The following is a 102,693-nucleotide window of genomic DNA, read 5'->3' on the forward strand; positions in this document are numbered from 1 at the left end:
GAAAACCTGATCACACCATGATATGCTGGAACATCCAGAACCCAGGACTTACTGCTTTCAAGCTCTAGCAATGTCTGACTTGCTTCCTATCTTCCAAGAAACATTTTCCAAAACATGAAGTAATTATTTTCCACTGGTCAATCAAAGTGGTTTTAATAATTACTCATTTTTTCTTCACTATCTAAACTGAGGATTTCCATGTCAACATTCTCTAAGCTGAGGGTTTTACCAACGAACTGATGATGATAATAACAACAATAAACATAGAACATACAAGTGGTAAAAATTTCTGTTGAAGTGAGCTGAATTGCTCATCTCCAGATATATTCAAATTATGTGGTCAAAATTACAAGACTGCAAACGCTGTCTACTTTATATACGATCATAGAATCGTTTTGGTTGGAAAAAGACATCCAACATCCTTGAGTCCAACTGTCACAACAAACACCACCGTGGCCATTAAACTATGTCCCAAAGCAGCATGTCCACATATTTCTTGAACACCTTCAGGGACGGTGATTCCCCTTGGGCAGCCTGTTCCAAGGCCTGATCACTCCTTCAGTAAAGAATCTTTTCCTAATACCCAATCTAAACCTCGCTGGCACAATTCAGGTAATTTCCTCTAGTTCTATCACCTGATACCAGGGAAAAGAGACCAACACCCACTTCACTACAATCTCCTTTCAGGGAGTTCTAGAGAGTAACGAGGTCTCTCAACTCTGCCTTCTCTTCTCCAGACTGAACAATCCCAGTTCCCTCAGCCACCCCTAAGACTTTGTTCTAGAGACTCTTCACCAGCTTTGATGCCCTTCTCTGGAAAAGCTCTGGAGCTCACACTGACACAGTCAAGGATATATATATACACTCCAGCGTATCAAGGATAAGAAAGTCATTGGGAGCAGTCAGCATGGTTTTAACAAGGGCAAGTCACGTTCAACCAACTTCATAGCCTTTAATGAGGGCATAACCAGGTGGATAGATGATGGTAGTGCAGCAGATGTGGTTTATCTTGATCACAGGAAGGCATCTGACACCATCTCCCACAGAATCCTCACAGATTTACTGAAGGAGTGTGGTCTGGATGATTGGGTGGTGAGGTGGATTGGGAACTGGTTGAAGGGAAGAAGTCAGAGAGTTGTGGTCAATGAGACAGAATCTAGTTGGAGGCCTGTATGTAGTGGAGTCCCTCAGGGATCAGTACTGGGATCAGTACTATTCAATATATTCATCAACAACCTGTATAAGGGCACCAAGTGCACTGTCAGCAAGTTTGCTGAGGACACCAAACTGGGTGGAGTGGCTGACACACCTGAAGGCTGTGCTGCCATTCAGTGAGACCTGGACAGGCTGCAGACCTGGGCTGGGAGAAATGTAATGAAATACAACAAGGACAAGTACAGAGTCTTGCATCTGGGAAAGAACAACCCCATGGACTGATCTGTTGGAGACTACCTCTGAGGAAAGGACCTGGGAGTCCTGGTAGACAACAGGATGACCATGAGCCAGCAGAGTACCCTTGTGGCCAAGAAGGCCAATGGTATCCTGGGGTGTATTTATAAGGAATGTGATTAGTAGGTGGAGAGAGGTTCTCCTCCCCCTCTAATCTGCCCAGATGAGGCTGCATCTGGAATATTGTGTCCAGTTCTGGACCCCTCAGTTCAAGGACAGACAGCTGCTTGAAGGAGTCCAACGCAGAGCCACAAAGATTCAGAGGTGGAACATCTCCCTTACAGAGGAAATGCTGAGGAAGCTGGGTCTCCTTAGCCTGGAGAAGACTGAGGGATTACCTCATTTATGTGAAATACATGAAGGGCGATTGTCAAGAGGACACAGCCAGGGTCATCTCAGTGATGTTCAATGATAGGACAAGGGGCAGCAGGTGCAAGCTGGAGTGTAGAAGGTTCCACATAAACATAAAGAAAAACTTTTTCACTGTGAAGGTGACAGAGCCCTGGAACAGCTACGCAGAGAGGTTGTGAAGCCTCCTTTTCTGGACACGTTCAAAACCCACCTGGGTGCATTACTGTGTGACCTGCTCTAGATGATCCTGCTCTAGCAGGGAGGTTGGACTAGATGATCTTTGAAGGTCCCTTCCAACCCCTAGTGTTCTGTGATTCTATGATCTCAATGTCCTTCTTGTAGAGAGGGGCCCAAAACTGAACACAGTATTTGAGGTGCAGCCTCACCAATGCCAAGTACAGAGGCAAGACTTGTTTTTTTCCCCAATTTTGCAAAAAGAACTAAGGTAGTTGGACACTCATATTCCTCTAACCACGTGCTTCTACATACACAAAATCAAAGCCAGATGGCATTTTTAGACAAGTCACCTGGCTTTTATGTGCTGTAATTTCTTTGTTGGCAAGACAGAAATAATATTTGTCTACTCTGCTGCTAAAGAGTCTTCATAACATAGTCTGAAGTTGCCAGCTGCGCAGGGGTAAGAATAATTTTCTAAAGAGTGGAGGGGAAGGAAATCATCCAACTGCACCTATGTACAGCCAAAGTACAATAAGGTTCTGTATGTGGGGGACATGCTGCTTGCATACAGAGGTTCTCTGGCAAACGCTGCATTTCTATACCTGGAACACTTTCAAGTGTCAGAGCACACCAAACTCATTCATAATGTTCTTAAGGTGATGGTCCAATATGTCTCTGCATGTGATTACACAAAAAGCACCATTAAAGAATAATGCATTCCATCAGCCAAGTTAGACAGCACATCTCAGATGGAGATAAGCAAATTTCCCTTTGGGAATTTACTCCTTGATGTACACAGCAGGCACGTGTCACCTGTGTACAATCAAGACCCCAGAATGTGTTAGATTTCATTTGAAACACTCTCATCTGATGACAATGAAAACTGTTTTCCAATGATTAGCAGACCTTTTAAGCCAAAGTGCTGTCACAGAAAGACAAACTGTATTTTTCAGAGTGAATTTATCAAGAGCAGGTTGAAAGCAGCCCTGAAGGAAAAGACTTGGGAGTGTTGATTGATGAGAAGTTCAACCTAAGCCAGCAGTGTGCTCATGCAGCCTAAAAGGCAAATCATATCCTGGGCTGCATCAAGAAGAGTATGGTCCTGATTCTTTCCCTTTATTCTGCTCTTGTGAGACTCCACCTCAAATAATGTGTCCAGTTCTGGTGTTCCCCTCTTAAGAAGGGCACAGAACTGTTGGAGCAGGTCCACAGGAAGGCCACACATGATCCAAGGGCTGGAGCACCTCTGCTATGAGGAGAGGCTGAAGCAGCTGGGGATTTTCAACCTGGAGAAGACTTCAGAGAGACTTTATAGCGGTCTTCCAATACCTGAAGGGAACCTACAGGAAGGCTGGAGAGGGACTTTACATAAGGGTACCTAGTGGTAGGACAAGGGGAAATGGTTTTAAGCTGAGGGAAAATAGGTTTAGGCTGTTTCTTAGGAAGAAGTTCTTCAGTATGAGGGTGGTGCAACCCTGGAATAGGGTGCCTAGGGAGGTTGTGGATGCCCTCTCTCCCTGGAGGTGTTCAAGCCCAGGTTGGATGAGGCCTTCAGCAATCAAGTCTGTTTGAGAGGTATCCCTACCCATGGCAGGGAGGTAGGAGTTGATAATCTTTAAGGTCCCTTCCAGCCTAAGCCATTCTATGATTTCAGAACATTTCTTCCTTTACCTTAGCTTCCATCACAGTTATGTGCCCAGATTTACATCACACACAACTATTTCCAGTGCACTGCTTCTGTATGGCTGAAACACAGGGTCTAACACAAATACACTCCAATCTGATTCCACTAAAACTTACTACATTTCTTTTCCTTGCTACATTTCCATTTATGAGCCATAATGACTCACAATTTTTTTTTCTGAGTAGTATATCCAATAAAACTAATGCAATCTATACAACTGTCTAGAAGCAACAGACTACTAAAAGCTGGGTAAGCTTTCTAGGAGAAAATTAATAACTTTTGGGTTCCTGAGGCTAAAATCCAGCTTGTAGATCAATATTTTATTCCACTGGAAGGAGTATTTTATTTTTTTTGATTTATTGTTCCTGAGAAAACCTATTTTGAAATTGTTTGAGACGGATCACGTGTCTACAGTTCTGGTGTTCAACAGTCACATATCTCATCCCTTTCCCAGGATGATGTGTCCATACCTAATTGGCCAGCATACATTCCCAAAGTATCTATCTTCCAGCTACCAAATTATTCTTACTGTATTTTAGCAAACTGGCAGAAAGAAGGGTACATGAGTGGGAAAGTTGGTGGCTTTGCAAGTATCAAAGCAGCAAGCCGGACTCTGTAACACTTGAAAAGCCAGACAAAAAAAGAGAGAGGTCCCATGGCACTGGTGAAGAGAGACAACTTAACAGTCAGTCACTGAGCATCCAAGAAGACAGTATGATAATAAAAAGCAGATAATGTGAATTTGTTACAAACAAATTTCTCTTAGGAACAAATCTTTTTCTGACACAGAGAGCAAGGGAGAAGCCACAGACGTGACAAACTTGGCATTGATTGGGCTTTTAATCTAAGTCACCTGAGAGTCTGACCAGCTGAGTGGGGAATTACAGCCTAAATTGAAGAGCATTTATGACTACTATGTGAAGAAGTAACTAGGAACACCGGTCTTGAAAACCGGGAGCCGAAAGAGGTTCCACAATGATCTTCCATGCACCCAGCTTTACTTAATATTTCCTTTATTACACTGACAATGAAACTGTGTTATGTAGTATTTATTGTAAATAAAAGTTTTCCAGAGTATTCCAGAATGCCAGAGGGCTGGACAGTACCCAAAGGGTTGGACAAGACATTACAAAAATATTTTTATCCCATCCCATTCCCCTGTAAATCTCTGTATAATCTGAAGTTGCAGCTTGTTCTTTCTCTTTTTTCCCCCTTTTGCTCTTTTTTGCTTTCTCACTACTCCCTTAACTACTGTTTGGGTTCTGCAGAGTGGGAGATAAGACTTGGTGTGGTGGGGACAGAGAGAGATAATATTTGTCAGCTGTGCAACAGCCTTCGAGCTTGAGCTTTTGTCCAGGGGGGTCTAGGCTGTTGTCAGGTTATATATATACATATATATACATATATGCACATGTTTATTACCCTTTGTATTTAGGCTGTATTACCTTTTGTAAATATCATTTTTCATTTAACTTTCAAATTCTGTAAAAGAGTTATTTACTCCTTTTGGGGTAAATTCCAAATTCTGTTTGGTGCAAAACCACTACAAATTGAGAAAGCACTTTCAGAATCTGGGCTGATAACTAAGGTGGGAAAACCTGCAAGCAGTTCAGTAAACAGAAGCATAACTCAAATATCTGAAAATTCTATGGAGAGAGTGTTATGGTAGGGCCATAATATGGCCCAGTACAAATCCAGACAGGCCTTAAGATATCTTGACAGAGTCCCTTTCTCTCCCCTCCTTCCTGCAGGAAAACAGGGCAATGTGGGAAAAGGAACAAAGGGGACAGGACTCCCACCTGTCTGGTAAACAAGATGTTTATCTGGGGTGAGAGCACATAAGCTGACCACTGCTCCCCCAGATACAAGGTCCTTGCTTCTGCCTTTTATGGTTATATATAGCCTGGCAGAACGCCTTTCCATGGGGCAGCTACAGGTTAGCTTCAGTGCCCCGTTGGACCAACTGACCTCTGGCATTTTGTATATATACAAGTGGCTAGGTAGTCCAGCCTTGCCTTGCTCAAATCTGCTGAAGCCTTGCCTTGCTTCAAGCCTCGCCGCCTCGAGTTGCCCTGCCCTGCCTCCAGTGCCTGGTCCAGAGCCTGGGATAAAGCCACGAGCCATACACGTGCAAGCCGGAGAAGCCACAAGCCTAAAAGCGGAGGTCACCGAGCCTGCTTCCCCTTGCCACCAGAACTGTGCTGTGCCTCAGTTTACCCAGGAACCAAGCAAGCGCCCGTCACCATGAGCATCGTTAACTGCCCGCCATCCACTGAAGCCAGACCAGCCTGGGACCACACGGTAAACCTTTCCTGCCGGCAATTCGCTGTGCTGTGCTTACGAGAGCACCCCAAAGCTAATGCAGCAGCAGCATCCCTTCTATGGGTGAAACTAGCTGTGAGTAACTAATTCACTGCCTTTTGGGTTTAATGGTTCTCATCGAGCCTTCTCCCTGCTGTAACTGAGCGCTACCTGCTCTTGGGGACCTTCTCTTTCCAAGTTGTTGCCTCCTAATTTGCATAGAATAGCGTGTATTTGCCCTGAGACTGCATAATTCCCTTTGTAAATATATCTTCCGACCGTACAATGATCCTTTCAACGAGTTTTGGCATATTTCATTAACAAACGGTTACGATTTTTATTAATACCTGTTTGCCATCCCGTTTATTAATTATCGCTGTGAGGGTAATTAATAAATACTCCTCCCCTCGACCGCAACAGAGAGATGCAAAGCACTATAATGATGAAAATAAATTCAAATACAAAGGGAAAAAAAATAGCCAGACAGCAACACAGGAAAAAAAAAAGTCTGAAAGTTACAGTGGGTTGCAGGGTAAGAGTGAGACTACAATGAGAAATAGCTTGGGGGGGGGGGGGAAGGAAAAAAAAAGCCAATTAGGAAGATCTAAGACACAAGAAACAAATATTTTGCTCTGTTCAGTAGCAGTGAAACACACAGCAGTTGACAATGTACAGATTAAACACTACATTTAGAGAAAACTGCAGAGTAGAAAAAAATCTAAACTTTAAAAACACACGATCAGCAGGAAAATACTAATAAAACAGAATTTTAGTGTAGAGCAATGTGAAAAGAGGAAAAGGCCGAGTTATAATCTTCAAGTTCTTCTGCAAGTAAAAGACAACAGTGGAATATCTTTATACCTAGACCTAGGACAGAACAAGTACTCACTGGCATCATTTGCAACACAGAATATACAGAAAAACTTCAGTGAAAAATTATCATGTAATGAAAGTAGATCAACAGATCATGCAGGATTTTCAAAACAAATAAATTCACCACCACACATTTTGTTAGAGGTTGCGTTAAGATCTGACATCGCTTTAAGAATCAGTTAACTTGGAGTCACCTCAGAAATAACGGGAGGTTAGAAATGCATCACACTCATAACAACAGTCAACCACAACCAAGGTCTTTTACCTAAGTGACATCTGTGTGAACTCACAAAGCAGGACTTCTGCCAATGCAAACGAATTGAACATCAGAGCCAAAAATTACAATTTTGCCTCTACCCTCTGTACGTGAAATCTAGCAGTGGCATTCCTACTTAAGTGGCAAATGCTGATCTTGAGTTTGTGTTCTGAAAGCAAGAAGCAACCAAAGTAGCTACACAAGCTAGAGGAGACGAATCCGAGCTGCTTGAGGCAGGTATTTAAAGCTGCAAATACTAGCAGGTGCAGTGGCCATATTCTTACACATATTCTGCATATGGTTTGAGTTCAGAACGCTAATCAGTGTTACTGGCTTTTAATGAGCTTTGCAGCACTGGCTTTTGCATACCATCTTGGCAAAGGGGTCCCAGTCGGTTGTGTTATGAGTGCAAACTGCTCTTCTTTAGTACTCTTGCAACAACGTCTTGTCACCTCCTTGAATTACCAAACAGAAGATCCAAGCAAGCATAAAGATTGTGGCACCTGAAACGTATTCCTTTTTTGCAAATTCACCAGCTGCCTTCCCAATCAGTCTCTCAGGAGTTTCTGAACTAGCCTGTTCCTAATTCAGGGCGGATCAGACGCGAAAATCGCATTTCCAGTTGGGTATCAATGGGGCGTGATGACAATTTATGATCCACGGCTCACTGCGCCCCACAAGATCCCTCAGAAAGGAGCAAAAGGAAGGGCCAGGGCACATCTCAAGAGTGCAAACCTCTCCGGAGCCCGCCGGGCCGAACTGGCAGGCAGCACACACCGGCAGCAAGTCCCCGTCCCGCCCGGCTCACACACTGGGGAGCACAACGCCTAAGGGGAAGCACGCAGGGCCCCTCCCGCCGTTATTCCGACAGCTCCACATCACCTGCCTCGGGGCTGAGCTTCGCCTCGACAGCCGCCCCTGCAGAAGGCGAGCTGCACGATCTCCCCACCCGCCACAAACCCGGTCCCCCACGCCTCGCCGGCGCTCACCATGGCGATAGCGACAGGAACCAAAGAGCCTCACCCTACCGACGCGATGCGACGTGACGTGACGTGACGTGTCGCCGCGCGAACTCGCACCCTGGCAACCGAAGCCGCATCCCCGCGCACGGCCTTGGGATTGATTGGGCGAAAGGAGGTGATGTCACTCGCGAATGCTCTGCCCCCCTGCAGGAAGCGGAAGTTGGGGAGGACGCTGCTGTGGTGGGGGCAGAGTCTGTCGTAACGGTGCTGCTGCGCGCTCCGGTAACCTCCGCGGGGCGGCCCTCCACCGGGATCGGGGCAAGGGAGTTGAGGTGACAGCGTGACGGTAGGGACAGAGTGAGAGAGTGGCCGGGGCTGGCTCCCTGGGGCTCTGAGGCGGGCGGGGGAGGACTAGGCCCGTGTTGGGAGATGCTGCTGCGCGGTGAGAAACGTCTTTTCCAGAGCGGTGGGCAGCGCCCAGCTCTCACTGGCAGACTGCAGGGCTGCGGTGAGGGCCATCTCCTCCCTGGTAACGCAGGCGCGACGGGGCTGGGTGGCAGGGATTGTGTGAGTGGTGGTTTTCCGAGGCCGTTGTTGGGTCGTGATTCAGCCGCGCTAATACAGGATTCAGACAGTGAAGGGGGTTTTGCCTATAGAGATGTAATAAGAGGGGGAGAGGAGGGGCTGTGCAAGAGGCTTACACTGAGGCTTTGAAAGTAACAGGACGGTAAGAACAGTATTATGACATGAGTACTGAAGGAACAGGACCATCAGCGAGTGGTCTCAGATGAAACAGACAAGACGAAATGCTCGTAATAATTCTTTTTATTGAGTATTCTTGCCTCTTTCTGACCAGCTACACTTTCATCCTCCTTGTTCTTCTCAAATGAATAGTGACCCTCAACCACAAATTAAGCAGTAGTAGTGGTGATTAACACTTCTTGATATTAAGTGAAGGAAAAAACAACAACTCTGTGATCTTATGAACTCCAGATGTAGAAGCAACAGATAGTAAGATGTTCCCATATTTATACTTTGAGAAAGCTCAAGAAGGTTTCTTTTGTCTTGTGGCATTGACAAAGAATAAACCTACCTTCCATTAAACAAATAATGTTGAATCTAGAAAGCTGGCAGTAGTGTGCTCACTGCTACCATTATCTCTTCAGGGCAGAGAGCTGTAGCAATGGAAATTAAAAAAAAATTGTAGTGAAGCCTTCTCAGTGGTATAATGAAAGGAAGCACCAACTCTATTCCCTTGAATAATGGGAAGAACTAAGAAAAACCAAACAACCACCACCACAAAGTAGGGCTATACTGATCTAAAATTAATGTAGTTAGTGGCAGATTCTAGAAAAGGGGGATGAGGCACCTGGAGAACTGAGAGTGGATGGAACTGCACATAAAGGAGGCATGATGAGTATCATTGGTGGGTAAGAGAGAAAATGGCCAGGCTGGTGGTTTGAGCCAAGCTGGGGGTGAAGTTTTACTGTTAGATTAAACTGAGCATGTGCAGCCACTTGGGGCCCTGACTCCTCCTTTGGTTAGCAAATAGCTCTGTCAAAGAAGTTGTATTACCAATCAACACTGAAGCTACTGTGCAACTGTACAGCTGCTGTCATTTCCTCAACACTTCTTGCTCTGCATTAAGCACAGTGTGAGGTTTCCCTTTCTTGTGGTTCTGTGACTATCTCTACATGGTTATGCATGTTAGAGAGTAATGCTCTAAGTAAGATGAGTGCTCACTGAAAAAAGGAAGGGACCTGGAAAATTAAATCTGAGGAAGGAAAGCTGGAACTACATGAGGAGCAAGATATAGGAGTTGGAAATTCATGTATTGGTGAAAAAAAGAAACAACTGCCGTCAGTCTCATAGGCCTTCTCTTTGTAACTGGATCCTGGTGTGGTTTTTATAATTTGAGGTTTTTTTCCTTTGTTTTGGTGTGGGTTTTGGGTTTGTTTTTTTTTGTCCACTGGAGTTTACAGGCTATACTAGAAAATAGGGTAATCCAAGAGTAACTGTCACTGCTACCTTGCTAAAGACTTTTTATTTTTCCCTTCCACATTTCCTCGTCAGACTTCTGTAGTTGGGCAAAGCTGACTACCAAAGAGAAAATGACATCTGTAGAAAAAGGTAAATGATTCACATTGTGTCTAAGCAGACTGGATTAAAAGTACTTTAACTCGAATACTCTATTAATTTAAATTTATTCTTTTTTATGTAGCTATTAGGAAGTAGTTATTTGACTTCATTATTGCAGTGAAAACCAGAGTGGCCTGGATGGAAAACTGAATGAACTTTTCTAATGCAGCTTTGTATTGAAAAACCCAAATTTGTCACAGGTGCTGTCATCAATATAGTACTAGTACTGCACTTGTCTGTCAGTCCTCCTCTAGTATTTAGAACCACTTGGTGCTGGTTGGTACATCTTGAAAGTAGAGCAATATAATGGTGTTACTACAGCATTTTTTTTTTTTTGATAGAGGGTGCAGACTCACCTTACCGACTGCAGTATGAGAAAAAAAACAGCATGTGTAGTTGTGTTTCTTGCTTTCACTCATTGTGAGGAAACTTTACTACAATAATACTTGATTCAACTGAAAACTTAGTGAACTTGAATAAAATTAACTTCAGTAAACATAAATAAAATTAATTTCAGAATGCAGTATTACTGGGAATACAGAGGGGTATTGATTAAAATGAAGCAAAACTGGCTTGGGTTTTTTTAAACTTTGACTTGGACAACTAAATTGTGTGGTAGATAGTATTTAAGTCTGCTAAACTTCTTAAGGTGTTAGAAGCTGCATTCCCTTTAATTCTTGCTTTTAAAATTAGACTGCTTAATTCTCTCGGCTCCCAAAACCTGATTTTACTTTTAGCCTATGAGTAATATTGCCACTCATTTTCTTTGTGCTAGTTCTTTCTCATGCCTGTACTTCAGCTTGTATGGCAGCAGGAAATCAAGATTAATACATTTGAGATCAATGTTAGTGTCTTGTACTATTAATGCTAATGAGTAATACATACTTGAGCAAGGACTTTTCTAACTTGTGCTTGGTAATTGCTGCTGCAGAGAGCTGTTTTATACATGCAGTGGGCAGTTAAAATCTGTAACTTTGAAGTAGGGAGATGAAGAGTTGCAAAGAGACTGTAACAAAGTAAAAGGTCATAAACTTTCCCTCTGCTATTTCCAAACTTCAGTGGAGGATGCCTCATCACCCATTCGTGGACCTGGAGATGGCATGGAAACAGAACAGACAGCTGAAGCAGCAGAAGTGATCACTGGAGCCAATGCTACAAACCATCACATCCACCATAGCCCACTTAAGAAGACAGTCTCCTCCCTGAGTCCTGGAGTTCTGCAGCTGGGAAAAATCCATGCTGATAAATCAGTGGAGATTGAAGCTATTCGTATCATAGTCCCCAAAGCAGCTATCACCCATGTTGTTCCATCTAAAAATGCTAAGGTAGCTAAATCAGTGGGACATAAAGGAGATGCGTTCCATCAGTCAGATGGAGCCATAGATCCCAAGAAGGAACAGACAGAGCTGAAAAATGCAGTTGAGAAGCTGAAAAATTCAGAAAAGCGTCTGTTACAGGATAAAGAAGGTCTCTCTAATCAGCTGCGTATACAGACAGAGGTAAGAAATGAAAGGTCTTTTCTCTCAAACAGTTGAGCTGCTTCAGTTTATGTGAGCAGTTTGTGAATGTGATTGAAGAGAACTGCCCTGACCCTCTAACCTTAAAAGAAATAGTTTCCCTTTTGAACTTATCAGCTGGGATACAGTGTGCAAGTACCTCTGAGTAGTGCAGTACTGCTTCTCTGACAACACATGAAAGAATTCAAAGGCTTGAAGCTAGGAGAAACACATTAGAGGGCTGCAGGGAAATATGTCTTTAATGAAGAAAGATTTTGCTCCTCAACCATTAAGTGAAAAATGTTATGCCATAGGATTGACTAATTTTTTGCTTAATACAACCTAATGATGTATGTCTTGTCTAATCTAAACATGAGAAGGAACTTTGAGGGTGACAGAGCACTGGAAAAGGCTGCCCATGGAGATGGTGTATTCTTCATCTCTGGAGACTTTCAAGGCCTGCCTGGACGTGTTCCTGTGTGATCTGCTTTAGGTGATGCTGCTCTGGCAACAGGGGTTGGACTCAATCTCCAAAGGTCCCTTCCAATCCCTACCATTCTGTGATTCTGTAATCCTTTATCTTGCTGATTCAGGACTTGACTACTACTGAAACTAACTTTGTCTCTTGTAGCAGGCCTTCACTCTCCCTCTTGGGCCTCTGCTAGAATTTAAAGAATGTTTTAAACGTGTTGATCTCAAATGTTTATGCTCACTAGAGCATAATGAAAGCACTATGAGGCTTAATCATAGGATCACAAAATGGAAAGGGTTGGAAGGAACCTCTGGAATCAAGTTCAAACCCCCTGCTGAAGCAGGATCACCTACGGCAGGTATTAATATACTCTGCATACAGTATGCAGGAGAAAGGTAATTTGTTGCTAGCATTTGTATTAACTTGCACTGCCTCCTGGAGGTATGAGGTGCTTCCTTCTCTATTGATAACTACAAGACTGTCTGGTCTGTTTCTAGGTGAATCGGGAGCTGAAGAAATTACTTGTTGCTTCTGTTGGGGATGATCTGCAGTACCACTTTGAACGGATGGCTCGTGAGAAAAATCAGCTCATCCTAGAAAATGAGGTTCTGGGCCGGAATTTGTCCCAGTTATCAGAGCAGTTGGAGCGCATGTCCATACAGTGTGATGTGTGGAGAAGCAAATTCCTGGCAAGCAGGTATGTTCCCTCCTACAGAGCTGAAACAACAGCTTTTTCCTTCAGTCTTTTATCGAGTGCACCAACTGCGCTGCCTGGCAATGTGCCTACATGTGCAGAGGACAGCCACAACAACTACACTGACGCCTAGTATGAAAGCTGAGCATAGAGAAAAGGTTACAAAGAAAGTAAGCTCCTTCTAAATCTAACTAGCTCTGCTTTTCAGAGGTAATACAATGAGTCCTAAACCTCCTAAAATGCTAACTACAGTTCTTGTCAACATAACAAGAGAAGTTCTTAATTCTGATAGATATTGCGCAGTTTAGAGTTTAAAAATGTCTTCCAGGACAGCTGTTTTGACTTGTCTTAAAGGCAGGTAGCTTGTCTTAATTAGCCCAGTCTTTAGTATGGTAAAATCATCAGTTAAAGAAGTTATTTGGTTAAGAACTGTGCTTATTCTTGTAGAGCTTGTAGAGGTTGTTCAGAGATTTAGGAAGAGCAGCTCAGTGTGGAAGAAAGAGTAGTGGGACCTCTTCATTAAACATCGGTTGTGTTACTGCTAAGAACCCACCTGGTATTTCTGTAACCATAAAGCTGGTCTGTGTCAAAATCTAATTTGAACAATGGATTAGACTTTTAACTTGTTCAGTGTAGTTGCCTTACCAGATCTGCAAATAGTGTTCCAGGATTTTTAATCTTCTCTTGTGCTCAGATATAACTGACTACATTTTAATTATGACACCTAATGCATATTACAAAAGGCCTTACTGCCTGAAGGAAAGGGTCATAGAATACAGTCTCCTCCCTTTAATTTGCTGGTTTTAAGAAGTTTCAGCATGTTGAGAGAATGGTAAATGCTTGTGATAGTTCTAGCTAGGGAAGAGTTACTATCCTAACTTAACTTGTTTCTTTAGCGTTAATAGAAGTGTTAAAATGGGGATGAGAGTCCCTGATGATGCGCTTAGAGTAACACCTTTGGATATTGTCCTATTCTGGTTCATTGAGAGCTCAGATTTCTAAATGGTTTAAATGTCATTCTGGTCCCTGCATTTGCAGTATTGCAGGCATTTGGAAAACCTGCTTGAGGGATCAGTGCCAAGCCTCATGGCATGAAAAAATGTGACAACAGTTGTCTCATTTACAGCTCTTAAATGCTTGTATCTGATGCATGTAGTCCCTGAGAAAGGCAGAGGTGAGTGAATGCAGTGTATAGCCATAGCTGTCACCTTTAGAGATGAGTATGAGAAGATGTGATTACAGCACACTTGTGAGAATCATGTGAGTAAACCAAAATATATTTAGCTATTTTATCTCTCAGGATCCCTGTCAACCATGTTCACATATCCAAAGTCTTTCAAAATGTCTGTTACTAGGCTTCTGTTAAATGACATAAGGTCATTTAAACTCAATAGGTCAAAAGATAATCTTGCACTTGTGCTGACTGTAGTTGAACAGAAATGATCCTTAATATGCATCCTTTTTAATTAGGTTGATAAAGGTTCTGTATGGGGAGGGCAGAGTGAGAACAGCAGCTTAATTCTTAATTTGAGCTGACAAATTACCCTCTGTAGTAGAATAAAAGTGACTTTCATACTGCTCACTTCCACTAATGATTGAAATTTTCTTTTGCAGGGTTATGGCTGATGAACTAACCAATACCAGAGCAATTCTTCAGCGTCAGACTAGGGATGCACAAAGTGCTATCCAGGACTTGCTGAGTGAACGTGATCAGTTCCGTCGAGAGATGATTGATACACACAGGTATGATTTTTCTAATCCGGACTACCTTTTACAAATTTAATTTCTGTTGGTTTATTCTAGGCCAGAGAAGAGTCAAATAACTTTCCCCAGTTTGAGTGATACTCAACAAAAATCAATTACATTGATGGATAGTACAGTCACACTTGGGTCCAAGAGCTGAAAGGGTCAAAGTAGCTTTAATTCTTCATTGCCTGGAGGTGTGAGGTCTTGGGGTTAATATGCTGTAGAACTGACATCCCTTATATCCTCAGGCTGTCTTTATTTAATCACTTACTGTCTTGACTTCAAGTCTCCTCCCACAGCAACGATTCTTCTACCTGCATTGGCCTTTTTAGTGCTTATGCTGCCAGATGTCAAATAAGTTTTACTAGTATTAAAATACTGTTAGTGACGCCTTGCCTTGGAGAATAGCCTGTTTGCATCCTTGGTTTTAACACTTTGTTTTTTCCCCTTTTTTTTCTTTTGTTAACATTTAGCTTGTTCAGTAAATCTTGAGAAGGGGAGATTCCTCTCAAGTGCACTGTGTGCTGATAGTAAAGATTACAAAACCCACTAACTGTGTTTTTTTTCCTTTCTGCATAGGCTCCTGGAAGAGCTGATGGTTTCTCTTCAATGGGGCAGGCAACAGACATACTATCCTAGTGCCCAACCTTACACTACAACAGAGCTAGCAGCTGTGAATTGTAAGCTAGCCAAAGCTGTAAGTTCACATCTTCTTGGAAATGTTGGCACTAACAGTCCAAAAAAGACTTCAGCAGCTGTGGAGTTTTGCAATACCCCTGCTGAAAAAATGGCTGAAATGGTAAGAACTGTTCATACATCTCAATCCGTCAGCATAGTCTTCTTTTCAGAAAGAAAGCTACTTAACAGTTTGCCCTTTGTAAAAACTATATGCAGGGAAAACATGATGAATAGAGCTGTTTTCCCTCATTTAAAATAATGATTTTTAAAAGCAAACAAAACTAACAAAAAACCCCATCCAACCGGCCAATTAAAAAAAAAACCCAGACAAAAAAGAACACCCTCAAAAAAACCCCAAGCCACACTTAAATTAACATGGAAGAATAATTAACCTTGGAAGAATAAGCAGGACAACAAGAAATAATATATATAACAAATAATACAACAATGCATACTGTTTCCTTCTGTCCATAGCACCACGAATGACTGGGTCAAAATTTGTTGAGAATTAGGCAGGAGGAAGCCAACTGAAAATACGCAGTTGAGTTTCAAATTTTAAGTGGGAGGAAAAAAATCAGGTAGAAATAAATCATAACACTTCAATAGTAGTTTATGTTGCTCTAAAAATCAGTTTCAAAAGTGGGTGGAAACACAGAGAGAAGCTGTATGATTATCTTTCAAGATAAGGTTCCATTGCAGGAAGCTTGATGTTTAAATAGCAAGCTAGACTCAACTGTTTAGTCTGGAAGCAATTGAGTAAACAGTTCAGCAGCAAGACTCTCACAATGCATAGTGATCTGTGTTGTTCATGCCTGGGTTTGCTCAACTGTGCTAAAGATATTTTGAAACATTTAAAAAATCTTAATAAAACCCTGCCTTGGATTTCTGTTGGGCATACTAATTTATAAACAGTACTTAGTATCTCTATATTGAAGGTCTGCATAGTTGGATATTAAGTTTTCAGTGCTGAAAAAAATTGAAAACTTGCTTTTGAGCAGAAAACCTTCCTAGCTGTTAGAGAAAGATAAAACCCCTTAATAAATACATTTTCAGTCTTAATTTTTTTCCATCTTTAGGTGCTACATGTACTGGATCCAGCAGCACATACAGAAACCTCAACTGAAGTTTCCTTTTCTGAGACCTCTCCTTCCTCCTTTCTTTCCACAAAGAAGAGTATTGGAAGGTTTCACCCATATACAAGATATGAAGATGTAACTTTTAACTGTTGCAATCATTGTCAAGGAGAGCTGATAGCCCTTTAAAAACACAGCTAGTGCAAGTGCATGTGCACTGTTTCTGGAGAACTACACTCTCTGATGTTCAGCAGACTTCCTGTTTTCCTATTTCTTTCCATGATGGACGTGTTTAACATTGGAAATTATGTAGTTGCTGCTTCTCTACCCCTTGTGAAGTTTAGGGACTGACAGGACCTTCTTAGCCTCTGGGATACTTCTGCTGCTTTCCATTATGGAAAGCTACTTATTTTCTTCTGCAGAGGCAAGACCAAAAACATTATGCTGGTCCATTTTGTAGAGCATAGAGGTGCCCTTGACTATGTAAAGTTTACAGTTTTAATTAGCAAATCTCAATTAATTTCTTCTTAGAGGGAGACGAAAGTGTAACTACACCGAAGTCAATGAAGTGTTGATAGGTTGCTTTACAAAAAAAAAGGGGGGGGGGCAATGGAAAATGGCCAGCTCCATGCTTTTGGTTTTTTGTTTTTTTTCTTTTTTAATCTTAGCAACGGTTATGAACCGTTCCCAAGTCTGTTCAGCCTTTTAAATTTAGTAATTAAAATGAATATGTGCAATGATTCTTCATAGCTCTAAATAAGCATGAGTATAAGCAGTGTGGCAGCCATCCTGGCAGGAAGGGGAAAGAGCTTCAATGAACTCCAGATGTAGTAGATAAATAGTAACTGGTCTTCATGGACTCTGAAAACTGTGTGGGGTGAGGTTATTCTTGTGTTGACATAAAGCTAAAATCTCCTTTTCCATCTATTTCAGCTTCTAGAGTGAAGCTGTTGCATAGCTGATCATCAGCAAAAAGAGACTGATATACCTCCTTTAGTACCTAGTATTGAAATCTGATGTAACATTAGAACTCAGTCCTTGCCCAAGGTCTTCCTGGGTGTTGTGGGGAGCTGAAGCACTGTTTGCACAGGTACTAGTAAAAAATATATTTTTTTACTTGTATGGTTTTGTAATCCTGATGTGATTTTGAAAAGAACTTTTAGCAGATAATCTGCTACATCCAAAGAAGCCTATTTAAGTTACGCATATAAAGAGGAAAGGTAGGAGGAAGCAAATACACATTCTAATTTCTTAGTTTCACTCCTAAAGTTATAATATGTAGCTGTGTAGTTTAGAGAAAGGGTTTGTATAATGGTTGCTTTTTCCCAGTTTTCCTTTGAATCTCATACCATGAACAGAATAGGTTAAGTTTGAAGTTCTTGCTGTTGCTAGCTTTGGTTTGCATGAAGGAACCTACAATAAACTTTCTTTGCTTCCTTTCAAGTTGCAGTTTTAGAGTTAATACACCTGTATTTGTGACCTTGTTTTCTCTGCAGCATAAAAGGAACTGACATTGAAATGTAAAAGCCTTTACTGGTCTGACGTAAGGAATCAAGGCTTACTACAAGGGAGGAAGCTATAAAGGAAGATTGCTTAAAGAGAGATAGTCTGCACCTTTGCAGACTTCCCCTGCATTTGCTTGTCAGACACAAAAAGCATTTCTTGCCCTTGTGAGGGGAAGGCTACAGGAAGGAGGAAGGCACCTGTTACGTGTTTCTGATTAGGAGGTGAATTTTTCATTTCATACCCATTTCCTTTATCTATGCTGTCAAAAGGTGCAACGGCACCTTCCTCTCATACACCAGTACTCTTTCTATGCCTACAATTAACTCCAAAATGTTAAGAGAAAAGTACTAAGGGCAAGTTGGCTTTGCATCTGCCACACTTCAGTCTGTTACAGTACTTACAGAAAACACTTTGAAAGTGGAAAAACAAAAGCACAATGCCAGATCATAAACTCTGTTGGACAGAATTGCCCTCATCTTCCATTAACTTTGATTTCATGAGTGATGTCAGCATACTCTCAGACAAGAATTCACAAAATATTTAGCTGGGTATGGTGATACAGTTTATTACAATGAACTTAGCAAACAAGAACATGTATACAAGGAATCCAGCTTCCTTGATATTCATAAGGGTCTTAAATCACTCAACCTTTTAATTACATGGAAAACTACTGAATATTACTCACAGAAATCAGTTTCAAAAACTCTAGCACATTCACATACACATTAGCCTTCAAAAACCACTTTCGAACTAAAATCAAATAATCCTCTGGTCTAGCCAGAATCAACAGCTGGTTGACACAGTTCAAAGTGATACTAGAAACAGCATTTTCCAACAATGTAACACCTTCATCACAAGCAGCAGCAAACAGCAATATTAATCCAGCAAAAAGTCAACATTTTACATCCTAGCCTGCATCCAGGAATTCATGGTGGAGTTGAATATAAAGTGCCTTCTAAAGACAGGAATGTGTATTTGCCACCTTCATATATAGATCTTGCACACATTTTGATTTGGTCAAACTAATAAGATCCCTGAGTTATACATAAAAGCAGGCTTCTCAACAGAATTGCAAATAAATAGATAGTGAAATCAATGTCAGTGAAAGTAATTGTTAAAGTTGCTTAAAAGCTTTAAAAACACCACAAAAAGTCAGTTGCTGTAAAAGGAGCAAAAGCTCAAGCCATGATAATGAAGAGGGTTGTTACAAAGAGCTTTGTGCTTACATCAAACTTTCAACTGTAATGGTCTGTGAAGCGAAAGGATTTTGGCTCTGAATTAATACAGTGGATGTTCTGCAACTGTTTTGCTCTTCTGGCTTCTAACCTAAGCTGCCTTGCTCTCTCTTTAGCAGCTAGTTCTTCTGCTCGTTTTTCTTCTCTCTTTCTTTTTAGCCATCTGTGGAAAGAGAAAGAGGACTGTTAGTCGTGATGGAAAGTTCTTTTGTCATCCATTCATTCATGCCCCCATTTAACTAGAGTCACCTGCCCTGTAGAACTGAGCCAGTTTAAAAGCCTGACACTCCTAAACATAGGAAGCACTATTTTTCCATCCCTGTTCTCCTGATTCTGCACCCACTTTTACCTCCTCACCTCTTTGTTAGACTGACTCAACTCATGGACTCAACAACCATCATTTTACTGGATTAACTTTCTGCTTAATGAACTGGATAAACCCAAGCCTGCTCCCCAGGCAAAAAGGGACAGGGGAGAAGGATCTCCTTTTGTCAGTAGAAGTAATTCACTATTTCAGCTCAAGTTTTGACAAATACTTTCATAATAGTGAACAAACAACATCAAGGAATCAATGTGGGTTTGCTAGGATGTAAGTTTTGGCATATTCATGCAGGAAAAAGAAAATAAACCATTAAGGACGTAAGCAGTAAAGATGCACCATAAACTACATACAGGGAATCATAGAATCATTGAAGTTGGAAAAGACCTCTAAGATCAAGTCCAACTTTCTACCCAACACCTCCATGACCACTAGACCATGTCCTGATCTGCCCCATCTACTAATTTTTTCAACACCGCCAACCACTCCTCCACCATAACAACAGTCTTAAACTGACAAGACTACAAAATTTCCAAATACTCCCTAGGAATGACCCTACTCACTCTTTAAAGGCTCTGTTGCATTCCTCTGTTCTTGGGAAAAGTGTGATTCCCTCAGCTTGGCGTCTCAACATTTCTATCTGTTTTTCTTTCATGTGTTCTTGGTGCTTTTTTTTAAGCCATAGCTTGAACGCTTCTTCTGGGTTCCTGTTCTTATCCTATGTTAAAAAAAATTTAAAAGAGATGTGTATGTAAGGCTTATAATTAAATGCATTTTATATTAATCACATCGTAATAATTCTTGGAACTCTGCTGGCATCTCCTATGCACAAAACAGAATGTATAGGCAAACTAGAGCATATGCTAATCATGGAATATATGCATGATCAAGCATTCAGAGCAGTATGTTTTAAATCCCACTGAATTTAGTTATAGTTGCCTCACTGCAGGGCAGAGGAACTTCAAAGCATCTGAATCTTCTGGGTTCAATCAGGACATGCATTAATTGCTTGACAAGTTCTTCGAAGGGTTTTCTGACTATTTGCTGCAAGGTTCAATCAAGTCATTCTGATGAAAAGGAGCATCCCTCTATCTCTGATTTTATAGCTGTGAAGTTCACACATGCAGCTTCTACAACACAAGCCACCCTGCCAAGCAGAACAATCCCAGAGATGCTAGTCAGTCACTGAAAACGGTGTGACAAAAATGTTTCCTATCCCTGTTAATTTTCATATGCTTAGCTCTGAACCCAGGCTTAAAATCTGGTTTTCCTGTTTAACAAGAGTACTACAGATTCCAGTCCTGCATTAGGACAGATCTTACTTTGCTGTTCAAGTCTTCTAGCTCCTTTGCACGACGACTTCGCTTTTCTTCTTGCACTTGCTCTTTTTTCTTCTGTAACCAAGCTTTAAAAACCATCTCATTCTCTTTTCTTTTCTGCTCTTCCTGTTCCCGTTTCCTTTCTTCTTCCTTAAATAGAATGAAAAGTGAATAAATTTAGTTTTTAAGAGAAGCATCTTAATTTGAAGGGGCTTTCATAGACAGTCATTTGAATTCCATGGGACACAAAATAAAATACTGAGGAAGCAGGAACACTCAACAACTGCATCATAGTTGGTATTTATAAGGAAGAAATGAGTTTGAGCACTTCTGCCATTCATGTTACATTCAGATGCTTTCAGTCTAGCCCTTTGTGATTGCCTCCATTTGCATGATACATCTCAACTCAGACATTTCAATAGCATTAAGTGAAGACTTTTAGAATTAGGCCTGCCCAGTATCTCTGATTGGCTTAAAATCAGTTAAAACATGCATTTTAAAAATTAATGCAGTTCTCAGGCTTGATGCACCACTAAATCCTAAAGGACATTTAACTACCTATGGACTGCAGTCACTACCTTATAAGTAAGGATTTTTTTTTTCTGTCTGTGAATCATGGAATTGTTTTGGTTGGAAAAGACCTCTAAGATCATCAAGTCCAACCACCAGTCTAACACAACTCACAGCCATTAAAGCACGCCCTTAAATGCCACATCCACGTTTCTTGAACACCTCCAGGGACAGTGACTCCATCGCCTCTCTGGGCAGCCTGTTCCAATGCCTGACCACTCTTCCCATAAAGAAATGTTTCCTAATCTAGATCTCCCATGGTGCAACTGAGGCTATTTCCTCTCATCCTGTCACCTGATACTAGAGAGAAGAGACTGATCCCCACCTCACTGCAACTTCCCTTCAGGTAGTTGTAGAGAGCAATGAGGTTTCCCCTCAGCCTCCTCCAGACTAAACAATCCCAGTTCCCTCAACCACTTCTCATAAGACTGGTTCTCTAAACCTTTCACCAGCTTTGCTGCCCTTCTCTGGACATGCTCCAGCAACTCAACAACCTTCTCATAGCAAGGGACCCAAAAATAAAGCCAGTGTTTGAGGTGTGGCCTCACTTGAGGTGTGCCAATCACTTCCGTACTCCTGCTGGCCCCACTATTCCTGGTGTGCCACATTATTCCAGCTAGGGTGCTGGCCACCTGAGCACACTGCTGCCTCATGTTCAGCCAGCTGTAAACCAGCAGCCCCAGGTCCTTTTCTGCTTGGCAGCTTTCCAGCCACTCTGCCCCAAGCCTGTAATGTAGCATGGGCCTGTTGTGACCCAAGTGTAGGACACAGCACTTAGCCTTGTTAAACCTCATACATGTTATACCTCATAGGTGAAGCTATAATGTATTTACTCAAGGAGTATTAATAGCTTAACAATTTTTTCAAGTTTTCAAAAACAAATGTTTGCAAAACAAAATTTAACTTGAAGGCTTCCTCTGGACTTTTATGAGAAAAGGGTTTTTTTCAATTACTAACTGCATTTTATCTAACAAGTATCTACAAGGAGGAGAAAGGTTTTCAAACATCACTTTAGAAAGCTGACTAGGACATTTTACCACATTTTTACTCTCTTTGACAGAAAAGCTACATTTCCCACTCATTTTAGCAGTCAGAGAAATCTATTCTTGCAGACAGATGATGCTCCACCCCCACACACAACTTTTACACTATCCTCCAAATTTACTGAAGTGAAAGAAACCACACCAAAATGAAGCAAATGGATTCCAGTAATGTCAAGAAATGTTTCATGCCTGTGAAATCAATCACAGAATAGAAATGCATTCATGAATGAATAAGGTCATACACAGCCAACAGAGGAAGAGATTGAGCACACATTGTTACGAAAATAACTTTCATTACCTCCACTAAGCTTTTACTTTAAATATGCAGAATATGGTGTGAAGAGATGTAGTCTTGTGTGTACAAAGAAAACACATCAGTAACTTCACATTTCATACCCCATGGTACTGAGCTGAGCCTCAGCAAACTTCAAATAAAGTAGACTAGACCTATTTCCACGATAGAAAGCAAGCTTTGAACCTACTTAGCCAGCTTACTTAGACCATCATGGCACAGAAAAATGATAGATGTCTTGTGTTGTTTTTATAGAGCAACACAGATAGTAAGTTACCTTTTGTATCATAATGCAAAACAAAGAAAAGCATCTAAACTTTGAAAATATTTGTCAAAGATTTCTGAAGTTCATGTCAAAGGCTCATCCTCTACTAAATATTATTTTTTATGAATAATGAGCTGAGAAAGAGTTAAAGTTTGGTTTGCTGGGTTTTTTTCCCCACTAATACATATGATAGTGATTTAATTTGCTAAAATAAAATTATTATTTTTCTTCTTTTAAATTGCTGCCCTTTACAGGTTCAAGAAGAATATCCTCAGTACTGGGAATATTTTCTTCCTCTTCAACTCTGTGTAGCACCCAGGTAAAACCAAATAAGAAAGAAAAGTAATACCAACTAGTAGGAGGAAAAAAACCCAACTGCTGTGCAACAAACAATGAGAAAACTTAGTACAACACTCACCCATGCAAAACCTTTACAGGGAAAATGTATCCAGCTATATACTGTCAGCATGCCACATGCATCTTATGCAAATAACTACGCATGCCACTTTTGAAGGTATGCATTGTTGCATGTTACATGTTAAGAACACCCCTCAAAATCAGAGAAAGCTAGGGGTACCTCCGGAGATCACCAAATCCAACCCCCCTGTCAAAGCAGGATCACCTACAGCAGGCCACACAGGAATGCATCCAGATGGCTCCTGAAAGTCTCCAGAGAAGGAGACTCTACAACCTCCCTGGGCAGCCTGTTCCATGGCTCCAGCACCCACACAGTAAATTTTTTCCTCATATTGAGGTGGAACTTCCTGTTGCCCCTCATCCTACCACAAGGCACCAGTGAAAAGACTGGCCCCTTCTTCTTCACACCGTCCCTTCAGATGTAAACGTTGATCAGATCCACCCTCAGCCTTCTCTTCTCCAGGCTAAACAGCCCCAGGTCTCTCAGCTTTTCTTCATAAAACAAATGTTCCTGTCCTTTAATCATCCTCAGATCCCTTAATTTGACTCTCTCTTGTATATTCCTGTCCCTCTTGAACTGGGGAGCCCAGAACTGGGCACAATACTCCAGATGAAGTCTCACTAAGGCAGGGTACACAGGGAGGAACACCTCTTTTTACTTGCTGGACACATTCTTAATTCTTAGTGCTCTCACAGTCATCTTCCTGCATAAATCTTATTTTAAGACTGAACACTCTCCCATAAAACTGCCTATTATATACTTCCTGAGCACACAAATGTGCACCTGCATTACTGTGGTTAATGTTAACTTCCTGCACTGCAGTGCAATCTGTGGAAATGCGATACCATGTCCTAGGTCTCAGTAAACAGTGGGCCTGTAAATGAACCTAGGTAGAGAGTTAAGCACAAGCAGTAAGCACAATATAGCAGAAGAAGGGCTATCTATGAATCACAGAATCCTAGAATTGGTCTGATTGCAAAAGACCTCTAAAAGAAGTCTAACCATCAACCTAAAAGACCTCTAAAAGAAGTCTAACCATCAACCTAACTCCTAACCTAACTCCTGACCATGAAACCATGCCATTGTGCCATGTCCACGTTTCTTGAACACCTCCAGGGCGATGACTCCACCACCTCCCTGGCAATGCACAACCACTCTTTCAGTAACATCCAACTCTTTTCCTAATACCCAACCTAAACCTCCCCTGGTGCAACTTGAGGCCATTTCCTCTCATCCTATCACTGACCCGCATCTTACTGCAACCTCCTTTCAGGTAGTTGTAGAGAGTATTGAGGTCTCCCCTCAGCCTCCTTCTCCAGAATAAACAATCCCCAGTTCCCTCAACTATTTTTCACAAGACTTGTTCTCTAGACCCTTCACCGGCTTTGTTGCCCTTCTGTGGACATGCTCCAGCAACTCCAACATCCTTCTTGTAGGGAGGGGTCCAAAATTAAACACAGTTATAATTAAAAAAATACTAAATTTCTCTTGTGAGCAAGTCATGATCCTATAGCATGTTGGTTTAACCTTTTGTGCTTTTTTTTTCTTTTAAGGAAAGGAGTTTCGGAGATTCTATACAAACTCCAGAGAACTGTTATTACTGCTTCTTTTATCATGGAAAACTGGAGTAAATTGTCTGAACAGTCACTGTGATCTACTTGTTGCCTTTTTATCTATCTTTACCTCCTTCCTCAGTTTTTCCTTCCTTAGTTCTAACTGCTTGCGCAATTCTTTTTGTCTGGGAGAAAGGCAGTAAGTGGAGCTTCTCACAGCCACATTTGCAGACTGTGCCCTTGGTGGAGTCTTCCGTTTTCCCAGACCTCTTGCAGCACCAGCAGCAGAATTTGGGCGACGCTTGGGGTTAGATGGAGGCTTAGGGAAATACAAACACTCTTCTCCACCTGCACCTTGAGAACAATGTGCTCCTAGTTTTACTGGAGGTATTTCCTTCATTCGAGAGGTAGGGCCAAAAGGACCATACTGTGAAGATTTTGGAGATTTATGTTGAGTTTCAATATCAGTAAAAGAAACACTTATTGGGGGCAAAAATCCTTGGCTTTCAATATCACGTAAACTTAAGAGTTCAAACTTCCCATCTTTTTCCACTAGGATTTTACCATCCTTCTTTTCCTCATCCTTGCCAGCACGTGGTGAAAGTGATGTGCTTTCCTGTCCCATTTCGTTAGAAATATGCAACCGAGATAGCCTGTTTGAAACATCATCTCCTCTTGCAAGCTCAGTTTTACAAACTTCAGTATCTTCTAGAGGAGGGACTTCAAGATCCACCAACTTATCCTTAAATTTTAATTTCCGTTCTCTTTTCTGATCCACAGGAGCCTGATTCTCCAGCAGTTTGTTGGCTTCTTCAATCTTTTCCAGGATATAACGCTTTATTTCTTCATCCTCTTCTTCATCCAATTCCTGCTGGTTTTCCATCTTGGATTCCTGGATAGAGCTTTCACTATCAGTATCAGATACACAGTCACCCTGTTTAATATCAGACCTGGATTCCAAACTTTCTTCATTGGAGGGTCTCACTTGTGCATCTACATCTGCCTCTGAAGGCTGATCTGGATTTTCTTCCATTTCCTCGTTGTTTTCCTCCAAGTTGTCCACAACTTTAACAATTTGTGCTTCCTTATCGTCTCCATTTTTTTCAGGATTCTAAAAAAGAATTAAAATAAACTAGTCTACTTTCCCAAGAAAGAACAGTTACCAGAAAAAGATAAAAGAAACAGCAAGAAGGAAGAGCAATACTAGCATAACATGACAGCATAAAACCAGAACAATGTGAATCATAGAATCATAAAGTCATAGAATCGTTTTGGTTAGAAGATATCTTTAAGATCATCAAGTCCAACCTTCAGCTTAAGACCACCATGGCCATTAAACCATGTTCCAAAGTGCCATGTCCACACATTTCTTAAATACCTTCAGGTACACTGACTCCACCACATCCCTGGGTAACCTATTCCAATGCCTGAACAATTCTAATGAAAGGAATACAGAAGTACTTTTGAAACAAACTTATTATTTTCAATGAACACTGGATTTTCTGCTTTAAGGCAATTATTACTAAACTAACCCATCCACTAAATTGTTTTTCATTATAATTCCATATAACCTTCCTTGTCAAAATTCAGTGAATGCACCTACACATTTCAAATCATACTGAATTTTGTGTTTATGATTTCAAATATTACGGAGGTTTGTTATCTTAATAAGACAACTAGCATTTAATTTAAAAAATACCTCTCTTTCACCAACATTTTCTTCTTCATTAGTTAGACATTCATGGTCTTCTTCAAAATCATCCTCATATTCTCCACTTTCTACTAAATCACCCATGTCTGCTGGATCTCCTTGGTCTTCCTTTTTATCACTCATTTTGGTGATGTTTTAGAGTAATGCTACAAAAGGGAGAGGGGGAAAAACTAGTAAGACACAAATATAGAACATCAAACTTGTAAGCAGTATCAATGCAAATATGGCAGATAGCACTACAGCACCTGAGGATTAAGGAACACCAATGGTTTATAAACATGAATGATTTGGGCCTTTCCAGCTCTAATTATTAGGGGGAAATGTGAGTAAAAGCAAACAAAGCCAAAGTGACAGACTGGATACAGTCATATTCACAATAAAACTGAAGATGAGCCACTGTAAGGACTGAATCTTTTAAACAATCTTTGGACTGCATAGTACACAGGTGTCAACAGCTCCTTAAATGGCAGTGCTTGAGTTCCAGGCTGACTGCCTGTCACCCCTCACTCGACAGAAAGACCTGCCTCCATCTAAAGACACAAAAGGGTTAAAGATGTGTGGAGAAACACATCAGCCTAGAGAGCTAATTCCACTCTTTTTACAGCTTTAGCTACCGATCATTCTTTATCTACTTTTATCTACTTTATCATTCTTTATCTACTTTGTTTATGAAAACAACATAAAAGAAGGAAAGGTTGATTATTCAGACGTTCCTATTCTGTGTCCTCTGCTGTAGACTAGAAGGTGTCACTTCTGAGTGTCTCTAGTAGCACAAATCTGTCATTTACAGCATGCTACAAGACCATGTAGCATATGGCAACACAATGTGGGATGTAAGAATTAGCTCTGCCCCTGGATAGCCCTGAGTGAGACCATCTTGCCCTTCCAAACAAGAAGGGTTGCACCTGGACTTCCCAGTCTGTCCAACCACTCTGTAATGCAAAAGCCCTCCGGAAAATGTTGCTTAAATTTCTTCAAGCTCTTGTTTTAAGTTCTGATGAGCATATTTGAGTTCTCAGTTATTTATTCTCAGGAACACCAGCTCCACTTCTTCAAACACTGCATTTCATGCTGGACAAGAGTGCTGCTTTTTTAGACCTTAACGTTTAGTCAACATTTAAGAGGTGTGCTGTTTTGGCTGGGATTAGTTAATTTTCTTCACAGTAGCTAGTTATTAGGCTGTATTTTGGATTTATGCTGGAAACAGTGTTGGTAATTCCCAGCATGGTAGGGGTTGAAAGTGACCTCCAAAGATCATCTATTCCAACCACTCTGCTAAAGCAGGTTTATCCAGAGTGGGTAGCACAGGTCTACATCTGAGTGGGTTTTTAATTTCTCCAGAGGAGACTTCACAATAATTCAGGGAGGTTTTAGTTACAGCTGAGCAGTGCCCACATAGAGTCCATGGCCTTTTCTGCTCCTCATATACCACCAGCAAGTGGGCTGAGGGTGCACAAGAAGTTGGGAGGGGACACAGCTGGGCACAGATGACCTCAACCGACCAAAGGGCTGTCCCATACCATATGATGTCATGTTCAGCATATAAAGCTGTGGGAAGAAGGAAAAGGGGACAGAGTTATGGCATTTGTCTTCCTAAGTCATTGTTGGAGCCCTGCTTTCCTGGAGATGGCTGGACACTTGCCTACTGAAGGAAGGTGATGAATTAATTCCTTGTTTTGCTTTGCTTGCATACATTGCTTTTCCTTTACCTATTAAGCTGTCTTTATCTCAACCCACAAGTTTTCTCACTTTTACTTCTCTGATTCTCAACCCCATCCCACCAGGAGGGTGGAGTAAGCAGCAAGCAATGTGTGAGTCTTAGCTGCTGCTTGGGGTTAAATCACAAGAGGAAAGAATGGTAATAAAGCCATGCACTTCTGCTGCAAACTTGTTTGTATAGAAACTTTATAAATAAAGCTCTTTTTATCTGATCCATAATTTGTTTGGGAAGATCTGGAAACTGTTTACTCCCAATTCACTTCTTTTTAGCCATCACTTGACAGGAGAATCACCCATTCACACTATGTTTCTTCAAGTTTATATTTTCAAGGCTTCTTCAGACTGTTTCTTTGGCTTTCCACACCATGTCTATTTCCATCATGTTTTTTCAGCACCTCTCCTCATAAGATATGCAATAATTTTTGCTGTGAAATGCCCCTTCATTCACAAGTATCCTTGGTTTGAGTGGTGACATATACCTGGGTTCTTAACGGAGGTGAGTTTGCTTCTAGTACATACTCAGCAGGAAGGAATCATTTCTCCTTAATTTCATCATTATGCTAAGCGGACATAAAAGCTACAAAGCTGAACTGTGCCATTAGCAAAACACGTTCAGGTCTATCTGTGACATTCAACACAAATACTGAAAGATGTTCCATATGTTTAGGATACATATAATAAAGAGCAGCAGCATAAAAATCAGCCTCTTCTGTTAGAATACAAAGTAGTCATGGCTGAAGAGATCATTTCAATATAACGACTTTTTTTCAGAAAATCCTAAATCAGGTTGTATTCCAGTTGAGGTCTTATGAAGTGCAGATTAAAACGCTGCAGTTTTAATAGGGACCCAAAACATTCAGAAAATTTCAAGTCTTCATTTCCACCTGTTTCTATTTTAATCTGGGATGGTGGGATATGCTGTGACTGAATCGTTCTGCAAAGCTTAATACTCTACGTGGTTATATTCCGGCACCGTTACCACACAAAGAGGGGTACGGTGATGGACTGTTGTTCCTTTGTGTCAAAATACAGAAATATAAAGATACATAAACTCGAACCCAACAACGCTGCGGTGGAGGTTCCCTCAGCCCGGCCCTGCTTAAGGGACCGGCAGCACCGACCTCCACGTTTCAACGCGGTCAGCGCCTGCTGATGGGGACCGGCAAACGGCACTCCCCTACTTTCGGCAGCGCCTCACCGCGATTATTACCGACAGCGGGGAGCGGGCGAGACAGCTGGGTCAGAATGCGTGGAGGCCAGCCGTGTGCAGGCCGGCGTACCCAGCGGGCAGGTGCAGACGCCATTCGCCTCACCTGCACCCCGCAGGAGCCGGCCCCGCCGGCCTACTTCACCCCACCCTGCCCTCTCACCGCGGCCCCGCCAGGTCCCGCCACTGTCCTCGGACCAGGAGACGAAGTCCTCCCACGGTGCGGCCGGCGGCGTTGCCATGGCAACGGCCGATCCCGGATCCCGCCCCCCGCCCCCGAGGTCACTGCCGACGGTGGCCCCTGAGGAACAAACTCCACCCGGCCCTGCGCGTACCTTTATCCTGCCGCCGGCACCGGGGTAACAACTGGCACAGGCGCGTTGGCAAGGCGGCACCGCCCCGTTGCTATGGAGAGGGGCGCCGCCCCCCCTCCTCTTTGTCCTCCGTTTTGAGGTGTGAAGGCCCGTTAGAAGGAATCGTTTCGGTCCATCATTAAGTCCAACCCTTAACCCAACACCACCATGGTCACTAAATCATGTCTCTACAACCAGTTGTCTCTACAACTACATGAAATCAGGTTGTAGTGAAGTGGGAGTTGGTCTCTTCTCCCTACTATCAGATAATAGAACAAGAGGAAATGGCCTGAAACTGTACCACGGGGGATTGAGTTTGGATATTAGGAAAATTTTCTTCACTGAAAGAGTGGTCAGGTATTGGAACAGGCTGCCCAGGGAGGTGTCCAGGAGTCACCATCCCTGGAAAGGTGTTCAAGAAACATGTGGACATGGTTTAATGGCCAGGGTGGTGTTATGTTGATGGTTGGGTTCAATGATCTTAGCAATATTTGCCAACTGAAACAATTCTATGACTCTCTGTCCCAAAGTGCCGTGTCCACATTTTTTTAAACACCTCCAAGGAAGGTGACTCCGCCACCTTCCTGGGCAGCCTTTCAGTAAAGAATTTTTCACTAATATCCAATCTAAACCTCCCCTGGTGCATCCTGAGGCTGTTTCCACAAATCCTATCATTTGCATTACACAATTGCATTTAATGCTCAGAAATTAAGGTGAAGTAGAACAGGGGGTGGGAGGAGTGTACAGGCAGATGTGCAGCCATGAGCTCCTGGGAGAGTGGCAGCAGTGTTGTAGGCAGCTTTCTCTGCCTAGCCTAAAGCCTTTCAGTGCTGTTAAATTATGCACTTGATTGGGAAGTGCCTGAGTGAAGGCAGTTTTTGTGTGTGTTGTATTATTCATGCTCTGACTGCTGCTGAGCAATTCGATCAGACCAAAAGCAAGCAGTGTCAAAATCTGAGCTTTCATTAATATAGAGCTGCACCTCCAAAAGAGGCACCTCTCTGTATTAACCACACATCACTCCTAGATCTTTGAAATGCTACCAAAAAAAAAAAAAAAGGAGGGAAAAAAAAAAAAGGAGAGAAAACCACAACCAACTACAGCCTCAAAAACACCCTAAATTAATTCCCTTCTGAAAAAAAGCCACCAGAAATCACCCTGAGTTATCCCCTGGGTTGGGGATAGCTGGTAGAAGGATCAGGCTCCTCAGCCAAGCTGTTGGGAGGAGATGGCACTTCATAGCCTCCTGTATTGAGAACCTAACAGCCCCACAGACTGTGGGTGCTGTGCCCCAGTGATGAGCATGCCCCACAGCCAGCCATGTGATCTCTAGACATGCCATGGAGTGCAGAGAAGGTTTGCTACAGGGCAGAGGCTCTCCTGCAAAACGCTGGCTGTGGTGGCACCAGGCAGAGGCTGTCACTGCTGCAGCCTATCAAGGCCTTGTGGAGGGCAGGGCTGTGCTGCCCAGCCTCAGGGAAACAGATGTGGCATTTGAACAGCTAAGCACACTGATATCTTCTGAAAGGCTCCCAATAAACAGGGTTGTTGGTGTTGCCACCAGTTACCACAGAAAGCCACTAGCTTGACCCTGGTAAACGTAGTTCAAGAGGAAGCAGATATGCTCTCTTGTTAGAAAAACCCAAACTATTTCCAGATGTCAGCTCATGTCACAGACTCAATTCCCACCCACAGCACCATCACCACACAATGTATAAGCTTCCCAGTGCACAACATGCTTCTGTGGTTCCCTTGGCCCAGTGAGGGCAGCTCCCAGCAAGGGAAAGCAGCCAACACTACTGGCAGCCCTCTGAGGTGACCAAGGCTTGTCCAGTGCCATGTGGTGCTTCCCAGCACCATGTTTGAGGGGCTGGCCCTCCTGCCAACACGTAGGCCTGAGCTGTACTGCATGGCACCCCAGGGTGGAGGGTATGGGAGGAGGGAAGGAGTTGTCCTTGCTGACAGCATGGATGTAGCACCCATCACACCATCCCCCACACAGCCATGGCCCCAGGTCGAATACACTGGCCCAGCAAAGTGAAGGATGACAGTCTACAAAAGCACCAGAAGGCCACACACACCTCAGAGGGCAACACAGTTCCTGGACTAAATGGTTAATATTAATGAAAAAATGTAGGCTGAAAACAGCCATGAATAAGTTAGCAAGGGCATTGATAATTCAGAGTGATGTGGATAGAGTTACCCTTTTACTCAAAGTAACGTCGGGTGGAAAAGCTAAACCCCTTCAAGGTGGGATTCAGGTCTCTGAAGATATCTGCCATTAAAGGCCACACAAGGAGATTGGACTCAATGGCCTCAGGATTTCTCCTCCTCTGACACCATACAGTGGGAAACAGAAATGGGGTTTGGCATTGTTTTCAGTAGATAGGAAGGACTCCCTGATATTTACTTGAGATAACACTCAGGTACCTGAGTGTTAGCAATAGTTCCTGCTGTACTTTCAGAAACTTCAACCACTGACCTCACCCAGAGTCATACAGTTATCCTGCTCTTGAAGACAATATGCCAAACTTCTGACTGTCCACATTACAGACAGGTAGCTTTGATAAGTTCAAATAGAGAGAACTGGGCACAATATCAAAACTGTTTGTTCCGCTTTTATCATAATCTATGCATCTTACAAGCCAGTGCTACTCCTTGCATTCACAAGAGATGTTTTACTTGACTAATTACAAATCAGCATAATTGCAAGACAAGGATTAGACCCCATTGTAGGAGGATCAGGCTGTGATGCTTGTTAATAATTTAATATCTTAAGGCCCAGCTTAAGAATCAAGCATACATTCATTAACCTAGCTGTTGTTAATTTAGGTTTTCAGATGTTCCCATCCATGAGGGAGCTACAGAGCATCATTATGAAGAAATGCAATGGAAACAACAGCTAAGCAATGCAAGTCTCTGAGGACAAACAAAGCAATGCAGAGTTTTAACAACAAGCCCTGACATGTTGGTTGCTCTTTTCCATGTCACTAATGCATTGTGTTTAGGGAATACTGATTCATGCAGAGCCAGGGTGTTTGACAGAGAAAGACCACATAGCACCTCCAGAGCAATAGTAAACAAGCACCTTAACAATGCTTGTATGTTGTGTAGGAAACGCACTGTTATCAGGCACTGGGAGCAGGGTCCACTGCTCCTGGTCTCCTGCCCCTTCCATAATCAAAGTCCCCCCCTTTCCTTTCCAGTACTTAGCTACAATCATATTGACAGAGAAGAAAATGTAATCACTTCATGCAGAGCCTCTCCCTTTACCTGCAAGCACTGCCAGAGCAGTCAGCTGTTTCACATGCACACAGCCAGTTCAGTATAACCTTGCTATGCCTTGGTGGGCTGCCACAGCCAGTGCTAGCCCACGGGGACAGCAGTGGGTGCTACACCCTCTGGCAGCTTTTACTATTCCTCGCTTTTTGGATAGAACAAGCTCAGCACCCAACCTCTTCCCTTAACTGATCCTAAAGCCCAGAAACTATACTATACCTTACCAGCACCATAGCAAGCCCAGCGTAAGAGACAGATTCAGTCGTAACACTCACCTGCAGCAGCCCCCAGCATCAACTGGAACAAAGAAACAGCTTCAGCATCCCAGGACAACACACCAGCCATGTCTAGTATTTATCTCATCTCCCTCAGACTGCACTGTGTGCTGTATCATTAATGTAGGAATTCAGCTTCTTGACATCAATGGGGGGGTCTGTCCCTTTTCAGATCTCTCAGCTATACATGGTATGGCAGGATGTGATGGGAGGAGCAAGGAGGATTAACACAGTTCACATGGACCTGCTTCAATTGCAGCCAAGAGCAGCCTCATAGTTCTTCTCACAGCCCTTTTCACCAGCACCAGAGATGTCAAACACCTCAATCCACCTTAAAAGGTAATGCTATACCTATATGAGCTACTAGATACCTTCCTGTCATATGCAAGCAGATGTTTTAATCCCATATGCCGTCAAGAAGCTCATCCTCACACAGCTGACTCCTGCATTCACCCAGGGAAAGCAGAGCAATGAAATTCGGGGCAAGCCTGACATGGTGACAGTTCTATGCCTCCTGCATCAGCAATAAGGCTTTCAAGGAAATGTGTAAGAAAAGCCCCGCTTCCTCCCCAGACCACTCCTTTTGTTTTTGGTGTTGTGCAGAGAGCTTGTTAGACCCACACTAAACACCATCAAACTGGTAGCAGATATTTGAAGCCCACTTTCCCCTTTAGCCCAACGTGTACTACCAAGTACAGGCCATTTCTTCTAGAAGCACAAGACAAGGTGAGCCTTCCAAGGCACTGAAGTGTGGGTGTGTCAGGCTGGGGAGTTTACAGCATTTCTCCTTAAGGCCTCAATTTTGTAATTAGGTCAATGTAAACAGAAAGGTTCTCCTGCATGGTAAACCTGCACCTGCTTTTCCTTAGGCACCCTCAGTGAGATTGAGACATCCTGACCACTGTTATTCTCTGTATCAAGTGAGTGATCTTCTCCCACACTGGACCAATCTGCACAGGAACTACAGTGGTATTTCTGAACTGCTCAGCAATTAAGGATCCTCAATGCAACACACCTGCACAGAGCTCTGCAAACCTACACAAACCAGCCAACAACTATCAGCTCTTGAGGACTTCTTTCTTTCTGCATGTTTTGTCATTTAGGATCTTTCTTCCTCTCCCACCTTTCCCCCCCCCCCCCCCCCCCACTTCTAACAAAGATGCTCAAAATAACCTGCAGCAGCAGTGCTGCTGATTAGCAAGGTATCAAAATACAAACCCACACTGGCCACACAGAATATTTCAGAGTATTTTTATTTAACAAAAATACCTATTCAATTAGAAACCAACAGCACATTTACAGAATTTCACAGGCATCAGTAACTCTGCATACAGCTCCAGAGAGGCTCTACAGTCACCTCATCACCACAGCAACAGCATAGGAACCTGAACATTCCAGGTGTGTTTCCATACATTATTAGGTCTGAAGACATACATACCTCTCTATTGCAGCTGCCAGTCTCATTACTTTGGTAGAAAAATTGTTATTACTGTAATTCTTTAGTTAGATTTTTTTACCTGCTTTTAAATAATTGGTTTATTTCCCATCAAAGATTTGTCCTGTATGAAAAATGTGATTAAAATTGAGCTGTGCCTTTCAGTCACATGAGATGAGTACTCCCTGTGCCTTGCTGCAACTGCCATCAGACAGGATATGCACAATCTCTTTCCCAGAACAGCTCATCAGCTAGCATTTCATGGCTTCAGATTTTATTGTAAAAAAAAAAAAAACCCAAAACAGAAAAACCAAAACCAACCAAACATACCCAAAAAATGGTAAAGAAAGGAATATATACACAAGTAGCTTCAAGTTTACATTTTAGGATAAGGCAGTTAAGTTTACGTGTGTACATGCCAGTACAACTGAAGCTGTTTTCAGAATATAGGCTGCAAACACAGAGAAGCTTTGGGGAGTGGGTTCCCCTGAGCAGCCAGCCTGAAAGGGCTCCCCAGACCCTAGGCAGCACATCTCAGACATTATTTATTCACCTTGTGTGGTAAAGGCTGAGGCTTGCCTAGGTGATGAGAAAGGCCATACCTGTCCCAGCAAGGAAAGAAATGCCTTCCAAACCTTGATAGTGTGAAATCTCCATGGCACTAGAAGCAAGAAATGAACCCAAGCTGCTGCTTCAGGCTCTGACTGGAAGAAGCTCTAAGCAGCACATACAGAGAAGGCACAGAGGGAAGCATGCTGCATTGTATCTTCTCCATTGCCAGTTTTGTACACTTAAACTCACCACAACATACACAGCAACAGGAAGAGTCCATAGGTTGCTTTGCTGGTCATGGTGTCTGAGTATCCAGGTGCCCAAGCCCAGAAAAACTCTGTGCAACTCCTCATTGCTGAAGCCATTTGGAAAAACTAAATTTCAAAAAATCAGGTATAAGGCAAGTGCCAAATTGCTTAGATTCAACAAAATAAAAGACCCACTCCAAACATTCATTTTTCTGCTTCAGTGGGAAGAAGAGGTAGAACTACTGGAAAGAGACCCACCAGAAGCATAAAGGCATTTTAAAATACCGGGGGAAACTGAGAGACCAGAAATCAGCATTTTTCCAAAGCCTCAGGCAGTCCTTGTGCTAGTTACCATCACTGAAGGTGTCTATTTAGTAACCAGACTTGTGACTCTCCAAGGTCACAAAGAGCAGCTTAACATCCTGTAAATCACCTTCCTTCTCAGTGCTATACTAACATCCACCATCTCAGCCCCTAGGGTTGGAAGGCAGTAACTCCAGGAATCTGCAGTCCTAATGGACAAAGGCAAAGATGTCCAGTTGTCCCCTGAATTGGCATTCTGCCAACTTAAACTCCCTTTAAGCTTCCCCTTCAGCTTTACAATCCCTTGAACACAGACTTTCATGGCACAAATGGTGCTGCTGATAGTCAATTCATCAGTGTCACAAGTTGCCCTATGACACCGTTCGTGTTTTGGGAATCAAAAACGTTGTTTTACCATGATCAGCTATCACAGCAGCTGGGATGATAGACAGGAACAGCAGAAACAGTACAAGCAACTCAAGGAAACGTTGTGTATGCATAAACAAAAGTGTAGTAAGTCTTCAAGCATTCAGCATCACAGGGCAACCACAGCGAGAGCCATACTGCAGAATATGGGTCTGAGGCCACTTCCTGCCCCAGGCATGGGGCTCTCCACAGAGAGGTCTATTGTCTGCCCTGCAGGAGCACCTCAGTGACAGAGTAGCAGTTGACTAGACAATCATCAGGCTGCCTTTTCAACGTCAGCCTCCAGATGCACAGCCTTAGACTGAAACCTCCCAAGGCTTTCATTCTTTGAAAGAACTTACAGTTCTTTGCTGCACATCCCATATATGCAACAGAAGAGCAAAAGGCATTTTAGAAAGAAGATATTTGTTCTTACTTATGTAAGAGCTAGTACATTTACCTTCTAAAAAGTGCTACTAATTTAGTATAAATATGGATCAAATACCATGAAGGTGACTGCCTTGGGAAGAAAAGGCAGAGATTAAAAAACAGACCTATATCTTCATATGTAGGCTCCAAGAGTCTCAACCTGGTCCACTACTGGCTTTCAGGAGATCTGCTTTGCATCTGCTCTTGTCTTTTGTAAGCTCTCATAATACTGTATATGCCACTGCCCAAGAACACCAGCGAGATGGCCGCAAAGTAAGAGGCATAAATCATGAACTGCAAAGAAAAGGAAAGAAAATAAAAAGTAGTAGTGATTAAACCAAACAGTTATCAAATCTGTAAGAAAATTAATACAGGAGTTCCCTTCCTCTTCTAAAACATCAGGAATTGGTGATAATTTCTCTGTGAAACCCTGTACCCAGAAACAGGTGGCTGACAAGCTTCACAACTTGGTTTACCTTTCTCCCTCCCATCAGTAAAGCTAAGAGTGTCTATCATACCTGGGTAAAGATGTCCAACCCAAGTCCACTGGCATCCACAACAATCAAAGTGAGCAGAGTCTGAAGTGCTAAGGCAATGAAAGTATTGACCCCAAACACCAGGGCGTACCGTTCTACACTAAGATTTGAAGCAATCTGGAACCTGGAAAGAAAGGGATGACCAGAAACATAAGGACAGGGGGGGAGAAAGGGGAAATGCAAGAACATGAAGAGCATCTCTGTGCAATTAGATGATGCAACCTGAAGACTTAAGCAGACTGGTCCAGCATTTTCTACAGATAAATTACCTTGCACTGAGTGTGTTTTTCTAAATAGGATCATGAGAGACTAGCATAGAAGTTATAAGAAATGCAGGCATAAGCTTAGAAACCCCAAAACAAAACACTGGGAGTTCTGTGGGTTTCAATCTTACCGAAGCAGTCCTGTCCAATGCTGCTAAACAGTCTTGTGTCACAAAGCAGATACATGCTCAGGTCACAGACAGCTGTTGGCAATCTCACAGTGTCAGCTAACTACAGTGTGGTCCATAACTCCCTGCATCCTTCTAACCAGAACTCCTTTTGCTTACCAGTTTCAGCATCACCCCTCATATTGGGCCTGAGCCATCTTGCAGCAATTATGCACTCGTGGTTCAACAACAGCTGTGTTTTCCTTCCCAAAGTGACAAATAGCATTAAAAAAGTTTTCTTCCTTAGAAGTTGGGGAAGGCTGACACTTCCACACAGGCAAAGCATTTCTCCTCGTCTGTTACCCCTTCACTCCAGCCACATTTATGAAAAACATTCCCCTGGCAAGCAGCACAATCTAATATTTAGAAGTAGTCACTTTACTGTCGTAAGACTTTTAAGCTTGATCAGCCTGCCAGTCAAATGCATCTCTGTGCCTCAGTTTCCAACCTGAATCACAACACAAACCCTTTCAACAAATTCCTGGCAGGCAAGACTCTAGTTACACAAATTATACTAGCATTCACACCTTGAGAGCAATTCACCTTAAAGATACTCACGTTGCTATTGTGATGAGCAGCATGTAGATAATTCTGAAGACAACGTAGGATGTGTAGCACACCCAGATGTTCCGAACAGTGTCCATGATATACACAGCAGCAGCAATAAGAAAGGAGAACAGGGCAAGTGCCACTTCACCCCACATTGCCCAGGATGTTTTTATGTGACCTACAACAAACACTGCAACAGCTCCTGCAAGGGAATGGAAGGAAAGTGTAACTGTTAGCAACTGTAATTAGAGCAGCTTGGAGACCAGATTAGGAGCTGTACAGCCCCTAATAGCTGAATGTGACTGAAGTGGAGGACACTGATATGCACACCTCAGTAGCTCTCCTTCCTGACCTTTCCCTCGTCTGAAACGCTGCTGTAAATTCCCATTTATTCACTTTTACAGGAACAGGGAAAAAAATTAAGACAAAGAAAAGTCAATGCTGAATGCCTCTAGCTTCAGAATCACAACCACCCCAAGACTAAGACTACTGCTGCCCAATCCTCTGCATCTGACTGTAGCAGTGTTGTCAACTGGCTACAGTGAAATGCAAACTCTAGTTCTCAAAAGCACTCAGCTAGTTATTTTGTAGTCCTTTAGGGGTAACAGGAGGGAAGAAGACACTGCTCACTTCATTACACAGCTGTGTATCTCCCATGAGGTGGAAAAAAATATCTTTGCTGTCATCTTCATGCTGAGCTGTAAGAGTAAGCAAGAGCAGGCATTCAAATCCATATGTTCCAGCAAGCAGCCTAATTGCAAGCTACAATCATACACCACTGGTAGTGCAACAATCCTTTACAAATAGAACAAGTTTCTAGCTCCTGCTGGATTTTACAAAGGAGGGAGATGAGGGAAGACAGCTCACAAAATGGAAAGCATGTGATACTTCATGCAACTCAATGAGCAGACAAGGTATTTCATGCACTATCACAGATGTAACTACTGAAGCCTAAACATATTACAAGAAAATTCCCCTTTGAAGTAGGCGTTGCTCTGCAAACAAGCCAAATAGCAACCAAGAGCACGATGACACTGCATTACACAGCAAGCTACATAAACAGCATAGTGACAAAAGGAGGCTTACTGGAGATCTCTGAAGAACAGGATTGTATTCAGCATTTGACCACTGTAAAGAAATACTACAGTAGTCCTTGGCTGGCCTGCTATCTTAGAAATCCTTCAAGCACACAGACTCCTTAGGTACCATTGGTATGTACAAGCCTGCAACCCCATCAGATTTCCTATCAATCTTGAATATTAGTGAAGAAGGTAGCTATGCCAAGGGAAGGGGATTTACTCACCCCCACTAAACTCATCTTTCCAGTGCCTGCTTTGAAACAGCTCAACTGACATTTTGCTTTTTGAAAGTCAGGCTTTCCCAGTAGAAAAATCCCAAGATTCAAAACAAGCTAAGTCCAAAAGCCTTCTTTCTGCTGTCTCAGCAGTTCCAAAATCTGGGAACAGACATCACTCTGGGAATCTCATGGCAAATCATGAAGCTGTACTCCCTGTATGACTCATAATTAGGTGTCAGGCTGATAAAATCTTGACAAGATCTACAAACTGTGTCCTGTGATTAGACAGCTACAGCTGATCCAGTGGTTTCACAGCCCAACTTGATAAAGGATTGCCACATCCCAAGAAAGTACAGGGATGCAGCTTAACAGTCAAGTTGATCTCACTACAAGAAATATTATTTATGTTGCCTAGGATATGAAGCTGACAGCCACAGGAGTCACCATGCGCAACTTAAACCCTTCTGCAGGGCAGCACGGGTACAGGCAAGGACAGCAACAGCATCTTATACAAAGGCTGCCAAACACCACTCATAATCCAGCACAGAAGACTAAGAGCCATGAGGCAGCAAATCAGATCTGGGATGCACCAGGAAAGGTATGTCTAATAAAAAGAGAGAAGAGTGAACAGTATGTTTTTCTACAAGCCTGAGGCCTCACTGAATAAAACTGAGTGGAGCTCTGGCCATCCTCCTTCAAAAAGAATGCACCTCAAATCAAGTTTGGTGCACAGGGACTAATAAGACAGCAGAGGGATCAAAAAAACATAACTTCAAAGTACAATGAGAAAACCTGGACTGAGAGCAAAGATTTTGTGCTAAAGTATAACCTAGGCATGACATCAAAACCAAACTGCTCATTATTAAGTTCAAAATAGAAACCAGAAGAAGTTACATGATTTGTACTAGTGCCTAGGAAGTTAGGTCACTAGATGCTTGTTCTTAATACATCCCTTCCAGTCCTGTTATAATCTTTAAACTGAGATGATTACTTCATTAAATTTCACTTGTTCAATGAATCTGTGTCAACAGAAGGATTTCTTGGTTCTTCTTTTTGAGCAGTTCAGGGACAAAGGCTAATTTGCTTTCACAAAACATCACACAAAGTGATTAAACCATTTATAAAAGTTATACTTGGCGGGGGGGGGGGAATAAATCAAAACTAGGAACTAGTTTTTTTAACATAAGTTTAGTGCAAACCACCTTCTCTTCCATTGGTTCATTGCTCACAGGCCTTTAAAAGGACCCTGATATCAAAAAATACTGATACTAAGGTTTGAAGAATACTCCTTTTTTAGCAGTCTTTTCTTTCCCATGATATAGCAATTCTTCTCCTTCATGGAATCAAGACAGAGTGGTAAAGGAAGCCAAATCAAATGAGAAGTAAGAGCCACAGCATCATATCAGAGTGGAGGAACATCATATGACTACACTTTATTAAAGTGCAGGTTTAGCACACCAAAGATGATTCAACAGTCAAAGCCCTCAGAATCAAAATGTCAACAGTTTCCAACCCAACTAATGATGGGTGGTAGACCAGCTTTTAGAACTATGAAAGAGCCACAGCTTCCCACTGAACTCCAAGAAGGGGCTAAGCATGCCCAAGAATGTACTACGCCTTGCTTGTCTGTGTATCACTGGTTTCTTTTGCCCCCGAGTAGGCGATGTCCACAACAGAAGGTGGAACAATGACTCCATTAAGAAAAGGAACACACTGCAGCAACACCTAGAAAGTCTCCGTAAGGGTATGTTAGCGATCCTAAAAAGGTATTGTCCTACTTCTGGTAATGGAAAAGTATTAAACAACTTAATAAACTACTGTTTGTGTTGACTGACCTACCTGTTCCTTTCAAGCCAAGCAACTTCTTTCACCTTAACAGCATTTCCATTTAACAGTGCTGCACTGACTTCATGTGGCTCACTGCATGCTGCATGTACCAGAAACATTCATATGTTCCCTATACTGCCAGAGGGAAATAACCAATACAGCTAACAGGACCCTTAGTATGACTTCGAGTGGTTAAAACAAGTATAATTCCACTGCCATAGTGACAGTCAAGAACACAGTCAGCCACATGCCTGGAACCTTCTGCCAAACATTTCAGAATAAACAGTTGACTTGTGAGACTCCTTCAAACACCTACGTACCGAGTTACAAGAATTAGGGCTGCGTGAAGCAACTAACTTGGCAACGAACAACAAACCTGTGCATGTCAGCAAAGACTCACTCCAGATTCCAGGGTTGCCTCTCCTGCATGCGTGGGGGAAACCAAACCACTTCCAAACCATGCTCCAGTGACCCTGAGGGACACAAGATATAGCTCCTGCACTGCTGGGAGAAATACCAGAAGCTTACCTAGCAGCGTTGAGGCTGCCTCCACAGCACCATTGTAGATGTCTGTGCTATGAGAAGGCAGCACCATCTCCCACAGGCCCTGAGCATAGTTGATGACCTGGAAGTAGCCACAGGTGGACAGTGCCCACCACACAGACCAACAGAGCATGGTCCAGGAGGAGTAGCACTGCAGGAAGTCCTGCCAGAGATCTTTGAGCACCTTTACGATGTCTACTTTCTGCTCCTGCATAGACTGGAGAAGAAAGAAGAGATATGTTAGTATTTGCTTAAAAAATACTTGGCACTGCTCCACAAAATCGTCCCTTCCAAGTGGTCTGTGACACTGTCTGGTGCCACTGGTGAGTGACAGTTGCCACTTGGACACAAACCTCTAAAGAGTAATGCATACAAAGTGACCCCATCCCACAGTCTCAGCCCTAACCAGAAGGGAGGGTACACTCTCAAGTGTGGCTCAATCTGTCTCACTCAAGCAGAGAGCATTAACTTCTAGATGTTAGAAGTATTACATGAGCAGCTGGAGGATATTAGAGAAGAGGCACAGGAGAGCAGAATACAATAACCACTCTGACAAGACAAGATCAGAGGCCAATCATTCAAATCAAAGTCAAAAGCATCACTGATTCAAATTCAACCAAATTTGGTAGTGCAGAACACATGAAAGCCATCAAGCAGGTGACTGTACTTTCCCACAAAGAAGCTTGATTTTCTTCAGTACTTCCATTCAGAGATTACAAATATTCAAAGAAACAATCTCATGCCACACTCTACCCCTGTTAATGTTCACCAAGGATCTGATAAGGTAAGAAATGTCACCCTGGGATCTGAAAAGAAATAGAAGCTACTTCCACCAGACACTACTATTGCAAATAGCAGCTCCTGTAAATACAAGAGCTCTGACAAACAGCACAAAATAAAATTGAAGTTTTCCCCACAAATCTTTCTAGAAAGAGCATGGAAGGAGGTAGATCCATAAAATGGTTTGGAAAAAAGGAAAAAAAAAATAAAGTAGATCAGCTCAACTAACGGGATGACCACAAAATAATTTTCTTTTTGCCACAGAGGCTGTTGCAGGCTTGCTCCTAATACCTTAAGCCAACAGCAGCAGAGGAAACAAGCATGTCTTTGCATTGCAGACAGAACTGCTGCATGCACGCATGTACAGTGTCTACAGACAACCAAGACTTCTTGTCTAAGTCAGAGCAAGGATTACCTCATATGAAACTGAGCAGAGCCCTCAAGGCCCAAACAGCACACCTAGCCCCCATGACCTTGGATTCCCTGCAGAGAAACACACAGCACTGTCACAAAGCTGAGCTACTGCACATCATGCTGTTGCATGTCCAGTTTCAGTCATTTCCAGACAGCAGCAGCAGCTTTGCCTTAATTGCCTCTCCCTGAGGCAATCATGCAGTCTGTGCCTGGGAAAGGCTATTCTCCACAAATGACATAACGACCTTTGTTCTATTAAAACCCTCAAAGGCCGTAGTCTAACTCTATCCTGAACTATCTTTTTTCCATTCCTCAAAGTGTCACAGATAAGCATCACAGTTCTAAGCATCTTTATTCAAAAATCAAGAAGGTTGGAAGAGACCTCAAAGATCATCGAGTCCAACCTGTCACCCTAAACCTTATGACTATCTAAACCATGAAACCAAGTGCCACATCCAATCCCCTCTTGAACACCTCCAGGGATGGTGACTCCACCACCTCCCTGGGCTATTAAACACCACACAGTCCCTTTGCCAATGCCAATGGCTTGATCCACATGGGGACACCATTCCTCCAAAGCCCAACAGACCTTGAAAAGAGGTCAGCTTGTGTCAATGTCACTTTAGGAACCTAACTCCCATATGGAAGGTTTCACATGAAACTCAAGTTTTGCTACAGGAAAGCCATGGAAGGGAACGCTCATATACTACAAAACCTGATTATCATTCATTCAACTGAAGCATGTGCCTGGTAAGTCAGAAGTGTCCATCTGCCCTCCCACCACTTGGCAGTGCTTCTTCAGCACAATTATTCATACAGCCATCCATCTGTGTTCATGAAACACAGTTGCTGTTACCTCAGTAAGGAGGACATTCACCACATGCCAATGCTTCTCAGCTTCTAGCATGTCGTATAACTGAATTCTGGAGAGTTGAGCAAGTGTACTTACCCCTTTTTCATTGCTTACCATTAGTTTGGAACCTCTCACAAAAGGGATGGGTAAGTCACATTAATACCTTAGTCATTATTGGCATAGAATTTGTCATTTAACGAATACCCTTCAAGCATGCAAGTATAACATGGTTAAAAACACTTTTACTCCAACAAGATCGTGATGGACGGGGCTGGATTAGGACCCTGGAATGTTAATACCTTTAATTCCCAGCTGCAGATGGAAGAACCTGGAAACAGCCCCGGATGCTGCCTCCCCCGACTCTGCTAATCAGGGCTTACTTGCTAAGTGAAATACCCATTAGCTGACTAAACCAACAGCCATGCTTTCCTTCTGGCTTCTCAAACACAACCTCCTGCTAACTAAGGAGCAATGCTGACTTCTCCCCATGGTCTCAAACCACCCTGCCACAACAGGCTCTCTTTACATCACCTGGAGCAGTGTGGCAGTGACATGCCCAGCAGGCAACTAGACACAGAGGATCTCAGAACTGGAGGGTGTGCACTCACCACCTCATAGGACACATCCTACCACCAAAGAGCACCTGCATGCTTGTTTCCATACAAGTGACTTTGTTAACAGATATACAGTCCACAAAGGCCACAAGTTAGGGTACCACCTCAGTACTCTCACAAGCTGCATTAAGCTGTAATTATGCAGAGGTACTTCCTACTACCTACTATTTAGCCATATTTTGTCCATCTATAACTAATCGATATCAGCCTAGAAGTGCTGTGAAGGATTCCTGCAGTTTCCTTCCTAGATCATAAGAGAAAAGCCAATTACTACACATCTTAGTACTGTGCTATTTGCACAACAGCTGAAGTTACAAAACCTGAGTGCAGGAACAATCAACTCTTTCCTGCAAAAAACAGGCACACACAGAATACGGACGTATGCACCAGTTTTAGTGCCACTGCATGGCAGCTTGATGCCTAGAGAATTTTAACCAGTCTTGTGAGACATGCAGAACAACTTCAGAAAAATCAAGGAGCAGCCTACCACACTCAAACAGGAATAAATTTCCTATGCCATAAATATGGAAGTAAGATAAGCAATAGGATACTTCAGGGGTATTACTTCTCTACTGCTGTGTACCTATTTGCACATATGCATGCATGATAGCCCCATCAGTATTGCACCTTCTACTTCTGTAAACTCAGGGGACAGCTCACCCGTTTCTTTGCTGCATGACTCTCTCCGTTTAAGGGAACTTGTGATTCATCCTCCCAGCCAGGCGCCCTCTGCACATCAGGATGATCTTGGACAGCTGATCCATTTTTACAGTCCATGACCTTCATTTCACAACTGAGCTGCTGATTTGGGACGTGGTGAAAGAAAAGGCTTTTTTGTGGCATTGGCAGGAACCACGCTATGCCAAAAGCAACTGATATGCTGGTTAAGGAGATAACGTTCAAGCTGAAGAGGGACCATCCTGCCACTGACACAAGGACCTGCCCGGACACCGAGCCCACTGTGTAGCCCACCAGGGTGGCGCTCCGGCAGTAACTGGTGACCTTCTGGTACAGGTTAACATCGACAACACTGTAGATGTAGGAGTAGTAGGCAATGTCCGTGGCAGTCCCCATCCCGTAGAAGAACTCGAGGAACTGGACGGCCCGCAGTCCTTGGGCATACAGCAGCATGAACCAGGTGACGATGAGGCTCAGGCCCTGCAGCAGGACCACGGGCTTGTACCGCAGGTAGTCCGTGGCCAGGAACACCGGGAACAGCAGTGCCAGGTAGGAGTAAGTCCACACCGGGTAAATCTCGTTGAACACCTGGAAGGGCGAAAACGACGCTGGTAACTCCCAGCACCCTCATACTGCAAAGAAAAGGCAAACGCAGACACCCAGGTAGGGCTGCTAGGTGCCCGGTGCCGCGATACCTGGGTCTCGGAGAGGTTTTTCTGCGGCTCCAGCAGGTACCGGGTGAGGAAGGGCTCCGAGGGCCGCACGCTGCAGAAGAAGCCGTAGGCGCACAGCAGCCCCGTGGGCAGCGCCCAGCAGCACCCGCCGCCGCCGCCACCAGCCCGGGCGGAGCGCCGCGCCGGCCGGGCTCCCCGCGGCCCCGCCATACCGGGCAGGGGCGGGGACCAGGCCTGAACGCGCTCCCGAAGCTGGCGCTCTTGGCGGCCACGGACCGCCCGGGGTCACCTCCCGCCGCCGACTCCCGAAAGACGACTCCGGCCCGCGGAGCTGCGCTTAAAGGCTATTCGCCAGCTAGCGGGAGGCGGGACAGCGTGCTGCCCTCTGATTTGGCTTCATCGCCTCCTCTGGGCAAGACCAGCCAATAGAAAGCAGGAGAGGGCGGGTCGGCCGTAGATGGGTGCGAGCACGTGTGCGGAGAAGGGGGTGGGGGATGGGGGATGGGGGTGTGCAGGGGCATTGCACCTGACCCGGCGCTGCGAGCGCCGTGGGGGCAGCGGGAAGGGGGTTCGGCCTTGGCTTTGAGCGGTACCTGCCTTACCCAGTTTCTCGAAGGGCGGAGCAGCGTGGTTTGCGGTGCACCATCCAACCTGACGGAGAGGAGCAAGAGTGGCACCCCTCGAGAGTGGCATCCCTCTGGGGTGCAGTGCTCCAATCACTGCTGAGGACCCCGCCGTAGGTAATTTTCTTCCCAATATCCCTCCTCTCCTCTGGAGGGCAGGTACAAGCTTTTCCTGAAAGGACAAAGAGACCCTCTTCCTGATATGCTGAGGTTGTTCTTCCTTTCCTGGTCCAAATGCTTACAGATGCTAACCTCTGATACTTCCTTCCCTTTAGAATCACAGTATGCATCAGGTCATTTTGTCCAATGTCCTTGCAGTGAGCAGGGACATCTCCAGCCAGATCAGGTTGCTTGTGGCCCCATCAAGCTTGACCTTGAATGTCTCCAGGGATGGGGCCTCTACCACCTCTCGGGCCAATCTGTTCCAGTATTTCAACACCCTCATTGCAAATAACTTCATCCTTACGTCCAACCTAAATCTAGTCTGCTTTGGTTTAAAATCTTTGGCCCATATAACTACAAGTGCTTCTAAACAGTCACTACCCAGCCTTTCTGTAGGTCCCCTTCATGCTGAAATGCTGCTAAAAGCTCTCTCTGAAGCCTGCTCTTGTCCAGGCTGAACATTCCCACCGTTCCCAGCCTGTCTTCATAGAAGAGGCAGGAGATAAGCAATATAATACCTGGAACCACTTCTGTGTTTTAATAAATGCTGCCCTTTGTTTTCTGGGCAGAATGAATACTGAACAAGAGGGGAAAATACAACTATCACATTCAAAGTGATAATCTGAAGCTTCACCTAGGACTACTATTCTTAATTCTTTTGTAGTCCTTCTCAAACTATTTGCTGGATTGCTACTTACTCTAGCCTACAATGGCCTGCTAGCGTCAGGTGTAGTGTGTCTTCTTACCAGTCTGGGTTATTGCTTCATGCTGAGCAGAGGTGGGAGGAAAGAGTAAAACCTTTGGAGTTCCCATGGCACACCCTGCCTGGGGACAGCAGTTCCCACAACTTCCAGACTTCTCACAGGATCTAATGGGTGGCCTCAGTCCTTTCTAAAATAGCAGTCCCTAGAGTTGTGCCACTGGAGCTCAGCTGCTGTTTCCAGGGGAGTGGCTGACGTAGGAGTTATGTCAGCTCAACTAATTTCCTTAAAGCAATACATAGTCAGTCTAGATTTCTCCTCCAAAAACTGTGCAAGAAAAAAGAACCAGCAAAGTGTTGAGTACTCCAGGTTTTTTCAGGGTTTCTTTTCTTCTCAAAAGAGCTCACCTTATTTTGTTTTCACAAAATACTTTCAGCCTAGGGAACAAAGGCAAAACAAATTGTAGGGTTGCTGTTTTAGAAAGGACTGAGGCCACCCATTAGATACTGTGAACAGTCTTGAAACTGTAGGAATTGCTGTCCTTAAGCAGGGTTTGCCATGGGAATCCCTCCCATCCCTTCTCTGGCCTTCCTCCCATTTTCTTTCTCCATCTCACTACTCTACTAGAAAAAGTAAGGGAAGGTTAAAGGTGTTTAATAGTAAAGAAAAACCTAAAACATTCCAATATTTTTTCTAAGCTGGAAGACATGAGCTATGAAAAGTAGGATTTCTCACACTTTCTTTTCCTAATCTTACCTGCTCTCCTCCTCTCTCAACAAGCACAAACACTTTTTTTTTCCAGTGGAATGAAAGGAGTAATACCGAAGTTTAAGAACAAAGAATTATGAATAGGGGACACATTCTTACTTTTCAGCTGTAATTTTTTTAATTCCAAAGCCAAAATAATGTTACAATTTACCTTAGTGTTAAACAACGGCTGGTTTCTTCCCAAAACCACACATTTGTTCCTTTCTAGCTTCCCAGACGGGTGAAGAGTACTTTGAAAATCACTACATTCCACACATGAATGAAACCATTTTCTAGAGAAAATAATTCTCTTAGCAGAAATATTTGGCCAATTTGAGTGATTGCTCATATTCTGAACACTTCCTCAGAAATAATATTGTGCAGAAATAATTGTAAAATCTTTCAAGACGATGTCAGTGCAAGTTTGTTAGAGAGGTAGCACCTGCACATGCAGGATCTGAACCCACTGAGTCATAGCTGCAGCATGGATGCACTGTGTGATGGCTGCCCATCACGGACACCACGCTGCCCTTGAATGCCTCAAGAGCAGTCTTGAAGAGAAGGACTTGGAGGTGTCAGTTGTTGAAAAACTCAACATGAGCCACAAATGGACTGTTTGCGGTCCAGAAGGCATGTCCTTGGCTGCATCAAAAGAAGTGTGACCAGCAAGAGAAGTGAGGTGATTCCAGCTCTCTGCTCTGCTCCTGTGAGACCCTGCCTGGAGGACTGCATTCAGTTCTGGGGCCCCCAACACAAGAAGGACATGGGTCTGTTGGAGAAGTCCAGAGGAGGGTCACAAAGATGATCAGAGGGCTGGAGTACCTCCCCTATGGGGGGAGGTGAATGTGAGATATAGCATGTATGTAACTAGAGGTGACGAAGGCAGCACTGGAGGAGATACATGATGGAATGTGTGGATATGAAGGCGTGAGCTAGGTGGTAAAAAGTGTGAAGTTTAAGAAAAATGAAGATTAGTTTGTGTTGAACTAGAGTACCAAGATACCTTGGACTTCCACATTGTGTATAGTAAAATAGAAGCAGAAAATAGACTCTGTCCATGGTACAGAGAAGAATTACAGAATCATAGAACAGCTTGAGTTGGAAAGGACCTTAAAGATTATCTAGTTCCAACCCCACTTCTATGGGCCCGGACACCTCCCACTAGACCAGGTTGCTCAGTCTCATTCACCATAGTCTTAAACACTTCCAGGGATGAGGTGTCCACGACTTCTTTCAGCAACCAGTTTCAGTGTCTCACCACCCTCATAGTGAAGAACTTCTTCCTAATATCTAATCTAAATGTACCCTGCTCTAGTTTCAAACATTGTCCCTCATCCTATCACTATATGCCCTTGTAAACAGTCCCTTGCCAGCATTCCTGCAGGTCCCCTTCAGGTACCGAACAGCTGCTATAGGGTCTCCACAGAGCATTCTCTTCTCCAGGCTGAACAGACCCACATGCCTCAGCCTGTCCTCGCAGGAGAGGTGCTTCAGTCCTCTGATCATCTTTGTGACTCTCCTCTGGATCCGCTCTGGCAGTTTGATGTCCTTCTTGTGTTGGGAACTCCGAAGTTGGATGCCGTACCCCAGGTGGGGTCTCACAAGAGCAGAGTAGAGGGGCAGGATGACCTGCCTTGACCTGCTGGCCTGAATTATGTGGTGCTTTTAGAACTATCTAGATCACAGTGGGCTTAATGTAGTATTGCTCCCATTAGGAATGATGTTACAGATGTGCTCAGGAGCCTTGAGAATGGTCCCATGGCCTGTTTTGGGGAGTGCTGTATAAACATTTGAGAAGACGAAGTCCCTACCTAAAGGAGATTATTGTAATTAAAGCATGATGCAAGAACTGGGTGTAACAGACTGGAGAATGGGGCACAGTACTGATAGGAAATGTAGGAGGATAAACTGGTTACAATATACAGCTAGCACAAATAAACATAGCAAATTATACGAGCTAGAGCAAGAAGAGGAATATTTAACACAGATTAAGTGGAACAGACCGAACAGCCCAGACTGAAAGAGTTGGGGCTGTTCAGTCTGGAGAACAGAAGGCTCCAAGGTGACCTTATTGTGGCCTTTCAATATCTGAAGGGGGCCTACAAGAAAGCTGGGGAGGGACTTTTTAGGCTATCAGGTAATGATAGGACTAGGGGGAATGGAATAAAGCTGGAAGTGGGGAGATTCAGGCTGAACGTGAGGAAGAAGTTCTTCACCATGAGAGTGGTGAGAGCCTGGAATGGGTTGTCCCAGGAGGTGGTTGGGGCCCCCTTCCCTGGAGGTGTTTAAGGCCAGGCTGGATGAGGCTGTGGCCAGCCTGATCTAGTGTGAGGTGTCCCTGCCCATGGCAGGGGAGTTGGAACTAGATGATCCTTGTGGTCCCTTCCAACCCTGACTGATTCTATGATTCTATGACTGATTCTAAGTGACTGATATAAAACAGCAACTGGTCACCCCTGGACAGTGTTGCATCTTGTTTTGACAGTGCTAAATAGTAATGTTTAAATAAACAGTCCAAAAAAATCTTTGGCTGTCATGAAAGATGCCTCATAAGTATCAGTACTTGTGAAGTTGCAAGCCCTTAAAGTCTCAAGTCATAGAATCATAAAGGCTGGAAAAGACCTTTAAGACTGTCTTAAACAGTCCCAAAATTCTGAGCAATCCACCAGGGGTCATGGCCATTTCAAGGGGTTATAAAGGGTGCTTAAAAAAAGGATGGATATTTATCTGGCATCCTGATCAGATTCTTACTTGATGCTTTTTCTGTAGATTTCTCCACGCATGCCATGCATGCTCACTGATATCTTTAATAAGTGAAGCTGCCCCAAAGTCCACATTCACCTTTGCATCTATGTTGATGCACAGCTCAGGAGGTTTCTGAGAGAATGAGCACAGAAACATGATCTGTGTTGAATTTAATACATGGGTACTATGCAGCTTTGTGTCTTCATTTTGTTACACCAGTGGCATATCCAGTTTGCAGACTTAGAGAAACCTTGGTGAAGGTGAGGTGGCTACCCTCATAGTAAAGGTGCTGCAGCAGAACTACCAACAGAAAAAGCGGCAAAAGCAGACATTATATCAGCTCTATAAGCAAGAGGTGAGCTTACTGATTCATACAAGGCTGTCTGAATCAGCTTTAGAATTTACAGTGCATTCTGTACAAACCTGTTTGAATACTGGTCTAATACTTCAAGAAACTACTACTACTACTTACTCCTACTACTGCTAATGCTTAAAGAAACTATTGTGGTGCTCCTGTCAGTGACTACTTCAGAGCTGCTCAAGCGTCTTGATGCATACCTCCACCTCCCTTCCAGTCCAAGTGTGGGCACAAGCAGTTTCACAACTACTGCATGAAGAAGTACAGCCACCACCTGTGGAAAGTGTTGTGGTTTCGACAAAAGCAAACAGAAACAGTGGCATGTGGCGAGTAAAGCATTAGACTTACAGCCAACCATATTGCAGGACCACACAACTCTAGGAGTTGGAAGAGACATCTGCAGATCATTAAGTCCCACACCCCTGCCAAAGCAGGATCATCTAAGGCAGGCCACACAAAAAGGCTTCCAGGCAGGTATTGAAAAACTACAGATTAAACTGCCCCAGGCCTCTCAGCGTTTTCTCATAAGACAGGTGTCTTAGTCCCTTAATCACCCTCAATAGGTCTCTGTAGGACTCTCTGCAGTAGTTCCCTGCCCTCCTTGAACTGGGGAACCCAGAACTGGATGCAGTATTCCAGATGTGGTCTCACTAGGGCAGAGTAGAAGGAGAGGAGAACCTCCCTTGACCTGCTGGATCCACTCTTCTTAATGCACCCCAGGATACCATTGGCACTCTTGGCCACAAGGCACTTCACTCTCTCATAGAATCATAGAATCAGTCAAAGTTGGAAGGGACCACAAGGATCATCTAGTTCCAACCCCCCTGCCATGGGCAGGGACACCTCACACTAGATCAGGCTGACCAGAGCCTCATCCAGCCTGGCCTTAAACACCTCCAGGGATGGGGCCCCAACCACTTCCCTGGACAACCCATTCCAGGCTCTCACCACTCTCATGGGGAAGAACTTCTTCCTCACGTTCAGCCTGAATCTCCCCACTTCCAGCTTTATTCCATTCCCCCTAGTCCTATCATTACCTGACACCCTAAAAAGTCCCTCCCCAGCTTTCTTGTAGGCCCCCTTCAGATACTGAAAAGCCACAATAAGGTCACCTCGGAGCCTTCTCTTCTCCAGACTGAACAGCCCCAAGTCTTTCAGTCTCTCCTCATAGGAGAGGTGCTCCAGCCCTCTGATCATCCTGGTGGTCCTTCTCTGGACACGTTCCAGCATGTCCATATCCCTCTTGTAATAGGGGCTCCAGAACTGGATGCAGTACTCCAGGTGGGGTCTCACCAGAGCTGAGTCGAGGGGGAGAATCACCTCCCTTGACCTGCTGGCCACACTTCTCTTGATGCAGCCCAGGATCTGGTTGGCTTTCTGGGCTGCAAGTGCACATTGACAGCTCATGTTGAGCTTCTCGTCCACCAGCACTCCCAAGTCCCTCTCCTCAGGGCTGCTTTCCAGCCAGTCACTGCCCAGCCTGTGTTTGTGCTTGGGATTGCCTCGACCCAGATGCAGGACCCTGCACTTGGTCTTGTTGAACCTCATGAGGTTGGCTTGTGCCCACCTCTCCAGCCTGTCAAGGTCCCTCTGGATGGATCCCTTCCCTTCAGCATGTCTGCTGCACCACACAGCTTGGTGTCGTCAGCAGACTTGCTGAGGGTGCACTCAATGCCACTGTCCATGTCACCGGCAAAGATATTGAACAAGCCTGGTCCCAGGACTGATCCCTGAGGGACTCCACTTGTCACTGGCCTCCACTGGGACATGGAGCCATTGACAGCCACTCTTTGGGTGCAGCCATCAAGCCAGTTCTTATCCATCTCGTGGTCCACCCATCAAACCCATGTGTCACCAGTTTGGAGACCAGGATGTGGTGTGGGACAGTGTCGAAGGCTTTGCTCATGGTCAATTTACTTTCCACCAGGACTCCAAGGTCCTTCTCTGTGGAACTACGTTCCAGCAGGTCAACCCCTAACCTGTACTGGTGCATGGAGTTATTCTTGCCCACATGTAGGACTCTACAGTGTCATCTGCAGACGGTCAGCTTTGAGCACCCTGAGGCCACCTGGAAACTGGAGCAAGCATTAGAGGGCAGCAACTCCACCACAACACTGTGTGAGACTAAAAGCAGTTAACTTTGGACCTTTGGATCAACAGGCCAGTCTGAAGGCATCTGCCCAGATTTGTGAGTGAAGAAATTACTGGTCTGATGGGAATACTCTGAACTCTGGCACCACATTTCTCCCTCAGCCCCAAAAGAGCTTGTGTCTGCTGACCTTCATACTGTCATATACGTGTTTATTCCTTAGTTTGCTGGAATTCTTACTCTCCTTGTGTATTTTGCTAATAATTTCACCTTACATGTGATTTCATTCCAGTGTGTAAAAGGTTGTGCAAAACTGACTCTTTTAAACGACAAAGTTCCACAAGCCCTGGCAGATTCAACATAAGCTGGTTACTTCACAAAACGGATAGAAGTTCTTTGTTTTCCAGCCACCTGCAGGATCACTAAACACCACTTACCTTCAGTTTGGCAGACCTGGGACAGATATGTTTCACATCTACCTTGCTGTAAACGTGGATCAGGAATTTGCCCCTCTGTTTGCATTTGGAAATACTTTGTGTGCCTGATCTTGTGTACTCTGGGATAGAGCTAATTTTCTTCCTAGCAGCCTGTGCAATGCTTTGGATCTGCAGCTAAAAGCTTTGATAATACACTGATGGTTTAGCTGTTGTTGAACAGTGTTTGCACAGCACCAAGGCCTTTTCTTTTCCCCACCCTGCCCCTCTAGTAAGTAGGCTGGGGCTGCACAGGAGGCTGGGAGAGGACACAGCTGGGACCCCTGACCCAAGAGATATTGCAGATCATATGACACATGCTTGAGGAGAAAACCTGGGGGAAGAGGAAGGAGGGGGTGTTCAAGGTTATGGTGTGTGTCTGGCCAGGTAACTGTTAAGTGTGCTGAGACCCTGCTTGCTAGGAAGTGGCTGAACACCACCTGCCTGCTGATGGGAAGTGGTGAATGAATTCTTGTTTTGCTTGCATGTGTAGCTTCACTTCACTTGTTAAACTGCCTTTATATTAATCCACACGTTTTTCTTGCTTTTACTCTTCCAATTTTCTCCCCCAGCCTGCTGGGAAGAATAAGGGAGGGACTGAATGGGGGCTTAGCTGCCAGCTGGGGTTAATGCATCACGGTCATTTTTCATAGGATCATAGAATTGTTTTGGTTGGAAAAGACCTCTAAGATGAAGTCCAACCATGAACCTAAGACCACCACAGCCATTAAACCATGTCCCAAAGTGCCATGTCCACACATTTCTTGAACACCTTCAAGGATGGTGACTCCATCACCTCCCTGGGCTGCCTGCTCCCATGCCTGACCACTCTTTCAGTAAAGAATTTTTTTTTTTAATACCAAATCTAACCATCCCCTGGCACAATTTGAGTTTATTTCCTCTCGTTCTATCACCATGAGTGTGTGCTAGGTGAAATTTACAACTGTTAAACTGTTAATTGGCAGGATCCTGTGCTTCCTTGCATTACTGTATGTTAGAGTCTGGTGCATGTTAGGGGTTGGTTTGAACTTTTGTGGTTTATTGTAGCACTTACCATCAAACTGGGCTGTGCCAGGAACATTTTGTTAACACCAATGGGCCATGCTCCTGGGCTGGCATAGGGCCCAGGCACTGCTGCTATTGGACATGCTATAGCACTAGTGTCTAATTGTAGCAGCCCATAGGGCACTGGATTTTGGATTTCTGACTAAAATGGTGTTGACAATCCATGAGTGTTTCAGCAGTTACTGAACTGTGTTTGCACAGTGTCAAGGCCTTTTCTTTTCCCCTCTCTGCCCTGACAGTGAGTAGGCTGTGGATGGTTGAGAGGCTGAGGAGGGAACACAACATGGACAGCTGACCTTAGCTGACCAAAGTCCTATCCATTATCAAGTGGAAACAGAATCTCCAACTTGTAAATTTGATGCAGATGTATTGAGTCATTCTCCTGCAATCAGTTTGGCATTTGTCTAACTTTGTGCAGAACTACACAGATATATTAAAATCTAACTCCCATTAAGATCATGCCCTTCTAGACCATAAATAGTTTGCCACATTGCACAAAATCCTGATTCTGCTGATGTCAGCAAGCATTTATCATCTGTGTTCTAGGGCAAAATCTGACTCCAAAGTTGACTTTTTCTTTTTTTTTTTTTTTTACTGAATATGGCTTGTATTGTGATTTCATGTCTGTATCAAGCAAAAACAAATCAAACACTGTTACGAAATACTAAGAAACAGATTTTTTTCCAATGAAGCAATTATTCATATGTTTTCACCATTTGAAATTAATTCTAGTTAGCACTTAAAATTCCCATCAAGCTGAAGATTTTACTTCTGTGATGCAAACCTTAACTTATTAATAAGAGGTACTACTGTCAAGGTAAATATACAAAATAAATTGTTGATGTTCTTCATGCTATAATATTACCTTTATTTTTCAGTGAAAAAAAACAACAGTTTGTGACATAGTAAAAAAAAAAAATCAGAAAATATTTCTTTACTTTTTATACTTTTTTCATCCCACTCTATTCCTTAATTTTGAAATACACAGTCTGTAAGATATAAGAATTGAAAAACTACTGAAATAACTTGGATAACACCGTACAAAGTTCAAAGACAAGATGCTTTGAAAAACCCACCATGTTGAATGGTACCTAATGTGAAAAGTGGAAGTTCTGCAATTAAACAATTTACAGCACAGAAGCCAAAAACACTACTGAAACCTTAGCTAAAACTCTGCTGGAATAATGAGTTGACAGACTGTGTGATGTAGTCATCCTGGTAAAAATCCATGTATGCTCTATGGACAAGAGTAGTTCCGTTAGTGAAAACACTGTCTGAGCTAAATAGTAAAGAAGATGCAGATGTTTCTATCACCCAATTTCATCTAAACCTCCTCTGATGCCACCAGGTTGTATTTCCACTGAACAGCTATAGTTCTCAATGCTTTGCTATTCCAAGGAGCTCCCTCTCCCCATGGTCTAAAAAGTTCATATGGGATCAAATGTCAGGAGTTCTGGATTCTCACTTTGGTTCTGTTACCATTCCATGACCTGCCATAATTGAGGTTAAATCACTTCCCTTCTCATTTCTGACTCCCCCTCCCTTTGCCATGGCACCAAAGATGAATTCTGTGAACTCGACAGCATTTCAGGTGTTCTAGGTGTGTAAGAACCAAATCAATAATGCAAACCACATTCTCCAAGGAGGGCTTGCACATGCTCAACACTGGGATATGTTCTACCTCTGTCTCCATATGGGACGCAAGGCCACCCATAAAATAACTTCTTACCAAGGCATTGCTGGAGTGTAGCACCACAGCTCCATACCTCCATTGGTTTTCCCTCTCAGCCCTATATATGAAGAACATTTACCTGCTGTAGCTTTCTGTTCCTCCTCTGTGCTGCAGGAGCATTACAAAACAGAGATAATCAGGGCTCAGGACTAAGGCCAGAGTCTCTATCACTAGGGATTCAGAATTTGAGTAAAAAGTAAGACAAAGTACTGATTAGAATGAAGAAGGGGTAATAAAGTCCAAAGGGACTGCTATTTCTTTCAACAGAAAGGAAGCTGTTTTCTGAGGTATGCATTTATAGGAATGAAACATCTGCCAGAGAAGTCTTTCTCAAGACTTGCTAACAAAACATTACAGTCCCTTAAGGAAGCACAGAGCCAAAGTAGTAAGAATGATTGTTTTAAGGGTTTTGTAAAAATTGATGTCCTCCATGACGATTACTGAATGGTTAAGAGCTCCCAGACTTGTCAGTCCTTTCCACAGGCAGACCCCCACCAAAATCACAGCCATAGAGTTCTACCCGAAGGGCAATGCCATGATACCACGTTCGTGGGACAATGCGGATAAACCTGGACAGGATGGGTGGGTTAAAGAAATGCTTGACTTGTCCACTGCTGTTTTCGTTACCCAAGAAAACCTGCAAATACACAAGCATACAATTAAAAAAGAATTAAAATAACTACTTTGTCTTTTTAAAATGGTTCCAAGCTGTTGCAGGGAAGAATGAGTGGCTCATTTCTGATTTCACATAAGAACACATTTCAGTCTCTTCCTAAAATGCTAGTTCAAAGGTACTTCAACCCAGCAATACCTGACTCTGAATAAAAGTTTCTGTTTCCATCTGCAACACAAAATTTGCCATTCTAATTTTGACAGACTGAAAACCCAAACTTCCGTTACTTTACTTCTGCTAACAGCCCTTGCGTCAGGTAGCTTGTGTAAGGTGAAGTGGGCAACAATACAAAGTACTTTGTCTGGTCCATGGCTATCAGGAGCTCTCCAGCTCTGTTACAGCAAAACTGCTTACTAACATTAACTCCACTTATAAAATCAAGGCAGAAATAAAAAAAGCTGAAAAGAGCTGAGAAGTTCATTGTTCATTCAAATTAAATGTCCTTGTTCATTCCAATTAAATGTTGAGGTTGAAAGGCACATTTCAGATCAAGTCCAGCTGCTTGCCTAGAGCTCACAATCCCACCACTACTGCTAAGCCACTATTGCTAAACCATGTCCCTAAGTACCACCTCCACACATCTTTTAAATACTTCCAAGGGTGGTGACTCTACCACTTCCCTGGGCAGCCTGTTCCAATGCCTGAAATCATCATGTTACTTCATTCTCTACAGATTTGGTGTTCTTCCCTTTTGTTACTGTTAATAACTATGACTAAAATTAGATGGATATTACGACATTATCTGTAGCTCCCTAGCATTTTAAAGACCTGTGAAAATCTCCTTCGCTGGGTATTCTGCCTTTGGGCCTTGACTCTGCTCAGCATCTGAAACCAAACAACAATACAACTGTCTTAGGTAAGGATGATACCTTTGCCGTTGAGCTTGAACCATCCATATAGGATTTCCACTCTGAGCCGTGGTCACTGTATAGAATAACATAGGTTTTCACAAAGTTTTCAGCAGTTAGGGACTTGACCCCCTGGGTAGTGATAGCAGTTATCTTCTTAATTGTGAGGAGATCAATTTGTAGCCACTGTTGGTTGTTGTCTGACTAAAATTGATTTAAAAGGTTGTCTGTTAGTAAACACATCTGTGTCTTTATTTGCTTAAGTGAAAAATCCTGTTTGAAGACAGTTAAAACTGCATCACAATGCATCAAAACTGTATCAAAGAAGTGCAGAAGAGTGAAACTGAGGCAAAAGTCACAAGCATATTCAGTGACCCATGCAATTCACCTCTTCACTGCAGGTTGTGTATTTGGTATCTTAAGATTTCCACATTAATTTCCAATACATAATGAAAAATAACACAGATTTGCCTCCAGTTTTACAATGCAGTACATAATACTAACACCAAGTGCTTGTACAAAACAGTAGCTTCCAGCAAATCTCAAGCTACTTCATAAAGAAATGCAGCACCATTTTGAAGAGACAAGCTCACATGCCTTGCCAAAGATCAGCCACCCCCAGATCCATTAAACTGCACTGCCTATAAAGCAACCCAGGAAAGGTTCTTTAACCTCTTGATGTTGTAGTCATCTCCTGAAATTAAAAGGGCTGCAGGTTCTGATCCAGAGGACACCATCCATCTCTTGAAACATGGTTTCATTAATGTTGCCAGAAGTTCAGCAAGTTTTCCATTGGAAGAGTTGAATGAGCTTTTTCCCCCAAAGAATGGCTAAAGAGCTGTGAAGTAACCCTGTCACACGTGGCACTGGGCACAGTGTGCAGAAAGCACATAAGCACACAGGCACACAAATTTATTAACTGTAGCTGTCTTGCTGTCATCCCTACTTTTCATTTGTTACCTTGGCTCGCCAGGCATTCACCTTTCCTTTCTGATTGAGGCGAGCAAGTGAAGGGTCCCATGTGTTAAACCAGGATGTCTTAACAGATGAGGCTGTTATCTGGGTATTCTTGATCTCTCCATTTTCCATTCCAAGTGGCAAAGAGCAGCCTGGTAAGAGAAGCACTGTGTTATCTCCAGATCATTCAAGTAGCCATAAGCTAAGCAGCGATGTTGGAATTGAGAACACTGACAATTTTAGCTTTATTTAACATATTAGGTTAAAAATTTTGCCAGAAAGGAAGCAGCAGCACATGACTCATTCTTACCATCAACTTCACAGCCCAGAAGCTCCATGCGAAGAGCAGGCCTGTTGTAGGCCTCTGTTGGGTAGACTCTGACATACCTCGCAATAACAGGGGGGTCAATGATGTTCTCTTTTATTCCATAGGCATCAGAATTACCTTCAAAAATCTATTACAAAAAACAATACAAAAATCAATAATTTAACACAAACAGAAACTGGGATGCTAAAATCCTGCTCTGGTACGAAGGAATTTTTTTTTTAAGTCCATTGGGCTTGTTCATGATGATGGAGTGCCCTATGCTGCAGAGGAACTTGAAATATTTCATGGTCCCATCTTGGCACATTTGAAAGTGCCTGAAGGCCTCAGTTCAAATAAGTAAAGAGGCAAAAGGAGAGGTAAGAGGTTATCAGTCTGGGAGAAATCTCAGGGTAAACCAAAGGTTTACCTATAATTGGTAGGGCCAGAGAGACTGGGCATACAATTAACTTCTTTCGGATTAAGACCACACTAATACAGACCTTCTGTAGGCAATTCAGACAGTTTAATATTCAACTGTTGTGACAGCCAAAAGGGAGGGACAAAAAGGATGAACCAATCACAAATGAAGTAGGGCCTGATTTTTACGTCAGCTTCTTGCTTGCTTCCAAAATTTTGACGTGGACTTAGGAAATAAAAGGAGGGAGAGGTGCTTATGAGAAAGTCAGTTTATACAGTCAAGCTTACAAAGTCAATCTAAATAGCAGTTTAGGAGATTCCTCACTTTACAATTTGTCTTCTGGTCTGAATTTTATTAGATTGGTAAATTACTTTTGGGGCCTTAAGCTGTATTATTGTCTCTGAAGGCTAGAACTATCTCTTAACATGGTGGCACGCGACACAACTAGAGGAAATGGACACAAGCTGCACCAGGGGAGGTTGAGGCTGGATATTAGGAAATACTGCTTCACTGAGAGGGTTATCAAACATTGGAATGGTCTGCCCAGGGCAGCGGTGGAGTCACCATCCCTGGGGGTGTTTAAACAGCATGTAGACCTGGCGCTTAGGGATGTGGTTTAGTGTTGACCCTGTGATGCTGGGTCGAGGGTTGGACTGGATGGTCATGGAGGTCTCTTCCAACCAAATACATTCTGTGATATAAAACTGTCATCTCACTGTGTGATGCTACCTAGTTTGTTGCAACCCCTATGGCACATACAGACCTTAGATGCTGGAGAACTGTCTCCTTTGAAGGTGCTCCACTTCCGTTTGTCTTTGCTATAAACAAAGCAGAACTTCTGGACGTACAAGGACTTCAAAAACTGCTTAGCTCCCTGTGTCTGTATCCCAGTTAACAGAACTTGTCTTTGAAAGTCCACCTAGGAAGAGCAAACCATGTTCATAAAACCAATAATGCACAGCAAAATCTGTTTCATTCTTTCCACTCCACACAATAGCATTTTAACACCCACAACGTAAACACTCTCAGAAGGAATAACAACCAGATGCTAGAGTCTCATTTAATTTATTTATTTGTGTGTGCTTTTAATCTCAGAGGCCATTTTACAGTGTTCAGCACAATACCACAAAGACACATCAAAAATATCTGATCTCTGTGGTAGGCAGAACTCTGCTATCCCCATTTATGGATAGAGAAACTAAAGGTTCATATTTTCATAAGCTGCCTCTAGTTTGGAACCCTCAGGCTGACAAAAGGCATATGACATCCCAAAATGCTGAAAAGCCACTGTTACTGCTTATGTGAGGTCCAAACACTTAGTACATAAAACCAAATCAGCAAGATGTTCCTATCAGTCATTCTTTGGGAAATGCCCTCCGCACCTCTTCCTGCTTCACTGGCCTAGCCTCAGCTTCTCATTACCATGTTCCCTGTCAAATTCTTTCTTCCCTCAACATAATTTCTAGTTCCACATCAGATCCCCCAACCTTCTTCCCCTACTTCACCACCACTAACTTACTAGCATGTCAAATGTTAGCAGGCCAAACAAAACAGATACCAACACATTGAAGTTAAACTGCAACACTAGTTTTTCTTTTTTCCCCCGATTGCTTATTTAAATGACATTTGTAAGAAATCAACTATTCTCTGCAAATTTGGGTGTGAATTCGCTGTCTGGTGCAAAAGTGATTAGAATGGAAGAAAACAATGGAAAAAAACAATGAAAGATGTGAGGTGACTTGAATGATTGTAGTGGTTTGAAATAAACACCAATGTTCCCCACTACCAGAAATAATGAATTTATGATATTTTATGACCGTAGGGCATTATCGTCCTGGACAGGGGATTCTGGGTTGCTCTCTTGCTTTCGAGGTCCCAGGCATGCAGGTGTTTTTTCGCTTGTTTTCAGGATTTCTGGACTGTATTTTCCCCTTTCCCTTTCCTTCTGTTTCATACATACACTGATGTAATACTGTTGTAGTGGAGGAGTAAACTATTTTGTGTAAGTCAGCTGGAAAACTCTCCCTGTCTTTTTTTCCCCTCTGTGTCTTATCTCTTTATAAGGGGTGAGGGAGGAGGTGTGAGCAGGAAAGAGGTGGGAGCAGGAAAGAGGTGGAGCAGGGCGGGGGGAGCAGGCACAAACCATAACAATGATATAGTGCTTGAAGCCATAATTATAAGATAGTTTCCCTGTGATGCCACATTGTGCTTTGTCAGGTTGGACATAAAAACATGCAAATCAACCAAACAAAAGCTGCCTAAAGCAATGTTTGAGCATATTACACTTTAAATGATCACCCAACGAACACATGCATATAAATACATATTGTTAGGAAGACAGAGGTAAAAAAACCCCACAAAGTAGTAGAAAGAGCTACCCCATTTGCTTACAAAATGGTTACAGTCTAAATTATGAGGGTAACTGTCTAGTCAGTGGGCCTCAATAATTGTAGAGACTGGGTTACTTTAGGGGTGGTGGACAGCTTACGACATCACCAGTCAAACTTGCTAGATCTTTTCAGTTTTCCGCCGCAGTCTTCTCAGCAAGAACAAGAGCAGTCTGGCCTTATAAAGCAAATTGCAGGAAAATCACAACTCAAAGGTGGTCAAGCATGTGTTATACCAATCATACCTGGATCCAAGGGAGTTCTTCTTTTTTCATTGTAGTGCTCCAAGCATTGTATGTTCCAGAATTGTTTAATCGGGCTAATTTAGGTTCCCAATAGTCTAGACAGAAAATACAAATAAAGCAAGAATTTAAAGAAGGGTGCTGAAAAAAACCAAAAAGAAACAAAGAGGGAGGCTGCAGCTAGCAACTGATGTTGAGTGCTTCATTCCTTTTCTGCTCTGTCTTGGTAAAAAAATAAACAACCCATAGCAAACAAAGCAATCGAAAGACTATAAAACCATAATCTAGGATAATTTGGACATGGTCAGCAACTGAAAGCCAGCTTGTTTCCTTGCAAAATTTTATAGTTGGCAGAATGGCTTTTAAAGTAACAGCGTTTTATGTGCTGTACTGTCTCCTGATTTGGAAACAGGGTCCACAGTTTTGTAGAAAAGTTTTGGCTCCTAGCAAGATCAGACACTATATTCATGGAAGAGAGCTCCACTCTGCATAAAGAAGTTTCTGTCATAACAACTGACATGGAATGTGACATGCAGCTTTAAAGCCCTCATAACACTGTGTCATGAAATGAAGAATGTTAAATCCACAGAAAAATTAGTTTTCCAAAACACATCCTTTCCCATGAAACAGCAAATAAATGTTCCTGCATGTGTATATCACCCATATATCTCAATTTGCCACTGTCCATGTAAAATTCCATCAATTTCTCTACCAAATTATCCCACTTTTAAACCATGAATAAACTTGGTGAATTAAAGATTCTGTCATTGCTCTGGATGCCAGGTTCCCAAATCTTTTGTAACAGATATACTTTGTCCTTCTCATCTCATGCAAATCTCAAAAGCTTTTTGAACACTTGGGTGTTCTCTGTTTTCAGCCAGGGAACCCAAAGGACAAAAAGATAAAGCTGGATTTGCTCCAAGGCATCCAGCAGGCCACAGGTGACAAGTGCTTACCTAATACAGCTCAGAGCCTCCACTTGCAGCACTGAAGAGGTTTTTAGCCTGACAATGGATTCATTGCTGGACTGATCATGTCAGGTGTATCATGAGATGCCAAGTGAACATGGAACTGCAACACTTTGCTGGGGATGTCAGGAGAATGCCCAGACTTTTTCAAGTATTAACTCACCGATATGATGTGAAGCGTCGATTTGGGAATCGAGTATAATTCCACTGGCGAGACCCATGGGACTCCTGCACTCTAAAGAGAGCACAGTAAGTTTGTTGTTAAAGGAGGGCTACTCCAATGCATGTCCTGGTAGAACTTTCTAAGACGGCATCACTCAGAACAGTTCTCAGTGATACTGTACCATCACCACTGTTTCCCAAAGAAGGAGAAGTTCATCTCTGCAATTTCTCACTACAGATTAATCCACTAGTCACTCTGGTGAAACCTCAAGTTCAAAGCTAGTACGCTAAAAGGAATTGAACTGCTGGAGTGGGTCCAGAGGATGGCCACAAAGATGATTAGAGGGCTGGAGCACCTCCCCCATGGGGATGGGCTGGAGAAGAGAAGACGACACCTTATAGTAGCCTTCTGATATCTGAAAGGGGCCTACAGAAAAGCTGGGAAGGGATTTTTTACAAGAGCTTGTTGTGATAGAACAAGAGGGAGTGGATTTAACCTAGAGGAGGGTAGATTTAGACTGGAACTTAGACAGAAATTTTTTACGTTGAGGGTGGTGAGACACTGGAACAGGTTGCCCAGGGAGGTCATGGATGCCCTCTCCCTGGAAGTGTTCAGGGTCTGGTTGGATGAAGCCTTGAGCAACCTGGTCTAGTGGGGAGGTGTCCCTGCCCATAGCAGAGGGGTTGGAACTGGATGATCTTTAAGGTCCCTTCCAACTCAACCCATTCTATAAATCCATGAATAAAGGTAGTATGATAAATAATTCAAAGCTAGTATGTTAAAGGCTACACATTTTTACTTCTGGAACAAATTATCACCCTCCCTCCTTGAATGCACAAAGAATCTGCTTTGGGTTTTGCAGAACAATTTCCCAAAATTTTTTTTTAATGATCCTGAAAGGGTAGAGATTGTTTTATAAGTGGACTTCCCTAGCCAAAATACACCATAGTTCAGTACCTTTCTGTATAACCAAATAGGATGCCTGCATTCCTGCTTGCTGATACTCCCCCACTTCAGTGTCTAAAAGCCACCAGCCAGGTCTCTGTGGTTTCATTTCAATTGTTCTAAATGAGCCTTGAAAAAATGGAAGAGACACGTATCAGAAACATTAGCATTAGTGTTAGTAAGGCTGGAGGTTAAACCAAAGATCATCAGTCCAGAAAAATTAAATAACCTGCTGCACATTGCAGAGGGAACAATAGCTGTCACAGGCTCAAACATTTTTTTTTAGTTAGCAAGTTCCAGCTGGTGACCAAGACTGGAACTAAGTAACCAAATCAAAACCTAACCTTTGCTGCTGGTGCAAAGTACAAAACCTTAGAAGCCTGTATGTAACAGTTATCTGCACATTAAGTATGGTGCTAAGCCATATAATAAACAGCGTTATTTGGTTGTTACATAGTGTAGGGATGTTGATTCTGTGGTGCTGATTACAGTTCTTAGACCTGCTGCCCCAGTGTGGTGTTCACATAATGTAAAGAAGCCAAAAGTAGATGTGACAGAATCAGATATATTTTCTGCATGCCCCAGGAGTGTCAAAGATTGAGTAGGAAGCAGATATGGGTAAAGTTATTTGCTGCACTTTTTAGAAAGCACAGTATACGCTTCATTGCTTTTTGTATATTTCTAATTAGTGCAGCAATTCTGGCTCCAAATTAAACAAAAATGTATGTCGATGTTAAAGTGAAAAAACATAATCTTAAAAAGCTAAAATAGCAAATAAACCACCTAATGTTCACTGAAAGAACCTCCTATTATTCTAAGGCAATCCCATTGTTTTGAGTTCCTTGTTGCCTGGGTTGTTTTGGGGTTTGGAGGTTCTTGTTTCTTCAGGTTTTTTTTTGTTTGGGTTGGATTTTTTGTGTGCTTGGTTTGGTTTTGTTGTTTGGTTTAGCTGTTTCATTTGGGTTTTGTTTGTTTGGGTTTGAGCGTTTGGTTGGTTGGGTATTGGTTTTGTTTGTGGGGGGTTTGTTGTTGGTGGTTTTGTTTCAGGGTTTTTTTTGTTGGTTTGTTGTTGCTGTTATTTTTTAAACACTTGTAGTTGACAATAAGTGCTGTTTCTGCACACACAGAGTGATGAGCAAAGCAGTATATTCTGTGGCCCAAGGAATGCTTTAGCCTATATCCTTTCTCCCTGGACATAAAAGTTCTCCTAGTGCTCACGTTTGTTCTTTCTTCTGTATCACACGTTTCCTGACATTCCAACAATAAACCCTCCCCACACTGACCAGACACCAATGCTATTTCCCAGCAAACATCAGGGAGACTTCAGTGGTATTGAAGCCTAGGGATGCGTGAGCAGCGTTGGCCGCACTGTTGTACACACATCATTTCACAAGGAGTGGTGAACCTTGTGAAATTAACCTACCACCTGCCTTTTACCAACACCAAACTTTATGGTTGAGCACTTTCCAAAACCAAGCCCAGCACCCTATTTTGCAGACAGGAAAAGAGAGATGCAATAAAGGAGAGAAACCCACTCATGGTCACATATATGGTGAGAGACAAAGGAAGTGCAGAACAGAAAGTAGTGCTACAGACCATGCTGCTATTCATCCTCCATCTTCCTCTGAGAGGAAGAGATTTGTCCGCTTCACTTTTCTCCATAACTTTATTAATATTTCCAGATTAAAAGGACAGCAATGTTATCTTTTTCCCACCTCCTCCCCTGCAGTGTTAAGTGAGGTGCAAAGTGATAATTTTCCTTTTGACCTGCCAGCACTCTTAAATTCTTCCTATGCCTAGAGCTAAAGTCTGTTCTCCTTTACACTGGTATGATGATGACAGATTGAAATTGGAATGGGCTGCTCAGGGAGGTGGTGGAGTCACCATCCTTGGAGGTGTTTAAAATAAGACTGGATGAGGAACTTAGTGCAATGATTTAGTTGATTAGATGATGTTGGGTGATAGGTTGGACCTGATGATCTTGAGGGACTTTTCCCACCTGGTTAATTCTGTAATTCTGTGAAACGGTCACCTCTTTGAATTTACTCTCTCCTGACACTTACCTGGAAGGAGTGTGTATGTACCAAGCTGATAGTTTGGCTTTCCTTGTTCTATGAAGGTCTGTCCATGAAAATGAACAACGTGAATGTCTTTTGGCCCACCCATATTCAACAAATGCCATCGAACCAGTTCACCTTCATACATCCTCAAGCCTTGCAAATTGTAGGTAATGCCATTAATGGCTGGGGGGGAAAAAAATTGTTAGTAAGGAAACCCACTCACAAACCATTTTTTTTAAGTGCTAGAATGTAGTTACTAAAATTACTAAAGTATTTCATGAAGTAATGCATTTGGGAAAAACATCATTTCTTCCAGTTCAGAGTGCTATACATTTTATAATCTATGTACATCAATTCAGAAAATCCAGGGACCTCACCAAAAGATTTGAGCACAGCTGGCATGCAACACAGGGCAGTCAGAAGAACAAGGAGGTAACAGATGAAATGTCAGAACAAAACATCAGGCCAAAAAGAAAGGATGGCTATCAAACATGTGTAAGCTGCAGAATATTTCCATAGCTGCATAGTCACAACTGCTATCTTTGATTAGTAATTGATTTTATAAATCAGATTTTCAAAATGCAGATCCCACTTCTCAACATGCCTTTTCCAAACATGATCACTTACACCCACAAGCATCAGATTTTCAAAGACGGAAACAGAGTTTCGTTACTGACCACTATTTCAAGGAGAAAAAAGGGTTCCCTTTGAATAGTCGTGCACTTTATGTGACAAAAATCTCTGTATCCACAGAGAAGGATATGAAGGACTGTCCTACAGCTACTTCAAACTCCTCAGCAGAACTTGTTGATTTGTTAAATGATAACAATATTTTTAAATTTCTCGCAAAAAATGTTCAGGGTATTAGCTTCTTACTGAAAACAGGGCGTTGGTTTGGGGTTGGTTTTGTTTGTTTGTTTTGTTTGCAGTTTGTTTTCTTCTCTCTTAAATATTGGGGAGGTGGGGGAGGTGGGTAGATGTGAGTGTAAGAGACAAGTTTTATGTAGAAAATTTCAGTCTAGTATTTCCAATTCACTGCTATTTTTAAAATATAAAACTATGACTATTACAAGCAATGCAGAACAACAACAAAAGCATCAATATGTAGGATTTATGCATGTTCAAAGGCACTGAGAGCTGAGCTACCTCCTTCAAAACCTTTCCCTCTACCCCAATAAACAGAATATTTGGCAAGATTAAATGGATACCATAGAACTTGTGGCATTGCTGCGTTTCTTGGTTCTTCTCAGTACAAGGGCTTCTAGAACGTTTGTCAAAGTACCAGCTTTTCTCTTCATCAAAGACCATAAAAAGCAAGAAAAAGTCTCGAGTTGATGTTCTGCTGCTGTTTGATTTACTGAAGGTTCCTTTTTGACAGACCAGAATTGGCCCAATCAAGCCAGAATTTACATCTTTCTCCTAGAAGATAAAGCTTGTATTAGATGTAAAAGTGGATTTCCCAAAAGATGTCAAAAGCCCATAGTACTCTTTAAAAATTCATCAGGCCCTAAAACTTTAAAGCAGAGGGCAGAATTGTTGTTGCTTTCTATCTTTAATTTCCCTTGCTCAGTCTACCAAAGGGTTCCCAAATTTGAATTCTTCAATATCTTATATCCTCTTTTAACTACGAGATTAAAGGTCAGATGGCAATATCAGGCCTAAAAGAAAGGACGACTAAATGTATTCTGCAGCTTACATTTCTATAGCCTTAGAGTAACATCACTTGGAGATACTCGAGACCTGAGTGGATGTGGACAACCTACTCTGACCCTGCTTGTGTTGCAGGAGGTGGTCTAGACGACAGCTAGTGGTCCCTCCCAACATAAGCATTTCTGTGATTCTGTGATCAGCCCTAGCAACACCACCACTTCTACTTTGATTTGACACCTTACCAGGTTTAGATCAGAGTAGTAGATCCAGGACCGACAAGCTGCTCCTGGCTGCACAGGTCCTGATCGCCTGTTTGCATACCACACGTATATATAGCTGTTATTTGGCTGAACTGCATCATCTTCCTTAAACCAAGAAGTAGATTCATCATCATAAATGCTTCCCTCAGAAGACTTTTCATAGAAGAGTCCATGAGCATGGAGGGTATAAGGTCTGGATGCCAGATTCTTAAAATGGACCTAAAAAACTCAAAGCAACCAAAAAGAAAAAAGACCAAAAAAAAAAAAAAAGGAAAAAAAAAATACATTTTGTTCAGCAAATTCAGTCCTAAACCAAAGTCACCACACTCACACCAGGTCATGGGAATGAGGAATGAGAGAAGGGAAACTCTGCAGCCATGTTCTTCCTAATGAAAATATACCACTGTGTCACCAGGGATACAGTTCTTCTCCATGCTTGTTGTCTGTATTAAAACAAAACCACTTACATCGAAAGTTTTCAGAGGAAAACATACTTTTGGGGAAAATATATATCCTTGTCTTCAATAAAACATGTACTAAGTTATTCTACAGATATTAAGAAACTCCCTTACTTATAAAACGCAATACTTGCAGTGCAATCTGGGTTTAAAAAATTTAATATCTTTTAATGTCTCATTTTACGTGAGACTGATAAGCCATCATTTAATGTTGAGCCACAAAAGAAAACAAAAAAGAGCAATGAATTTACTGTGTATAGGAGAGAAAATGAACGTGTTCGAAAGCTTATATGTTCATATTGCAACTTCTAGCTTTGAAAATTGTTTTACCATCATAATCTTTTAAAAACTGGTGGTATTTTTAGACTCATTCTATGTCACGCTGTAGGATCACCAGAAGAATCTTATCCTGTACAGACATTCAAAACATTGACTTACCAGGATAACATCATCCACTTCAGCCTTGATAACTGGTCCCAGGATGCCAAGGTGTTCTTTATATTCATCTTCATCCTCAAGGGTCGTAAAGGTACTGTCTGTATAGCTTTGGAAAATCACCTTATATGTGGTGCCATCTTTACAGGTTTTGTCAGTCATCATTGTACTGAAAGGAAATGTCCAGTTAAAAATCCACACAGTGAATCAGAAATAATAGCTCTGACAAAATCTGAGAACTCATACAGCAGGAAAATGTTAGAATATAAAGAATAAATGCACAAATAAAACTCAGATGATTCTGAAAATCATAACTTGCCACATTTAAGCAATTCTAGTTCTACAGTTGTACGTGGAATCCTTCAAAGATTTGGTCAGCTATCACTGAAAATCTCCAAATAGGCTCAAAAAAACCACTTGAGCTCTAATTTCCTGTTTTACCTTTATCCTTAATAATCTCAATAATAATCAGAGCTTAGGTCACAGTGTAGCAAGGCCACCATCTCACACAGGTACATTCTCTGGAAAGCTAACAGAAATACATTTTAGAGTTGACTGCTACAGATCCAAGAACACAAGGAAGCTGTAAAACAAGTCATTCAAATGTAACAAAAGTAATTGGAAATTTCCCTCTTGACCTCTTACAGTGTATCTTAAAACTTCAGTGGATTTTAAAACTTTGAAACTAAGTTCTTTACTATGAGTGTGGTGAGACACTGGAACAGGTTGGCCAGAGGAGTTGTGGATGCCTCATCCTTGGAAATGTTTAAGACCAGGCTGGATGAGGCTTTGAGCAGCCTGGTCTAGTAGAAGGTGTCCTGGCCCATGGCCATTGGAACTATATGCTCTCTAAGGTCCCTTCAAACACAAGGCTTTCTATGATTCTGTTTTAAAAGGTGTTTCTAGCCAGACTACAAAAGGAGGTCAAAGAAAAGAAGTTCTCAGTTGTGTTGCTCTTGATAATAGTAATCTCTAAGATATTCTAGGGGGGTCCACATCCTCCTATGGAGAATTCTTAGGGTTCCACAGCTGAAATGCTGGAAACCACATTGTTCATTACAGATGCTTTTCAAATTATCAGAGAGCAGTGACTTTAGTAAGGCTTTTGAGGCTGTCCCCCATAACATTCTCATGGGAAAGCTCAGGAAATGTGGCTTCAAAAAGTGGACAGTGAGGTGGATCAAGAACTGGCTAAACAACAGAGCCCAGAGGGTCATGATCAATGGTGCAGAGTCCAGTTGGAGACCTGTAGCTAGTGGTGTTTCCCAAGAGTCAGTGCTAGGTCCAGTCTTGTTCAACATATTCATCAATGACCTGGATGAAGAGATGGAGTGTACCCTCAGCAAATTTGCTGATGATACAAACCTAGGAGGAGTGCCTGACGCACCAGAAGGCTATGCAGCCATTCAGTGTAACTTGGACAGACTGGATAGCTGGGCAATGAGGAACCTACTGAAGTTCAACAAGGATAAGTGTAGAGTCTTGCACATGGGGAGGAATAACACCATGCACCAGCACATGTTAGAGGTTGGCCTGCTGGAGGTTGCTCCATGGAGGACCTTGGGGTCCTGCCTGATAATGTTATCCATGGGACAGCAATGTGCCCTTTTGGCCAGGAAAGCCAATAGTATACTGGGGTGCACTAAGATGAGTGTGTCCAGCAGGCCAAGGGAGATTCTCCCCCTCTACTCAGCCCTAGTTAGACCACACCTGGAATATTGTGTACAGTTCTGGGCTCCCCAGTTCAAGAGGAAAAGGGAACTACTGGAAAGAGTCCAACAGAGAGCTGCGAGGATGATGAAGGGACTGGAGCATCTCCCTTACAAGGAAAGAAAGACACCTGGGGCTGTTTAGTCTGCAGAAGAGAAGGCTGAGAGGGGGCCTTGTCATGTCTGCAAATATCTGAAGGGTGGTGTCAGGAGGATGAAGCCAGTTTCTTTTCAGTGATACCCTTTGATGGGATGAGGAGCAATGGATGTAAACTCAATCACAGGAAATTCCATCTCAACATGAAAAAAAATTCTTTTACCGTGAGGGTGTCAGACCACTGGAAGAAGCTGCCCAAAGAGGTTGTGGAGTCTCCTTCTCTAGAGATCTTCAAAACCTGCCTGGACATGTTCCTGCGTGACCTGCCCTAAGTGGTGTTGCTTTGCAGAGGAGTTGGACTCAATGACCTCCGGAGGTCCCTTCCAATCCCCGTAGCATTCTACGGTTCTACAATCAGCACATGAATCAACGTTCTGCTAGCACGCGAAACGGTGTGCAAAATGAAAGCAAATTATTTAGCCAAACCTTTTTTTATGTCCTGCATAGTTCCAGCAGACCTCTTTAGCTGCAATAAAGTATCTCCTCTCATTCCCTTTGCTACGCAGGTAATGTTCCGCAATGTTGTCTGGGTTACGCTGTTCGTTGATGTTCACTTTCGGGTCTGTCAAGTACGGATCATCGAAGTTGACATAAAGGTATTCGTATTCACTACCTGATGTTTCCTCGCTGTGAGAGCCTTCCATGACATATTCGTAGTCTCCATTTTCTTGGGGAAGGCCAATTGTTATTGATGGCCTAAGCTGCCGTGGGGTGAGTGTGTAATTTCGTGACTCTCTCTGCCCGACTCTGCTCAGATGCTTGGCCTCACTGAGTGCCCCAGTGGTGTTAGTGCAACATGGCAGTGTCGTGTGGTTGGTCTCACTTGGAAACAACGTGCGGCCAAACGCTGCCGTAGAGTTGTTAATGTTTTGGGGCTTTTTACTCCTTGGGCTCAGCAGGTGAGTCATTTTTGGATATTCCTTTTTTTTCCTTCGGATCTTGATGAAGGTTCCAGGTGCACTCAAAGTATCATTCTTGTTCCCCTCCTTTCTTTTCACAGCTGGGGGCATCTGGCTCGCTTTCTGGTTTTCTCCCATTGGATATGGGAACTCTTGATACTTCCTCATTTGCTTCTTATTTATGAATACTGTACCATTTCCACCATGATGATTTAACTTACCACTAACAGATTTATCTAAATTTGCCTCTAATGGCAGACTCTCCTTTGCAGACACCAAATTCCATTCATCAGCTGTCATTTTAGATGAGTATTTCCCAGTCCTGGGCAATGGTGCCTCTTGTAGATTCTTCACTAGTGCAGGGTTGGAATTAGGGCTTATATTTCCTAAGCTATTTTCTAATGAAAAGGTGTCTGATTGTTTGTCTTTGGATAGCTTGGGTTCAGAAAGGCTGGATGCATTTGATCCATCTCCTACAAGGGCATCCAAACCAAGTGTCAAGTTAACTGCATGCACGGCATTTTCTATCTTGGTTTCTTCCTCTTCCAGTTCATCATCATAATCATGTAGAAGCTGGCCAGTTTCCATCATGTCTATATTGGATGCGTTCTCTGCATGATCCACAGAACGAGGTGCACTTCTTATGTCAGAAAACGAGGCATTTTTATTCCGTACATGATTTAGAAGGGCATTCATCTTTTGGACAGAGTAAAACTTTGTGGCCAGTGAGCTTCTCCTTTTCCTTTTACTGTTAATGTTATCAGTTTCTCTTCCTGTGCTTTCCTTCTGAAGCTTTTCTGAAAAAAAAATACTGTCCTTTCCATCAGCTGGAAGCTCTTCTGCAATATTCATTTGGCCTTCCCCACTGCTCAGCAAGTGTTCACCTGCAGACATGTTACTGTGATTTATTTCATAATTGCTTTGGCTTCTATTTTCAAATACCAAGTCATCCTTTCCATCATTTGTGCTAGCTAAAAATAAGTCCTCTTCTGCTGTGAGTGATGTGTGATTTGACTGGAATGTTTCAGCTTCGACTTGGGGGAGAGGAGTGACGTGAGTTTCTGAGAACTTAGAGGTGTTTGTGGTTTCACTACTATTTTTAGCTATCACATCTGAGCCAGCTACCATCTCAGAACTCACAGGATCAGTGCCATCATACTGTTCCCAGGCCAGTGCTGTAAGGTTTTGGTTTTCTTTAATGTCTGTTGCCTTCCTCAAGCTTCGGATGTTGAAAGAAGAAACCAAGTAATCCTGATAATCCAAATCTTCCCTATCTTCTTCTTTTTCTTCTTGCACAGCTTCTTCAGATGAGGTGGAAACAGCCTTTTTATCAGTCTTGGTGGAAGTGAAATCCATAACATCAAATGCGTAATCTTCCTCATAGTCACATCTGGCATCTCTGAACCTCAGCCTCATGCCGTAACTCATCTCTGGGGTACCCCAGGAGGCTAAAAGCCAAGTACCTGCAATTGAAATAACAGTGACTTTGTAATATGCAGTAATTACAAGAGTGGACATTGGGTGGTCAGGACAAGTTGCTGGGTTGGTTCTACAGGACCTGCTATAGCGGAATGCTAATCCTCATCTGGAATTTCCCTGAGCTCTCACTGTAATGAAAAATAATTAATAAAAGTAATAAAAGCGCATATAAATAAACACATTTAAGAGCTGGAGGTCTTCTTAGCAGATTAACCTGTACCTAGGACCTGAGTTCAAACATAACCTATGAAAAAGAGGTATATCAAAAAGAAAGAAACAATATAAAGGATCTTATGTTTAGACCTGAATTGGGATCTTTGAGAGAAGTTTTAATTTTTTCCTGTCCTTGGTGTTGTATGCATTGCCCACACACAGAGCAATCTGAGCAGGACAAGTACATCCTGAGGTAATGCTGACAAACAGATACAGTATTTTAAAAACTTTTGAATGCCTAAAGGATAATCTTTGAAAGAATAATTTGAATTTTCAAACTGGACACAAATCATTAAGCTGCCAATCTGAGACGTGCTAGATTATTTCAAAGGTTTTAATAATTCCTCCAAATCCCAGTCAGAAGATACTTTCTCCCTTTGAAACTAGGCTCTGCAGAGAACAAAATACAATCTCTTTGCCTAAACAGCATCAAATAAAGTTCTTTGCTTGTTACGGAGTGCTTTTGGAAGTAGCAGATACTACAGAACAGACAGAATTAACAGATCTTGAGAAAAACAGTATTTTAAAATTATTATTATTATTAAAAAGGTGACATAAAATCTTTCTATATTTGTCAGATCTTGAAGTGACCAGTGCAGTTTTCCTGTTTTATAACAACAAATCTGTAGAAGAATTTCTAACAAATCTACAGAAGAAAACAAACAGAAAAAGAAAGAACAGATTGCATACCAAAATCACACAGAAGCACAACTTTATCATTACTGGGGAGGTTTCCATAAAGTCTGATAGACTTTTAATGATTTCCTTAGTCTTGAATAATAAAACAGACTTAACACACAATACATTTTTAAATTACAAGGTCTTGATGACATGCCATCACCAAAAAAGAAGCTTTGAGAATATGAAGAATTAATTATTCAAATAGATAAAAGGTGAAAAAAAAAAAGGTATTTCAAAATAGGGTAAGGATAAAATCTGTGGGACTTCAGGATGATCACTAAACTCTGTCTTTTGCAGTGTGCTGGTTTTGTGCTAGACAGAATGGGAGATTTACCCCAGAGGAGTAAATAAGAACACTTGCACAGAATGTGGAAGTTAAATGAAAATAATATTTACAAAAGCAGACTAAATATAAAAGGTAATAAATATATACATGTATATAGGATGAGGGGCAATGGGTGCAAACTGGAACACAGGAAGTTCCACCTCAACATGAGGAAAAGCTTCTTTACTGTGAGGGTGATGGAGAGTTGGAACAGGCTGCCCAGAGAGGCTGTGGAGTTTGTTTCTCTAGAGACTTCCAAAACTTGACTAGACACATTCCTGTGTGACCTGCCTTAGGTGATCCTGCTTTGTCAGCAGGGGTGGACTCGATGATCTCCAGAGGTCCCTTCCAATCCTCCTTACCATTCTATGCTTCTATGAGATATATCTAACCCAACAATGGGCCAGTCCTGGACCAAGCCTGAAGGCTGTGTTGCACAGCTGAAATTATCTCTCTCTCCCTGCCACACTAGGCCTTACCTCCCACCAGCAAACCCAAACAAAGTTAAGCAAGGAGTGAGAGAGCAAGAGCCAGGCACAGAAGAGCAAAAGAGAGAGAAAAAGCTCTAATTTCAGATTATACAGAGATTTGCAGAAGGATGGAATGGGATAAAAATATTTTGTAATGTCCTGTCCAACCCTCTGGGGACCATCTAGCACCCCTGGTACTCTCTAATACTCTGGAAGACTTTTATTTATGATAGGACACTAGTCCTCAACCTATAACACGCAGGTAGTTCTGTAAGTGTGGACTACATGGGTTCTAGCACCACCTTTTCAAGATTTGGAGTTAATCCTAGTTAGAGATTGAGATCTGTACTGGTGATCCTGTGATCCAATGCGGTCAGGCAGACTTTACTGCTGCCAGAGGTCAACCTGCCTAAGATGAAGTGTATCCATTTTGTCCAGTAGTGACCAGCATAACGGGACTGTGTTGGCTAGCTAACACAGGATAGACAAGAATGTGGCAGAGCTGGGCATCATGCAGTGAAGCTGATACTGGATTGTTTCCAAGGACAATCTTAGAATTACCTTAAAATTTCCATTGCTGACCCAAATACTAATTGTGAAGTGAAAAAAAATAAAAACCACCAAACAATTCACCCACCAAGAAAGATACAAACTGAGAGCCTCAGGATAGTGCAGATTAACTTTGTGTAACCAGTAAAACATCATACACATCAGTTGCACCGGGGAGTGATTTAACATTTTCTAGCACTCTATTTATCTGAAAAGCTTTATTTCTATTATGTTCTTATAGACTGGAGATCAGAAAAAGAAGACAGAAGAACTGTCAAACATTATGGTTTTACCACTTACCGACGTTGTCCATTTCCACTGTGACTGATTCTCCACTCATAGGGAAAAGGTTCAACACATCTTCATATTTCCCTTGATACAGAAAAGAGTGCCCAGAAAGGCGAACAGAGACAATCTCATCATGAGTGCCAACACTGAAGAAGTGCCACTGAACTACGTTATCTTGGCAGAATCCAAGGATTTCACTGCTGTCAGACACATAGCCATTTATTGCTATAAGGAAAGCAAAATAAATTTTTTCTCAGTATTTTCAGAGTTCTTTCATGTCAGCCTTTTTCTGTCATGTCAGTCTTTTTCTGTCACATCAGTCCACTCAGCTAGACTAGCATTTGTACCTGGAAAGAGCCTGGCATACAGCTGAAACTACAGTAGCCTTGATGGAGATTATAGAATCATATCATGCCCTGGGTTAGAAGGGACCTTTTAAAGGTCATCTAGTCCAACTCCCCTGTAGTAAGCAGGGACATCCCCAGCTAGGTCAGGTTTGTATATGATCGCATATGGAAACTAAAAAAATCAGAAGTCATGAAATCAAACTCTTCTACTACCTTAATGTTAAAAAATATTTTCATTACTTTTTCATTTTCCAATGAGCTGCAGAACTTATTACTGAAAATGCACTCTGTTCATATGCTGCTTGCCTGATGACCACAGGAGTAGCTCAGTCACATTGGCAGACAGTCAGTGGGGGAGAAATGTCTAGGTCATTTGATACACAGAAAAGCTTAGGCAGCAGTGGGAGTAAGTGGAAGAAGACCAAAAGACAGAGATCATCAAACTTGAACAGGCCAAGAACAAGGCAAATAAAGTACACAGCAACAGTGAGTCATGAATCAGTACTTTGGTTGCATTTTCCTTCTTACCTCCCTCCCCACCCTAATGTTCACAGATTGCAAATTCACAGATTTCAGCTCTGAAAAGAGTATCTCTTAGGCAGCAGGGCACTGCATCAGAGTTAAATAACCCTTGCCTTTGCTTCAGGGTGCAGTCAGCCTAGTCCTTAAAACGCGGCATATTTCTGCACAGTGCCAACTGGCATGGTTAGAAGTTCACTGATTCTAGAGAATTCCCTGACTGCACTACATCTGAGAACAGGCAGTCACTACTTAAGTTCACATGAGCTTTCATAATATACGGCTTAACATCCCACTCACTGTGCATTATGTTTGAGTTGTAGAACTTGGGATCGTCCCTTTTAACACTGGCAGGGTTGCTGCAGTAGGCCTTGATGTTATCCTCTATGTACCAGCTCTTGTTTTCATCAAACACAGCAAACATTGCCTGCTGCTCCCCATCTGCCTTTTTCTGAAAGACAATCAACACAGCAGTTATATTTTATGAGCAGAGACATGTACTAAGGACTAAATTCTACTATCTTTTTTTACTAAGTAAACAACGTTAGCTTCACCAGAGTTGTGACCCAAGGGCTAAGTGAAAGGCAGTAGGGGTTCAAGACTTTAAAGTGACAATCCTAAGACAGCAACCAACCTGTGGTGGAGCACTGAGCAAGTCACTAGCACTGCTGATATGCAGATAGTATATTGTTGGGCTCTCTGCAAATGGACCAGCCTCTTGGTTTGACCTAAGCACAAGCTTTTGCCATTTTTTTCTGAAGCACAAGCTTTTGACACTTTCTTTTCTCACCAAGCAATGCTCAAGTCTTTGACAAGCAAGATTTTAACAGATAGCAAAGCGAATCAGGCTCCCAGAACAATCCCACGCTTTTTGGGTTGCTCTGGATTCAGTGACGCCTAAGATAAAAACAGAATCATACAGTTGTTGAAGTTGGAAGAGACCTTTGAAATCACCAAGTCCAACCACTTGCCTTGAGCTTGCAAACCCATGACTACTGTTAAACCACTACCATTAAACCATGTGGATTGTCAGATCCTGTTGATTTATATCTGTTACAGAAATGGACAAATTCGGATCTGAATGTCTTTAAGAATGCGATGGTGTAAGAGTAGCAGGAAACAGGCTTTATTTTTTGTTAAAATGCTGCTCTTGCAAAGAAAATTTTAATATAATTCCACTACCACTGTGGAGAGAAGGCTTTCTTCAAGTCATTTCTGCAGAAGCCTACTGGTTTAATTGCACTCTAAGAAGACAGTTCTCTAAGGGAAGCAAAACCAAAGTCACTGCAGATGAAATAGTATTACTTGAACAAATTGTATCTCTAAGAGGTTGCCAAACCTGTTACCTGTACACCCTTCTGTGTCAGTGCTTCGCTTTTACAAATCAGAAGTGGGCCAATCAGTCCAGATGCTATATCTCTCTCAACATCTACAGCACTGTGATAGAGCCTTGTAATACATTGTGCATCCTGTGCAGTGGGTTGGTCTGTCTTAGCAATTTTCCATTCATAAGTGTGTATCTTCCCTGGTTCAATTCCTCTACTTCTGGTGTCATTGCCTAAGCAAAAATAAAGAAGGAGAACAGCAATGATAAACTTAAAGAGAGATCATAGAATAATAGAATGACAGGGATTGGAAGGGATCTCTGAAGATCATTGAGTGCAAACTCCCTGCCAAAGCGGGTTCACCTGAGGCCGGTCACAGAGGAACATATCCAGGTGTGTATTGAAAGTCTCAGAAAAGGAGACTCCCCAACCCCTCTGGGTAGCCTATTCCAGTGATCCAGCACTCTCACAGCAAAGAAGTTTTTCCTGATTTTGAGGTGGAACTTCCTATGTTTCAGTTTGTGACCATTGCCCCTCATCCTATCACAGGGCACCACTGAAAAGAGACCAGCCCCATGTTCCTGACACTAACCCTTCACATATTTGTAAACATTAATAAGATCCCTTCTTAGACTTCTTTTCTCCAGGCTAAACAGTCTAAGGTCTCTCAGTCTTTCCTCATAAGACAGATGTTCCAGTCCCTTAATCATCCTTATAGCCCTTCATTGGACTCTATTATTTTCTTGTCCCTCTTGAACTGGGGAGCTCGGAACTGAACACAATACTCCAGATGTTTATATAACATCAGGCTGCACTCTTTAATGAAATTGGTGCCGTTATGCCGTTTCAAGCTACCTTTGATAACTGATGTTCAGCATGAACTTTGGTCTCTCTAAAATCACAAACAATAACAGGAAACTAAGACACACACCAAAAAATGGTATTTGTCTATGCTTTGCAGGTAGCACCTTGTTTTCTCTAAACCACAACAGAGCAGACCATAGAACTGAGGTGTTCTGGTCATGCTCATTCCTAGCCAGAGCATCTCCTTCAAAATGTAATTCACGAATGTCTTACTTTTGGGATTCAGAGGATAATCAGCTCCTTCTGCATTCTTTGAGAGTGTCACTCCATGGAAGTAAATGCTGTAGGGTCGACTGGCTTTATTTTTGAATACAATCTATGTTGATAAGCAAATTGAAAGAAATAAAATTAATTTAGTGTTCAGGAAATCCTTGTCTGAAGACATAATGAAGTTTCAATGACAGTAGAATTTGCCTGGTTTCAGTCTGGGGGGTGCTGGAAAGGCAAAAGGAATGTTTTAAATATTGTGTCTAAATGTTCTTGGTGTCCTGCTGCTGGTTTTTGTTGAACACATCGAGTGAAGTTCAGCTTCTTACTTCTTTTTCTTTGGAAAATCTAAAAGAACGCTTGTTCTTCCAGCTACTAGGCACACCCAGCCTCAAGGGATATGAGGTTTATTCACTAAAGTTCTTAAGAACCTTCAATATAGAAGAAAACAAATTTAAACAGATTAAAAAGAAAAAAAAAGTCCCAGATATGATGACTCAAGGGAATATGGGAAGAAAAGGCAAAATGTCCTGCCTATTCTTGATTAAACCAGAAAAAAAAAAAGTAGTAGAAGAAGAAACACAGTAAACTCAGCTTCAGAATCACAGAGTCACGCTGGCAATTAAAGGTCATGAAAGTTTATGATGCATCATTAATTGAAAATAGAAAAACTAGCAGATGTGACAGCAGCACAAGCTTGTAATGCAAATCATAGAATCATAAAATGTTTTGGGTTGGAAGGGACCTTAAAGATCAATGCCTCATCTAATCTGGCTTTGAAAATTTCCAGGGTTGATGCCTCCACAATTTCTCTGGGCAAACTGTTCCAGCGCCTCACCACCCTCGTGGTGAAGAATTTCTTCCTATGTCTATCTAAATCCAGCTCCTTCCAGTTTGAAGCTGTTACCCTTCATCCTGTCACTACAAGCCTTTGTAAAAAGTCCCTCTCCAGCTATCCTGCAGGCCCCCTTCAAACACTGCAAGCTTTCTATAAGGTCTCCTTGGAGCCTTCTCTTCTCCTGGCTGAACCTCAATTCTCTCACCCTGTCTTCACAGGAGAGGTGCTTCAGCACTCTTAATAATTTTTGTGGCCCTCCTCTGGTCTTGCTCGAACAGTTCCATATCCTTTTTGTGTTGGTGGCTCCCTTCCTGGACCTGATGCTCCAGTGCTGGGCACAGTACTCACTCCAGAGCTGGGCACAGTACTCCAGGTGGAGCCTTATGAAAGCAGAGTAGAGTACAGAGGGAGAATCACCTCCCTCAGCCTGCTGACCATGCCTCTTTTGATGAAGCCCAGTATTCTGTTGGCTTTGTGTCCTGCAAGCACACATTGCTGGCTTACGTTGAGCTTCTCATCACCCTGCTCCTCCTCTATCCATTCTCTGCTGAACCTGTATTTGTGCCTGGGATTGCCCCCACCCAAGAGCAGGACCTTGTGCTTGGCTTTCTGGTTTCATTCCACAAGTTGAAGAAATAACATTTAATTTTGAAAACTGAATACCATTGTCTAAAACAGCCAGACAAAAAATAGTAATATAAGGGATGAAGGGCTCATGAAGTTTTTGGCCTCACATTCAAATCCCTCCAGAAGTCCACCTGGGTTTAGCTTTTTTTTCAATTTTGCAGCAGTGTCAACATGTATTTCACAATGAGTGTGAATGAAGTGTATTTCTGTTGTAAAATAAAGCACAATCATGGAAACTTGTGATGGGTTGAAAAATTCCCCCCAAAATTAAATTTGCCAGGCCAGCTCAGTTGGAAGCAAATGAAAGCTGTTTACAAGCCAAACTACAATCTACAATGGAATGCAATGAATATGTACAAAATATACAGCATTTACAATATTTACAGGCATTAATAAACAGCACAAGGACCCTCCCCCCCCCCAGTCAAAGACCAGGGGAAGCTAATAGCTTCTCTCTCTCCATGCCTCCCCCTTACCTCCCTGTACACAAGGGACAAAAGACAGAAGCAGAGAAGTTAATACAAGTAAAACCAACGCAGCCAAGGTCAAGCAGAAGCCAGCAGAAGCACAAAGTTAGCATCTCCCAGCCCGAGGAAGCGAGAAGAGAAAAAGATTGTTTTGGAAACTAGTTTAAGTTCCTTATCTCTCCAAGGGGATTGTTGAGAATAGTCTTTATTTTCCTTTTTACACCCAATAGTGATTTATTTACATTTTACTACTTTCTGTTCAAGATCTGTGAAACATTTTAAAGGCATAGCCTAAAACTACCACAGGGAATGCCGACAGATGTAACCTAAACACTGTAATTCATGGTGATATCTTTTAACAGGGACAGAATTTGCAACATCATAATTTTTTTTTGACAAAAGAAGAGCTCAGATCTGACTGGTTCTTTTGTATCTTTGTCCAACACAAAATTGTTCTATAGTATAAATAATCTCTGAATTTGTGTTACTTACTTTAACTTTGTCATTGAGTTGAGCTCTGATAACTGGGCCCAAGATTCCAGTTTCCTTGGGGCGAGGATTTTCCAGACGTTTAGTGAAGCTGGCATCAGTGTATTGCCTAAAAACAGCCTTTTTATACTTTTTACCTATGAGATTTGCGAAGTTGTCCAAGTGCTGTGCTTTGTAGTGTCTTGAAAACAAAGGAAAAGACAAACAATCACCAAAACTAGAATAGTGACATCTATTAGAATACAGGATTGGTACTCAAGCAACTGGTAGAAACCACACATCTTGGAAAAAAAAAATCCACACTCTAAACTAGTACTCTTCCCCCCAAATTCTAATGTAAATCAGGTAAAAAGAAGTTCAGAATTTTATTTGTATTACAGTATCATGCATGACCACTTAGCCTCGGAGTTTAATTTAATGATGTATACATTCAAGAATGAAACTGCAGCAGCAGCTACGTTTTCAAGATATGACAGCAGAAATCAATCTTCTCCTTTCACAAAGGCATAGTTGAGCGCAGAAAAAAAAATGGCTTATAGCAGCAAAGACCCTAAGAGAGGAAACGTTAACCTTAACACCAGTAAAGCACCAGAGAGTAAGTAGTGTTACACTCAAGTTCAAAAACATTAGAAGTGTTCATGTTGAGAGCACAACCATGATAAATACTGGGAATTAACACAGAGTGATATTTGTTCTGGTCACGTGTGCTTCAAAAGGGATTATTGAACAGGGACACACTCTGGAACTTTAAACCAAGATGGAAAGATCAGAGCACTGAGGTGGTTAAGTAATGCAATGCAACTAGTGGGGACAGATAGAAAAGTTTGCTCCATGCAGTCCAAGTAAGAATGGAAGCAAATCATATCAAATGAGGAATACTTGAAGGGTTATGTCAACACTGTATTCTAAGGAGGTGTGGGAAACTATAAGCACATACAGGAATTTGCCTTGTTCTGCTTAAATCCTTAATGGCTTTTATGAACTTCAGCTTGTAAAATCACCTGTACTCTAGCAGTGGTTAATCACAGAGTCATCAAATTGTTTTGATTGGAAGAGAACTTTAAGATCCAACCTAAACCTCCCCTGGTGCAACTTGAGGCCATTTCCTCTCATCCTGTTACTTGAGAGAAGAGGCCAACACCCACCTCACTACAACCTCCTTTCAGGTAGTTGTAGAGAGTGCTCAGATCTCCCCTCAGCTGCCTTTACTCCAGGATAAACAATCCCAGTTATCTCAGCTGTTCTTCATAATGTTTGTGCTCCAGGGCCCTTCACCAGCTTCACTGCCCTTCTTTAGACATACTTCAAGAGCACCTCAATGTCCTTTTGTATAGTGAGAGCCCCGAAACTTTCACTACATCTATATTGGTCAAACACAAAAGTCATTTACAGAGTGATCTCTCTTTTTTCCCCATTCTTTAAACACTTTATTGCATCAAACTTCTATGAAGTTTTATCCTCCAGAAATATTCCCTCTCTCCCTTTCTCTTACTCTTGAGGATTGTTTATTTCAGCAGAATTCATGTTGAAAAGTAATTTAGAAAATAGGCTTGTAAGCATACATAAGGGTAGGGCATTTCCTCAATCATCTTTGTATTTTGGGCTCCCTGTTAAAGGCAAAACAGAGTCCACTTTTTGACTCCTCAGCAAAGGAAGTCATTGACACACTGGTGAGAGCCCAGTGGAGGGCCACCACAGTAATTAGAGAGCTACAGCACATGACACAAAAGCAAAATTTCTGTTTATTCAGTTCTGCACAGACGTGACCAAGGGAGCATCTTATTTTTATCTTCAACTACCAGATGGGTGATTATAGAGAACACAGAACCAGATTCTTCTTAGGGTAGCAGAATAAAGAGATGAGATACAGTGGACACACCCCACAACATGAGAAAGTCTGATTAGAGGTAAGGAAAAACTTTTCACTGTGAGGTTGCAAAGGTACCCAGGGAAATTGAGGAGTGTCCGTTGCTGGAGGCAACGAAAGCTCAGTTTGATCCAAGTTTGACATCGGATCCCCAGAGTTCCTCTCCAACCTGAATTACTCTGTGATTTCATGTTAACATTGCATGCTATGTCAACAAAGTATTATTTTACCTGTCAAGACTATCTTGAATATTTGGGGCATAATCCCAGGTAATTTCTTCTGCAGCAATGAAATATTCCCAATTTTTGACCATGCGACGCTCTTTGTAGGAGAGCTGACTCTTCTTCACCTCTTTGTCCCCACAGTCTCTTACAGTCAGGTAACCATGCATTCCAGCTAATTGAGAAGAAACAGTACCACAGTGACTACCCATGTTATGAACACTTAGTACTTCAACTGCATTTCTCACCTCTTTAGTCAAGGCTGCCAGCAAGCTTTTGTTCACCCAATTTGCCACCTTTCCAGCCTTGAAAAGGCTGCATCCATCTAAAATATGGGACATCCTCCAAGGAACCCATACTAATCAAATGGAATACAGAAGTTCTCTCAGCTAGCCCTCTTTGAAAATACCAGCTGAACAGAGGGAAGACTATTCTTTTTCCTGTTTTGTTTTCCAAAACATGCCTTCCAGCTCTCATAAGAGAGACATTTCTCTCACTCTTTTAAACAGAATGTTGATCACTGCTGAGAGACACCCACTTTGAAATGATGAAAAGCAAATATTTTCATCAGATTGAGTGACCCTTAACTGGAAGTGCTTATCTTCTCAGGAAACAGGTGCTTCCTTACTCATTTTATAGCGGTGCTTATCGACCAGCTCACAGACTTAGACACTGGAGTACTGACTCACTGTTGCTCTGTGATCTGCACAGATCAGTAAAGCTGCAGATAAAAATGCCTTTTAGCTCATTTCAGCAGAATGCCCTGTTCTCCAGTGGCTTCTTAGTGAAGTGACAACCATCTCAAATTTAGTAACTGTACCACTGCTTAACAGTACATGCCATTTAGGACATAAAGAGGGGGACAGCTCTAATAAATAGATGTTTCCTTGCCTTGCAGGTGCTTTTGAACAAGGGAAGATATCAGCCACCTTCCTTCCTCACTCACTGTCATGTTTACTGTGGCTGATGATCCTCCCACGAGGTTAACAGTAGACACTCGGCGATGTCTTTGCTCCATAGACTGGCCATTGATATGAATGGAGAAAATTTCTGGCTTGGAACTCATTCCTATCAAATGCCAGCTGATGTTGTCATATGCACAAGCCTCTAAATCTGAAAGAGAAATGAGAGTAGGGTTCAGAATACGGGCAAATCCTGCATGTTCCCTGTGCACACTAGATCTGAAATGAATATTTTTTAAAAGTCTTCTGACTCTTGTGGTCAGTGTTTGTAACAAGCAGAAGTTTCAGAAGCTTGTAAATGGAATAGGCACCAAAATCCTGTAAGTCGGTGGAAGGCAGGTGTTTGAATCTTACAACATGACTTACAGTGAGCTGTGGAAGGAGGAAGATCAGTAGCTTCTTTTGGAATGATGTCCTTGTATGGGGAAAAAAAAGAAAGAAAGAGGGGGGGGGAAGCGGGGGTAGGGGAAAGAGAAGAAGAAAAAAAAAAAGAAGTGGGATGAAAGAGGGGGGAGGGAAAAAAAAGGGGGAAGAAAGATAAAGAGAAAAAGAAAAAGAAAAAATGAAAGAAAAAAGAGAAAAGGGGGGAAAAGAAAAAAACTTAAAAGAAAAAAGGAAGAAGAAAAAATAAAAATAAAATAAAAAAGGGAAAAAGAAAAGAAGGGTGGAGAAGAGGGGAAAAAAATGAGGGAAAATGAAAAAGAAAAAAGTCAAGGATAAGGGTCCAAGCCAAAGAATGAGATTGTGTCTTAGTGTCAGTAACTACCCTATCCAAGATTTGTTTGAAAAACCTCACCTAAGACAGACTTTTGTATTTGCTCAATGGTTAAGAAAATAGTTCCTTAGGAGAACAAAGGGAAAACACTAGCAACAGAATAGCCCAGTTATCAATCTCCGAGTCTTCCCACTTAAGAGTCTAATTTAATGGTAACTGACTTCCCATTTCCAGGAAGTTCTTCACCTATTACGTTCACTTAACAACATAACTCTTCCTCATCAGCTGAGTTAAAAAAAAAAAGAGATTTTTTTTTTTAAATTTTAGTTTGGTAATCTCATTCTTTGAGCAGAACTCTTCTTAGAAGCAATCTTGTTGTTCTTATCAGCAATATGACTTCCTCCCAGCAGCACAATTTCTCTTCTAGAATTTAGATGTTCACAGACATGTCCTAATAAAGGCTGTATCCCATTCCTCCACATCCCTGTGCTCTTACATAAAAACGAGTCTTCAGCCTTCATCAGTTAATTTCATTTCACATAAGCCTGAACAGTACCTGGTAATGTTCCATCAGCATAGCCATTAATTGTGTACTTGAGTGATGCCGATTTTTGCCAGCTCTTGTTTTCATCAAACACACCAAACATCAGTACATACTCCTTGTCAAAAAGTTTCTGTGACCCATCCTCATTTAGGCTTCCTATGAAGAAGAAACAACAGGTCTTAATCTGAAGCATCAGTGTAGTGGCATTAATGTGTATTTAATGAGCTGGCTTCACCTGGCTAAAATAAGACCTTAACAATGTTCGTAACGTGATTTTATTTCTGAAAGTGCTTTTGGTAGAATCATCTGCAGTGCAAACTTTACTTCTGCACATTCCACACAGACCTGGTGTGATGATAGGACCTCAAGTTCCACCAGGGGAGGTTTAGATTAGATATTAGGGACAATTTCTTCACCAAAAGGGCCAACAGGCACTGGAAATGGCTGCCCAGGAAAGTGGTTGAGTCACCATACATGAAGCTGTTTAAAAGACATTTGGATGAGGTGCTTAGGGACATAGTCTGAGAATCATGTACAGGGAGATGTCAGGTTATGGTTGCACTCAATGACCTTAAGGTCTTTTCCAACCAGGTGATTCTGCAATTCTATGAGTTTACTGCTTCTTTCTGTAGATTGCTCACCAATTTCCATTTGCTACTTTCAATATATAATCCAGGACTAAAATAGACGTTCTTCTGGACTGCAGGAAATAAAAATTTGGGGGCCTGTTAATCACTACTTGGTGGCAGTGGAAGCAGTTATCTTCACTGTAATCCTTCCTATTTGTGAGAGGCTACAAAGTCCTGTTTTCCTGCACAAAAGGAGTCTCAGATCAACAGAAGAATTCATCCCCAAGAACGTTCATTAATGCTTTAACCTAAAAGTCCACTTTTTATAACCTCTGCAGGTTATACCACCTATGGTGCTCTTAATGTGTCAGACTGTGCTGGGTTGACGCCGGCCAGCAGCCAAGCACACACAGGGAGAGAGCAGGAAGAACAAAGGTGATAAAGCCTGTAGGTCAATAAAGATGTGGGTCAACAGGTAAAAGAAAGAGGGGGTAAAAAACCACTCAAGCAACATGAAAGCAATCACCCTTCATCTCCCACATGCAGTCTGATGCCTATTCAGTCTCTTGGAAACAGCCACCTTGGATGTCAACACCCCTCACTCCTCCCACACTGCTTCTTTTTTCTCTACCTCCAGTTTCCATGACATTACATGGTAGGAAATATCCCTTTGGCCAATTTGGTTCATCTGTCTAGCTGTGTCCCCTTCCCAACCTCTCACCCACCCTTAGCCTACTAAACCGGGGAGGTCTGAGCAGGAAAAAGAGAAAGGCTTAACACTGTGTGTGGCAGTTTGGGCTGGGTGCATAACGCTACTGCCACATAAACTACACCTCCACCAGTAAGGTGGACATGGGGAACAGCATATTTCTACTCATAAATCCTGTGCCCTATCAATCCATCTGCAAAGTCATTCTCTTTCTTCCTTCTCTGCTCCCGTGGGAGATGCTTCCCTATCGGGTAACGGTGGGGGAGTATCTCAAGGCCTCTTAGACCTGTCCAGGCCTAATGCCAGGAGGAGAAGTTGGGGGGAGGGCAGTCTCAGACCTGGCCAGCCTGAGACCAGCCTAGCAGTGGGGGGAAGAAAGAGCCCTGGGGGTTTTGATATACCCTCAGGTGGGGAGAAGGGAAGAGTTGGGAGGTCTTTGGGGTGTTGTAGAAGGGACTCTGTATGCTTTGGGATATCTTTGCCACTATGCTTTGTAGTTTTTGTAGTTTCACCAATTGCTTTTCCATTTAAACTTTCCATCACTCTCCAATCCGTTTGTGTGAGTGTCATTCTTTTGTCCCTCTCGGGGCAAGAGAGGATCTGTCTGGCCTCAAACCAGGACACTGTGCAAGCACTGTTCAGCAACAGGTAAAACATGAGTGTATTATCAACACTGTATAGCCACAAGTCCAAAACACAACAGCATATAAGCTGCTGTGAAGAAACTTCAATTCATATTCATGAATTTCATTCAAATACATGAAACTGTTGCACAGCTATCACCTGCAGCGCCCAGTCAAAGAAAAACTGTTCCAAAGTCTTACAAGTGTGATAAGTTAGCCATTGGTCTTTGCTCTAGCTAATTGTTGTGAAGGTAGTGGTCAAACCAATCTAGCTCAAATTCCTATTCAGCTCAAACCCACAATATACGCATGAATTTGAGAAGCCTGAGAAGGAAGGAAAGCAGGCAATTCCAAAGTATTTGTCCAGATTAACTCCAACAGTATGCCATAAAATGCACATATACACATGAACACAGAGAAAGAAATCCCCCCAAATAGGAAAATAAGTTCTAGATAAAACTAAAAGCACTAATCCTCAAAAAATGTCACAAGGAACATGATTAATATTAATACCACTCCTGTGAGGTGACATGAGTAAGTGTGCTCTGCAATTCAATGGATATCTATCAGGAGTGCTCTTGTACAACCCACACTGAGCCAGTTTTATGTTTACTTCCAGGAAAGCTTCAAAGTCCAAGTCCATGCAGTCTGCAGTCTAAAATATTTGACTCAAACTGCAGGGAGGAGGATCAAGATAAACTCTCAAATTTTTCCAATCCTTTCAGTGAGACTCTAAGATTTAAGGGACCAATACAGTGGCATGCTGCTCCAAACTTCCCTCAAACCTAGCAGTTATTTACAAGCCCTGCAACTCACTAGTTTGTATTAGTGGAGATGGAATCCAATGACTCAAAGTGCTACAATCTCAAGTCCCTGATCACATGCAAGGGAGTTTTGAAGACTTACAAGCTATTCAAATTTGGCCATATTTTCAAATGAGTAGCGAAAGACACATTGCTCTGCAATTTCAAGCCTTTGTTACAGAAGAAAGAGTGCTACAGCCTCTTGATCAGACAGCCTTTAAAAGGCATGGGTAAAACAATGAATTTCCTGCATTGTTCTCTGGAATGGCTGAACCATTTTGAACAAAGCTTTAAAATACATTTATTCAAAGACAGGAAAGTTCAGGCCATGTAATTATCAATAAAGCAACTGAAAATGCAGCCAGAACAGGCAAATACATCTAGTAATGATTTTTTCTCTCTCTTGTATAATTCTAGGATTGATATGCGTGAACTCTGGCATTAAAAAGTTTGAGCATTCTGAAAGAAAGGTGTGGAGAAATATCTACTTTATTCTGCATGTAAGGGTGTGAAAAGGAAAATAATTTCTCTTCCCTCATTATCATACAAGCGTAACGTTACTAAGAAATTAACCTGTATTACCTTATAGCACTCTTAAAGCACTTCATTACCTTTCTTACAAATAAGCAGTGCTCCAATCAGACCAGAGTTAAAATCCATTACCATGTTCTCATGAGAATAATATGCATAAGTAAGACAAGGCAGGTCAGCTTCTCTTGGACCAACTTCTTCTGTTATATCCCACACATATGTGTAGACCTGGCCTGGAAGTACAGCATCATCTCGTTTTTCTGCAGACATTGTTCCATCATCATACAGGGAGCCTGTCAAGAAAAGAGTCAGCAGGGTGGCATGAAGACAAAGAGCAGTTAAAGCATCTGAAATACCTTCCTACAAGAAAGAGTCTAGAGAACAAGTCTTACGAGGAGAGGCTGACAGAACTGGGATTGTTTAGTCTGGAGGAGAGCAGGCTGGGGAAGACCTCAGTGCTCTCTACAACTACCTGAAAGGAGGCTGGAGTGAGGTAGGGGTTGGTCTCTTCTTCCTAGTACCAGGGGATAGGATGAGAGGAAATGTCCTGAAATTGTGTCAGGGGAGGTTTAGTTTGGATAGTAGGAAAAATTTCTTTCCTGAAGGAGTGGTCAGGCATTGGAACAGGCTGCCCCGGGAGGCGGTGGAGTCACCATCCATGAAGGTATTCCAGAAACATGTGGACATGGCGCTTGGGGACATGCTTTAATGGCCATGGTGGTCTTAGGTTGGAAGTTGGTCTTGATCTCAGAGGTCTTTTCCAACTGAAACAATTCTGTGATTGTAAACAATTTCAAAAGCTTGGTAGTTTCTTGCTTACATGACACTTCAGCTTCACAACAATGATTCCACTCAAATAGCAGACAGCAGCACAGGGGAGAGTAGCTCTTCTACCATCCTGTTTCTTATGCAGTAAAGATTTCCTAGAGCTGTCAACACTGCCAAAAGATGGGACTTTTCATAAGTCTGATTAGACTTAGGACAGCATGGTACTTCAGCCTCTGCTCATTGATACTCTGTGGAAGAATCCTGCCCACTTCATTAATTTTCTAATTGTCTCACAAGCCCTTACACAGGCTAGCATTGCCTTGCTGCCTTAGGCTTTTGGATATGCACTGCACATCCAGATGGCAGCAACGGCTCATAACTATTTCTACCATATCCAACGAATCTGCAATATGCCAAAGGGGAGCCAGAAAATGAAAAACCTAGGTGCAAAAGGCACATTAATAGAATTGTCAAACTGCCTGTCACTTCCAATGACAACTTTTATTCATCTCCATGAGATGGGGTTCCAGAGCTCTTTCTGTACCAAGACTACAAACAAAGCCTTGAATAAATCTGTAAACTGCAGGTCAGAGCTCTGGCTCAGCACCCAGCACAGGGCAATTCAAGAAGTTTGGGCAACCAAAAGCATTCTGTGCTAGTGCAGACACTTAACTGTCAATTTGACACAGTTTATGATCTCTATTTGTTAGTCACAGGAGAGCTGACAGAATCACTATGGTTGGAAAAGACCCTTAAGATCATCAAATCCAACCATTATCTAACTACCAGAGCCACTACTATGCCATATCCTGGACCACCATATCTAGACAGCTTTTAAATACACCCAGGGATGGCAATTCAAAGAAGCAAAACACCACAAAGCTGAGCATGGAATGCTGAGCATCAGAACAACACGATTAGCACTGTTGGCTACCTTTACCAGACACATCCTGATGTACATTAAGGCCAGGGATCGGGAAAAGTTTTTTTAGGACCTGTACTTAAGGGTTTACATGTCCTGAAATAGCGTATTTTGCAATTACATGGGAGCTGGACCAGATGACCTCCAGAGGTGCCTCCCAAGTTCAAGCACTGTGATTCTGTGAAACAATATTAGCACACAGGCAGCTGGTCAGGAGACTCTGCATGTCAGATGGCACGTACTGCTAGTGACACATTGATGAAAGGAAGAAACACACAATGGGTGCAAAACTTTAATCCAGAATCAACAGATGTTTCTATTATACTTATCCTTGCTTGATAGAAGCCCTGCAGAGAAAGATTTGGGGGTGCTGATTGATGAGGTGCTTGACATGAGCCAGTGATGTCTGCTGGCAGCCCAAAAAGCCAACCCATCCTGGGCTGCATCAAAAGATGAGTGGCCAGCAGGTCAAGAGAGGCGATTCTGCCCCTCTGCTCTGCTCTTGTGAGACCCCACCTGGAGTATTGTGCCCAGTGCCTCAGCACCCAACACAATTAGGACATGGATCTGTTGGAGAGGGTCGAAAGGAGGGCCATAAAGATGATTAGAGGGCTGGAACACCTTTCCTGTGAGAATGGGCTGATGGAGTTGGGTCTGTTCAGCCTGGAGAAAGTGAGGCTCTGAGGAGACCCTACAGCAGCTTTCCAGTACCTGTAGGGGGTCTACAGGAAAGCTGAAGAGGGACTATTTATAAAGGCCGGTGGTGATAGGACAAGGGGCAATGGTTTTAAACCAGAGCATGGTAGATTTAGATTGGACATAAGGAAGAAGTTCTTTAGTGTGAGGATGGTAAGACACTGGAACAGGTTGCCCAGAAAAGTTGTGGACACCTTATCCCTGGAAATGTTTAAGACCAGGCTGGGTGAGGCTTTCAGCAAGCCCTGTCCATGGCTGAGGGTTGGAACTAGATGATCATTAAGGTCCCTTCCAACAATGATTCCCATAGAATTGTCCCCACTCTATTATCCTCAAACACTGGTCTAGACCCCTCTCAATATTTCATGTAGTCGTCTACAAGTAATTGAACAAAACTCAGAGTTTTTACAGTATTTACCTTCTGCATTTTTGTTGTAAACTATGCCTTGGGGATGAATACTGACTGGCTTGTCAGCCATATTCTTAAGATGAACTACTAAAGTATCTCCCACTTCAGCATGTAGAGTTGGTCCCAGAAGACCTGTAGTAATTCAGGAGAAAGAGAGAGGGAGGAAAACGTGAGCAAAACAATACTTTTACAGAGAAACAAAGAGTTTTCTGTCTCCACTAAGGAACGTGAGCTCTCTAAGTACAAGCTGCAAAATGAATACAGGCAAGGAATGCAATAGGACTGTAATGAAGATTTACCTGTAAAAAAAAGGCACATGGGGATTTAACACCTGCAGCTCAGTCAGGAATGTTATTAATTTCGTCTCTGGCAACTAGTACATAAAAATCACAGAAAAATGTGGGGGAAAAAAGTTTTTCCAGATAGAGAAAATTTATCAAAAACTTCATGTTGAGGTTCATTAGAATTTCTACAAATCGTTCACACACAACACAAAGGATTTGGCATGGGGCTTGGACCAGATGATCTCTAGAAGTTCCTTCCAAACCAAACCATTCTGTGATTCTGTAATTAAACACTTTTAGGAAGGCAGATGTTTTATAGTTTAAGGGTTTGGAGGAGAGCATTCACATGCATTTCTTTAAATAGTATTCTCAATGCCAGAACAAAAAGGTCAATCCCAAAACGTTCTCTAAAGAAATAATCGGTTCCATGTTGCAAATTTCTTCAGGCATACCCTGCAAGAAGGTTTAAGAAGAGCTTGTTTCCCTACTCTCCAGGCTGCAAAAATAGGCAAGGGAAGAAACTTGCTGAGACAAACTTTGGCTTGTTAGTTGCTTTTCCTGTAAACTATTTTATAAATTTCTTTCTCTGAAAAGAGAGAAGCAGCTTCAGAAAGCACATGGGAGCAAACAAAATTGGAAGGAATCAGATCATAGACTAGACCTTTTAGGGCAACTTGTAATAATTTCACATCACCAACCTCACACGTTTACTTCAAAATGTAAATCTGAATATCTAACATCTGAAGTTGGTTTATCTATTAATATGAAGCACAGACAGACTATATAATACTCTGCATAACTATCAGAACACAAGTACCATATTTATGTATGGCATAACAGCTTGCCTCCATCTATTTGAAGTGTCTTCAAGCAGCAACAGACACAGCTTTCACTCCTAACCTCATAGATTTTCGTATACCTTTTCACTGACCTATCAGAAACATATTTAGCCTCAGGGCTTAAGCTCTTTCCATGTGAATTTATAGTATCACCACTGCAACTGTGATATACAAGACTCAGTGCGTATGGGAAGTCTCAACAGCAGATGCTGAAAAGTCTCAACAACAGATGCTGAAAAGTCTCAACAGATACTGAAAACAACAGAAATAAGAATTAATTTGCAGCTAGCACTGAGCCCCAGCCTCTGAAAATCCAATCTCCCTATGGCTTTTGAAAGTGCATTGCACTGTAGAGACCTCATTCCTGGTGCCTATTTGGTTTAAGTGGAAAATGATGGACATAAATATACAATACAGCCTTGCTTCCCTTGTTATTAGCTTTGCAATAAGCAACAAATAAAAACACTCAGAGCATTTCCTTCCTGTTTACCTGAAAATCTATTTGCTGGCTTTTCTTTTTTAAAATCCACTTCATATTCTCTGTAAGAGATTTTCTTATACACAGGATCTGAATGTTCCAATCTGAAACCAAAAGAGTTAAAACAAAGGTAAATGAAAGGGCAAAGATTCTAGGAGATATTTCAGAAAGCAAATCCTGGAATTTCATTTAATAACTTGCACAAGGCAAGGCAACACAGTCCAACTCTTTGTAGCATCTTCCCCTCTCGTTCTTACTTTGCTGAGGGGGGATGTTCATGAGCTAGGGTGTTTCACATTAAACCTTCTGTTACAGTACCTAGCACCTGATGTTGCTGACGATTTCCGTAAATGCTTTTCATTCTGTGATGAAGATGTCTTAGTTTTTTAAGACACAGAGGAAGATGTCTTGAGTGGGCTTAACCTAGAAAGCATCTGACAAAATGCAGTGAAACAGACTTCAATTTCTCTTTACTCAGCTCTGTGCTTGGATTTTAAAACTCACCACAACGATTCTACCACGTCATTAACAGCAGGCTCCTGTAGCGACAGACCTTGCAGGGAAACACAAAACTGTTTCCTGACAACATCTAAGGATCTCACAGCAAGTCAGAAAATTGCTTTCTGGGAAACACGCTGCAAGCGTCCTTACGCTTGTTATGTAAATAAATCAGGCACCCCGTAGGGCACACGATGTTTCCTTCGAAAATATTTAGGCAAGCAGAAGGAAACCAGCACACAACACATCTGAAAAGGAAATAATTACCAGAAGAGGGCTGGAAGACTAATAGCTTGTATGTTTGTTATTTTTATTGGCTGATTTCTGATAGCACGTGTGACGACTGAATCCAAAAGCAATTCCACTTGCTTTGTTTTTTTAATGACCTTTCAGGTGCATTACGAAAACAAAGAAGTGGAATTGCTTTTGGAGTCACCGTCCCTGAAAGTGTTTACAATAAGACTGGATGAGGCACTTAGTGCCATGGTTTAGTTGATTAGATGGTGTTGGGTGATAGGTTGGACTGGATGATCTCGAAGGTCTTTTCCAACCTGGTTCATTCTGTGATTCTGTGGTGGTGGGAAGGTGACGGGCTGCTCGAGCATCGAGGACAGAGGTAAGAAAATCGAGCTCGTTTCAGTGACATCCGGAGTCCACAAGGGGGGGATCTCTTTTTGTAGAGATCTTGTGTAAACGCCCGGCTGACACTGTCACGACAAAAGGCCATCAGAAGCCGTTCAGGTTTCAATTCATCCCCTTCTCTTTGAAGTCACTGATGAAATGTTTTCACTCTGTAAGGAGAATGACCCAATCCATAGCCTTCATTGACAAGTGCTGCCGTAATGTGGCAACGTTAACAGAATGTACACGCCAGACGCTGAGGTGGAGGAGTAAATTCATCAGCGTCATTGTATAGCTAGAAGGAACAAACCAGGCAGCTCACCAACGCTTTGGAAATCTCAGAACACGCAAGCATGGCCACTTACATAACCCTCGGGAATGGCAGCAGCAGCGCTGCTTGCACAGACCAGGGGGGTTTGCTTTGCTCTCAAGTGTCTCACCAATGTCAGTTGTGTATGGTAACAAATCTCCACAAAGACCACTGACACTCAGAGAGTTAAGGGATCTTTTCCGGCCTGTATAACTAAGAAACGAAGGAAATAGTTCAGGAAGAACCGGGGTGGTGGTGGTGGTTCAGCCTCCCTTCAGTTTTTTAGAACCAAAAGCAGAAGAGTATCACATTTTTACACTGTATTTAGAAGTTCAGCATCTACTGAAATCAGAGCAAGGTACATACCAAAATGCCCTTGGGATCCAAGCCATTAATTCTCTTTTAGTGAGCATTTTTGTGGTGTGTTTGGGTTTTTTTGCTTAGTTTTTTCCTTTTTTTTTTTTTAATTGGTTTGGGGTTTTGTTTGTGTTTGGTGGTTGTGGGGTTTTTATTATTATTTGTTTTTTTTTTTTTTTTTGTCATTTGATTGTTTTGTTTGGTTGGTTTTGATGTGCATTCTTTTTTTTTTAAGTTGCATTTCTGTAAACACTACAAAGTTCATCAAATCCATCTGATATATGAGTGACTTGCCCTAAATACTTACGCGAGGTATCTCGGTAGGCATTGTGTATGAAAACCTCCTGGCTAATTGCAGGGTATTTACAAGGGTTTGTACTTACAGGACCAGGGAGAATGGCTTTAAGCTGGAAGAAAGTAGATTTAGACCGGATGTTAAGAAGAGATTCTTTACATTAAGGGTGGTGAGACACTGAAACAGGTTACCCAGGGAGGTTGTGGGTGCTACCTCCCTGGAAGTGTTCAAGGCCAAGTTGGACAGGGCCTTGAGCAGCCTGGTCTAGTGGAAGGTCTCCCTGCCCATGTGGCAGAGGGGCTAGAACTAGATGATCTTTAAGGTCCCTTCCAACCCAAACCATTCCATGATTCTATGAACTGGAAACGTCCTTTACATAAACATCCAGAAATGCAATACATGTTTAAAAAAAATTAAATCACAAACCAAGCAAAAATAAAGCAAACAAATACATAAAAACCCTGCAGTCTTGTCCAAATGGACCCTTCAGTGCAGGAAAACAAATGATTAGTACCGTTTCATGTTACTTCATGAATAAATAAAAGCTGTGTATGGAGTATAGTGAACACAGCATAAGAATGAAGCCTGACTCAAATGTAATTCTAGACCACACCTAAGTGGTGTAGTTTCTGTATAAACAAAATGAACACTGCCTTTGCAGTGTTGATAATCCTAACAGTAGCAATGCAAATATTTTATATGCTTAATTTGCATATGTGTGTAGACTGGCCATTCTGCAATGCTATCTGAAAAAAAAAAAAGTACTTAGTATTTTCACTTAATGAAGTATAGCAGTGCTTGATTCTACAACCTTTACTGAGCAGGACTCAGGGTGGACATTTCACAAAAACTACAGAGCAACTCAAACAACATAGCTGGTTCCAAAGTTCATCAGGCTCTGATTTAAGTGAAAGTGATAGTATCCAAATTGGAACGTATTTGTTCCTTCAGCAAATTCTACCATCTGAAAGTTTTTGAAATCTTACCAAACTGTGGCACCCAAACCCATATACATGAAACAGTCACATTAAAAACTAAACAACAAGCATCAACTCACACAGAAGATGACAAAAGCAAGTCCTGAAACATAATTGCAAAAGTGCTCTGAAAATATAAAAATAATTCCATCTACTAATGAAGCAAATTAAAAGGAGCTTTTATACTTCACTGGCTCCAGTTCAGACCACACTTTCTAAAGCCAGGCGAGTTCTGCTGAAGCCAACAGATAAGGCTGTAAAATTCCACAGGAGACAGCATACATAAAATAGTCACAAGAAAGGACTAGTTTCATCCCTCTTATCCCATACTTTGTTACCTGGACTTTTCCTCAGATTCTGGTTTGTAGGTCCAGCTAGTGATCTGAGCAGCTATATAGTGCTCCCTGACCTTCATAGCTCCCACCACACTCTTCGCTGAGTCTGGCCACCATGAACCAAGCAGAAGCAAGAGGAAAAGACGCATGCAGTGGAGTGTCATGATACAGATGCCTGTTAATGCTGTTCTGGAAGACAAGGCTGAAACAGCTGCTTTTATTGCTGTTGCTGCTCCTAACTTCCCCTCAGAAATGAAATAATTATGATGCAAGAGGTTAACAGGATTTGCTATGTTCAGGTCATTGCTCTTCACCTCCTCCTCCTCCCCTTGCTGACAGGGATCCAATAGAGAGTAAAAAAAGCCCTCTTTAAACTACCTTCCCTCCCCTCCTCCACACCATCTTCAGTGAGAGACAAGCACCAAGCTGAAGCAGCTTCAGCCCCACTACAGCCTGTGGTTGGGTCAGTGCCTACTGAAGCAGTAGGATATCAGAGGCAGAAAACAATTACTTAGATTACTTAAAATTACAGGACATTTTACTTCTGTAGTAAGGAAGAGGCCAGGGAGCATGTTTTCTATCTTCCCAGAAAACAGAAACCCAGCACATGGCTGGCACTGATGAAAATTTCGCAGTTAGATGCTACACCTCCAAAGAAATCATTCCCAGTCAGAAAGCAAAATACTGAAGAATGAGGTGTGGGAACTAGAAGATCTAAATCTATTTAGATTTTGATTTCTATTTAGATTTTAAAATCTAAATTTCAAATCCAGTACATATACTGCATGCTGATAATAGTAATTCAGTAACCTTTCTAAACATGTTGTCAGCATAGGTTTGGTTGCTGCTACACTCTCAGGTAATGGATAACAAATTGGCTTCTCAGTGGCAGGTCAACCTGAAGACTTGCCTGTAGTCAGAATCTTTCTAATCTATAGTCTTTACTAGCATTTGTTGACGTTTATCTAAAGAGAACTGATTATGAGAATACCTTTTGATAAGCCAATTACCAATGTCAACTATATCACCCAAAACATTTCCCTGTTTTTACAAGTGCTGAGAACTTTGTCAAAATAATAATAAAATTGTTGAGTGTGTTTACCACACAGAGCTCACCAGAAGAAGGAAAAATCCCTACCTGTGTTTTTTTCACAGATAGATCACAACAAAATTTTCAATATTTGCTAGTTTTCATGAAAAAAACCCCTAAACTCCCAAATTAAAATAATTCCACTTCCTCAGACTACTTCAAAACATCTTCAGTTTTAGGTTTGATACATTGTTCAACAGCAGAATAATCTAACTGGAAGCTTGGTTAATTCTAACCAAACTACAGAATGATAGAATTGTTTCAGTTGGAAAAGACCTCTAAGATCATTGAGTCTAACCATCAACCTACATCCACCACAGCCATTAAATCAAGACCAGAAGTGCCACATCCACATATACCACATGGCTTTAGAAATGATAGAGAAGAAGACTGGGGGGGGGGGGGGGGAAATATGGATGAATACCAATAAAAGAATGCTTCCTACCAAACTCCAGAATAGTTTGGTGCCTAAACCTGAAAACAAGAGCAATCATTTAGACAACATAAGACTACAGACTTCATGGAACAGTTCCAAGGCAGCAAACTGAGCTTAAATTACCTCCTACTGCATCTGCAGGGAGTTGATCACTTGTTCCCATGAGCTGCTTTGACACATGCATAATGCATGAAAATAATTCAGATTCCAGAATCCAGCAATAATAAAAATTGGCTAAAGATGTTCGTGCTGATATTGAAAAGAAAAATATTAGATAAACAGCCCAATAGTATTTAATTATTAATTGATTATAGTTTTGATTACAGAACTCATCATAATCCTTAGTAAACTACTTCAAGAGTTTAGATTGGATATTAGGAAGAATTTATTTGCTGAAAGAGTGGTTAGGCATTGGAACAGGCTGCCCAGGGAGGTGGTGGAGTCACTGTCCCTGAAAGAAATGATTAAGGAAGGATTAGATGTGGCACTTTGGGATATGGTCTAGTAATCATGGAGGTGTTGGGTAGAAGATTGGACCTGATGATCTGAGAGGTCTTTTCCAACCTTAATGCTTCTTCAAAAACTGTTAACTAAAAAGTTACAATAATTGTCTCTTTTCTACTGTAGTCCCAATCTAATCTCTGACTCAGGATCTGTTTCAGTGCTGGCGTTTAAGAGTTTGATACTTGGTGTGAAAATGCCTATGATTTAGATTTTGTGAAAAAAAAAATCTATGGCTAGATGGGCAATTCCTTCCTGTGACTCAGAGCTGACAGGAAGCAGCTGATGAAGTGCCTGGCACGTTCTGTTAAACCAAAACTATCTTCACTTTGAAGTTGGCTTGTCTCACCTCCAGTTCTTCAACACCTGTATGGAAGCACACAGAAAATATCAGGCATCTTTTTCAGATCAGAAACTGGTTCATGTTTGAGTACAATCTCCATCCATTGGGCTTTAAAACACTGAACTAAAACACGCTTTAAATAAGCCATAGAATCATAGAATTGTTTCAGTTGGAAGAGTCCTTTGAGATCATTGAGTCCAACCTTCAACTCAAGACCACCATGGCCATGAAACCATGTCCCAAAGTGCCATGTCCACACATTTCTTGAACACTTTCAGGGATGGTGACTCCAAGCCACCCTGCAAATCTGATTAATTACTTAAGTGTTTGAATTTTCCATTCTAGGTTTCTAATACTTAATTATTCCCTGTATTAAAAGCTAAAATCTGCAGGCTAAAAATTAATACCCAGAATATGTGGCTAAGACCTCTTGCTTTGTGACAGTGAGCTGGGAATCATCAAAGCTGAGATAAATTAGCTACTTCTATCCATTTTGATTAATTTTGGGGGTTTAGTTTTCAAATTCTTAGCTGAACAAATGGTAAAAGGAATTAACAATGCAGTACATCAGTAAAATGAGTTTTGCAAGGATGGCTGATAACACTGGCAGTTTTAAAGAAGAGTATCAGACCAGATCAAATCTCCTTTCCATTAAGATATATTGGTAGGCACCTATTAACCTTCTTTAACCTTTTAAGAACAAAAAGTCCAATCTTGACTACTCCCTTATCTTCTCTGCCCACACCTCTTGAACCATCTGAAATCATCTAGGTCAGCCTGTTTTTTCTTCAAGATATTGTAAGACACGGTCTTGTCTAGGATCTGGGAAGTTTCACAGTGTTCCAAAAATCGTTATTAATAATCCAAAGCCTTGTTCTTTTTCACCTGACCCTTTCTTTTAAATACCTGCGATTATATCTTCTGTTTGACATGGTAAAAGTCTAATACATACACAATTTTTTTTTTTAGTTAGCATTGTTTGCCTGCCAATTCACATGACAAGTGACTACAAAATACATTGTTCAGGCTGAAGTCTTCCAAGACAATGCAACCCTATTGTCTATTCATATATTACTGCATACAGTTCTGGTGCACGCAACACAAGAAGGACATCAAACTGCTGGAGCGGGTCCAGAGGAGGTCCGTGAAGATGATCAGAGGACCAGAGCACCTCCCCTGTGGGGACAGGCTGTGAGAGCTGGGGCTGTTCAGCCCGGAGAAGGCTCCAGGGAGACCTTCCAGTCCCTGAAGGGAGCCTACATGAAAGCTGGGGAGGGACTTTTTACAAGGGCTTGTAGTGATAAGACCAGGAGGGATGGCTTTAATGTGGAAGAGGGTAGATTTAGACTGACTCTTAGGACAAAATTTTTTACAGTGAATGCAATGAGAGACTGGAACAAGTTGCCCATGGAAGCTGTGGATGCCCTCTCCCTGAAAGTGTTCCAGGCCAGGGTGGAAAGGGCCTTGAGCAACCTGGTCTAGGGGAAGGTGTCCCTGCTGTGATGGTTTGTCGGTGGGGGGGGAATTTCAGCTCACACTGACACACTCTGCCTATGGTCCCTTTAAGGTCCCTTCCAACCCAAATGATTCTATGATCATTCTATGTATAGCTATACTTGTCAGCTTTTTCCACCTCACAATACTGCACATGCAGCACACGTAGTATTTTATTCTCATTGCTCATGCACATGTTCAAAAGCAATTTACATTTGGTCACCAGCAATAGCAGAAGACCTGTAGGCAAAAGCCATGTAAGGAAAGCACAAGCCTAGTCTATGTTGGCAAAACAATCTCTGCAGCACAGTAACAAGGTTGTTCCCAAAACTAAGCAGTATCTTTGGGATGTACTGACAGTGAAATGCCAATGGAAAAGAAAACATGGGAAAAGCAGTATCAGCAACACATTTAACACTAAAAGCAGCTCTGCATCTTCTAACTGGAGAAGATTACAGCCTGTTCCGACATTCAGTAATTCTTGCTACCCCACATGTGAAAATAAACTAAAAGAGTATCCTCTCAGTACTAAGGCTGACCTTTAAAACTAACTGGGATTGCTACTTTTTCATCCTAGACTCAGTCTGAGCAATTGAAAAAGGTAACTCTTTAGAAGAGCTGTAAAGGGGTGATTTGCAGCTTCCTGCAAATTATAGACTAGGACCCACCATAAACTTGGTGCTATTTCATCATAAATGCTTTCCAAAATGCTATAGCAGGCAATCATATCCTGTTGGCTTCCATCAGTTTATGATAACTGTACTACAGTGACTGGAAGGGAGCTAGTATAGATTTGTAGCATGGTTGGGGTGGGAAGGTCCCATCCTCACTGTAACAAACTTCTTCCTAATATCCAGTCCAAGGCCATTCCCTCTCATCCTATCACTACAAGTATAGAGAAGAAATAGTTGTCAAACAGTTTTAATTGCTAATAATGGACTGTTAATAATGCACTAATGTAGATCTCTCTCTCTCCTCCAAATACACAAATCAATGCACAATGGTCCAAACAAGCATATTTTCATTTCGTGCAGGGTGAAAGGACTTTCATGGGCAAACAGAGTTAATTATTGATCAGCAGTGAACCCATCATTCTGAAGCAGGTGAAAGACAGAGGGGGCACTTACCAAATCTGCCAGACATAACTTGGAACCAAAGCCATCATATAAATATCTTCACTTCTGCAAGAAGGCTCCAAAGCCAAGAGAGGTTCATTTGTGACATGGCTCATTTTAGAAGTTCAAAGTAGATGCACTAGGTCAAAAACTACATGAGCAGGCAAGAAGAAAAGATGGCTGAGGAACTTGGGCTTTCTTGAGACAAAGACATATTCCCCTTGAAGAAGTTGATGGGCTTTGTATTTGATGGCAGCTCACTTAAGAGCATATTCTGCATAACTGTTAAAGGGAAGCAGGCTGTATTACTCCTGGGGTCATACAGTGTACAGGGCAGTAAGAATGCAGGACAGCATTTCAAACTTCTCTGGAACTAAAGGCTTTATAAGATACAGGACCATGCTGACTTAAACCTACAAACATCCACATTTTGTAAACTAGTATTTTTCCTTAGCAGCAAAGCAAATGTCCTTGATTATA

General features: G+C 42.3%; 4 protein-coding genes across 4 annotated transcripts; 1 reads left to right on the forward strand and 3 right to left on the reverse strand.

Annotated features, from left to right (window-relative positions):
- The first annotated feature begins 10,131 nt into the window (after positions 1-10,131).
- Positions 10,132-17,738, forward strand: BLZF1 (basic leucine zipper nuclear factor 1). Its single transcript, XM_054382145.1, has 6 exons — positions 10,132-10,183; positions 11,252-11,691; positions 12,658-12,857; positions 14,469-14,597; positions 15,180-15,399; positions 16,355-17,738. Exons 1-6 carry the CDS (start codon positions 10,165-10,167, stop codon positions 16,538-16,540), a joined length of 1,194 nt encoding a protein of 397 aa, XP_054238120.1. The 5' UTR covers positions 10,132-10,164; the 3' UTR covers positions 16,541-17,738.
- A 1,354-nt stretch (positions 17,739-19,092) lies between these two features.
- CCDC181 (coiled-coil domain containing 181) lies at positions 19,093-26,717 on the reverse strand (the record flags this gene model as incomplete). The annotated part of the gene is made up of 5 exons (XM_054386436.1): positions 19,093-19,255; positions 19,975-20,129; positions 20,734-20,880; positions 25,002-25,982; positions 26,571-26,717. Coding segments are annotated over 5 exons (1,593 nt in total), but the record flags the coding sequence as incomplete, so codon positions are not given.
- Positions 26,718-36,955: 10,238 nt separating this feature from the next.
- On the reverse strand, positions 36,956-46,192 carry SLC19A2 (solute carrier family 19 member 2). Its single transcript, XM_054383189.1, has 6 exons — positions 46,004-46,192; positions 45,291-45,896; positions 41,955-42,177; positions 38,312-38,504; positions 37,306-37,447; positions 36,956-37,081 (listed from the first exon to the last, which is right to left on the reverse strand). The coding sequence occupies exons 1-6, from the start codon at positions 46,190-46,192 to the stop codon at positions 36,956-36,958; spliced, it is 1,479 nt and encodes a 492-aa protein (XP_054239164.1).
- A 10,933-nt stretch (positions 46,193-57,125) lies between these two features.
- F5 (coagulation factor V) lies at positions 57,126-97,398 on the reverse strand. Its single transcript, XM_054386101.1, has 25 exons — positions 97,238-97,398; positions 93,854-93,945; positions 92,250-92,372; positions 89,526-89,738; positions 86,223-86,366; positions 84,881-85,102; positions 83,999-84,164; positions 81,905-82,082; positions 79,487-79,589; positions 78,431-78,642; positions 77,385-77,535; positions 76,231-76,443; positions 71,741-73,676; positions 69,452-69,617; positions 68,538-68,774; positions 67,854-68,064; positions 66,649-66,828; positions 64,598-64,714; positions 63,641-63,712; positions 62,513-62,607; positions 60,644-60,799; positions 59,466-59,610; positions 59,159-59,307; positions 58,220-58,402; positions 57,126-57,314 (listed from the first exon to the last, which is right to left on the reverse strand). Exons 1-25 carry the CDS (start codon positions 97,396-97,398, stop codon positions 57,126-57,128), a joined length of 5,814 nt encoding a protein of 1,937 aa, XP_054242076.1.
- Between the last annotated feature and the right edge of the window lie 5,295 nt (positions 97,399-102,693).

The sequence above is a fragment of the Indicator indicator genome, chromosome 1 (assembly GCF_027791375.1).
Source record: "Indicator indicator isolate 239-I01 chromosome 1, UM_Iind_1.1, whole genome shotgun sequence".
Taxonomy (NCBI): Eukaryota; Metazoa; Chordata; class Aves; order Piciformes; family Indicatoridae; genus Indicator; species Indicator indicator.

What these genes read in the sequence shown, in the direction of transcription:
- F5 (XM_054386101.1), bottom strand. Translation starts at nt 97,398, where the DNA reads ATGACACTCCACTGCATGCGTCTTTTCCTCTTGCTTCTGCTTGGTTCA. An exon ending in AGTGGAAATGGACAACGTCG is followed by an intron (nt 73,677 to 76,230) that starts GTAAGTGGTAAA and finishes TTTCAATTGCAG; the next exon opens with GTACTTGGCTTTTAGCCTCC. An exon ending in GCAATGCCACAAGTTCTATG is followed by an intron (nt 66,829 to 67,853) that starts GTATCCATTTAA and finishes TTTCCCCCCCAG; the next exon opens with CCATTAATGGCATTACCTAC.
- BLZF1 (XM_054382145.1), top strand. An exon ending in AGCAAATTCCTGGCAAGCAG is followed by an intron (nt 12,858 to 14,468) that starts GTATGTTCCCTC and finishes TTTCTTTTGCAG; the next exon opens with GGTTATGGCTGATGAACTAA. An exon ending in GAGATGATTGATACACACAG is followed by an intron (nt 14,598 to 15,179) that starts GTATGATTTTTC and finishes CTTTCTGCATAG; the next exon opens with GCTCCTGGAAGAGCTGATGG.
- SLC19A2 (XM_054383189.1), bottom strand. Translation starts at nt 46,192, where the DNA reads ATGGCGGGGCCGCGGGGAGCCCGGCCGGCGCGGCGCTCCGCCCGGGCT. An exon ending in AAAACCTCTCCGAGACCCAG is followed by an intron (nt 45,897 to 46,003) that starts GTATCGCGGCAC and finishes TCGCCCTTCCAG; the next exon opens with GTGTTCAACGAGATTTACCC. An exon ending in CTGCTCATCACAATAGCAAC is followed by an intron (nt 37,448 to 38,311) that starts GTGAGTATCTTT and finishes CTTTCTTTCCAG; the next exon opens with GTTCCAGATTGCTTCAAATC.